At 39.1% G+C, this 140,974-nt stretch overlaps 9 protein-coding genes and 1 long non-coding RNA gene across 26 annotated transcripts; 8 read left to right on the top strand and 2 right to left on the bottom strand.

Moving 5' to 3' along the window:
• Positions 1-1,702: 1,702 nt before the first annotated feature.
• On the top strand, positions 1,703-9,873 carry si:dkey-217d24.6 (protein Wiz). Of its 2 annotated transcripts, none has more exons than XM_040004519.1 (9): positions 1,703-1,785; positions 2,310-2,403; positions 2,562-3,050; positions 3,656-4,465; positions 4,637-4,993; positions 6,583-6,797; positions 6,876-7,017; positions 7,116-7,275; positions 9,048-9,873. In XM_040004519.1, the coding sequence occupies exons 2-9, from the start codon at positions 2,391-2,393 to the stop codon at positions 9,202-9,204; spliced, it is 2,343 nt and encodes a 780-aa protein (XP_039860453.1). In that variant the 5' UTR covers positions 1,703-1,785; positions 2,310-2,390; the 3' UTR covers positions 9,205-9,873. The 2 variants fall into 2 exon arrangements, with proteins under 2 accessions (XP_039860453.1, XP_039860454.1); XM_040004520.1 differs by lacking the exon at positions 1,703-1,785 and adding an exon at positions 1,821-2,146.
• Positions 9,874-50,561: 40,688 nt separating this feature from the next.
• On the top strand, positions 50,562-56,560 carry ptger1a (prostaglandin E receptor 1a (subtype EP1)). The gene is made up of 3 exons (XM_040004878.1): positions 50,562-51,012; positions 52,722-53,632; positions 55,482-56,560. The coding sequence occupies exons 2-3, from the start codon at positions 52,763-52,765 to the stop codon at positions 55,749-55,751; spliced, it is 1,140 nt and encodes a 379-aa protein (XP_039860812.1). The 5' UTR covers positions 50,562-51,012; positions 52,722-52,762; the 3' UTR covers positions 55,752-56,560.
• A 2,880-nt stretch (positions 56,561-59,440) lies between these two features.
• On the top strand, positions 59,441-72,843 carry LOC120716911 (interleukin enhancer-binding factor 3-like). 2 transcript variants are annotated; one of them, XM_040004613.1, is made up of 20 exons: positions 59,441-59,577; positions 59,966-60,109; positions 63,067-63,178; positions 63,847-64,040; positions 64,182-64,350; positions 64,462-64,630; positions 66,463-66,554; positions 66,975-67,070; positions 67,186-67,297; positions 67,387-67,484; positions 67,574-67,682; positions 67,785-67,925; positions 68,354-68,544; positions 68,792-68,911; positions 69,031-69,162; positions 69,777-69,935; positions 70,037-70,166; positions 70,269-70,307; positions 71,703-72,014; positions 72,126-72,843. In XM_040004613.1, exons 2-20 carry the CDS (start codon positions 59,997-59,999, stop codon positions 72,230-72,232), a joined length of 2,595 nt encoding a protein of 864 aa, XP_039860547.1. In that variant the 5' UTR covers positions 59,441-59,577; positions 59,966-59,996; the 3' UTR covers positions 72,233-72,843. The 2 variants fall into 2 exon arrangements, with proteins under 2 accessions (XP_039860547.1, XP_039860548.1); XM_040004614.1 differs by having other exon boundaries at positions 59,942-60,109.
• LOC120716917 lies at positions 70,968-71,514 on the bottom strand. Its single transcript, XR_005692055.1, has 2 exons — positions 71,249-71,514; positions 70,968-71,077 (listed from the first exon to the last, which is right to left on the bottom strand). It is a non-coding gene; the product is annotated as an uncharacterized LOC120716917 (long non-coding RNA).
• Positions 72,844-74,084: 1,241 nt separating the features above from the next.
• Positions 74,085-76,564, top strand: acp5a (acid phosphatase 5a, tartrate resistant). Of its 2 annotated transcripts, none has more exons than XM_040004618.1 (6): positions 74,085-74,213; positions 74,719-74,809; positions 74,885-75,084; positions 75,176-75,300; positions 75,396-75,741; positions 75,834-76,564. In XM_040004618.1, exons 2-6 carry the CDS (start codon positions 74,719-74,721, stop codon positions 76,071-76,073), a joined length of 1,002 nt encoding a protein of 333 aa, XP_039860552.1. In that variant the 5' UTR covers positions 74,085-74,213; the 3' UTR covers positions 76,074-76,564. The 2 variants fall into 2 exon arrangements, with proteins under 2 accessions (XP_039860552.1, XP_039860551.1); XM_040004617.1 differs by lacking the exon at positions 74,085-74,213 and adding an exon at positions 74,551-74,569.
• Positions 76,565-82,349: 5,785 nt separating this feature from the next.
• On the top strand, positions 82,350-85,510 carry syce2 (synaptonemal complex central element protein 2). 3 transcript variants are annotated; one of them, XM_040004621.1, is made up of 5 exons: positions 82,350-82,455; positions 83,226-83,334; positions 84,150-84,229; positions 84,690-84,804; positions 84,916-85,510. In XM_040004621.1, exons 2-5 carry the CDS (start codon positions 83,260-83,262, stop codon positions 85,096-85,098), a joined length of 453 nt encoding a protein of 150 aa, XP_039860555.1. In that variant the 5' UTR covers positions 82,350-82,455; positions 83,226-83,259; the 3' UTR covers positions 85,099-85,510. The 3 variants fall into 3 exon arrangements, with proteins under 3 accessions (XP_039860555.1, XP_039860553.1, XP_039860556.1); XM_040004619.1 differs by lacking the exon at positions 82,350-82,455 and adding an exon at positions 82,761-82,896; XM_040004622.1 differs by lacking the exon at positions 82,350-82,455 and adding an exon at positions 83,005-83,028.
• gcdha (glutaryl-CoA dehydrogenase a) lies at positions 85,486-89,424 on the bottom strand. Of its 2 annotated transcripts, none has more exons than XM_040004616.1 (12): positions 89,150-89,424; positions 88,727-88,836; positions 88,510-88,542; positions 88,251-88,391; positions 88,022-88,084; positions 87,732-87,902; positions 87,506-87,635; positions 86,780-86,996; positions 86,575-86,678; positions 86,328-86,453; positions 86,036-86,196; positions 85,486-85,834 (listed from the first exon to the last, which is right to left on the bottom strand). In XM_040004616.1, exons 2-12 carry the CDS (start codon positions 88,827-88,829, stop codon positions 85,761-85,763), a joined length of 1,323 nt encoding a protein of 440 aa, XP_039860550.1. In that variant the 5' UTR covers positions 88,830-88,836; positions 89,150-89,424; the 3' UTR covers positions 85,486-85,760. The 2 variants fall into 2 exon arrangements, with proteins under 2 accessions (XP_039860550.1, XP_039860549.1); XM_040004615.1 differs by having other exon boundaries at positions 88,727-88,833; positions 89,149-89,421.
• Positions 89,425-90,966: 1,542 nt separating this feature from the next.
• slc44a2 (solute carrier family 44 member 2) lies at positions 90,967-110,474 on the top strand. 4 transcript variants are annotated; one of them, XM_040004524.1, is made up of 22 exons: positions 90,967-91,146; positions 99,140-99,188; positions 99,297-99,370; positions 100,610-100,694; positions 101,539-101,623; positions 101,727-101,846; positions 101,934-101,994; positions 102,082-102,208; positions 103,885-103,968; positions 104,113-104,225; positions 104,306-104,437; positions 104,524-104,623; positions 105,287-105,379; positions 105,513-105,597; positions 105,773-106,035; positions 106,227-106,321; positions 106,499-106,602; positions 106,694-106,767; positions 106,854-106,924; positions 107,026-107,114; positions 107,202-107,286; positions 107,530-108,254. In XM_040004524.1, exons 1-22 carry the CDS (start codon positions 91,110-91,112, stop codon positions 108,030-108,032), a joined length of 2,529 nt encoding a protein of 842 aa, XP_039860458.1. In that variant the 5' UTR covers positions 90,967-91,109; the 3' UTR covers positions 108,033-108,254. The 4 variants fall into 4 exon arrangements, with proteins under 4 accessions (XP_039860458.1, XP_039860461.1, XP_039860460.1 ...); XM_040004527.1 differs by lacking the exon at positions 107,530-108,254 and adding an exon at positions 109,674-110,474 and having other exon boundaries at positions 90,969-91,146; XM_040004525.1 differs by lacking the exon at positions 90,967-91,146 and adding an exon at positions 95,063-96,037.
• Positions 110,475-110,615: 141 nt separating this feature from the next.
• On the top strand, positions 110,616-122,664 carry odad3 (outer dynein arm docking complex subunit 3). Of its 4 annotated transcripts, none has more exons than XM_040004534.1 (13): positions 110,616-111,104; positions 111,327-111,448; positions 112,343-112,420; positions 113,138-113,329; positions 113,467-113,568; positions 114,671-114,796; positions 115,161-115,277; positions 115,527-115,670; positions 115,751-115,911; positions 116,399-116,555; positions 116,697-116,846; positions 120,389-120,476; positions 120,559-122,662. In XM_040004534.1, the coding sequence occupies exons 1-13, from the start codon at positions 111,041-111,043 to the stop codon at positions 120,690-120,692; spliced, it is 1,635 nt and encodes a 544-aa protein (XP_039860468.1). In that variant the 5' UTR covers positions 110,616-111,040; the 3' UTR covers positions 120,693-122,662. The 4 variants fall into 4 exon arrangements, with proteins under 4 accessions (XP_039860468.1, XP_039860467.1, XP_039860470.1 ...); XM_040004533.1 differs by having other exon boundaries at positions 115,161-115,283; positions 120,559-122,661; XM_040004537.1 differs by lacking the exon at positions 110,616-111,104 and adding an exon at positions 111,754-111,826 and having other exon boundaries at positions 111,358-111,448; positions 115,161-115,283.
• On the top strand, positions 116,981-140,705 carry LOC120716862 (ral guanine nucleotide dissociation stimulator-like 1). 5 transcript variants are annotated; one of them, XM_040004528.1, is made up of 20 exons: positions 116,981-116,994; positions 118,386-118,390; positions 124,371-124,418; positions 125,134-125,396; positions 131,214-131,494; positions 132,892-132,936; positions 133,097-133,266; positions 133,651-133,796; positions 133,912-134,223; positions 134,324-134,427; positions 134,536-134,620; positions 135,601-135,675; positions 136,252-136,338; positions 136,432-136,464; positions 136,581-136,702; positions 136,796-136,891; positions 137,417-137,552; positions 137,652-137,915; positions 138,168-138,282; positions 138,774-140,705. In XM_040004528.1, the coding sequence occupies exons 4-20, from the start codon at positions 125,208-125,210 to the stop codon at positions 138,926-138,928; spliced, it is 2,415 nt and encodes an 804-aa protein (XP_039860462.1). In that variant the 5' UTR covers positions 116,981-116,994; positions 118,386-118,390; positions 124,371-124,418; positions 125,134-125,207; the 3' UTR covers positions 138,929-140,705. The 5 variants fall into 5 exon arrangements, with proteins under 5 accessions (XP_039860462.1, XP_039860463.1, XP_039860465.1 ...); XM_040004529.1 differs by lacking the exon at positions 118,386-118,390; XM_040004531.1 differs by lacking the exons at positions 116,981-116,994; positions 118,386-118,390; positions 124,371-124,418 and adding an exon at positions 124,435-124,530.
• The last annotated feature ends 269 nt before the right edge of the window (positions 140,706-140,974 follow it).

The following is a 140,974-nucleotide window of genomic DNA, read 5'->3' as shown; positions in this document are numbered from 1 at the left end:
CATTTCTGATAGAATAGCCCGGAAATCACAAAGTTCTGTGTTTGTTGAGATGATTATCTGCCACAGAACCTAATCCTTGTTTCATAACCATCTAGACTTGAGCTTTGTTCAGTACTATATTTTAGTTTTCCAAGTTTACTGTTCAAAAATGTTATTTTTTTGGCGTAACCTGATAGGCTAGTTGATGCCATGTTTGAAGACAAATGTTGAAACATGGATGAAAAAGATGACAGAAAAGTGTCTGCGTGGGTTTTCAGTTGCTGTGAGGACTGATGGCTTTTCTCAGTACTGTCTGTGATTCCATCACGTCACCCTGTTCTACATCTTTCAGGTCACATAATGTCCCCACTGGTCAGAATGGAGTTCTCCACCTTTTACACCAATTAAAAAAAAGTACAAATACTGAATGTTTATTCAATTGCGAGACATACGCCTCAGATTTAGCATTTTATTTTTTTTAAAAAAAGAAGAAATATATATTTTACATAACAATTAGTAACCTTGTAACATTTAGGCAAAAATGACATGAAACATAAGTACAAAAGCCAAACTCTAGGCATGTTCATTTTAATTTACCTGAATGATTGACTGCATTCATATTATCAACCTAAAATTATCATCATTTAATTATGTGAACACAAAAACACATATTCTTTACAGATGTCAAGAGTATTACACCGTACTTCCTATCTTAACACTCAGTTTGAACACAGGCTATCTTGACTATATCTATATGCCACAATGGAGTTGTGGTTGTGCAGTTAGAAATGTTTTGGTTGTCTAGACTGTATTCTGAACAGCCACGTTACAAAACACCTAGCCTACCAAAAAAATGTCTGATGTGTGCTGATGCTGATGAGAAATTCAAATTTTAAAAATAGACCTTAAATGTGATGCTAGCAACTTAACAGTCTGCAATTTACCGTCACAGACACACAAGTTTCTTCTCTTCTTGTGATATATTTGGGTCGAAACTAGTTTGATATATTTCTTTAAATTTACTTTACTGGAGCGTTTAAATAAATACATAAATACATTCAATCAAACTATAAAAAAAGTTGTGATATTAAAGTTAACCCTTTAACTTGCAAAATCTGCATAAGAGGTGAAAGTTAAAGGGTTGAACACTTTGCAGTAAATCGGATCCACCACTAGATGGTGACAAACATTGTGACATTCTAACTGAACTTAAAGGTACAGGCAACACCCTGCTAGCAACAAAGTGTCTGAAGACACTACTTAAAGTTGGTTCTTTGGTAAGCTGTCGTGTGTAGACACAACGCTGGTTCATTGGTTGATTTAGGTCTCTTTTTGTGCTTTGATAATTTATAGGTCAATATCTGAAAATGGTCAGGTACAAAAACTAGTCTGACAATGAATGAAAAAGCAGCCAATGAACAAAGTAAATGAAACTTTGAAAGACCTCCAGAAAGGCTGGGGAACTATTTCTTAAGACCACTTTACCTGAAAGTTTAGCTGCTTATAAACAAAATGTAAAAAAATAAAGGGTAGCTCAAAATTTTTTCCAAGTACACTATGCATGTGGCATATTCAGCTTAAAATGTTCAATCAAATCATAAGGGGAGGATTAAAATCACATTTTTATTCAAATATGTTCACATGTCTGTCAGTTTTGTATTGTATTTGTTTGACATGACAAATACCACCCATATAATTCAAAAGACATTATTCCACCACTTTTATTTTGGAAAAACATACAGCCAGGAATGTGTGGAACACTACTTCCGCTGAGCTTGTTACTATAAGGAAAACAGATGCACACAGGTAGTTTATTGGGGTTTTTGGCAAAATTTGCTATATTTTAAAGAGAGGATTTATGATTTGTTTCCATTTAAGGCCTTGGCATTTGTAGCTTGTCTTCTCTAAGCTTGAATAAGATTATTTTAAGGCTAGCACAGCAGCTAAAGTTAGCATTATAGAGCAAAACAAAGGCTGTAACAGGGTTAGCCCGAGTTAGCTTAAAGTTACAATGTCTTTCAACTGCTTACAGATGGTTTTGTTAAAGTGTGTACAGTAACATTTATAGTAGATGAGTTTATTTAACTGTAAGCTGTGTTAAGAGATGCAGTCCGGTTTTCATCCACGGCTGTGAAGACGTTTGTGAACAGGGCTTTCTTCATGCTAGGTGTCAGTCGAATCGTGTTGTTTAAGCAGCTAGTTTGGATGTTTTTGTTATAAACTGTAGGATTTCAGGGAAATTGCATTGCACGTTTATTTAATGAGCTATAAAAATGACCTGCAAATTGTTGTCAACACTAATACAGCTCCTCTGCCTTTAAAAATTTCAGCTTTCATTCAGTATTAACAGGATCCAGAGGAAGACGACACTTTCATCTCTCAGAATAAACCAGCAGCATTTTTCAGCATCAATGGATTCACAAGGTAAAAAGACAAAGGATGCTTTTAGGTGAATTACCAAAATTTGCATTATTCCAGGTAATTGGGTTTAGAGTGTCATTTAGAGTCTGCTTGTGCGGTTTCTGCCCATTTTTGTTAATTTCATTTCACTGGTCATCATTAACTTCTAACTCCCCCCACAGCAACCCCACAGCCAGTAATGTGTGAAGTCTGTGGAACGTACTTTGAGACACGGCGAGGACTTTCCAGTCATGCCCGACTCCATCTGCGCCAGCTTGGTGTGACGTTGTCAGAAAGCAGCGGGGCTCCCATAGAGCTCCTCTACCAGATCATCCAGGAGAGAGATGGCTGCCTTCCAGATTTCAAATCAAACTCATCTGCACCTCGGCCAGTGCCTCAAAAAAATACAATGCAGCAGGAATCAAAGACCCCTTCAGAAGAAGAAGATGCTAATACCTCTTACAAGGCCGGGGTTAGACTCACGACAACCCCACAAAAGGTAGATCATCAGGGATCCCCAGCAAAACTGAATGAATCTTCAACAACTGTCCCCCCATCATCTCCTTCTCCTGTTAAGCCAGCTGAAGGCGGCAGCTCATCTTCCTCAGAGCACACAGCCCCAGCAAAGCCACTATGGGCACCACGGGAAACTGACGCTCCTATCACGTTAGGTATGGCTGAACAGAGCTGTTTTCATTAACATAATATAGAGATTTTTTTTACAAAATATCTAAACTCATACATAGAAGATGTGTGTGTCAGTGTATTTATCTGCAAAGACCGTGCCCTGTACTTTGAATCTCTTTCTTTCTTCTTATTTCAATGTGTTTCGGAGAATCCACAGATATGCAAACATAAGACAGGAACTTTACGCTTACAAACCTGTGTTTCCTGTAATCTATCTCCCAGTCCTTCTGCCCATGTGAGACTCACGTTAATTATTCAAATTAATAGTCGTGATAGCAGGCTTCCAGGTTATCACCAACTCACTTCTCAAAAATGACAAACTGAAAATGATTCTCATTCTGTACTGAAATGAAACCAGGACACACAAACTGGGTTAACAAAAATTAAATATGATTGACTTGGTTGACCCTCAAGACGGTTGTAAGGGAAGCCATGCAAATGTTTTATAAGAAACATAAAATTTTGAAGGAGAGTAGCTGCAGGTGCAAGGCACAACTTAATAAAGGGTATTTAAATTTGTAATGTTGATCTTACATTAGTCTCCTGCTAACTTTGTGTATTTCTCTCACCAATTTCCTCATTCTTTTAGCTTCAGACCCCCATGATGAGGTCTACGTTTGTGAACTTTGTGGCTGCTGGTATGAGACACGCAAGGGCTTGGCTAGTCATGCTCGGGCACATTTGCGGCAGATTGGAATCTCTGACAGTGACATCAAGGGTAGTCCTATTGATCTTCTTTATCAGGTCATGGAAGAGGAGGACCTCAAGCCTATTGATTTAGAGAAAAATGAAGAGTTTACTTCAAATAGTCCATCTAGAACTTCATCCAAACGCCTTTCTACTCCACCCGAGTCATCCTCGAGCAAACGGCCTAAAGTATCTGAGGAGTGCATCTGCATTCTCTGCGGGGAGGAATTTGAGAATAGAAAAGGCCTGGCAAGCCATGCACGCTCTCACCTGCGTCACATAGGGATGAGTGAATTAGTGGGGAAAAACTCCGCAATCAATGCCGTTGAGGATCTGGTATCCAGTGGCATGCTAGAAGCTGTACACCCCCCCAAAACAAACAATACAGCCAGCTCATCTGCAGCACCATCTCCAGCCCCACCCTCTCCTGCAGCTCAGTCTTCAGGTCCAAGCCAGTCTTGGACCTCTCTTTCCTCTACACCCCTGTCTACAACCCCTGAAAAGGTCTCTCAGGCTTCTCACCCTCCCGTTAACAGGGCACCAAAAGCTAAGAAAGGTTTTCGGCTAGCAGTGGACCCCCTTCATAGAAAACCCAAGCCTGAGCCTATAGAGACGGAGGTTTCTGTTCAGCTGAAGACATCCACCAATGAGAGCAGCTCCCCTGTGCAGAATTTGTCTGCTGGTGCCATTTCTGCAAAACCTTCTGAGTCAGGTAAAGGAAAAAACGTTTAATCAAGTGCTTTATGTTTGGTACCATGTTATACTATAACAGGCTTAATTTGTTATTTTCTTAATCACACTGTTTGCTTTAGCATTTTTCCATCTGTTTGTGTGTGTACAGTGAGATCAGGTGTATAATGTTGTAATATATAATTTTCCCCAGCTTGTACAGATGTGCAGTCCCCACCAACAGTCCTTTGTGATTTCTGTGGCCAGCTATTTGACACCCGCAAAGCCCTGTCTTGCCACGCCCGTGCCCATCTACGGCAGCTCGGTCTCTCTTGGTCTATTAAAACATCACCAATTGATCTTCTAAAACAAGTCATGATGCATGGTGAAGAAGGCAGGAAAGAGTTGGGGCCCAGTGGGTCTGCAGCATTGGGCAAAGTCTCATGGGGTTCTCAAAGCTCCAGAAGGTCCCTAGACAGCCTCACATCTGGGGAGACAGCTTCGAACTCGCCTCTTGATTATTCCATGAAAGAGAAATCTCCATCTAGCAAGGGTGGAGTCATACACCTTGGTAAGTAAAGTTTGTTACTTTACTTACCAATATTTTGTCATTTGTTATCATAGCATTTTTCCCAGACGCTTTAGTGAATTATTGAAATGATCTAATTATTGAAACTTTTTGGTGAAACTATTTCCTTGTGTCACTTTTATGTACTCAACATTTGAATAGTGTATAGTGTTGGCCTATTACTGCTTTCAAATATGAAGTGTGGTTAGAATAATGTCCTGACTGGACCCTTACTTGGGGACTATAGACTCTTAAATTGACAGAAAGAACAGTGCTCTTAACTTCCAGAAAAAAGTAGAAAAGCGTATTTTAACTAAGTACAGAACTTAACCACCTACATAAAAGGAAACATTTTGGGTGTTTACTGATCTGGAGCATTGAGATCAGACTGTACAGACCTCAGTTAACGATAAAAGATAAAGTTGATAACAATAAAGTTAGAAAGCAAAAACAAGTATGGCTTGTTTGGAAGGTTCATCAGGAGAAAGGCTCTTCTTTCTTAAAAGAACATAATAGGACAAATATATCGACTATTGATAGTTTTTACAAGGGCGATTTATTTCTTTATTTCCCCATGAGTAAGTTTGTTAATAATGATGGAGCTAATTGAAGCAGTCAACAGAAAATAAATAAATAAATAATAGCGCTGTTTTAACAGCACCCTCTTTCATCTGCGAACAAATGCACCCTTCTCAGAGTGCGCCCAAATGCTTGTTGATGGAGCTGCAGAAGCTGGTGATAGCCCAGCATACTCAGCCGGATGGTAGACACGTACATGCTCTTGCAAGTTAGTAGTGTACTTTGCTCGCATTATATGTCTGCACAGGTGGCACACCCCTTTGGTTACATCCATAGGTTTACCTCTTTCGTCTGGTTTAAAGCCAAAGAAATCCCAAATTTTGCGCCGTCATCACGACTAACGCGATTACAAATTAACCCATCTGGAGCGCAGACTGAGTCAAAATCCCTGAAATGTCTCTGTCAACGCATTTTGGGCAGTTTGTCAAAAGTTTGTTCATTCTGCGCTTCAGATGGGTTGAGCGCATTAAAAATTGTAACCGCATTAATCGTAATGACTGCGTTAGCGCTGCATTAATGCTGACAGCCCTAATTTTTTTTGTAAATTAGTTTGTCCATGTTTGGACTTCTTCTGTGTTGTAAACACGCAAATCAGTCCATGTGTGATTACATTGCTCCGCCCATCAAAAAGTCTGTGCATGCGCGAATATATCGCCCATCGTCGATTATTGGACTGACGATTGTCAGTTGGAAACTTAGCTTTGCATCGTTGTATCCGAACAAATCACAAGACTTCTGGAACAATGCCCTCCTCTTTCCTCTGAAATGTGAACTCCTCTGCATACCAGAGTATTCTAGAGTCAAATGTGAAGCCTCCCCATGAGCTAAAGCTTGGCCAAAATTGGTTCATGCAACAGGACAATGATCCCAAGCACAACAGTTAGTCTCCAAGAGAGTGCCTGAAAGATAAAATAAGTAGGGTATCGCGGTGGCTCAGATATATTTCACACCTCAACTTGATTGAAATAGTGTGGCAGCAGAAGTTTACATGTGTGCCATCTCGTTTGTGTCAGACACATCCTGTGAGCTTTGTGGGTTCGACTTTGAGAACCGTAAGGCCTTGGCCAGTCACGCGAGGGCCCACCTCCGACAGCTGGGCATCATCGAATGGAAGGCAGATGGAGCGACTTCACCAATTGAACTCCTTAGTGAGCTGATCAGGAGAGATCCGGCCAAGGTGTCGGAAATTACCAAGCGTTATCGCATGGGAGACCTTTACATCAAGAAGGTTGGCTGTGCTCTGAGATATTCAGATAAACATGAGTGTATTACATTCATTCTAATTTACTGTAATTTTCTTTTTCAGTCCCACAAAACTCCTACATCCCCATCGCCATCCACAGAATCTGAGTGTGTGGCTGGTGGTAGTCTGAAGTCTTCCATGCAGCGCTATGAATACAAAGTAAACAGGAAGGACTACAGCAACCACAGCGTGCGCTCCTCAAGAGGTGAAGTAACGGGACTAAAGGGCTGTGGAAGATAGCTGGATACAGATGCAGTGTAATAGATTAAAAAGCGATACTAAAACCTCTCTGTGGGATTTCAGGGGTACATTCACAAAAGCACGGGGCCTCTGCAGGTAGAGAAAATCAGAACGGCAACTCCCAGCAACCACCGCGGTCTGGCAATATCCCTGCTCTGGTGCCAAAGCCCCCACTAACTCCACTGGTCAAACTGGTGGGTAAAATGTATTCCCTCAAGTGCAGGTGAGTCTCTATTTGACAGCTGTAGAAATGCTTTATAAAAATTTAGGTTGTCTAAATCTTAAATTTGATGGAGAGGTAAGCTACATTTGAACAATATTTAAACATATTGTCAAAATGTCTGAATGTCGGATGCATTATTATACATTTACTAGCCCCTTAATGAGATACACCTTTGTTCTACTGGAATGGATTGGATTCCTTTTGCCTTTCCAGTGGCACAAATTCATCTCCGATGGAATCATTCTTTAGACATTTTTGTCCAATGTGACATGATGTCAATCTCCTGTGTCAACACATCCCTGTTGGATTGAGATCTGGTGACTGTGGAGGCCATTTGATTACAATGAAATCATTGTCATGCTCAAGAATTCAGTTTGAGAGGACTTTAGCTTTAAAACATGGAGTATTATCCAGCTGGAAGCAGGCATCACAACAAGGATAGGGAGCAGCAATACCCAAATAGGCTGTGGCATTTAAATGATGCTAATTTGGAACCAAGAAAATACACTACACTATATTCACTTACCCATCCAAATAATTGAATTTAAGTGCTCAGTCAGTTCCATGGACACGTGTATAAAATCAAGCATCTGGGCATGCAGACTGCTTCTACAGACATTTGGCAAAGAATTGGTCGCTCTCAAGAGCCCAGTGAATTCCAGCATGGTATCGTAATAGGATACCACCAAATCCAGTTGTAAAACTTCCTCCCTTCTAAATATTTCCACAGTCTACAGTGGTGTTATAACAACGCATTAAGCGTTCCAGTGAAAGGAACTCATAATGCTTCAGCATACCAAGACATTTTGGACAATTTCATGCTCCCAACTTTGTGGGAACAGTTTGGGGATAGCCCCTTCCTGTTCCAACATAACTGCACACCAGTGCATGAAGCAAAGTGCATAAAGACGTGGATGAGCGATTTTGGTCTGGAAGAACTTGACTGGCCTGCACAGAGTCCTGAACTCAGCTTGACAGAACACTTTTGAGGTGAATTGGATAGGAGACTGTGAGCCAGGTCTTCTCGTCCAACATCAGTGTCTAATCTTATAAATGTGCTTCTGGAATATTGTTCAGAAATTCCCATAAACACTCAAACTTTGTGGAAAGCCTTCCTAGAAGAGTTGAAGCAAAAAATTATCCCAAAAAAAAATGACGTTAAAGCCTCTGGATTAAGAATGGGATGTCACTTGGACTCATATGCATGTGGAGGCAGACAAGCAAATTCTTTAAGCACTGTAGTGTGTCTCACACCACCATCACCTCGAACCATCGATACTGAATGGATCATTTTTCTAATAATTAGTTATCCAATTTTGGCGAGCCTGTGTGAACTGTAGCTTCAGTTTCCTGTTCGTTGCTGGAAAAGCGTTGCACCCGCTGTGGTCTTCTGCTGCAACTCATCTGCTTCAAGGTTAAACATGTTGTGCATTTGGAGAGGTTCAAATGCAGTGAGTTACTGTTGCCTTCTCGTCAGCTCAAAGCAGTCTGGCCATTTTTCTCTGATCTCTGGCAGCCCATTGGATATTTTCTGCATAAATGCTGTTTGTGCTGGTAGAACAGCACACATGCCACACTTCAACTTCAGCAAGTTGTGTTGGCCATGTCGACATGGTTAAATGCACTGGCCTAATGAGGAGCTGTACAAGTGTCTCTAATGAAGTGGCCAGTGAGTGTAGACTGAGTTAATATCAATGTTTGTTTTTGTGGGGGGTTTTCTTTTTCAGCTTCATATGATGCAGTTAATAAAACTTCTCTATCCTGCTGTTCAGGTTCTGTGAGGAAGTATTTCATGGACCTCTGTCTGTTCAGGAGCAGTGGATCACACACCTGCAGAAACACATTCTGTCGCTGGGCTATAAAGACAAAGCGTCTCCTCCCGCTACACCTGTGACAACTCCAGCGCTGGTCCATCCAGTAGCTGTCTAGACATGTATTTATTCAGTTTTTCTTCTCAGTCTTTTAAATGTCAAAGTCCAAGAAGTTGTGTTATCCTAATGTCTACTTGATGTCAGCAAATTGTCAAAAAATTAGTTCCTTCCTTGTCCTAAAGAGGGCAACCATGAGCCATATGAGAAACACAGCACAACCTAATACACTCAGGTTAAATCCATTAGATATCATAGATCAAAGTAATGATCTGTGGATGTGGGTTTTTTTTGACAGACAGAGCTTTTCTACGTGGGCTCTAAAATTTCTTCCATTTGAACAGATGTTAAATGTATTTTAATGGTATTCAGCCTTTGATGTTAAGAAACTAGAGAGACTGACATGAATTTCACTTTTTTTTTTCTTTTTTTTTTTTACAGTGTGTGTAAACTGCCGTGGTGGTCATTTCATTTCAAAATAGCTTTTTTCTTTTAATTACCTTTGAACTTTGTTTTATACATAAATGTTTACGGCATTTTACCTTAAATATGTAGGGCCAATGTTTTTCATTGTGTGTTCTGTACACAACAACACTGTTACCACAAAGCGTAATGCCATTGTTGTAGAAGGTAGATAAGTGTTTCCATTCTTTTTCTTTACAAAATGCAAAACAAGCTGACAGTGGATGGAGATTTTACATTTTTTTTTAACACTTGTATAAAATAAATTATATCTTGTGTATAATTAATATCGTGTGTGATATGCTTTTTTCTAATCTCTATAGGAATGAACTTCAGGAACATCGACTTAACTAGATATTCTGAATTGTATTTCCTCCGTTTCCAATACTACAGCAAGAAAAGTGAATATATTTTAAAATTAGGATTTAGCATTTAATCCATACTCTAAACCAGGGATCACCAACCTTTCAATCGAAACAGCCATTTGTGCGCAAACCAAAAACATTTGAACCGTATGAGTGTCACACGGCACATAGTCATTATTTTCTACTTTAACTTTGCACTTTTCATTATAATAATATTTTCTGGGTTGTTTTTTGTTGTTGTTGTATTTATGAACTTTTAAAAGTAACATAAATGGCTTACTCATTTCTATTACCAACACAAAAACTGTAAAGCTGTAGAGGTTACTTTTTCATACTTTTTTTTTGTATGATATAAAACATAAACCGCCTGAGAGTTTTAAAAACAAGTTTCAGTTTAACTCTAAAAGTTCAGCAGGTTTTGCTGTAAAGCACCACACAAATATATCCCCACACAATTTAATTTTCTGTTTCCTACTGCAACTTTTATTTATTTATTTATTTATTTATTTCAATTTTTGATTTGGAGAGAAATCCAAAAGCCCAGTACTGAGGCTTATCAAAATTAAGAGTATAAGAAACTATATTTGATAAAATATTCTTTTGTTTTAATTGGTTGTGTAAGCAAAAAATTTTAACAGCTGGAGAATGTTGCGATATCAAATTTTTAACTTTTGGACTGGAATAATTTAATCCCTTTCTATCATGTTGTCAAAAAAACTCTTTGAAAAGTCTTCTGTAGATCCAAAGTGAAGCAGATTTTATACAGTGGCCTTTAAAATCCAGAATTGATTGATTTAGAAATTACTGCCATGTGCAAAAGTGACAGTCAGAGCCTCATGCTGTCAGATCCCTTTTCTCTTGAACTGGCTTCTTGTTTGGGTTCAGCCACCTTCTCTACTTTTGAGATTGAGCTTCAAACTTTCCTTTTTGATCATACCTAGAGTTCTCTCACAAACTCGGGCTGCTGGGTGATTCCCCGTGATGCTTCTTCTCCATTCCCCTCATTCCCTGTGCTTTCATAAGCCACTACTGCACGTGATTAACGTTTTCTTCTTTCTCTCACATAGTTTGCACTTGGTTCTGTGTTGTCTCTTTTTTTTGTCTCTTTCAGTTAGCATAGAAAGATGCTGCCAGTTTCTGGACCAAGAAAGGCCTTTTTTAGAGCCATGTGATTGCTCATAGAGGATGGTTGACTCACTGGATTTCTATCTATGACTTTGTGGTTTCTTTACATTATAATATAAAGTGCCTTGAGATCACTTGTGATGTGGTGATATATCACTGCTTCTCCTCCGTTTTGCACCCCACTTTCCTTTTGTTGTGTTAGCTTGCCGGTATTGATAGTTATTTAAAAGAGCTGTTTGGGAACTCACTTCAGCTAATTTCGCTTTATCTACTAATTAATCACATCTTTGTTTAATGATAATTTTCAAGGCATTTTTAGTGCTTATTACAGACTATGGGAATGACGTGAGTCCCCAGCTGGATATAAACCTGGGACACCACAGGTAATGAACACGTAACAAGGGTTTCCTGTCATACTGTGGTTTTGAGGTCTTGTTTGCCCTTGCAGTTGCACGTGTTTCAGCATTAATCATCACCCCAGCATAATCAAACTAATTTATAAGAAGATGTTAATTTAACTTCTGAGGACATGAAAAAAGCGCATCTTCATCCAAGCTCCTCTAAACTCCTCTTCCCTGTGACCAACCTGTTCCAAACATGGCTTTATATTTAATTTCCTCCACTTTCCAGGCTGTAGCCACCATCGTCTTGATGATGGGGTTTATTAATCTTACTACCTTTACAACCTCTGCAGCAGTAATTCATCCTTTAGTGATGAACTGTGGATGAAACTCTACACTGTCCCAAAGTAATAACAGTAATCATCTGCCCCTCTTTATCTGCTCAAATTCGCTTAAACTGTGGTGGATTTTTTTTCCCCATCAACATAAGCTGAGAATGAATTTTAAATAAATATAATTATTTAATTGTGCTTGTGTTCAGAGAGGAAAATTTGTTTTTTAATTGAAAAAAAGTATTGAATTGTTGATGATGGGACCCTCTTCTGTGCAGTGATTGAACTGAGAGGAAGATCCATTAGAAGTTTCCAGGCAGCATAATATTACTCCTGTTTTCTGCCGGTGCAATAGACGGGATATGATCATCACTCTCCGCTGTCTCTCTGTTTCTGTCTCTGTTATATTTTTTGCAGCAATGGTCCCTGGAGTGTCATTTTCTGTGATTTACTACAACCAAAATTCTGCCTCCAACCACAGATGGATTAATCTGATCTGCACTCCTCTGCTGCTGTGCCAACCTTTAAGGCATTTACAAAGCGAGCAAGTTATCCTACCTGACAGGAACTAACCAGGCTGTTGCTCACAGCTGTCAACACCTGACGGTTCAAAGGCAGGCATAAGCATCTCACTTTCAAGGGACAGAAGTTTCAAAGTGCTTACTGAATTGGGAGCCCAAATTAGGAGCACATCTGTCTTCCATGGGCTGTGGGATTTGGAAGACGTGGCCAACAATTTTAGGTTTCCTGACTGTGGTTCATGGGTTTTAAAACCAACATGGCTTCAGTATGACTGCTTTTCACAATGAAGCTGGTCAGTACAGTTCGATCATTTACGTCTTTTTGTCAGGCATCATCCTTATGAGGCTTTCCTAACAAATGTACACCCGAATATGGACTAGTAATACAGGAGTGATCATCAAAACAAAATCCTTGTTTTTTTTTTATATCCTTATAAGAGCAATAATTAATTAATAAGGATTTTATTAAGTTAAAGATAAAAGGCTTTCAATGGACTTTTAAATTAACGTTGCATTCAAGGCAGCTGTTGCGGTCTTTGTAGTTTAAATTAGATTATCAGCTACATATGATCAGCTGCAGGCAATACAAGTCATGATGCCTCTAGCGTCATCTGGGCTAACTTAAACATGACATGCATTTTGAAAAATTTAATTATATATATTTTAGCCTCACTGTGCATTATGGCATTTGTCAACCTAAAGATACAATATTTTTCGCAGTGATTTATTGAAGTAAACCTGCTGTGAGACTAAATGGGTGCCAAAATATGGCTCCATATTAATGCAAAAAATGTTGGTCTTCAATATGACAATAGCCAGAGCATCTATGTCCCCTCTTTGCATTCAGTGCAGACATGCTCGTTCCTCTCTGTTTCTTCTCTCCCCTCCCTCGTTCTCTGTCAGTTTGTCTGCATCCTTGTACAATAGGTTTGGTTACTCATCAGTTCCTGTTAAATACTGGCCGGGACAGCTGACTGTAGAATCAATTAATCACCCACCTGCTTATGTAAAGACCAACTGAAAATCTTCTGGGCTGAAAAATGAAGCTAACACTGAAGTGCCAAATACTTCTTTTATTCCAATGGCCACTTGAGGACCCAAAAGATAAAAATGAAATAAAATCCACAAATAGAAAGGGAACCAATCAATATAGCAAACAATGTAAAAGACAGGAATAAAAAAAGAAAAATGCCTGAAACCATACACCAGAAAATCTAACCAGAACCAGAAAAACGAACAAAAGTAACTTAAAAAGAGAACAAATGTGAAGGGGGAGTGGTTGGAAAGCTTCACTAGACGTTTCAAGAGAAAGATGCAAGCCTGCTAACCAAACTAGCTTGCTTTTGCTAATAAGTTAGCATTTCAAGTTCTCTAGTTGTGTTGATTTGTAGCTCCAAAACAACAACAAAAAACCCTTTTCCATGGCTACATCTTTATTTTGAATACAGTCAGTGTTAAAGAATGTCGTGTTTACCCATTTCTGTCTTTGCTCCGTGATCTCAAAATTTGCCTCACCTGCTCACTCTCCCCAACTTCTTGTACAGAATTCCAAGTTTTTGTTCAACTTTAGTATTTTAAGGTTATGTAAAGATGTGAGGGTTTCAGAGTCAGTCAAAGCACTATAACTGCAACATTATTTCTGTATGGTTGTACTGTCAATTCTGAATACTAATGAAGAAGACTTCATTCCATTAGGGAGTGCATGCTATACACAGAAACTAGAGTCATAAACTTCACCACCACCGTAACCACCACTGACAACATGCAGTCCTGCACTTTGACCACAGCTTGGCATCTTCTTTGACCAGAATTTGCCTACTTAAATTTGAGATAGCTGCAGAGTGTCTGTACATTCACCAGATAGCTTGTGTTCCTCACACCAGCAGTAAGTCTGGTGAAACACAGTGGTAAGAAAAAAGTTTTAAGTGGTTCTTAAGTTTCTATTTTCATAATTTAACCATCTTTTGCGAATTTTTTTAAGCTTTTTATCACTTGCTGTGTAAAAGGTGTTTTGCACACTTTACAAATATCCAGAGATAAAGCGTACTAGCAGCTACACGGTAAATCATTTTATGTTTTTGTTCTAAAACTAGGAAGCAAAGGAGTGTATCGGGAGGGAATAAGGCTTTCTTTCCTTTCTCGAGTCTGTCTGTGAGTCATGTTTCTGGAAGTAAATTCTTCCAGCATCTCTAGTATGATTTATAGTTTGCTTTGGGGGCTTGGCAGAAGATGGAGTTTTATCACACAACTTGTGGCTTTGCAGACATCTTTCCAAGAGGACAGATTCCCCCAAGACTGTGCAACTCTGGCACCGTATCTGTACTTTTCCGTTTAGTTGTTTCCAGTTTTTGTAGCACATACATTGCAACACTGGTCTGTGTTCAAGGACAACTCACACACACATACACATACACAGATGGACGGTTTTCAGCACGTATACATATTTGCATATAAACATGTCTGATTAGAATTAATGATTTGTGATGAAACAAAGAAGGTAAATGATTTTTTTCCCTCCAAAGGAAATCACATGACCTCATTTGTCAGTTTACTGCAAGGTTATTTTCGTGCAGGAAGATTTTAAGATGGTCGTGAGTGTACTTGGCTGTAGTGACACTGGAAACCAGAGATGAGTGCACAGCTTTTTTGGGTGGGCTGTGTTGCTGCTGGTGTCATAACAGTGCTCCTCTAGCTTGTCAGGTGATCTTGGATGACTCCTGCATTAAGGTCACTTCAGATCACGGATTGGCAAAGAGAATCTGAAACCTATTTGCCACCAACAACTAATTACTACAGTGATTTTCAGTGGAACAACTGGATGGCTTTCTGCCAAAATGCTTTCTGGAAATGCAGCCCAGACTCATATTTGTGTATCACAACTTGGCTACACAAGAAATTAACAAGCGAAAGCTGTGCAGCACCAGAGAGCAAAAACAAAGTACCAGGTCATCAAGTGAACAGATGCAACAGATACAGGGCAGGCCTAATGCAACTTTACCCCAATCCTCCCTTTGTAAAGGGACAAAACAAACTTTTGTATATTTTCACCCTCTGTGAAAGTTTTTCATCATTATTATGTTCATTATAGAAACATTTTGTTTTTGCCAAAATGTCAAAGAATTCGTATCCCCAAGTTACAAATTGAGCACAGAGCTTCTTTATCTTCATCCCTGTTATTTATTTTCTGAAGAGTGATGTGTGATAATGATTACTTGAGTGTTTTAGATTTATTATTCCACCCCAAGACAGACCTGACCATAAATCTCTAACCACTGTAAATATTCAGAACAGACAACGGTCACACTGCATTGTTTCTACAACCAAAGATTTGAGCCCCATCTTAGCCTGGGTGCATACACAGTCAAACACACATCTGGTTTGTGTATGCACAGATGTGTCGGTCTCCTGTGTGCAGTAGTAGCCTTTGGATGTAGAGTGGTGTGCACACATTAAGTGAGGTAAGTAGGTAAGAAGTCCTATTTATCAGTTGCAATCATTCAAAGTAGCGTTAATAGGATAAAAATAAACACAAGTAATATGCCATGTAACTACTACTTGTCTTTAAATCAGCACAAATGTGCACTTTTTTCAAGCTAATTGGGAGCTAGGTTGTTCCAAGCACCTTGGAAAACTTGGAAGGATGATTGTGTAACTTTTAACACCAAAATCGCCTCTGGTATGGAATACCGTACATACAAAGAAGTGTCTGTGTTTGAAGCTCATTTGGAGCTTTTTCTCGTATTTTGGTAACTCAACAAAAAAAGTTTCCACAAGTAACTACAGATTAATAGGTGTTTTGCCTGGTTTTTATTCTCTTGAGACCCATGCATGTTGTATACGACCCCTGAGTAAAGCACATACACAATGTCTCTGGTTACGCTCTAGGTTTCTATCAGTGTCAGAAAAAATGACTCAAATGCAGAGTGAAGAAAGAGGTAGTCAAAAGTCAAGTTTATTCGAGATAAGTCTGCTTATAAAACAGGCAGATTAGTGATTCTTACTCAGGTTCCAGGTTTAGCCGAGGCACGGCTAGATCAGGCTATACGAAGACTGGAAAGCTCTATGAAGCATTAAAGGACAATCTGGCAAAAGCATGACTGATTGGCTGCTAATATGTGCACTGATGGCATTTATGGTTGAAGCCCATTTCAGTTGTCATTTGGTAAGAGTCAGTCAGTCACACAACACAATTCATTCACAATGACTTGCACACCAAAATTAAGAATCACTAATTAACCAAATAAGCACGTCTTTAGGTTGTGGGAGGAGATTGGAATATCTGCAGAGAGCCCACACAGGCACAGGGAGAACGAAAGACTCCAGCCAGCCAGCAGGACCTTCATGCAGTTAAGGAAGTTAGTGATTGATGTGTAGCTACTATGTGTAGCCATGTGCAGTGGTTGTGCCATAAGTTTTTTTTGGCTATGCTGCTATGCTGCAGTAGGTGTAGGCTGCTGGGGGGGATACCCATAATGCACTGACGTGTTTTGTGTCCTTCCCGAGTAGAGTAACAACACCCATCCCTGACAAAAAGCAGGAACAACTTACCAGGCTTGTCAACCATGTCACATTCAATGTGCTCACCACACTCCATGTCCAAATCTAAAGCAATAGTATTCACCTTTTTAGCCCCAGTAAAGCACCCTTTAGCCCAGAGTACTGGGCAATTCATCTTCCATTGAATTGACACCTGACATTTACACACACTCTCTGCTCTTGCTTGGAACTGCCCTGGACCCCTTACCTGGAAACCTCACAATAATCACGTAACTTACCATCACCTCTACATCCCTCAGGCTTCCCGAAATACTCACACTGGGTCTTGTGAATAAGAAAATATTTATCAGCCAAACAAGCAGCTCCTGAAGCAGTTTTAACCCTGCGTTCAGCCAGTGTTGTCCAAAAAAACTTGTTTAAATAAATAAAACAAAAAAAGAAGCCTTACACAAACCATGGCGTGTGTAGTCAGTATAATCAGTGGTGCAGATGAGTGTACGGGTGGAAGAATGCGGGGTGCAGCAACCAAAATCCAAAGAGATGTCTCAGGGGAAAGCACCAGCAAGCAACTGAGATCTGAAAGCTTTTGTAGAGCGCTGGCACACCGGGCGCAGGTGTTGTCATTATTTGTTATCACACAATATTGTTGTTTACAACACTGTATTTTTATAAAGCTATGTGACAGTGCAACTATTTTCAACACTGGATCCTTTGAATTGGTTCATATTTCCTCCAGAGAGTTATTATGGTTGCACATTCATTATTGGTCAGCCTTATTATTTTTCCTCCATGGCTGCATTAATTTGTATTGATTGTAGTCCAATAATTGTTACCTGCGGTCAAGAATTAAATGAGCAATATCACTCATAGTGCCAGTTCCACAGACGATCAACCGGGCAAGCAGTTGCAGTTGTTTTATTTATCGGGGACAGGTTTACACAGTTAAAGCACTGGTTGTGTTATTTACCCCACATAAGATAATACTGAATTACTAGAGGAGTTAACAAAATAATATTTTTTAAATAAACTTTGTACCAACATGTGGCGGTTTGTCACGGTACTGGGCCATGAGGCCCAGGGTTTAAGTTCTAATGCATATTTTTGTATCCACATGTGTAGTTTAATGCATCTAGTTTTCTAGTTTGCAGTTTAGTCCTTGGTTTCTTAGTCCCTTTTGTCATCTCTCCCTGGTCCGTGTGTCTACCTGTCATGTTTCATGTCTCTGGTTAGGTTAAGTTCATGACTATGTCTCTGTGTTTCCTGTTTTATTCTGAAAGAGAATGGTGTTCTTTGTTCATTGTAGTTAGTGTTACTCTCCCCTGTATTGTCATTATGTTTCCTTCTAGTCAGCTGTGTTTTCATGTGTCTCCACTTCCCCTGATCACCTCATGTGTGTATTTAAGTCCTCAGTCTTCCTTTGTTCGTCGCCGCGTCGTCTGTTCAACTTCCCCCATGTTACGCCAGGTTTCAGGACTCTGTGCTGGTCATGTCCATATTGCTTACGTGTATACGTTTCACAGTTCTTTGTTGTTCCAGCACAGAGTCCTGTTCATAGTTGTCTCCGTCATATGCATCGTTGTCACCCTGTCTTCGCTTTCCCTGCTGTCTGAGTTAAGTGTCAGTTCTTAGTTTTCCCAGTTCAGCTTCTAGTTAGTTTTGCCTCTGTGCTTTCTGTTTTTTGCCACGTTAATCAGCCCAAATAAAGGCTCGCTTTTCGTTTCAAGTTCAGTAATGTCTCCTCGTCTATGTCTGCACCTGGAACCTCACACTCCCACACACGGTCCGCCCGCCGCAGACCGTGACACGGTTAAAATGATCTGGCCTGCAGAATATTTCTTCTAAGTCAGGTCTGGCCAAAGTTGAGACTGACATTTTAACTAATGGGACAGTGCCAAGGCAGTGTGGCTAACAAAGACTAAAACATAGAATATCACTCAGAATTATATTCATACACACAGGGGATCCGAAGCATTAAAGGGGTCTTATGTGGTGGAGCGTAAAATGCCTTATTTCTCTATAGGAGGTTGTCAAAAGCAATAAAATTGCACAGGAATTTGAGACAGGCAATCCTGTGGCACATTATGCTGTAGATTTTCTGGATTCTACCAGTATGCCACTTTAACTGTTTCATACTCTATTTGTAACACTTCAAATAAATATGAAATGCAGCCTACTGCAAAAATGCACATACATAAATATGTTTATGTATAAACATATTTATATATAAATATAAATATATTCCCCCTGCAGCTTTAACTAATGAACTCCTGATTTAAATATCATTTTCCTCCCCAACAGTCCCCCTTCATATCAACCACATAGTGTAAATCCACCCAGGGATAAATCTCATTTCAGATGAATGAGCTGAGAAATCTTTGAGTGAAAGAAAATCATCAAAGTGGCTGAATTTCCAACCACCAGCAATAGTTCACTGAAAATCCATGTCTCCTCTGCAAACACTGTATAACCTTACATGAACCATTTTTAACTTGCTAGGATAGTGTGACAGGACACAGGCAGACACTCTAGCTGTGCTCATTACAGAGGAGCTTCTAGCCAAACGCGCTCTGTTCCAAACCACTGTGGTTCCTGTAATGTAGGAGGCAATGAATTATCAGGTGTAAACCGTGGAAAATGGATATTAGACCTCCAGTCACAAGAGCTGCGAACTTACCGTGTCTGCTTAAGAAGAGGATTTGTATTATCGTCCTAAGTATTAACACTTGCGTTTTGTTGATCTTGGGTTTTCTTCCGTATACTTTGGTACCCGACGGACGCCATACTTGCATGTGCAAAAACAAGGGAAAGCGATAAATCAGTCGCTATTGTTTTTTAAATATACATTTTTTTTTAACCCTCAAAACGTTTGAAACTATTGAAGTGACCTTCACCCGTTTTGTTACAAACTTGGTTTGCATGTTGGATAAAGGTACAGCTTTTTTGGAGTTTTTTCGCTTCCTGTATTGTAATCCCAGTGTTAACTGCTAAATGCAGATATATTTCATCAGACTGTTATATCGATTTGTTTAATAAAAATGTATTAACGCCACAGAGTATTTAAAAAATCAATGCAATTTCCAATTCTGAACAGTGAAGTGAATGCAGAGTGAACCAGGATAAGCCGGTTCCTTAAACCTGCATTTATTTCTCAAAACCAGCATCGGGGGAAATCCTGTGCTTGCAAAAAAGTAGTCTGATTGTATAAAAGTCATTGGGAAAATGGAGACCAGCTTTTTAATTTATGACCTCAATAAAGACTTCATTTAGTAAATTATTGTTCCCATTAGATTCAGAAATAACAAAGCTGAGTATGCTTTACAACAGGCCTACATTGTAATTTGCAAGTCACAACCTAATAAGAGTGCAGTCCACAATCAAGTTGTCATTCAGATCAACCCCATATTCTTAAAAACACTCAACTCGGGGCTTCTTAATGCGACCTCACTGTTGATGTTGGTACCTAAGGACAAAACTAATCTCAAAAGCCAGGATCTCTTGCCCTGTATGAGCGGTAGGAAGGATAATGCTGCTATTATCTTGTTTCTCCTTCTCCTCTTCACCTCACAATCATGATAAAATGCTGAAATGACCGCACATTAACACATCAAATAGCTCAATATTCAATTATTTCATAGATTACATTTTGCTATGCAATGACGGAGCCAAAACATATCTCCATATGTTAATTTTAACCCCCAAAAAACCCGACTCCTAAATGTGCCCTGCGATATCAAATGCAAAGACATGAGTGGCAGATCCTTGTAAGTCCTGCAAGGTCAAAGAGGATCAAACATGTTCCAGCAACAGGGACAACAAGATTTGTCCCTCCTTGTTACTCACTCTATAAACCACACATTTTGAAGATGAACTAATTTGTTTGGACATTATAACATTTAGTCATTTTCCCTGCATCCAACAGAAACTGGATGTTCTCTTACCTTCAAATGTATTCCAGACGTTGACATGCACTGTTGTCACACAGTGAAAAACATAACATCGTCAAGCGGCTTTATCTCACTGGTTTATATCTTGGTTGTGATGTTTTTTTAAAATTTTTCTTCTTTTGCTGCGGGGAACTCTACAGACTGACTCATCAAAGTCAAGTAAATATATTCCAGGAAGTGTATACAGTGAGAGTTTGTCTTCTTTTTATACTAGTTATTGGTTACTATGGTTCATTTGAAAGTCTGCAGATGACAGACACATTCAGACAGTCAACAAGGTCCAGACTCAGCCGATCCAGGCACTAAACATGGAACATACTCATTAGAGGGTAACCTGAGGTAAGGTCCCTGCCCACACGTAACAGGTGTCTGACTATTTAAGTTGGAAAGTAAACATCTTAATATATTACCTGTGATTATTTAAAGTCCAAAACCTGCTTTGGTCAAATATATAACTGGCTTCACTCACAATCCCAGAGTAATCTCACTTACTGTGCACCTAACAGACACTAAAAATATGTTCAGCACTATTTGTAATAAATAGTCATTAGTAAAAGGAAGAATAAAATCCTTGTTTCAGATTTTTGTAGGTCTCACATCATTTGATGGGCAGACTGGAAAAAGTATACATTGGATGTTATGTCTGTGAAGGTTCTCAGTCATCCAGGTCATCGTAGTCAAAGGAGCTTGCAACGAAAAGCGTCTGGACTTATTTAGGTTGCTTGAAGACGTTTCACCTCTCATCCGAGAAGCTTCTTCAGTTCTCAGGTCAAATTGTGGGGAGTCCCAGATTTAAACCTAGTGGGAATTTCCCCCCAAAGAGGGACAAAAGGACCCCTGATGATCCTCTAATCGCCTGAGCCAAGGTGTGAAACTGGGTGTTCATCCCAATCAGCCAGGGTTTTGGGTGAGCTCATTGTGAAACCTGGCCGCACCTTATCATGCGAATTCCTGAGATCAGATGGCCCAGGATGTGAGTGGGTGTTAAGGCGTCTGGGGAGGGAACTCAAAACTGGATTATAGATGGCAGACAGTTGGTGTCGTAAACCACCGCCTCTGTTCAAAGATGGTCGCTCACAGTGGACGTAAATGGCTTCTTTCACTCCTCTTTCAAACCATCTGTCCTCTCTGTCCAAAATATGAACCCTGGCATCCTCGAAAGAGTGACCTTTGTCCTTAAGATGCAGATGGACTGCTGAGTCTTGTCCTGTGGAGGTGGCTCTTCTACGTTGCGCCATGCGCTTGTGAAGTGGCTGTTTGGTCTCTCCAATGTAGAGGTCTGGGCATTCCTCGCTGCACTGTACAGCATACACCACATTGTTAAGTTTGTGTTTTGGAGTTTTGTCTTTCGGGTGAACCAGTTTTTGTCTGAGCGTGTTGCTGGGTCTGAAAGGCACCGGGATGTCATGCTTGGAGAAAACTCTCCTGAGTTTTTCTGATACACCGGCTACATAGGGGATGACAATATTGTTGCGTCTGGACAAAGAGGACAGATGGTTTGAAAGAGGAGTGAAAGAAGAATCTATGTCCACTGTGAGCGACCATCTTTGAACAGAGGCGGTGGTTTACAACACCAACTGTCTGCCATCTATAATCCAGTTTTGAGTTCCCTCCCCAGACGCCTTAACGCCCACTCACATCCTGGGCTATCTGACCTCAGGAATTCACATGATAAGGTGGGGCCAGGTTTCACAATGAACTCACCCAAAACCCTGGCTGATTGGGACCCACACCCATTTTCACACCTTGGCTCAGGCGATTAGAGGATCGTCAGGTTATTAAGGTTTGGTTATTAAGGTGGAGAGTCCCAGGTTTAAATCTGGGACTCTCCACCATTTGACCTTAGAACTGAAGAAGCTTCTCGGGTGAGAGGTGAAACGTCTTCAAGCAACCTAAATAAGTCCAGACGCCATTCTTTGCAAGCTCCTTTGATTGGATGTTATGTACAAGCTCCAAGTGACTCTTCATTGTGTCACATAAACAGAAGCCTCCTCCATAGTGCAGTGATGCTCTGCAGGGCTGCACAAACTCCAAATATGGAACCAAAATTATTGGGAAGTGACCAAATTCTTTCAAAGCTTACTGTTTTATTTTATTACAGGGGGCTGTTTATAATGATGCCTCATTCAGCAGCAAGTACAGGCTAATATAGCCGCCCGCCCCATCTTAATCCCGCTGAGGGGAAAAAACGCAGAGTTTGGCTGATGAACAAACGTTGACTCATGTAGTTTCATAACCGATTGTTCACTCTCTCCCCTTGGACTCATCATGTTCCTCTTTCACTCTTTGTGAAGGTTCAAGTCAGCAGCAGTTCTTTTCAAACATGAAAACACCATCTAAATTAACCTTCGAAACACACACTTTAGTGATAGTAAAAAAAAAAAAGAACTAAATAAAACAAAACTTATGTTAGTTTTTTTTTCCAATTTCAAAGCTCACTTTCTTATAAGAGGCAAACAAACTCATTGTGTACCATTGTTAAATCCACACTTAGAGAGACAGAGTACAAAGATTGTATATAAAAAATGGAAATAGTTGCTGTGATGTCACCCACAGTTTCAAAAGACTGTGGGTGACATCAGTCTTTTGAAACAGACTGGAAAAAAGTGCTATCAACCTCTAGTAAAGGAACTGCATTTTTTTGGCACCCGGAGGCCTTGGAGGTTCCTGCTTGCTAGGGACCAACACACAGAGGCACAATAATTCATTAAGGTGATAAGGCACTGTCTACAAGCAACTGCAAGTTAAATCATTTTTAGTCCCACTGGGGTTGCAAACAAACACTAATGACCTTTTCATGATGAATCTTGCTGATATAATATTGGCAGACCTGTTGATGGAGTTTAATGGTGTGTTTCTGTGGCAATAAGTAAGACATACATCTGCCTGTTTGGATTCAAAGCAGGACTTTGTACCAAGTGTGTAAACGAAATGGTGACTATAGTCAAACCAAACAAGGTGACTAATAATAGGTTTATCAGTCTCTGCCTCTTAGTGTTTCTGCTTCCACACAAACACCTCTGTCTCTCTGCATATTTAGCTGTTGCCCTTTTTATTCTCTCGAGAGCTGTTTTTAGATGTTTGTGGAAGTTGGCCAGCAGGCTCCACCTGGTCCCTTTGTGGATAGAGGATAGCAGTCCAGTAACCCAGTGTCCTCTCCACCCACAGTACACAGAAGCCAGTCAACAGTTTTTCACCAACGGATTTTTACATCATACTCTGGAGCGATAAATTTTAAATTTCCCATAAATTCACACAAAGACCACTTCAGGTCATGATGCATGTTAAACTGCAAAGTTTTAAAATATTATTGTGCAATGACTTACAAAAAGCAATCCACCCAGACTCCACAGAGAAATAGGCAAACATGAGATCTGCATAGTACAAATCTCATGCGAACAAAAACAGAATAAAAAGTTCAGCCAGTCGGCTGCACAAACTGCCAAAAAGAATGTACTGTACAAAAATCTGTGAAATTACAGGATTTCCAGCTTCACGCCCATTGGATTAAGCCTCTATGTAGTTTCATTTTTCATCACTTCTTATAATTGTGCTTCTTTTCCCATTCTCCTCTTTTCTGTTGGGATTAGTGTTTCGTGAGTTGAAACATTCCAGAATGCCGTGGAGATCTGAGGTCATACATGGATAGCAGTGCTGCTACCTTTGGTGAAAATTAGGGACTGTTCACTGTAAGAAGGAGCAAAGAGGAAAAATTGTACATTCCACTCTTGCTGCACCTGTTCCATATTTCATAACTGTTTGGTGCCAAGTTGCCAAAGTGGATTCAAAAATTTATTTCACAGCTTAATAAGGCTATTTGAAAACACAGACCAAAATGCAGAGACCCAGGGAGTCAGCATTCAGAATACAAACAGAACCATTTATTAAGGCTGGTTACAGGACACAGGATAAAGCAGGAAACAAACAGACGGCAATACAACAAAAAACAGAAATAAACTGAGGGCTTAAAGACATGAGAGGTAATGAAAGAAGCAGAAACAAGTGGAGAACTAAACATAGCTGAAACTAACCAAGGATGACAAGACAAGGAAGGTAAAACTAGGAACGAGACATGGAAGATAACAGCTTCCAAAACAGAACAAGAAGTGACACAGACTTAACAGGATGCAATGGAACACAGGTTAAACTGAAGCTCAAGGACCCCCCAAAAGGTTAATTCTGTTCATCTGGAGGTTTTCAGTGGGAGAAACATTTCGTCACTCATCCAAGTGACTTCTTCAGTCTCAGGTGACTGCAGCTTTCCCCAACCTTAAACATAAACATTGCATTTGCATTTACATTACTGAGGAACAATGGGCTGTGACGTCAGTTTCTTGATTATTAATGTGCAAATTGTCATGACCATTGATCAACAACCACTGATCAAAGCCCATTAATCCATAATCAATGACCATTGATCAATGGCTATGAGTACCATTTACAGAGAGTTAGGGAATGGCTGCAATCACTGTCATGGTCCTGGGTCGGTGACCCAGCGCTTTTAGTTTGTTATCATTTTCTAGATGATGATTGTTTAAGTTCTGTGTTATTTTCGATCTGCCTCTGAGTCTGCGTCTGTATCTGTCTGTCTATGGTGTCTCCCCATCTGTTTGTGAATCTCTCTGTTTAGTTCAATGTCTTGTCTGGTTCCATGTGTCTGAGTTTCCTGTTTTATTGTGAAGGTCCGTGTCGTATGTGAGTGTGCTCAGTTTACGTTTCCCCTGTCCCGTCAGCCCAGATTCCTCCCAGCTGTGTTGCCCTCCTGTCTCTCATCCCCTGATTACTGGTGTGTGTGTATTTAAGCCCTGTGTGTTCTCCTGCCTGTTGCCGGTTCGTCTGTGTAACTCCGTGTCAGTCTGTGTAACTCCGTGTCAGTCTGTGTAACTCCGTGTCAGTCTGATACCCTGTGTTCCACGGTGTCCTGTTCCTCGTCTGCGTCTCTCTGCTATTCATCATCCGTTGTCATATGCTCCCAGGTCTGTTATTTTTAGTTCTCCCAGTTTAGGTGTCTTTAGTTGTTTGTTATGCCCCACTGTTTGTTTGCCACTTCACCTCTGTAAATAAAACCACCGGTATCTCATCCACTGCCTGCATCTTGGGTCCTCCTTCTAAATCCACACGGCTCGCCTCGGCAGCCGTGACAATCACAGCATTGTAAGATGGTGATGTACCCTTAGGCTCCCTCCTTGATTCAGAGATGGTCTTTCCCTTTTCACGTAAATGGCCTCCTTGACTCATCTGGACAGTTGATTCTGTCCAGATGCACAACAACAACTTTTTATGATTTCCTTACCATGATGATTGAGCATGCATCATGAAACTCAAGCCTTTAAATATAAACTCTAACAATAAAATAGAAACGTCACTGTAAAACACAACAAAAATGAAAATAAGAAAATCTAAACCGAGAAAATAACCAACCAGACAATCTGTAACATAATAATAACACAAAATTCAAAAAGAACTCAAAACTACAAAGGACAGATGTTTAAAAATCGGATGAGTCAAGTGGAGGATACCAAAAACAAAAAGGTAAAAAGTTCAAGAAGGTGACAAAAGAGCTCAGGAAGAGCTCATCACCAAAGGAAACAGGCAGGTTCAAAATCCAGAGTCAAGCAGCAAGCTGGAACATTCAGTTCCAGTTCAGTTCAGTTGCTTAACATCTGACATAAAGACGCTCTAAGAAGGAATGAAAAAGGTCTTATCACAATGCAGCCTGTAACCACGTTTGCTTCATTAGTGTATTGGTGTTAAACAGTTCCCTACACTGGATGCTGTTCTACATTAAAAAGTGTTAAGTGGATGTGTTGGTGCAGTACCTGTTCTGTGTCCAATATAAAGGAAAGTCCACACAGTAAAAGATACAAGTCCCATGTGTTTCTTTCAGAATCCTTCGTCTGTTTGAGAAAGACAAAGGTATCCTAAAGCTTGCTGTTCTTTTTTCCTCCCCTACATGTTAATTAAGTAGTAAAATAATCCAACACCGCATCAGCTGCAGTGTTGACTCTACACTGAGTTACACTTGTCACAGAGTGGGAGGGTGTATGGTATGGACTGGAATTGGGCCGCAGACTATAAACACACAGAGGGATACCAATTAGGCACATGTGCAACACATTAGAACAGGAGAAAGCAATCTTCCTGGTGGTAAGCACAAGAGGACAAAAACTGAAACCAGAGGAGTGGGGCGGTGTTGGGAAATAAAAGAAAAGAACCGTAATTTACGATGGAAATAGTGTCTGACTCAGAGACAGACAGACAGAAACAGATATAGCTGATTATTTTAACTTCACAGGTGCAGCGGACATGTGTCAAGTAGACTTTTTAAAAAAAGATTTAAATACAGCATTGTGCTAAAAGTCTGTGACTAAAACAAAATATCCCACAATGATAATTTGGTAGCCTTGCCAGCTGAAGATCAAACAGCATTGTTCTTGTAAGTAATATATATGTAGCAATCTCATATCATCACATCATGATGCTGCCTCACATAACTGTTCAGTTAGTTCATAACTGGCTCCTGTGAAACTACTTATGATAGGTTGAAACTAGTTAATGATATTAACTATGGATATACTACTGAAGTTAATGGTTGCTTACATGAGAGAAGATGAACATGTATCATATAAAAATATGCACTTTTCCTTCCAAAGGCAAAACTATTTGCATGTAGAGTTTGCTGCCTTGACAACCTCAGCCATACAGTGTCAACATAAGGAGCAACTGAAAGCATCTGCACTTTTAGGCTAAAGTGTCTAAGACAGGATTGGACCACTTAGTGCAACAGATATGGATTGATACATCTGTTGTGAATTGCTAGCGCAGCCTTTTAGGTTGTCAGCACTTCCATTTAAGTTTTAAAGCAAGTGGCAATACTGTTTCTCAAGAGGGATCTGTGGGACATCTAATGGGTTTCCAAGTAATAACTTGGATATCCAGCAAGTGTAGGCCAGGAAACAAACTATATTTCCTTACTGGTTTTACCGGCAAAGTCTAAACGTTTATTCAACTGTTTCAATAAAAAAAAACTCATTTAGATTCCAGATGTTTCAATAAAATCAACCAAGGCAAGTAAAAACACAGGTAGCTCACAATTGGCTGCACAGCTCATTTCCTCTTCTAGCTGATCATTTTAAGGGTGAGGCATAGCCTGTATTTCAAGTTAATGGATATGTACAACATGAATATGAACACTGAAAACCAGTGCTCTGAGATGGGCCTAAGTTCAAAGGAAAAGAGATTTACCCCAGCCAGACTTGCTAATGATACGCAGATGCAGATTAGTCAATTGTTCAACAGTCTGCTGAATGTCATAGCCAAGGTTTTCCAGCACTAGTTCTTTGGAACTATACTTTGGAACTATTTGGCATTTATTTCAACCTTTCCCTGATGACAACTGTAAGAGGGCTGCTGATGTGGTGGAGGAAACGCACTTGGAGACAGGAATTCTCTTTATTTAAAAATGCTGATAACAAGGCAGCTCAGGTATACAAAAACACAAAAGCATAACAAAGAAATTCTACTTACCACAAGTCTCTTCTTACAAATACACAAGTGTGTTTGTGATGTTTAAAAGACTATTTCAAAAAATGAACAATAAAATTATAAACTTCGCTCTGTGTTAGCCAGTTAGTAATCTCCAAATCCCCTTTATTTTAAAAATGTTTGGACAACGCCACTTCCTGATTGATAGTCTGGACTTTGAGGATGGCAACAACCTTCAAGCATTTGCAATAATAAATTAGATTGGATGCGTGAGCCCACTGTTTAGTTATATTTATAGTATGACATGAATTATGTTAATGCTTATGAAAATTACAGCAAGTATATATCAAATTTATTCTAGCTAAGTCTCAAGAAAACCAATGAAGGACGGCCCACAGCATTAGCCTCACATTCACAACTAAAACAACTTTGTTTTGCCTGCTAGATGTAATAGAGCAATAGAAAACATTAAGACACATTTTATTTTAAACTTAACAGACAGAGTTGAAAGAAATAAGTCACCGCTGTATGCTGACCGTCTCTGCAGCACGAGCCTCCGGTCACGAGGAGTTTATAATTGCCAGTGCCAGCGACGTGTTCACTTAACATGAATTCTCCTGGTTTAGTTCATTTTTGTTTCAAAAGCAGTATAAATCAGCACTTGAACTACTTTGAACTGACATGAACATATCTGAAAATTGCCAACAGATGTCTGACAGGAACTATTACTGTTGTCACGCATACATAAATATCTTATTACTAAATATTTGTTATTACATGTAATAACACTGTTGGACAAACTAGAGTTTTAAATTAAGCTTGAAATAGAACTGTCATCATCATACCAATCTTATGTTCACCATCCATCTGTCTGTTTAATCACTTATCCAGGGTAGGCTAGTGTGCACCATGGACAGACCATTAGTCTGTCAAGTCCATCACAGCCATAGACTGAATAAAATAAACTTTCTTTCTTTCATAACTATGAAATCTAAACCAGAACTCTGCATTTAAAAATGAATGATTTAGGCTGCTTCTTCAGTGGTATTTGTGGTGTTTGAAATTATTTCCTTTCTTACAACATGGACGCATTTAACATGGTAACATTGACTGCATGAGGATTCAGTATGAGAAATTCTAACAGAGAAATCGTTAAATGACAGAAAGTTGGCACCAGTCAAGTCACTCTTCATAAAACTTTGGCTTTCCTTTGTTCTCAGTATTAAGGCTTAGTTCTTTTCTTTTTGCACTTTTCTTTTAAAATTTCCTTTCTTCTTCTTCCATTTATTACCGAATGACAATTTTATTTACACACACTCGGCTCATTTGTTTTGCTTCTGTTTTTAGAGACAAAAAATCCAAGATTCAGTTTATTTCTTCACTAAATTTGATCTGCAATATGTAAATATGTTGGGAGGAAAAAACAGCCATTACATATCCAATAGTTTAATCTTTAATATTAGGAAGCAATAGCCACACTTTTACACAATAACTATATACTTCAGCAAAGCATTGCAGACTACTGTAAGCTGAGAATACTAGAATGTATTTTTTATTTAAATTATAATCTAATTTACATTTAAATTAGATTATAAGTGACACTATTAGGAATTATCAAAGGTTTTATATATTTTAATAACCAAAAAGCACATCATGGGCTGAGGGACTTGTGTGGTTGTACTGTAGCTAAACAAATACTCTTACCTGTCAAAACAGCCAGAAAAAGGGAAGGTCGTCTCATGCTGGGTTAACAATGTGCAACTAAAGCGTCCTTTGAAATGCTGCCAAATGATACAAAGTCCTCATTAAAAACATCCATTAACTTCCTTAATGTCTAAGTAGCTAAAATGAGGTTAAATCAGACACTGCTAGTACTCCTGATTTGTACCCCTGTAGACCCTACATTTACAGTAAAAAAAAAAAAGGCTGTGATTTTAGACAACTTTAAAAGCTCTGTTGTTTTTTAAGGTGGAATATTTTATAGACCTGCAGGTAGTCATGCATGCTTTTCACTTCATGTAGACTTGACTCGTGAAAGTTTGGTATGTTATTTTTAATATTTCCCGTCTTGCACATCTGCAGATGGTACAAAATGCAGCAGCCTGTCTTTTAATAATTTTAGCCTCTAACCAGATGCTTCTTGTGGTTACCTAACAGGAGGATCATGCTTTTCAGGTTGCCGCCATAAAGCTTGAAGCGTGAAGCAATTTACTGCTTTTTATCAGATAAGCCAAAATATTATCTACTTTTAAATCAATCCTTTACACCTGCTGTTTCCAGCAGATGTTTGGTCCAGCTTGAGTTGAGACTTATTAATATTTTTTTATCCTGCTATGAGTAAGCAATAACTTACTTATTATGTATTATTTGTGCCCATTGTTTGAGATAGTCAGTGTGTTTTTCTACGTGTGTGTTTGTGTTTTAGATAGCCTTTTTTTCCTGAGAGTTATGCGGCACTGCTGTAGTTTTGAAATAAGGTCTTGAAGTACACTTTGACTTGACTTGATCACATACAGGGTGAAAGGTCAAACAGAGGCCAGCCTCAGGTGCTGTTGACTCTCAAAGACTTCAGATGCGTTATATATTCTCATTAGTGAATCAGGATGATCAAGAAATGTCAAATTTCATATTTAACAGTGTCTAAACTATCATCCATTATAATATTTATGACTGACATCTGCTCTCAGTATGTGCAAAATGTGAAAAATCCACTCTCTTGCCCAGATCTTGTAAAAAATACTTAGCTTACATGTTATTGATTCCAGATGATTCAAAGTCTGGATTCTCATTCATTCTTTAATCAAAAGGCTATAATATATTAAGAAAAACTCACATTTCTGTTTGAGTACTATATTTATATTGAGCTATGTCTGAAATTGAATTTTAGTTAACTTTTTTCATTTATTGCTTTTACAGTAATTCCTTCTGATGTCTAACAGATGCAAATTAAGCTCAAACTGCTTTTTAACCCCGTAAAATGTGGGCTGTAGTGCCCTAACATGGATAACACTGCGACAGTGTGTGGTTATGAAAAGCGGCTGTTTGTCCCAAACATGTGGTTTTGGTTCAGTGTATGAGGACACGGGGTCATTCAAACATGCTCTCGTGCTGTTAACACACCATACATACAAGCAGGAGTTGTGGAGACCTTGCTATTTTACTGCCTTTCACTGAGTTTATTGTGTAAATAAGAAACACTTACAGAATTCAAGCTGGAGTGTTTCCAATGCGATAAGAGGAAATTACAGTATAGGTCACAAAGTCAAGTCGCTCTGCATTTCTTGGCCAGCAGCTCTGTCTCTACCCAACTCTCCCATGTTTGTGAAATTGCACAGTAAGGAGTGATGTAATGTGCTTCTTTTAATGCCCGTCTATCTAAAAGTAGTGCTATCATTACCATCCATATTTTTCCATCAAGTTTCATCCTCAGATATTTACTGCAGAGATTGTAGCAGACGTCCACCTACACAGAATAAGCTCCACGTTACTAAGTGGAAACTTGCACATCAACACGTCCATCAGAAAAATGTTGTTCAAGCACAGCCAAAAATCAGAGTGCTGGGATTTATGTGCATTTTTGGCTGCATATGTCAATGAATATGTTTGTGTATTTATTTGTGCAGTGTGCACATGTATCTACAAAGCCAGCTCACCCAAAGCATATTTATAATCATGTTTAGTTGCTTGTGACTAAAAGCCTTGTGTGATATTTGGTCTCTCAGTGTTTCATTAACAACACAGGACTATGAACCGTGAATATATACAAACAGTGAGCCATGCACCAATCACACCAAAACATTAAAACCATTAACAGCTGTGAACTTCCATTTTTAAGCTGGCAATGAAAGTATTAGTGATCCATGTCATTTCTCCTAATGATCCGCATACCATAATCAGCTACAGTATCTTACAGGAGCTTTTAAAACCCTTTTTGGTCCAGTTATTCTTCTAATACTTATTCTTTAGAAATGCAGGAGCTTCTGAAAGATGTGTCCCGGTTCTGTGTTTCTCAAATGCCACTCCACAGTTTTATTTTTGTCTAAGAGGAACCAACTGGAAGAAAATGTGTGATACCATCAAATCAGTTTGAGCCCATGCTGTAAAGATGCTGTGGAAACGAGGCTCGGTGATGAGCCTTTGATCCTCCGTAAAGCCTCGTGAAAGGGTGGAACAATGACTGACCTCCCCTGGCTCTCACCCCAGCTGTTAGAGAAGAGAAAATAAACAGCCTCCTCAGGACAGCCTCTGTAATCAGAAACGCTGTTTGTCTTTCTGTGCAAACCGTAAAGTGTTGATTTAGTTGCCTGCATTTGCAATCCGTTTGTTGGACACAGTGAAAAGCTTGGAAATTCTAATTTTATCGTGTTATTGATGAATTTCCAAAATATATCTTTTTTACTTTTTTGATTTTTATTTTATTTTAATTGTTTTATTATGGTGCAAATTAAATTATCTACATACAAGCAAGACAGAAGACAAACTGCACTACCCAGCAGCATGACTGTTAAGCCTTGCAAATCTAAATGTATTTTTTTCTATTAAAGTGACTTCATATCCACATCTTTTAAATTACTTTATAAATATCAGGACTGGGTAAGTTTGTATGAACCTTTAAATCTATAAGAGATTTATTTATCTTTATTTTTTTTTATTAAGAACATATGATCATTAACAAAAGTTGACATCTAGTGTGCTTCAGAGCAGTACATTCTATTTAAATAAATATTTCTATATAAATAAATAAGGGACAAACAAAACTACCATAGCCCCTCCCCCCTATATCACAATGTATATATTAAAATTAATTTTAACAGTTCCATCTAACACAAACATTTAGGAGTGAAAATAAAGTAATAAAGTATAGAATAAAGATAAATAAGTAAAATAAGTAAACAGAAAGAGTAGTCCATCAAGCCTAGTCATGTTAGAAAATTCAAAAGCGAGTCCATGTTTGCTCAAACTGTTCATTTCCCCCTATACTGAATGGAGGATTTTTTTCAGGAGTGTAGTTTGATGACAGCTCGTTAATCCAGTGTTTCTGGCTCGGAAGTGCTGTTGATTTCCAGTTTTTTAAGTATACGCATTTTGCTACAGTAGTTGGAAGCAACACAAAGTATCTCCAAGTATCCAGATCTTAGGAGCAGAGTCCAAATGAAATTCACACACCTCTGAGGTTATTGTGATCACAGCGTTCCAGTAGGACTGTAACTGCACACAACTCCAAAGCATATGAACAAGATCCCCAACAGAGATTTTACACCTTTTGAACTGGTCAGAGATACAGTCTCTCAGTTTACTCAGTCTATATGAAGTGTAATATTCAGTGGATAATATTAACTGTGTTGAGTAGATAACAATCATGTCTGAGATGAATTTAGCAACCAGACAAATTACTGTCTTCATATGTTCAATTTAAGTCTAATTCAAGTTTGCAGATGACACCACCGTTATTGGGCTCATCTCGGACGGGGATGAGTCTGCCTACAGGAGGGAGGTTGAACGCCTGGTGTCCTGGTGCAGCCACAACAACCTGGTGCTGAATGCCCAGAAGACAGTGGAGATTATTGTGGACTTCAGGAAGCACACAGCCCCACTCCCCCCCATCATCCTGACTGACACCCCCATCACCTCTGTGGACTCATTCCGCTTCCTGGGTACCACCATCACCCAGGACCTGAAGTGGGAGCCCACCATCACCTCCGTCATCAAGAAAGCCCAGCAGAGGATGTACTTCCTGAGGCAGCTGAAGAAATTCAACCTGCCAACACGGACGATGATGCAGTTCTACACCGCAATCATCGAGTCCATCCTCACCTCCTCCATCACCGTGTGGTACGCTGGAGCCACTATCAGGGACAAACAGAGACTGCAGCGTGTTGTGCGCTCTGCTGAGAAGGTGATTGGCTGCAGACTCCCATCCCTGCAGGACCTGTACACCTCCAGGACATTGCGGCGTGCAGCTCGGATCTCAGCTGACCCTTCTCACCCTGGACACAGTCTGTTTGACCTGCTCCCCTCAGGCAGGAGGCTCCGGTCCATTCGCACCAGAACCTCTCGCCAAAAGAACAGTTTCTTCCCCTCTGCTGTTGGACACATGAACAATAACCATATGACTGTCCCCGCCACTATCACATGACCCTACGCTGTGTCACTGCATCATTCCATGTTTGGCACCGATCACCACCTGCACTCATGTATATATCTTTCTACGTAGCACTCTTAATTCTTATTCCCATGTATATATCTCATGTATATCTCATGCACATATCTTTCTATGTAGCACTTTTAATTTGATTTATTTTTTTAACACTAAGTGCATGGAACATTTCAATGTGTAAACCTGTCAACATTGGCATAAACCCTTTCTGACGATTTGATCTGATTCCTTATTGATTTTTTTGAACAGGTGTAAATTGGTGACCTTCTAAACAAAGAAATGGCCTTTGTGAGTTGCGTTTGGTATGGTATGCTAATGTTTGGCTCCTGACCCAATGTTTAATCTGTAGGCATTTAAAAAGATTATGTCTGTGTAGACCATAGAATTCGGATAGCTGTCTGAAGCTAGTAAACACATTATTAGTATATAGGTCTCCAACTGAACTAATGTCAAACCCAGGTTTGTAATATAGCATCTGCTAAAGCTGCAAGGATATTGGGGTTGTCTTTAAGTGGTGTGTTGACAAACAGCTGTACATCTAGGCCCAAGGCGGAGTGTGACTGCTGCCATGCATCTTAAGTAGCTAAAATAAAAGGGTTTAAAGGTTAATGTGGCAAGCTGCTAGCAATTATCCCCAAGATAGGGGATAATTTCTAATGGTATTGACTTTAATTCCTGATTTATTTATCTTTTTAAAAGAACTATCTTTTGTTTTAACCTCTTTATGAGGGTTTTATTGCTGAGATCTTGTGTTTATAAAGAGGAAAAGTGTTTGTTTTTGGGATTCTACCCTGACAGGATTAATAAATAGTCAGATGGAGTCATGGAGCAACAGATGGCCTGGAAAAGCTAGGATTGATTTTAAAGTAAATGACTTACACTGCTTTAAATAGTTATTTTAAAATTATCAGTATTTCAGTTTAGTGCTGGATTTTCCTAAATTTGCAAATTTCATATGACATTGTAACCTTCGCTATGATAAAAATTAACAAACATTAGGGAACCTCTATTAAGAGGCAATAACCTAATGTTAAACCTTTTGCTAGAAAGAAAGGCTCACATGTTGAAAGACTACCTATACATCCGTACATACATACTTAGTCGGACTAAGGAACAGGATCGTGCTTTCAAGCCCCTCGTTATCGATCGACCTATCCAAAAATTGGTGATTCTTGTTGAAAGGGAATAATAATCAACATGTTAATTTCTGAGATGAACTGACATAAATGATGTAAAATTCCAAGTGACAACTGCTCGATGATGGTCTGTACACCTTGGTTAAACTGGTTCACCCATTTGAGTTCAGATATATACACATAAAGGGCAGGTGCACCAAGCCAAAAAACAAAACAAAACAAAAAAAACCCTTTTTCCTCCATTGAAAAAACAGACAAATCTACAGAGACAAAACAGGCCAGGTCCTGCTCCAGAGAGTGAAGACTAACAAAAATGGGCAGGAGATGCATTAACAGGAAGCCAAGAAAAACAAAGGGTCATTTAGCAAGGCTTATGAGTCCTGGAAGGAGTTAGCAAGAGGGATTTGACCGAAACTAAAAGGTTTTTGCTCAAGAGAAGACCTTATTAGAACACAAATTGACATTAAGGCTAAAGAAGCATTAGTGCATCAACTGTATGAGCCTATCTGCCATAATCATACGTCTACTCCAGATGTTGTCGAGAGAATGGATGAGTGTGTTGCCCTAACAACAGAAATTTGTGATCTTATTGGTAAACGACTAGAAGATATAGATAAGACCTTTAATGACAGGCTCAAGAAGGAGCTTGTAAGGATGATAATAAGTAAAGAGGAGTATGGATCTGTTTTGGGGGAAAACTGAAACAGAAACAGTTATTTCAGAGCATTCAGATTCTCAGGCTCAGATTCATACTCCAGAGCCGCCTCTATGTCTTCTAGCAAACGTGTGGACGCAGAAGCTGACCTTGCAGCTAAACTAGAACAGGCGAAAGCAATGCAACAAATACATGAACAGCAAGCAAAGTTGAGTAGCTTAGCATGAATGGAAAATCAAAGAAGCACAAACAATTGCAGAATTTACAGTAAAACTACAGTAAAAGAGAGAAATAAACTACAACAGCTACAAGCAGAAAATAAGGTAAAAGTAGCAGCAGCAAGAGTGAGGGCTTACAACAATTGCAATAGATTGGAAGGCTTTAAGGGTGAGGCAGATGACAAATCACAGCCTTACAGCCAAATTATTGAATCTCTAAATTCATTGATCCCACAGGCCAAACCATTTCAACCTCAATGTGCACCACCTGAGATTTTGTGAAAGCAGGAGGAGGTCAGCCTAACACAGGAGCTTGCAAGCTTGTCTCCAACCGTCTGCCTGCACCTGAACCCACAGTGTTCACTGGTGACCCTTTAAAGTTTAAAGACTGGAAGATATCTTTTATGGCATTGATTGGCCACAAAATCCTTCCCTGCAGGAGAAAAATGTTGTACTTGAAAAGTTACCTTCCAGGTGACGGGTCACACTAGTAAAGAATGCAAGAGAAGGCACACATGCGCTATATGTAGTCGAAGCCATCCAACCTGATTGGACATAGAGAGAAATGAGGGTGCCAGTGAAATGTCAAAGTGATTCACCATCTGAAGGAAATGAGACAAAGGAAGTTCACAATGTCATGTCACCCACATTGACGAGATACTCCTCTGCTACATCTAGTATTTAGTTTTTGTGTCATTGGCATCAGACCCCCACAGATAGATTTTCACATATGCTCTTCTTAGCACACAGAGTGACTCAACTTTCATCTGGTCTCTGGACTAAATGTGAAGCCTCAGTCAGTGCAGTTCAGTACACTGACATAGACAGTCATAGTGAAGTTGCTTGTGGATTGCAAGTTCATGGGTTCAACAGTGAGTTGCATGTTCAACTACGCCAGGTGTACACAAGGGATTTCATCCCAGCTAATAAGTCTCACATTCCTGCAAAGGATACTGCACTTTAGTGGCCACACCTAGGGCAACTGGCAAAAAAGCTACAGCCACTTTAAGACTGTTAAGTGGGATTTTTGATTGGCTACGATTGCCCATCAGCACTGCTTCATCTAGAAATAATTGCAGGCTGAGAAAATCAGCCTTTTGCTCAAAGAAATGTGCTTGGATGGAGCATCATAGGATGGGATAAAATACACTGTTAAGTCTGTTTCTGACATAAGGTTTGCTACTGTGTTTGCATGGTGATATATCTGTAAACTCTCTCGTTCTATACTTACGTTGAATTGCTATTTTTAGCAAATGGATGCATGTGTGTCACTTAAGCTAGCAGTGCAGTGCTCCACGAGGAAGGGATCAAATGTTTAAATGTTCACGGGAGTTTGCCCCCTTGGCAAGCGGAACAAGGTATGTGATGTAATGTTATATTTTATTTGATTAACCCGTGAAGCACCCTTGTTTGTTTTATTTAATCAGTGACTGAAAGTAAATCTCAGAAGTACTTATTTTTGAATTTACCTGACTTAATTTAAACTAATTTTTTGTTATTGTTTATCGGTAAAGCATAATTCAAAGGGACTGTGTGAGTAGAAATTTTCTCTTATTTTTGTAGTTTGCTCAACGATGCCCAGTGAATGAGACTCTTCTGTCATTGCTGATGCCAGGGGCTGCCACACTTACCTACATATATGCATACATCTATCCATCAGGTAGGATACATCATGAGCAGATCACCAGTCTCTCAAACAAATACTGTTTTGTTTTTTATATAAATCCCCACATCAACTTGCTTTTAGATGAGTTACAGATGCTTTAAAAGCTTATAAAAACAAGTGCTTGAAATTGTATTATGCTATGTCGTATTCATCATCTCTTGGTTTTCTGTAAATGTTATATGGGGTGTTATAGAATTTATTCCTGCTATTAAGGATAAATGTCCTTTAATCCTAGAGATGAGGTTTGACCTTTATTAGAGTCATAAGACAAATTACCTGACAGTAGAAAAAGGTCAGACAGCACAATAACTGTCAGCAGTGTTACGATTATGTGTGAGCTGGCAGGTTACTTTTGCTGTGTCACCAGGTACAGCCTGTACCAAACTATGCTGAGCAAGATCAGTGTCGTGAAAGCAGTTATCTGTCCTTCAGCCAACACGATGTCCTGCAGCGTCACACAGCTGTGGGCGGCCTGCACTAAATCTGCCACACACTTCAGTACTCTCATCCCTGCGTAACCACTCAAGCTGAAGACAAATGAAGGAAAAGTGAAGGAGGAGCTTCTTATGCAAACAGCTTCCCAATCCACCACAACAGTGTGCAACAATATTGGCCCATTTAAAGGTATTACTGCTGGTCCGTGAGTTCAATACTTTGATCTGAGAAAGCATGTTTTTATCAACAGCTCTGCAATGACACTTGAGTTAATATGTATTCTATTGATATAAAGCTTTAATCTTCAGAGCACTGCCACCCACAGACATTTCATCACGGCTGTGACACTGATGGCAAAATGGAAATTAAATAGGTGGAGGGGACTGGAGCGAAGAAAGATGGATGGCTTTAACATTTCAACCCACCCACAGTGGTAAGGTTTCATATTAGTGCTAGCAATGTAAATCTTCAGCATGAAGAACATTTAAAAAATTAATAATGTATAATTAAGGTCTCTGTGTATATGCATAGAGAGATATCTGATGTCCATCACAGTAGCCAACAAAGTTCAAAGCAATGAAGCGACTTCATTGATATCTGAAAACAAGAGCAATCCTGTGACTCTGAATTGGGTAAATTGTTAAGACAATAAATTGATGGATGAAAAAATAAAAAATTAGTTTATGTAAATGATCAAGTTTTTTTCCACATTAAATCGGGGTGGTCAAAAATTTTCTTCATCAGTCTAGTCACATATCTTACACAGTTCATTTGTGGCAGATGAAAGTTGAAAGAAAGATGAAAGAATGCACGAGAACATGAACTGCCAATTGGCCAGACAGGGCAGAGTCCAAAAATGGAGACCATCCAGCATTTATTATAAGGTAAATAGGAGCTTAATGTGTCTTTGTGAGTCTGTTTTAGAAGTCAGAATATAAAAAAAAATGACAAAACAGAGACTACTTCTGCTCGTTTTGTTTCTGTCATTTAACTTTGTAAATGTTAAAGCCTTGGGGCTGACTCCATTTGTCTGCGTTAAATGGCATTTCTGTCCTCTCAGCTTCAATTGTTGAATATTTTGTGCTGATAAAATGCTTCTGAGAACCGAGCAAACAGTAAATAGTGACAAACATTACTAAACAAGCTATCACAAGAGTGATAGCCTGGTATTTTTCAAATTAAGACATCTTTAGCGGAGACTGTTGGGGTTCTTAGCAAAAATTCTCGGGGGCAGGGGGGCTCTAATCAGTATTTATCACTTATGTTACAAATAATCTGACGCCACCAACAACAGTGCTATAAAATAACAAGGAAACGGCAGCCAAAGAGCACACTGACTGGTTATTAGGCGTTAATACTCCAGCTAGCTCCTACGTTTTTTTGGTCTGCTAGCTATGCTAAAAAGATGACTGTCTGTGTCCTGATGAACTCCACTCTGTTACATTACCACACAAGGCTGCAACATCAAAATAAGCAAAAGAAGTACGTAATGCTAGTGGAAGTTATTCAAATCTTCCTCATATTTAGGGCTAGACTAGCAGCAGTTGATTATTTTGCATTATATTTATTATTTGATACACTCACATCTGTCTCCCTTGTTTTCTCTCTTTGTTTTCATTGTGATGTTTTCCAAGCTGGCATTACTTTTGTTACGCATAATCATATGCAGTGTTGGTCAAGTTACTTTAAAAAAGTATTTAGTTACTTTATTACTTAGTTACTTTTAAAAAACATGATACACAACCTGATTACTTTAGCCCTTTCAGCCCAATTCTATTTTTTCTGCATATTCCAGCAAAAAATAACTAAAAGTAAAGATTCAGCAGCAGGATCTTCAGTGGACGCTAATGTTTGTGTCACTTTTTAATGGAACCAAAATTAAAGTAATGGTGTTACTTACAAGCTTTAAATGCTGCATGGTCGTACTCTCTCCCACACTCCATATTATGCTTTGCTGATCTACACATGTGTGATGCTACCACGGACGCCAAATGCTCGTACGTCATTGTCAGGAGACACTCTCACAAACAACATTACTTTTTTTGCAACAGTAATCCCTTACGTTCCTCGTTACTTGAAAAAAGTAATCACAGTGCCCATCCCTGATCATATATGATACTTGCAATGGAAGAGAGTCAGCTACTGTCATTGCAAACTTTCTACATTGCCACTGCTGTAGTTGAAAGTTTGTCCAACCTCAGAGCCCCCCTCCCCCACTGGCCTGTAACCCTAAACAGTTGCCTGGCTTACCTGGTATCAAGCAGGGCCTCTTTTTAATTTAAAATACAGAGCTACATCCAGAAAATAATTGGAATCAAGAGGTTATGTATAGATTTAACAAGATATAACACTTTAAATAGGAAGCTATTAGGTGGATTTTGTCAGTACTGAGAACAGCAAAAGTTGTTTCTGCCCTGCTTTAACTTCTTATGTTAGGGTTGGCTAACGATCTCTGGACTCTGTCTTCAAAATACACAGATGTTGGCCATTACAGCATCAGGAATCCTGCTACCTACCTAATCAGCAGTGACTAAGCAGGAGATTACGCATACACTCATAAAATTGAACTTACACCCAGCTGCTACCATTAGATCTTTTCAAAAGAATCACTTCTCTGTCCAACAAAGGCCAGTATGAATTCCCAACCACTCATATTAATAATAATACTTGTCTCCTGAGCTTCACTGGAAATAATAGATTGAGCCAACAAGATTCAGTTCAGGGTTATTTAGAAAGTTTTATCATGACCTCAACATGTACTATTGCAAGGCAGTGAATAAGTTAAAAAAAAAAGTATTCTATAAGCAAATATCTTGATTTAATCTAAATAAAATTAAAGAAATCTCACCAGTATTTCAAAACTATTGTGAATAATGCCATCATCTGTTAAGAATTAACAGTGACGTTGTTTCAGAATTAAGACGATAGCTGGCTTTCCAGGTAAAAGGTTAATGTCTGTTTTTGTGTGTGGGACGGTGATGAGCACTTGCATCACAGTTTCCTTTTAATAGCATCTCTGCTAATTAGCAGGCTGCAGCTCTTACATCTTGCACCAATGCAGATGCACTTTAATTACCTCATCCTCGCTTTTCTTCACACTGACAAGAGCTCTCATTAATCACTACACAAAAGCAAGTGCTTCATTTTTATTACCCCAGACATCAGCAAGACCGCTTAGCTCTCAGCCCACATAGTGCGATGGTGGGTGCTGCTGTCTGGGATTAGATCATTCAGATATGTCGAGTCTCCTTGCAAAGTTTCTACATCTTCACCCAGCTTGGTGCTACATTGTTTTTTAAATTCAGTAATGGAAGTGGTCCTGAAATAGAAACTTGGAACGTATTGCGCTTCACGTTAGAATTTATGTTTTTCAATGTCAGTCATGCATTTAAAATTTCTGTCTAGGAACATAACCATCCAACCAACCACGTCGACACAGCTGGAGGTAGAAAGAGTCCTCTTTAAGATTCATTCAGAGTATGGGTTTATTTGGCAGGGACAGAGATCTGATGTAGGCCATTAGATGTTGACTGGGAAAACTGTCATTTTTTTTTCCTCTATGAAAAAGATTTAAGAGAGAAAAGCCCACAAAAATGTTACAGTCTTTGCAAGGATAACAGGAAGGAAGCTATTAGAATTTCTCTTCTTGGATTAAGATTCAGTCTTTTTTCTTTATAAAAAGGTCACTGTGTTCTTCTTGTGTTCACTGAGAATTTACTGCATGAACATTCACAGAACAATTTAGGGAGCTCAGAGTGCTCTGTACATCACCAAATATGATTTTTATTTATTTATTTATTTATTTTATCACAAAAGCTCTGAAAACAGCAGATGATCACATTTATAACTAAAGCACTTTTTTTTTGGACAAAATGGGAATGAGCTCTATTCAGAAAACTTAGCAACGACAAAGTGAATAAGGGAAAAAATCAGATATTTAAAGAACAGGTGTCTCAAGCAAGCCAACCAGTAAAGACAGTGCTTGTACTTGGCAAATCCTGGTTGTAAAAAGCTGTATTGCTAAAACAGCATGTGTGTGTGGTTGGATAGCTTTGAAGTTATAATGTTCCAGTATTGGGTAGCATGCTGGAACAGTGGTTAGCACTCGTGTCTTTCTGTGTTAGCCCTGCGTCAGGTTGGCGGCCTGTGCAGGACGTATCCCGCCTCTTACCCTATAGTAGCTAAGGTTCCGTTAACTCTGTTCTTTCTTTTAATTTATACAAATCTGTGCCATATCTTTCTTTCCTGAATGAATCAAAATTTTTATAGGCTCATATTTTGGCTTTGTCAGTATACAGTAAATGTAATATATACTCACCTGCCACTGTTAGGTGTTTGGACCCTCATTCTTGGCATGAAGACCTATAAATCGCCCTCACAACCACCAAGTTCATCTGATTTCCCAGTTCGCCGAACTTGTTGGCCAGACAGACTGTATATGTAAACTGACAGGAGTTTAATGGGCTTAGAAATATAACTTTCCCTTTTTGTTTTTACCTTGATACAAGGCTAGATGGATCCATAGATATTTGAATTGCTGTTGCCTCCCTATCAATTTGAACCTCTTTTTTTTTTGTAAAACCTGGAGATGGTTATGTGAGAAAATCCCAGTAGGTCAGGAAAATTTCAGAGGATCCCCTACTACCTTTTCATCTTTCTTCCCCAGTCCTGTTTGAAGTTCAGGAGGCTGTTTTTGTGCCTAAATGCACTGAGCTGCTGACATGTAATTTTCTGATTAGATATTTGTGTTAATGAGCAGTTCAACAAAGTCATCAGTGCTTGTTGGGTAGAGAAAGGTTTGAATCTGCAGAAGTATTTTTGACGTTTCAACTCTCCAGTGGCTGAGCCAACAAAGCTCTAATGAAAGCATATACATGGTGGATTTTGAGGCAAGAGATCTGATGTAAATTTGATTTGAAGAACTCCAAACAAGTCAAACTTTTAAATGAAAATCCCATACTTCAGCAAAATTTGTTTTTGAATATGCAGATTGTTATGGTTTTAATTAAAATAATCCTGGATTGCTTTACAAAAATATTATGTATTGTTGTTGGTTACAGCACAAAAACAATGCGTTGACTAGTTAACATTTACTTTCCCTTAATCAAATAAATGCTTCTTTTATTTTATGCATTGAGAATGTCTTACTAAATCCAGCTTGGAAAAAACATAACAGCAAGGCCAAATGTGGACAATGGCATCTGTTTTAAATCTACAAATATTTGGTCTGAGTCACAGTCTGCAGTGTCTAAACAAAACACCTAGCATAATGAATGCAGAGTACTCCAGATTCTTGAGCTTCATGCATTCATTTGAGACTGTCATGCCACTCTCCTTTCACATAGTGTCACAATGGAGTTATTTTGTATTGCTGAGGAAATCGAGGCTCAAATTGACCAAACTACGGAAGTTCTTGTGCCATATGCTCTTTTCAATGAATCACTGCAACTGCATTTGTACAGATCTAACAACTATATCTGTCTACAAATTTGTTTTTCCCTTAAAACATAAAGTATTAGGAAACCTATCCATTAGGAAAGCTTGCTATTGCCTTTACACTGTATGCGGTTCAACAATAAAACCACACGATTAGTGTCTTTTCCCCCAAATTCTGACCTTGACCTTGAAATCTGCATCACATGACTGATTGTATTTTGTCTCAGAACAAAATGTTTATCCATGCTGGAAACCAAAAAATCAACCATAATGATCATGATACACTGCCCAGAGCAGATGTCATCTGTTATTATCTGTGGATCCTACAAGACTGGGATTTTCTATTTCTCCTGGCATAATCAGCACCCGTCTTTACAGAGTTCAAGACATGCAGCAGGCAAAACAGTAACCAAATATTAGAAATTGCTTCTGTGTTCCAGCCTGACAATCTGACAGTGTGTTGTTTTTTTGTTTTACAATTTGCACTGCAGGGAGTGTGTGCTACATCAGAGAAAAGTAGTTGAAATTGTTTCTCTCTTTGACAGCGTGTTTGTCTTTTCTTCTCCCAGCTGAATATTTTCATGCAAACATTCCACTGTTCAGTTTTTGGCCAGACAGATAATGTGTGGCTTTCCACTCATAATAGCAAAGAATTCCCATAAATATAACAAAACTGAGGAATGCACCCATATCATGGACACCTTTGCCCCACTGAATATGTTTGCATGATATCACAATGCTTGATTAAAGCTAGCACAGTATAATTGTGCAAAGTGGTGTGATAGAGGGGAATGTTCTTGATGTTAAAACCAAAACTGCAAATCACTTTTCTAAACCCGTAAAACTCCTGTCAGTTCACATATTCAGGCTCTCTAAACAACATGGTGGTTGTGGTGGGCGATTTGTGAGTCTTCATGTCAAGAAGATTTTTTCTGCATATGCAACACTAGAATTTCTTTTTCTTTTTCTTCCATGTTGCATGTTAAAGGATAAAGGCCTTTGTAACCTCTGAAGAGCATTTCCATCTCCCAGTGCGACAAAAAAAAATCAGGTATGCAGTGAGTGAGTTTTTTCTCTTTGCGGTGAATGTAAGGGTGTAGAAGGAGCCTCAAACCCATAAACCTCAGACTTAGTATTGGACAAGCCAGTGGACTGCAGATGCCAAATGGCATATTTTGTAGTAATTCGTGAAGAAAATGGAGGCAACAGGGTCTCCTTTAAGAGGTAGGATAACAAACATGTATGGCAGCCAAGCGCTCGATTGTTGCACTCTCTAAGTGGGCACTGGTAAAGGAGAAGGATCGGACCTAAATGATTTAGTCCAAGACCAACATAAATAGAGACATGTCTAATTGAATGTCCTAACAAGATAAATGAAGCCAATAAAATATAAAACTATCTAGTTTAGAATTAACATCTTTATGTGCCATCGTTATGTCTCTGTTCTATCAAATAGTGAATTTCTTTCTGTTGGATTTAACAACAAAACTAAAACTAGCTGAAGTGATCTATCTGGTTCTCTTTCACACCTGCTGTGTTTTAGCTCACTGACCCGTGGTATTTAAGCACTGGCTGGCACTGCTACTCTCTGCCTTCCATCTTCACTCTCCTTTCCATCTGGTTCACAGAGCAACAGCAACACAACCAAGAGTGGACCATGGATGGCTGGAGCGCGTGCTTTGTACCCTGCCGTCATCTGACAACAGAGCTCAATGCAGGCAGACGGGCAGTCCCTGGAGTGGAACGGACGGCGAACGTGCTCCCTGTGTTTGACTATAAATCCCACTTAGGTAAAAGGATGAAGAGACAAAGTAACTGGTTAAAAGGAAGACAAGTGGAGAAGAGGAGAAACCTTTAGGTGGCAGTAAGAGAAGCTACTCTTTGCCACGTTGTTGTTCCTATTGTAGTGGGTGTTAAGCCTCTAATACCTCTAAAAAGTTTTTGTGTTTTTTCAGTCTGTATACCTGCTTTCTTGACTGTTCTTCAGTTGCCCAGCCAAAATCAGAGTGATTGCACTGTTTTCTGGGACTCCTGTTGCTTCAAGGAGTGTCACAGACACTTCCAGTTCCACTTGCCTGGACCATCCAGCCAGTCACTGCTCCTGCAAAGAAAAACACTGCAATACTACAACAACAGGGAACTCATCAGAGGCTAGATCCACTGAATCGCACTATTCAATCAGTGAATTTGAAATTGCCACAACCCTCTGTCTCTGAAACACCAGTTCAGCCCAATGTAATGGAATCTGATTTTGTTCCCCTGTGTGTGCAACCCCTGTGTATACACGTGAGCTGGGTTACTGCAGGGGTTTTCTGTTGAAGTGGCCTTTATTGCTCAGTAATACACCCCGTGGCTTCTCTAACGACTACCCAAAGATTTCTCATGTTGTGGGTTTGCTTAATGATCGAGCTCTTCGGAGAGCTGAGTCTTATTTAATTAGCAGGTCAAATGAGTCATCCACATAAGTTTGTAAGGCGTTTAAGAGAGTGTTTGATCAGCTAGATGGTTCTTTAATTTATACCAGACAAATACTGTCACTGAGTTCTCAACTGCATTGTGTCAGGGACAAAGGCACTAAAAATCGGTTACCATCATTTCTTAAATAATCAGCTTAAACATGAACTAGCTTTAAAGGACGAGCCAGCATCTCTGAAAGACTTAAGATCTCTAACCACAAGAAACGATAGTCAGCTTTCCAAGTCTTTGTTGATTCCACTGGAGAACAAATCCTGCTTGATGACCAATTGTGGCTCCATCCATCCATCCATCTTCTCCAGTGGGTGCTGGGTTTTTGGAAGACCACATTTAATACACCTTTATAGTATCGCGTGGTGTCTTTTTGGATTAACTAACTCAGCTTCAGCCCTCCAAGCTTTACTTTCTTAAGGATTTTCTGAACAACTTTGTGTTTCTTGATGACATTCTAGAAAAAAATAAAATGCCATTTCATTAAGGCTTTGCAAAAGTAACTGGAAAAGAGACTGTATGTGAAGGAAAAGAGATGTGAATTTCACACTTCTTTAGTATCATTTTTGAGTTATATTCTCAAGAGTGGGCCAGTGAAAATGGACCCGGAGAAAGTCAAAGCCATGACCAAAGGGCCCACTCCAACCACTTGGAAACAATTACAGCACTTTATGGGCTTTGCCAGCTTCTATTGCCAATTCATCACAAACTATAACCAGGTAGCAGCACCTCTAACTCATCTCACTTCTACCTCCAGAGCTTTTGCTTCATTTCCAGAAGCTGAATGCGCTGACCAGTTACTCCTATTTCATGGCCAGGCTCAGTTGTCATTGACAGGTTCTTAAAAGTAATGCATTTCTTAGCCTTGCCTAAACTTCCCACAGTTACCATAACAAACCAACAATTAGTTTAACATGTTTTCAGGTTGGATGGAATTCACTCAGACATTATTTCTGTCAAATGACAAAGATTCATCTCTCAGGTTTGGAGCGCTTTCTGTGATGCGCTATGATTCAAAGTTAGTTTAGTTTCTGGTTTTCATCTACAATCCAGTGGCAAGACACAGATCAAATCATCCAGGCAGCAAATCAGGAGGATTTGCTGATTGGCTTGGAGCTGCCTTGCATTGTGTTGTTTCTTCCAACCCACCTACGTGAAGCTCACAACTGCACCGGACTGAGTATGCCCATAATCTACTGATCTCAACAGCTAATGGATTATCTCCTTTTGAGGTATCTTTAGGTTACCAGCCACCACTGTTCCTGGCTCCAGGAGGAGACTTGGCTGTTTCCTCCATCCAGCACCACCTACGCTGCTGCCACCATGTATGGAAACAAAATAAAGCCACACTCCTCAGAACAGCTGACCAGAACCGCCATTTGGCGGACACATGGAGGACCCCGGAGCCGCAGTGCATTCCAGGTCAGAATGTTAGGCTCTCCTCCAAAGTCCTTAATCAAACCATCTCTCGTTCGTCTCAATTTGCCTGCTTCTATGAGAATTTGTCCCACTTTCTCCATTTCTCAAATCATACCAGTCACTTCTGTTTTGGCAGCCCTCTTTTTTGGCAAATCCCTAAGGACCTGTGGCGAGGCGTTCATTATCCTGAGAAAATATTTCCTGCTGACCTTTATCACATTACTTCTCCTCAAGCTTTAAAAAACATTTTTTTCATTGCAGACAAAAAATTATAACAGAAGACAGGGGTAAGATGCAACCAAGGATGCCTTAATTTTTATGTGTTTATTTTGGTGGGCACTTTCGACCCTGAAACATCTGTCTGGGTACATGTGATTCTGAATACGAAACTTCAAACCACAGGGATCCAAAAGAGCGCTTACAGTTTCGCTTTGCATTTAAACATTAATAATAATTGCTGGATGACCTTCATATTTTGTACACAAGGATGAACCCAAATGACGTTAGTTCAGTTTAATTCAATTCAGTTTTATTTACATAGCACCAACTTACAACAACAGTTGCTTCAACACACTTTATATTGTAAGACCAAACAAATGGAGTACACAAACATACAATTTTACTCTTCGTATGTGTGTTTGTCATTGAGAAAGAGAGAGAAAGCAAGAGAGAGAATGTGAGTGTCTTTGTATAAGCGTTTGTCATGAAACATACTTAAGAATGAGGGTGAGAGACTCCAACAACAACAACTATGCCCCCTCAAAAGCCAGAGGTTAACAGTGAATACATGGGAAGCCCTAAGAAAACCCAAAACCCAAGGCCACACATGCAGATGACGATTGAGCGCTCAAATCAGACGGGGGAAGAGAAAGGTCCCGGACAGAGCCGAGGGCAAGAATGCCAAGGGACTGCAGGCAGCGAGAAGCTGACCCCAGTACAAGCCGAGGACGGGGCCCCGCATGCTTCAGTATTAAGAAGTAATGATGCTTAATAGTGAAACCTCTGAAAGGCAGAGTAGAGATCTTTACTGATGTAAATAATGTTACCTGACTGTAATGGAGTGGTGGAGGTGTTCTGATATTTACAGTTCACAGGTAGAGGTCTTGATTTACCCCAGTTAAATCTATGAGCGCGATTCGCTCCAGAAGAGAGTTTTGTGAGTTCCCAAGGAAAAGTAATAGCATCATCAGCATATAGGCATATCGGATTGCTGCTGCTAGTGGTTCAATGAAAAGGACAAAAAGCTAGGCCTGTCATTAGATTAAAGCCTTGCAAATTAAGTTTATTTGTCCTAACACATGCATTTGGATAGCTGTGTTTTGATCCATTTTTTGAAGAATGTACCAAATCCAAATTTGTGTAAAACTGCAAATAAAAATTTCCACTTTACCTGGTCTATGTCTAACGAGACAACTGTGGTTTCTAGTTTATTGATTGTGGAGCAATGATCTATTGCATTAAATGGTCTGTGTGTATTGTTTGCTAAGTGTCTACGCTTGATTAAACCTGTTCAATCAGGATGTATTATGAATGGAGTAATTTCACCTGCTCAGGTGAAATTAACTCCAGGAGGATGATTTTTGGACTTCTGCTGTTTGCATCAATGTGTGTCAGTGTGAAATAAACCAAGTCAAGGGTAAACTATAGGTGCCTTCAGTGACTATCTTTCTGTTGGAATGAGGCAGCAAGCAGCCTGGTCCACCTTACGCCAAGAATCCACTTGCACCAGTCTTTCATAGAGGAAAATGTTTTTCATCTGCATAAACAAGAAAAAAAAAAGTATGACATTTGTGTCTTGGATCATAAATCAACTAAATTTTTCGCCTGTTTTACAAACCTCTTTGAGACTGGGCTTCTTTTTCAAGATGTAATCCCATCTAATCGATGTTTTGATATTTTCTGCGCACTCCTCCCTTTAAGACTCTCGCAGGGCCTAAATTCTTCCTCCAGGTGTCTTGATTTAATTTTTTTAAAGGAAAAAAAACAAAATGAAAACAATTTACATGTCAGTGCCCATCTCTGCTCTTTCCTGTGAACCAGCAGCCAATCTCTAATGTTGCTTTTGCTCAGTTTCCAACCCAAAATGTGTGCTAGTGTGCTCCAGCTTGCATTCCACGACCTTGTAAAATTCAAACAAACAAAGCCACCTGGTTTCAGTATGTACTACAGGAAAAGTGTCAATCAAGCAGGATACATTTTTCCTTTACACAGCTGCAGAAACCCTCAAGACTAACACCAGGGTCCTTGAGGAACATCTGTTTTTTTCTAGAGCGTGAATATGGCTTTTCCATACCAAATTATCTAAACTACAACTGCAAAACAAACACCTTCACATGTATCCTCGTCTTTTTTAAACATTTTTTTTATTTAATTGTTTTTTAAATTATATCTAGATAAACGTCAGCCCTTTGCTCCTGAACACTGAGGTCGTTTATTGGAATTACTGAAATAGAAGACCCTTCATAGGAAGGACTAATATCCACCATGTACTGGACAACTGATACCTCAGCAGAGGTTATTTTGAGCTCAGAGTTACGCATTCAACTGCAAAAATAAATAGATTAATAGCGCAGCCTATGGAACCGAATCTGTTCAGATCGATTCATTTACAGAAGAGCCAGGAGCTGAAAAGTGTCTTCGCTTCAAGCTGATTACTGCAAATAAAGCTTTATTAACTATTTCGAGACCAACATTTTGAAGTTTACAGGGAAATTAAAACTATAACAGCGTGCTGCTTAGGTAAAAAAGAATGACCTTTTCTTTTTCTTTTTTTTTTAAAACATTTTTTCCCTTCTTTCTTTTTTTGAGAAATGTCGGTGACACGTTAAGTGACGCTAGGTTGTGCTTACTGGTCGTGCAGGTAATGTAAACAGGCTGCAGGGAAAGTGCAGCACAGGGGTGAGACGGACTTGACTCAGGGGGCGAACAGCAGCAGAGACGCCCACACAGACTGGAGGACACCGCGCTATAAAAATGTGAGTCGGTATTTCAGCGTCAGTGGGGATCCTTTAAAAGCCACAGTGAAATAGACAGGAGTCTTAAGCAATGGAAAAAACTCCGCGACGGACATCGCTGCAGTGGAGCTTGTCGAAAGGAAACATGACTTCTAATGAAAACAGATTTTTTCTTCTGGATTTCTTTGGATTATCCTTATGAATCACAAAGATAAACCAGCTGGACTTATAAGATAACTAATCAACTGTCGAGTGGTAAGTCATTTCTTCCATTTAAATAATAATAATGATGAAGAGGAGTAATAAAAAAGAATAAGTCTTTGTTCGTTTTATATGTATTATTTTTTGTTAACATCTGTATTTCTATGTTTCTTATTTAGTGGAAATGTGAACTTTTCTGAAAATATACAGATCAGTGTGGGAGTTCTCATAGATTTAACAAAGTGGTGAGAAGAAATTGTGATAGGGTGTGTTGTGGTGCAGAAAAGCAGCTTACTGGCTGTCGCTGGGCTCTGTGGAAGTCTGAAACAGTAGGCAGGAGACAGCCCTAAAAAAATAATATTTCTTTCTGGTAGAAACTGGATCCAGTAATTGTTTTAATTAGTTTAAATTAAGGCAATTACTGTTACTGTTTAGACACCACAAACGAGGTATAAGGATTCTCTGTGTTAAAAAATGTATGTGATTATGGAATGAAGCATCGTGAACAGTGAGCTGAATAATGCTCAGCTCTGATTTCCCCCAATATTTAGTCTTTTTTTTTTGTGTTGCTGGGAGTTCTGTTCTGTTTAACTATGTTTGACCTCCAAACTAAACCTAACAGTGACGCTCCACTTTGATTAACAAAGCACTGCAGTCCTGACAGCTGCCTCAGTAGCCTCTACTTGCTGTCTGTCATCCTGTGTCCTTTCATCGCTCATGTGTCTTTGGGCACCCACAAGGTGACCAGCTGTCAGGTTGGGTTCAAAAGGAATATTTACAAATCAAAAAGAAGAAGAAGAAGAAGAAGAACTTAAACATTTGTCATCTATTAAATATATATATATATTAAATATATGTATAAAAGATTGAAAAAATGTTCCTGCCTATGATGAATAATTATAAGTACATTTATAAGACATTTGTGTGTCATACGACTATTAAAGTTCTCTCCTTTGCACTTCTTTCACATACTTCCACCTGAATCAAACTCAGTTATAAAAGAACAAGAGCCATATTCGTGGGGAACGCAATAGATGTGAAAACAATAATTTCCTTCTTTTCTTTCTTGTAGTGTTTTTGAATCTTTTAAATGTCAGCAGCCCTGAAATCTTAAAAGATGACCATTAAAGGATGTCACGTAAAGGTGGTGCATTTGGTTTCAGAAGCGGCTTTACTGCCTCTTGTCAGTGATTCTTTGGCCAGAGAAAGAGATGAACGCATTTCTTCTGAAAGCTATTGTCTCTTTTGGCGTTTTAACAATCTGCCAATATCTAATAGCCTACCCTCTAAGGGCTGTGGCTAAAGGACCACCTGACCTGGCACTGTCCCCCACTCAGGAAGATAAAACATATTTACGGTTGTAACCGTACTGCATTTTGTGCCCCAGAGTTCAATCGTGTGCTTCAGTGCAGCCACCATGCCTCATTGCAAGGTAGCCACGTCTCCCTGTTTATGCTTCGAGGCAGGAATTCTGTTCACAAATAAAACCGTTAGTCTCATGTTCCCCCCCACCTGGTTGGTTTTTGTGTCCTCCTGTGTCATCACATTTAAATAAACAAATCTGGAAACACTATTGTAGATGTTTGGTTGGGTTGGGATTTTCTGCATTAATTTTTTCCAGGATATTTCCTGAACTTTTATTTGTATTTGTGTGAATAGTTATTACAGTTTTTGTTAAATCAACTCATCAATATCATTTTACACGGATCAACAGCAGCTTAAGAGTGCTTTATAACTAAATATGCCTTTTCTCTCTCCTGCAGCCTCACCTAACTATGGATCTCACGACCTTCAGAGTTCAGAGATGTTAGCTTTGAGCCACTACAACTCCTCAGCCCCCCTGCTTCTCCCTCATGTGGCTAATGACAGTGGAGGGAAGGTGGAGGTCAGGGCTGCTGTTGAAGGGCTGTCACACCATGAAAACCTCACCTTTGAGGAGCCTACCGCTGGTGGAGCGTTCATTGTCATATTGTCCATGACACTGGGCATCATCTCCAACATTGTGGCCCTCTTCATCCTGGTTAATGCTTACTCCCTTCAGCGCCGGCGCTCCAAAGCTACATTCCTTCTGTTTGCCACGTCACTGGTGATTACAGACTCGATTGGCCATGTGATTCCTGGTGCCCTGGTTCTCCGACTCTACCTCTCTGGAGCTGCAAGGCCTCAGTATGTCAACTCCTCTGATGGGATGTGCCAGTTCCTCGGTGGCAGCATGGTGTTCTTCGGACTATGCCCTCTCTTCATGGGCTGTGCCATGGCTGCCGAGCGATGCCTGGGTGTTACTAAACCACTGCTGCACTCATCTTTGGTCACAAAAAGACGTGCAAAAATTTGTCTTTCCATCATCTGGCTGGCAGCCTTAAGTGTGGCCTTGCTACCCTGCTTTCAGCTGGGTTCCTACACCTATCAAGAGCCAGGGACCTGGTGTTTCATCAAAGTGCTCAGTGACACTAAGGAGGTGGATGTGGCATTTGTAGTATTGTTCTCTGGACTTGGGCTGGCCTCGCTAGCTGTGGCGCTGGTTTGTAACACCATCAGTGGACTGACACTGGTCTTCGCCCGGCTCAGGAGGCAGCCCGGCTCCCATCACTCAGCCAAGTCCCACGACATAGAGATGGTGGTGCAGCTCGTTGGAATAATGGTCACCTCGTGTATCTGTTGGAGCCCTCTGCTGGTGAGTGTCAGGAAGTACAAGGTTAAGAAAGAAAAGTCAGTAAGATGGTAGACTTCACCTGTTGTCTAAAAATAAAAAAAAGAAAGAGCTCTTACACATCAAATGTTCTCTCACACAGATGTTTCTACTTAGGTTGGCTGATTAGCAACACTCTGAGCATGCTTGCCTTCATGCCCATACTGTGCTTTATTAACTCTCGTCAGTTTTATTGCAGCTGTTAGATCACAACAGCTTTACAGCTCTCTTACTCATTCTGGCAGCTCACTACAAGTGGATTTTTAGCCAGCATGTTTGAAAGCACCTATGTGGTGGTTAAGCAGTATTTTTACTCCTCAAATTTTTGGAGGTTTTCAAGTTATGTCACATAGTGCAACTGTGAGATTAGGGGCAAACTGAGAATTTTGGTTAAAAACTGTGAAGTTAGAAGTAATATTTAAAGTCACACTGCATTAGCAACAGGATCAGTGCTGACAAAGACAAAAAAAGAAAGAATCTTCTGTCCAAATGGCCTTTGCTTCTGTAAAAACAAAACATGAAATTCTTATTTAACATATTTCTGAAGAGAACTGGATCCCATTACACAGCTGGATCATTATGGGATCAAATGTCAGACAGGGAACAACAACTGCTAAATTAAAGAGTAAGTGCTCTTACTTTGTGTAAGTCAATCACTTTGTTTAAATGTCAAGCTCAGTTAAGAAAACAAAAAAAAAAAACAATGTGCAAACAGAGACTGAAGCAGAAATGTGGTCAGAAAGAAAGATCGCATATTTAAAAAGTGCGTCACATGCATAATAACGGAGGGATTTTGCACGCTATCAAGGGTTTATATAGGATTAGCAGAAAGTGAGAATGGGAAAGTATCTCTCAAGTTAGACCTGCCAACAAACTCTAGCTTACATCTCAAGGAACAACAGCAGTCCAAAAATTCTTGCTCAAGCTTTCATGCAGCCACTCAAGTGAACTGTGCAGCAGTCCTCAAGGACAAAACAACATACACAGCTGGTATCTGGTTTGTATCATATTAAGAAGCTGACAATGTGTTTTTTAATTTGGTGATTTCAGTTTACTCAGATTGTCATTTGCTTGACTGACTCACGTAAAGATTCAGCCAAATTCTGTTTTACTAAAGTGAAATTATTTCCATCGGTTGCTTCCATCCTTCCATTTTCTTAACCGTTTATCCAAATTGAGGGTTTGTGTGGGGATCGAGCCAATGCCACCTGACACCGGGCAAAAGTCAGGGCGCACCTCGGACAGGTGACCAGTCCATTACAGTTTCAAACTGGGCATGACAGGCATGGTGACTTTGTTATTTTTTGGTCAAAAATCAGCACATTGCTGATAGTTACATATCAGTAGCATGCAAATTTAATGTAATGTAATGTAAGAAGGCTCAGGTGTTACTTCTGTGCACAAACATATATGAAGCAGAAGGTTTTTTGTCTTATGATACCTGCATGTGATCAGAGAATTTGCACTATCATTATTAAATAAATGGTAAATACAAGTGATCTCATTGCATTGCTCTCCCTAAGATGATTGCATATTATAGATTTCACTAATTAAAAGTATTGGTATCAAAGCTGAAGATTTTAATACCAGGTATTAGGCGCAATGCAGTCCAGCTACTCGGAAATAAAACTTTTACTCCTGCAGTCTCTACTTTAAAATATCAATAAGAGGTTAGTACAACTATAGCCAGACCTTATAAAGCAATGTCACTGTATCTATGACACTAAGGAGGGCAGAGTGGCATTCTATTATAAACATTTATTTTGCTATTCTTTTAATATATTGTTTTTACTTTTCATTTTACTAACTGCAGTTTTATGTTTCATGTCTGCAGATCTTTGGCCTGATGTCCGTGATTCACTCCTACACGGGAACCATTGGACACAGCTTGTCATACTATGAAACCCTGATGGTGATGGGAGTGAGGCTGGCCACGTGGAACCAGATCCTCGACCCCTGGGTTTACATCCTGTTGCGCCGCACCGTGCTCCGCAAAATCTACCTCATCGCTAAGTGCCAGGCAGGCCTGAGGGGTACTATTTTGGGCCGTTGGGAGCCGTCCTCTTTTCCTAGCTCAGAGAAGAATGATGTAGATCAAGTCTGATCTGAGAGAAAGGCTGACATAGTAATTTGCGGATATATTTTGTTACCAGGTCAGTGAGCATATGAAGAACTCAGCAAAGATCTTTATAAAGAAAGGCCAACAGAAGAGCAGGATGTTTGAAAACACCTCCGTGGCTTTTAAACCTTCTCTAAAGAAGTGCTTCTTGGATTTAATCATCATTTCTCTTTCTCACATCATCAAAGTTTACCCTGAGTTCATGGTCTGGACCTTATAAATGAAAGCTAGCTAATGCTATGATTTTGCACAAAATATACACTTTTCTACTGTTTACCTGCATTGAGTGAACATTCCTTGTTATTATACCCTCATAAGGAAACTCTTAAGAGGAAAAGGGAACGATTTAGGCCGCATACGGCTGCAGTACTAACCACGCTTTGTCTGGAGAAGCTCAAAGTTTTGCAGAAGTGCCACTTATACAGGGACTACATACAGTATTGCATTGATTTATTTGTACTCAGTTCTATCTGCTTTTAAAGACATGAATTGCACAGTTGGCATGCCTTCATTGTATGGTTGCAAAAGAAATCAGTTGTACTGGTTTTAACATTTGGAGGGAGCACCGTACTAAACCCAGAAGTATTTAGAGCGTATTCTGCTGAATGTGTTTCATTAAGGAATGTTAATATTCAAATACTGTGGAGTTTATGTATGTTTATATGCTCTATGTGTGCTTATATATTTCTTTTTGTGAAATAAAGTAAGAGGTTATAACGTAATACTTGAATTATACACTCATTTTTCTGAGTGTGTGTAAAGACTGAATGTAAATAAAAAACGATTCAATGTGATTTTATTCCAGAACTTTGTATTTTTTCCCTAAGCTAGAAACAGAATCTTTTAGCTTTTAAAAAATGTTGTACTCTACTATCATACAGATGTCTGTGACATCAATGTGTATTATTATTATTATTATTATTATTATTATTATTATTATTATTAGTTCACCTACAGCCACAAAAAAGTCTGATGCCTTTTTATTTTGTCCTAGAAATGTCTCTAAATTCCTAAAAGATCTAGACTTGCTATTTCCAATTGCTCCTTCATTATTCTGGATAATGTTAAATATTACTGCAAAATGTTAAATAAATGAAATCTGATATTTATTTAACCTCCCATAAAGCTTTCAGTCCAATCATAATAGGTTTTGCCATCCAATCTTGGTGAGTGGACATATGCCCTATTGACCCTTTCTTATTTCAGCTGATCACAGGATCTGGACTGGTTATATTGTGGGGTACAGAGCAGGTAAAATAATGCAATCATGATCATGTTTCTTGCAAGTTTGTTTTTTCATTTACCCATACAGTGATTAACAAAATTATTAGACCACATAAAAACAAGAAAACACAAATATTTTAGAAATCTGTCAGTAACTAAAAGTCATGTTGATGTTTATTAGGGGAAAAAATAAACTGAATTCATGTTGTAATACCTACATTTGAAATGGCAAACTGGACTTCTCTGAGAAGTCCGAAACCAATCCAGCATAACATTCAACAACGACAACAACAACAACAAAATAATATTATTTTTTTTGTTCAGGACTCCAAGTAAATAACTGTAATTTCAATTTCAAAAAAATATTTTTATTTATTAATTTTTTGCTTTTTTATGGAACAGTAAGTTTTAAAATTTGTGGATAACAAAAATATTTCTATTTTTGCATTAAAAAAATATCATTTTGATAAAATAGCTTGTGAAGATGGATTAACATTACAGAAACATAAATAATGATTTTCGCAATTACCAAATTTTAAATTATTAATTTAGGGCAGTTGAGCCTTACATTGGGTGGTGATCTTATAATTTTGTTAAGCACTGTATGCAATGGAGGACACTGATGCAAATTCTACATTTTTGTTTTTTGTGTATGCGTTTCTAAATTAAATACAGTGAACTTTATGTGTGTCTGAAATAAAATAAAATACTGACCTGTATTAAAATGGATCTCAAACAACAGAATCCTTTACAAGAACCATTTAGGTTAAGTTCAAACAGAAATATTGGACAAAATAACTGTTTTTAAGTGGACTGGATCATCTTTCCATCCATTTTCTAAATCACTTTCCAAGCTTAGGGTTGCAGGGAGGGGCTGGAGCCTATGCAGCTGTCATAGAGCAAGAGGCACAGAACAACCTGGACTGATCGCAATTGTATCAGATCATTTAAAACTAAAAAATAACCTGCATCATGAATAGAAAAAATAGATTAAATTAACATATTTATTCCTATTTGTTCTCCAAAATATCAGCAGCTAACAACATTGCATTATATCTTTGTTAGTATGAAGCCAGGACCAAAGTCTAGCCAGATTGCATAATGCAAACTGGTGAAAGCTGACATATTACAAAAAGGGAAATAACGATAGCAGAAGAATATGATGTGAAAAGGTTAGAGTAGTAACTGTGTGATGTAATGTTCCTCCGTGGATATTTTCAGTGTTAGATGTGGACTTACATCACACAGAACAGAAGAGAAAATGGTTTCAAAAAAGAAAGATGGTCTGAGTTTATGTAAAGAGGAATTACTTTAATACTATACAAATATTTACTTGGGATGATCAGGGGAGTGGATATCTGAACATATACAACTGAGTCTGATGGCTATATTGAAAAATAAAAAAAATTGATGTAGAGCAGTTAGTTCCAATAATTTTTGGTTTGTAACAGATAGAAGAGACAAGGCCCAAGAGGCTGAGATCCCAGAGCCATAAGTAGACACTGAGATCATCATATTCCACTTAGAATGTTTTTCCTCGAATAGTTAGGTCTCAAAAAATGGGTGGGTCAAGCTCCAAATATAAACAGAAATGCATAATGAACTTCAAGAGAAGAAATATTGATGAACTAATGGATGACAGTCGAGCGATACCATAATGGAAAACTGGGAGACAGTGAAGGATTTGTGACAGAAGAAGTGGTATGCAGCTTTTCCATTGAGGATTATCTCCTTCCCGTCTGCGTTCTCCTCCTGTTGCACTAGTCTGTTCTCCTCCTTTCCTCCTGCTTCAGAGCTCCATCTTCAACAACCTTTGCCCAGTCTATCCTCTGTCCCTCCTCTGAATATTCAAGATTAAAGATTCAAGGTTTTTATTGTCAGTATAACAATATACACAGTATACAGCATATCAAAATGCCATTTCACCCCTTGCTAAATTTAAGTCAAATTAAAAAGATAAAAAAGTACTACTACTAACTAAATATATGTACAATAAACAAAGACAGAATAAGAGACAATACAAAGTGGTCATGTGCAATTACAGTAAAGTGAGACTATTGTGCAGTGGGTATTGAATACCAGGTTCATGTTATGCTCACAATATTGTAGACAAGACAGGACGAAGACATGTGCAAGATGCAAAATGTGCAAATATATTGTAGACGTGTTCAATAACTATGTGACTGAGGTGTGCAAATAAGCATATTGTTCCAAGGTCTAGTTTGTAGTGCATTTGTGGAATGTCCAACATGGAACATGTTCAAACATCTCAGCCTTCTTGGAAGTCATCCTTTTTACTCTTGCTTTTACTTTGCATTTATTTTTTTTTATTTTTTTTTATTTATTTTTTTATTTAGTTAGTTAGTTAGTTAGTTAGTTATGACATAACGCACACTCCGGTACACCAGGTGGCGGTATACACCTAAACACGGTAATGTGCGACCCGCAATTAAACTAGGGGAAGAAGAAGCGAAACTTCACCGGAGTGACCGATCCTGCGCAGGCCTGGCTCATCTCAAACTAACCTAACATCCTAAAGCTAACAACGTTAAGGGACCTACACCTGTTTACTGGCCCGTTGACAGAGGTGAGCTCTAAAGACATAATCGAAATGTAATGCAACGTTAATAGCACTGACATTCTGGGTAACTTCACCTAGCTTGCTAGCATCCAGTCGCTGTAAACATAGGCTAATTGGCTGCCTTGACTTATGTGGATGGAATAATTATGGGAGTAAGGGACCAGTTTTTTTTATTATCATTATTATTATTATAAATATATTTAGTTTGCTGTGAGCGTAGTTACTGCATCCTAACCACATGTCTCAGCCTGCAGCGTAACAAGTGTACCGCTTAGTTAACGTTAGCATATACATGGATAATGTCAAATCATCTGCTGCTTTATTGTGGTTGTTATTACACAGCCAATTGCCTGCTAACTGTTTTTAACAGTGGTGTATACTTGGGGGCGCACAGGTGGTAGCTTGGGTCCTGCGATCGCGACAGCATGGCGGCCGCTGCAGCGCCAGTGTGGGACGAGCACCAGGCATACGAGGAGCTGCTGTACTGGGACAGCCTGATACAACAGGGACACCGCCTCCATCCGCATGATTTCGACAGGTACACGCACATGATGCATGGTCCTGAATAAAAGATGCCCGAAAGCTAGCATTTGCATAGTACACTCTGTACTTTTCATTAAAATACAGCAACAGGTTCTGTATAAAGGAAAAAAAAACTAATGAAATTAGGGCTGTGCGATATGACCAAAATCTCATATCCCGATATAAGAATTCTATCTTCCCGATAACGATATAAATCACAAAAATGTAACATTTTCTGTAAATTCTGTGAATCTCGGGAAGCTCGTCTTGCGGGAAGTGTTTCCAGCTGCGCGTCATGTAGCTGGAGTCGAGTGTTTTAACCGATGCATGAAACTACACACTTTTTAGACATAAGTTGTAACAGCATAACTGTAACAGTTTTCTTTGTGAGTATTTATTACACGGCGTGCTGCGGGGAAAAGCCTGTTCTAACGTTTGAGTCTAAGGTTTATTTTTTAGCACCTGGCGGCTCTTTTTTTAATTCTCATCCGTAAATAATCTGCTCTTTCACGTGATTCAGTTTATTTTGAAAAGTCTCAACAGGATCTTGAGCTTTATTGTGAAAGGTTTGCGTGGAAAATAAACAAGCGGACACGCGATGCTGTTACCGTCTTTGTTGCTAACCACAATGCATAAAAACAGGCGCTTGTCCATTGTAGTGTGGTTATATAAAATATAAGAGAAAGAGAGAACTTTAAGAAATTAATATAGCCACTACAGTGACCATCAAAACGATGAAAAAAATATTGCTGTAAACAGTTTATTTTATGACACCACAAAACCAACGATAGTGTAAAATGAGCCATCCGATATATATCGTTATATCGAACAGCCCTAAATGAAATAAACAAAACACAAACTATGAAGAATAATCTCTTGAAGACTGAAAAGTCTCTTTCAGTCAGGCAGCTCATGTTCAAGGAATTGGTTCATTGCAAGCACAGAGTAAAGGTTCACTCACATGTTGCCACATTGGCCTGTGTTCACACCATGCTTAAACATCTGGCTGGAGTATGCTTCAGGTTTGTTTGTGCATCTCATTGCCTCTCTCGCTTTCTTGAACACACACACTTTTTAAAGGCACACTTGCAAAATATAGGGAGTTTCATGACTTTATGTATTTTGTTGTTTTTTTGTTTTTTTAGGTAAGTCTTCTCTTAAATGGCTTTTAGATCTGTCAAATAACAAAGCAATCAAGGCTGCTGTTGTTGACAAAATATCTGAGTTTCATGTTTGGGCACAGTTTACATTCATCACATACTGGCACTAGTCAAATAATGTGGACTTTGGGGGGTCAAACATACCCGCGCACTGTACGGAGTGTGCCTAGTGTGATTATACTCGCACAGCCAGTTTACAGACCTGCATTATACTTAGTTCTAAAGTGTGAAAAATTAAAAAAAGAATACCTTTTTTTTTTTTAATTCATTTTTAATCTAAGGTTAGTTTGTGTCTGGGACACAGAGTTTTAGACTTTAAATTCTAGGCTCAGTCCCTCCAAATATGCTTCCTATAAAATTGTGAGAGGCGAGTAAACATCCCTCCCGTGCACGTAGGTATTGATTGAGTGTTTGGGATGTCACGCAAGTAGAATAAGGCACATTATGTGTCTATGATGCGGCACAGTCCGACTTGTCTGCTGGAATAAGTCTGCAGCCTTTGAACAGCTCTGTCAGATAATGAGGAATAGATTTGTTTTCCAGTAAGCTAAATGCTAGTTATTGTTGTGCTGAAAACAACCTTTATTACTCTATGGAAGAAATTGTTGTTATTATCATTGAAGCATACTGAGTAGATCAGCCGTTTCAGTGCAAATTTAAGAGCCGATACATTAACAAGAGTATGTTTCCCTGTCCTGTGAAATTAAGCAGAGATGGGTAGTAACGCGGTAATCTGATTACTTTTTTCAGGTAACGAGTAAAGTAAGGGATTACTAATGCAAAAACGGTAATTAGATTACCGTTACTTTCCCGTAGGAACGCTGCGTTACTGCGTTACTAAAACCGTGATTTTTTTGCAAGAATGTCTCATGACAGTGACGTAAGCGAGTGCAACGTTCGTGACAACAACTGTGTGCAGATCAACAGTGCATCATATATCGAGTGGGGGAGAGAGTATGAGCGTGCAGCGTTTAAAGCGTGGAAGTACTGACCTTATTTTGAGTTTGATTCCATAAAAAGTGACAAAAACATTAGTGTCCGTTGTGCGTGGGAAGAAAACTTCTTTTTAAAGCGAAAAAAAACCCCTAAACTTCAGAGCAAGCACGGAGTGCGCTATGACGTAATGGGAAATTCACAGAGAAACTCGCGGATTCTTCCACTGACCGCTGCGGCACACCTGCACCAGGGTAAACCTCCGCCTATGCCACTCCTGCTGTACAGGTGAAAATAGAGCAACAGGACCGCTGAGTCTTTGATGTTATTTATTTTCTGCTGTGTTTTACTTGCATCTATTTGAAAGAGTGAGTGTAAACACACAAAAAATATATATTTTATGTGCTGGAATGTGCAGAAAATAGGTTTAAATAGGTTTAAAACAAATTTCTTCCAGTCAGAGAATGTTGCATATAATTTAATTTTTGCTTGATGCATAAAGTTAAAAGGTTAAAACTAATAAAACAAGTTTTAAAAAGAGACTTTTCCATTTGATTACATTTTGTATGATGGATTATGCAGAAAAAGTAGAATTGGGCTGAAAGATCTATCGCTTTATCACCTATTCAGGTTGTAAATCGTGTTTTTTAAAAAGTAACTAAGTAACTAAGTAATTAATTACTTTTGAAAATAAGTAATCAGTAAAGTAACGGGATTACTTTTTTGGGGGAGTAATCGGTTATTAGTTACTGATTACTTTTTTCAAGTAACTTGACCAACACTGAAATTAAGTGACATAAATTATGTCACTTGACACATCTCTTCTAACTTGAGCTCTGAAACTTTTCTTCATATGTTCTCAAATTCTTTTGTCTTCCAGATATGAGGAGTTGCGTTACTGGTATGACTGTCTGTGCTATGAAGAGGAGCTTAGACAGTACCATGACTACATTGCTGCTATCGAGCATATGGAGGATAAACGTTATCGTGAGGTTGGTTCTGTTTTGCCTGATAAATAGATACACTAGATAATCACAGGGTTTCTACTCCATTGTATTACAAACCCTGCAGCTTTCCATGTCTAAGTTTAGCAGAGGTTAACGATTAAATATTATTAAGTGTTGTCCTTCTGGTATTTCTATGATTTTAAACACACAACCTTTTTTTAATGCTTAAGTCTTTTTTAGTCGTGACAATATAACAGGAGAATATTGTTTCATGAATATCTCGTGACGTTAAGTTACTGTAATAAACCCCCATTTTGGTCACAGTAGCCGCCAGGTCCAACAACTTCCCTGGTGGAAACCCTGAATTCACAGAACATGTCGTATTTTTCCATCCCCATTTTGTTTCCCTTTGTTCTGCAAAAACATTGTTCCTCTTGAAAGCTGTCGCCTGTTTATTTTTCCTTTTTTTTTTTTTTTTTAAATCACAGACTTCCTATTACCGCTATTACTCTATTATTATACTTCTTCATATGTCTTCACTGGAATATATCAGCAGCAGTAAAACGTAGTTTAAAAAATGGCTTTAATGAATCCTAACACTTACCTGTCATGAAATAATATTGCAATATGAAGTAATTATACATTTACTGTTATCTGCAGTGAGTTTCCTCCAGTATGAACTTTGTCTTTATTTTATTTTTTTTCTATTTAAGGAATCTGCAACAACTCACGTACAGGCGGGCCCATATGATCGCTACGTGTTGGCCAAACATTCTGAAGTGTACCCCCCAACAGAGGAGTTGGAGGCAGTACAGACAATCGTCTCCCATGTGGAGTGCGCTCTCAAGACTGTATCTGACCAGATGGATGCTCCAAAAGATGACGAAGCAAATACAGAAGCACAGAGGTAAGAGAGAATAACCTGCGATGCTTTTAAAAGGATATCTGCAAGCTTTTAAAATAAATAAATAAAACTGCTTTTCTTTTAATATAAATGATTTAATTGGCAATTTTTATTTTTTATTTTTTTGCACCCCTCAACTGAAAGTGATGGCTCACAAGAGCGTGTGCTGCGTGGGGTTATGCGAGTTGGTTTGGTGGCTAAGGGACTCCTTCTGAAGGGGGACAAGAACGTGGAGCTGGTGCTGCTTTGTTCCAACAAGCCTACAGTTACTCTGCTGAAACAAGTGGCCGAAAAACTCTCTGCACAGTTAGAGGTAGAAATGAGTGCCTGCAGCATACTTTAAAAACACATGTCATATATTTTGACTTGGATTATTTTAATCCAGGTTTAACCGTCTTAATCATTTGTTCTCTTTTTTTAATAGACTAATTCACCTGAGACATATGCAGTCAGCCAGTGTCCAGGAGATGCAGCCATTGTTGTTACGAGCACCAAGGAGTCAGTTCTGACTCTTATTATCCACCTGACATCACCTCTTGTCAGGACAGTGCAAGAGAGTGAAACTGCTGAAGAAGAAGCAGACGAAGAAGAAGGTGCGTATGTCGGCCCAGCCCTGATCCGTGTTGTCGGTATGCAGGCGCTGTACTGCTCCACTGATTTATTAATCTGCACTGACTGTTTGAAATCAAACCAGTTGTCCCATCTCATTAAACCTCAGTGGAGCTTGTACAGTGACCGTGTCAGACTGATGCCAGTGAACATTGACTCTTTGCTCGCACGAGAGTCCTTTCGTCGTTTTTGTTGCAAACTGACGTATGCAGGATATTTCCTCTGTAGTCACTGATGCATCCTGCTCATGTTGTTAGTGACAGTGCCTCAGTCATTTAAAACAACAACAAAAAAAAAACTTGTATATTCTTGTTGTTTTCATGTTTCAAGTGAAGGCTTTTTTTAAGAATAACAAGTTCAAGCGCGCATGCATGATCCTTGATGCTGAACATGTGTTTGGAACTAGCTGCAGCAAAACTGATCAGCTGTTGCCTACCTTAGGAGGATTTACAGTATAAGGCAAAAAAATCATTGTTCAGGTGAATATTTTGGTTGGTGTAGTGTTTGAAAGCTCCTGTGTTGATTAGCGTTAGCTGCATTTATCTGGTAGTCTAAAGTTTATTTGAATTTCAGGGGGAGCCTCAGACTGAGAACCATATCAGTCTCAGTGCAGTTTTAGTCCATTTTAATACACTATACACTGGGACTGCACATTAAAAAATCCTGCAATATTAGTAATAAAATTATTAGACTGGATAATTATTGGAGCTGTTACGTCCTGGGGTAGGATTATTAATGCTTAATCATTGTTGGATCAAACCATATTTACTCTGTTTCAATAAAACAATCATTTTAGGCAAAGGTCTAATTTAAGGTCAAGGTTTGGACAAGTTAAATGTGCAAGTTGATATTTTAAAACTTTAAGTTGTGTTTGTTAAATGCCACAGTGATTAAAATCCTTGCTAATATCATGCACCCCTGATGAAAATGCATATTATCAATTTAAATTCAGTCAACTCCACTCAACTCAACAGAGTCCAAGCAGAGTTGTACATAGTATACTGTCCAAACATGGATCAGCCTTGTTAAGTGAGCAGATTTTTTTTTTTCCCAAAACATATTTACAGTGGCAGAGATTGATCTTGTTGATCTTTCACATCAATTCTAGGGGTAATAAATACTAACAAAAAATCCTGGCATAGGCTACTGCACAAATTATTTGTCATCAGCATTGGCATAGATTATCAGCCGGTGTATCCCTAGCTGTATAATGTAGAACAAATGAGCTAAAACTTGCCCAAAGCTAGTATTTTTTCTTTGTTTGTTTTGTTGTTGTTTTTTGTTTTTGTTTTTTAATATAGCCAGTCTGTCATAAAGCCTTTTTTAGGCCACTTTTTTTCTGAGGGATTCATCAGTTTTGCTGCAGCGTAGGGCAGACGTAAAGCTTCTTAAATGCTTGTGATTTACAACTGATTACCTTTTAGTTTGTCAAGTTTTTTAGGAACGCTGGACCTTTGACCAACTGGACACACTGTCTCAGGAGGGGGGAGAAGCAACAAACCTAATCCCAGTGGCTCAGGGGAGGGGGTATTTGATGTAGTGCAGTGCATATATTTTAATGCTGTGCAATGTTATAAATAAATACTACAGCTGTTTCTGACAGTCGTCTTACTTCCGCATACACTGTGGAAAATATAATTGGGATCTCTTTTAGCAGACCTTTATGGTTGCTGGGACAAAACGTGTCTTTATGTAAACCCCCTTTCCCTGCTGCTGGTTGTTTGCTGGTTTTTGTTTGCTACTCCCTGAGCTGCAAGACAGAGACAACCCCCTTGGTCAAACTGTACCTTTTCTTCTTACCCCACCTCGTCAATAGAAACGCGAACAGTCAACGATCCGCCGGACGTTCTGGACAGGCAGAAATGCCTAACTGCCTTGGCGTCTCTCCGCCACGCCAAGTGGTTCCAGGTTTGCATTCACGTCCTTACTTGTACATCAGGTTGAACTGTTTTCCTTGAGTGATCTTTTATTTTCTGTCCGTTTAGAGGACCGTAACAGTTTTTGCTCTCAGTTTTTGTTCATATTGTTAATGATCTTTATAAAATGTCTAAATTAATGCTCATCTATACCAATGACAGAAGTGGATAAATCATTGGTATCGACATGAGTACATGTCGAGAGACTGAGCTCTCTCGATTTCAACCTCAAAGGTCATAAATGGCTAACATAGCTTGAATAAGTTTTACTTACTGTTGATTTGGAGAAGGCTCAGTACTTATTACTCTTCTGTGCTTGGGTTGTTTTGTTTTTGTTTGTTTGAAATCTCAGAAAGGATTCCATCACAGACAGAAGCTCTGCTAACTGAATGGGCTTTGTTTCTGCCTCCAGGCAAAAGTTAACACCCTGAATTCTGCCGTCGTTGTGATCCGACTCATGAGGGACTTGTGTAACCGCGTTCCTACCTGGACGCCACTCTCAGGATGGGTGAGGAAACTCTTTGCGCATCTACTCCGACAGCAGCAAAGCGGAGATTTGTGTTTAAGTCATTTCAGCTGCTTTCATCCTGAAGTGTCGGTTTTGTCTTCTTGTCTCCACATAGCCACTTGAACTGCTAGTGGAGAAAGCTGTTGGTACATCTGAGAGATCACTGGGAGCGGGCGAGGCCCTCCGCAGGGTTTTAGAGTGCGTAGCCTCAGGAATACTTATGGAAGGTGAGATTTTATTTGAGTTGTGCAACTTGCATGTAAATTTATACACTGAGCTGACATTCATGCACCAGTTGAATGGTATTTGTGCACAGATGGCCCTGGAATTAAAGATCCTTGTGAAAAGGAAGCTGTTGATGCCATTGGCTATTTGACTAGGCAGCAGTGTGAAGACATCACACAGAGTGCTCAGGTAAGGTGAGCCTGTAGAAGCACCCACACACATGTGCACCTTTATAATTAAATCAACAAATTAGTGCATAACTTTGATGTTTTTCTTAGTTTGCTTTGAGGCTGTGTGCATTTGGACAGATGCACAAAGTGTTGGGGATGGACTCTAAACCTCTGAGGTCACGAAAATCGCTGGGAGCAAATTACAGAGATGGCATGGGTAGGCTATTATTTTTTTCTTTTTCTTTATTTCCTGTGTTCGAAAAATCAACACTTCCATCAAATCTCCTTTTTTTTCCTTTTTTTTTTTTAATAACTGTAGCCCAGATACCACCTGTTGGACAACTGAACCTGCCAGCTAAGAGACCTTTCACAGACGTGGACACAGGAGAAGAAGACACACACCTCAACAGCAAACAGAGAAAGTTTCTCAAGTTCCAGAAACGCTTTCAGAAGAAATCCTGTGAGTAATGAATGTCAAATTATTCACTGTAACACAAAAAATACTGCTGTAAAATCCCTTTGATCTTTAACTGTATGACAAAACACAGACTTGGTATTGTGGAATAAATATTCTGTATGTTTACATACATGAACATGCTTTTCTGGCAAGGTGTACATAATTTCCTTTTGCCATAATATTTCATTCTGTTTATCAAAATAATTATAAATGCTATTAAAAGTTAGATTTACTTTTTTAAATCTTTTGGTGTCCTTGGATAGAATATTTAAGTCACATAAGCTGAGTAGTGCTGTGAAAATGACAACTTTGTGACTCCTATGTTAATGTGACATTTGTCTTTTACTCTTTATGCTGACTTCTGTAGCCTTATTTTTCTGTGTGTGCTTCTCAAAATGAATCTGTTTGCTCATTTTGTTGTTTCCTTGTAGTCACCGATGATCTTACCATGAATGCCGTGATGCGTCTGAACCAGTACAGACCTGGTCTGGATTACAGACTTACATCACAGACTGGCCCAGTTCACGAGCCGGTCTTTACAATGGCTGTCGATCTAAATGGAAAGACGTACGAGGCAACGGGGCCTTCCAAACGTGCCGCTAAGCTTAATGTAGCCACAAAGGTAATGGTGTTTGTTATTTACACAAGCTGACTTTTAGTATAAATACTCAGTACTGTGTTCTTCTTGGTTACTTTTTGGCTGATGGACTAGTTACTGTTTATTGATTGGTTCCATACATTTTGCTAATTGATTGTTTTTTTTAAGTGCAGCCTAACTTGTAAGTTTGAACATTTGTAAAGTCAGACTGGGCAAAGAAATCAATGTTGTTTTATGTGTCTTATAGTATTTTGACTTTCATTTTTCACAGGTACTGCAAGATCTCGGTCTTCCCACAACTTCTGAATCTAAATCAGAGCCCAGTAGTGAAAATGAAGGAAGCCAGGACTCAGTTAAAGCTGTTGCACCGACTTCTTCTACATCTGAAGATGTATGTCGTTGAGCTCTCTTTGGACTCCGCATTTACAAATGCATCCTAAAAGTTCCCACAGAGAGAAACACTTGTGCATTTCACCACAGTTTTTTCTTATGTGTGCTTGCTGTGAACAGACTGGTCAGGGTCCAATCTTAACAAAAAATGGCAAGAACCCTGTGATGGAGCTGAACGAGAAGCGCCGCAGCCTGAAATACGAGCTGTCGGCAGAGACGGGTGGCTCCCATGAAAAGTGCTTTGTGATGGAGGTGAGTCAGCGGTATTGTATACAGCAAACAGAAATCAGGTGTAAAGTGAGCACTGCACTGTATAGCAGCTTTGATATCTTGGGCTTTGTAAAGGCAACTGTAGAGCCAAGTAAAGATTTCTGTATTTGTGTTTAATCCGTTAAGTCCCGTGTGGGTGGGATTATTTCAGAAAGAAGGACAGAGGTGGGAGATAAACGATTTCCTTTGGTCCTGTGAGCCATTATTCTGGACAGGATTCTTCCCAAAATTAACAGCATATGGTCTGTAATAGATGTTTAAACTCGGCAGGATAAACCCAAACTAATAAACATCCATAGATCAGAGGATACATTAGAGTTACTATAATGAACTGTTAGGCTGTGCGGGTGTAACAGGCGATTTGTTGGTGGTGGCTCTCCACTCACTAAAATTCTAATGTTATGCTATGCTGCGCATGTGGAGGTTCAGCAGAACACTGTAGCTATGTTTTTGCACTGCTGCTCAAAAGAATAGACACGGCGTGCACAACACACATTCTCCATCTCCTCTACCAGCAGGAGTCACTCTCTGTGTATAAATGCTGTGACATGCTTCATAAAATCCTAAAATCTTTTCTCCTCATTTCTGTCTCACAGGTGGAAGTTGATGGGCAGAAGTTCAAAGGACGAGGCTCCAACAAGAAGGAAGCAAAGGCCTACGCTGCCCTCGCTGCTTTAGAGAAGCTGTTCCCAGATGACAGTGGACTTTCAAATAACAGAAATCCCTCAAAGAAGAAAGTCACCTACACTGACATGGTAATGTATCCAACTTGGTGAGCTTTAAAATGCACAACTCAAGCAATTTAACTATCAGGCTGTTTCAAAATGACATTTTTCTCACGTTTCCTTTTTGACAGCACATCCCAGGATTCGGCACCATCCGCGGCATCCCTTCAGACTCAGGGTCCCGTGGCTGGGGTCCCCACAGAGGGGGTCGGGGCAGGGGTCGAGGCAAGCAGTTTCCAGCAGGACCCAGCTATAACAAGAGTAAGAAACTTTATGCTATTTACGAGTCAATTTAATCATCGTAGGAAACCTTTAAACCTGTAAATGGAGTTTGCACTAAATGGTGATTTCTTGTTTTAAAAGCCAACTACAGTTATGAGAGCAGCACTGGCACAGGCTATCGTAAGTATCTGATTGTCTGTTAGCTTTATGCACTCTGGTTTTATGTTAGGGTGTGTGTGTGTGTGTGTATTTGGTTTTACATGTTTTTGGTGATGTACACTTTTTTTTAAATAAGGCTTAAACATCATGCAGAAGCTTTGCTGATTTCTTTGAAAGGCATAAGATGCCTATATTTTTTTTAAATTACAGTTATATGTGATGGATATATGTGATGATGCATGCAATAACAAGGCTAAAAGACCTATTTTTTTGTAATTATGTTTACCAAAATTTAAAACTTCTAGGTAAACATTCCAAGATGTGTGTTCACTTATTTATCTTTGTCCCAAAAAGTTGATTCTGTTCTTCTGGGCGTAGCTTTTTCAGTTGGAGAAATGTTTCAGCACTCATTCAAATGACTTCTTCAGTCTCAGCTCACTGCAGGTTTCCAACCCAGTACATTTGCATAAAGACTGAAACTAGCACCACTGGTGAAAAATGGCCTGGAGGTCAGTTTCTTGATCATTAATATGCAAATTGACATGACCATTGATCAAGAAACATTGAGAAGTGATAATTGGTCAATGGCCATTCACAGAGAGTTAGGGATTGGCTGCAGTCACAGTGTTGTAAGATGGTGCCCTTAGGCCCCCTGCTTGATTCAGAGGTCTTTCCCTTTTCATGTAAATGGTCTCCTTGACTCTGTGCTCAAACCAGTGTTCCTCCCTGCCCAGGATGTGTACATCCTCATCATTGAAAGAGTGTCCACTGGCCTGTAGGTGTGAATAAACCTGTGGGTTGTTTGGTTTCCCCAGTGTATAAATCATGGCAATGGCTTAACAGCGTACGCTAAATTACTCTGGTTGTGCCGGGGGACCCGATACTTAGGGTGGACCAGTTTCTGCCAGAGCACGTTTTGGGGGTTGAAAGCCACAGAGATGAGGTCTCAGCCGTTCCGATACTCCTGACACATAAGGGATCACTAAAGGTTTTCACTTAGGTAACAGTTGTCCTTCTTCTCTTCTGGATTGCCTGGAGCTTTCTTTAGGTGCCCTCCCACCTTTGACAAATGTCCAGCTGGGATAGCGACTTTCACTCAGGGCTTTCTTCAAATGATGTTTTTCTGCTTCCCTGCTACGCTATGTCCAGATAAACAGGATCAACTTTTTGGGATTCCCTTACCTGGATGATTGAGCATGCATCAAGATCTTTATCTTTATGTGTGTGGTGGGGTTTTGTTTGTTTGTTTGTTTGTTTGTTTGTTTAAACTTGAACAAGCGTGAACTGTCTCGGTTCTATGATTTGCAAATAGATCAACAGTCACTTGTAGTTGTCGTCAGTTGCAGCTCTAGGATCGTGTCTTTTAAGAAAATGGCACTTACCTCTCATTTACCTCTTGTTTCTCTTATCTTAAAGATAAATTATATGGCAATAATGGAGCCACTGCCACAGCCAAAGGTACCGCCCCCACCACCTCAGCCTACGGCACCTTTTACCCCGAAAGCACCACCATCACGTACTCATCCCCACCCGTCTCCAGCTCCAACACCAGCACCACGAAGGAAGAAAGCTACCAGTCAATGCCGCCTCCTGCTGATCAGGAGAGTCCGTACAGCTACGGCTACGGAGATGAGAAGAGAAAGATGCTGACCCAAGGTGGAGACTACTCTATGTACAGCACTGCTTACCCCAGCTCTGTCACCGGGGGACAGAGTTATAATAATTATGGCAAGTTCCTTTTCTATTTCTTACAGTAACTTCCCTCTTTTCCTATTTCTTTATATTTAATCTTGATTTATACATATTTATAACCCCAGATCATTAAATGTTTCTTCACAGGCTGGGAAAACCAGTCGTCCTGGGGGAATCAGGGGTACAGCATGTACCAGGGATTTGGAGGACACACCCAGGGCTCATACTCTGGATACGGCGACATGAATTACTGATCATAACATCACTGGTGCTTTTTATTATGCTTACATGACTCCCTTTTTTTCCTCATGTCTTGGCTGCTCCAAGCAATGCTATAAGGAAGGATAGGCCTGTTTCCCAGCTCTGAGCTCCTGCAGATGCCTCCTCATTTCCTCAAGGTGGGATTTAAGCAGTTCAGAGTTCCTCTGTGATGGCAGAGGGGGAGGGGAAAGAGTGCAAGGAAGCATGTCAGCATAATGAAATATGCAGTCTTTCCCACCTTGATGATTAGGGATCATCCTGAGGCACCTCTCTTAAAAAGAAATAAAAAAAGAAATGCTGGTGTTTTCTCTGAAACTGGAATTCTGCTGATCTTGTTTGATACTCTTAACCTCAGTTGTCAGTTCTTTTGACAAACCAGTAGGCCAGTTTTAAGTTACGTTTCTTTTATCTGTAGCCTTCATCACGTCAATGTTGACATGAGTGTTACGTTGGGTTGTTTTGTCTTTTTTTTAATGTAGTGTACTGGTTCTGTATCAGTATATTTTTTTTATGTAAAGCTGCTTGTTGTTTTAAACTGAAGTCCTTTCTGTCTCATAAAAACGCTCTAATCCTTGTACAAATAAATGACTTATTTTGGAGCTGAGCTTCTGACCATCAGTTTCTTAATTACAGACATTGCAGAGATCTTGTTAGTATGATTGTTGGCATTTTAAGAGCTTCATCTTATTCAAGCTCTGACATGTGACAGCTGCAAATGATTTGTGCATGCACAGCCAGACTGCTGTGAATGCAGCACAAGCATACGGCACCCACGCTCTCCCTACCTGCGCTGCTATCAAAGCTGACAGGAACCCTCACTGACCCGTAATTAGAGGAGTGTAGTTGAAGTTATTTGAAAATTTAAAGCCCATTTTGCAAGCTTGATCCAATATTAGCACTCCCAGTGAAATTTGATAAAGATTAAAGGAGGGGAGAAGTGGAAGCTCCAGAGATGAGGGTTTGCTGACTGTCGGCAAAAACAAAAAACTTAAGGACAGCAAATTATTAACAGTAAAACTCATCTTGTGTTTTTGTTTTAGCAAATGAATATCGCTCGAAAACAACTTTAGGGAATTGAGCTCTGTAACCACACTAAAAGGAGAACTGCATACTTTGTTTTTGCATTAGTATATTGTGTCAATACTAATGTGTTGTGACACCTCTAGGTGTGAGAGACAATTCCAGTAATGTCTTACAGCAGTTTTTCTTGATAGAGGCTTCACCTACTTCAACCTTTTACCAAAACTTAGTTATTTACAGCACTGTGAAAAAGTCTTCAACCTCTTTTTTTGTTGGATATTTGTAAGACTTAGGTGTTTCAGATCAAGCAAGTTCTAATATGAGATAAAGATAAGCCCGGTTTTCAGGTGATGATCGTCATTTATTAAGGGAAAAAAGGCCCAAACCAAAATGAATTAAATGGGATTAACCACGTTTTTTGGAAAGCATTGTGAGTCAGTGTTTTCAGTCGTTATGCAAATGTAGTGTTTGTAAGGTGGGGAAAGCTGCAGTCAGCTGAAACTGAAGTCATTTGAATGGGTGATCAAACATTTCAACCAGTGAAAATGCAACGTCCAGACGAAAAGAATCAACTTTCTTTGGTTCATGTTTAATGCTGCAAGACTATATTCAGCAATTTGACCCATTATTTTACTGAACTTAGTGTTTTACGTGTTATTTTGAAGTTATTCAAAAAGCAGGAAGCAAAAGATGGAAAGAAAACAAGCTAAACAGGAAAATCAGTGAATAATATTTAAGTGGAAAACATGTCTGGACACCAGCTATATTAACCACAATAGATCACATGTGTGCCCTTATGACCTTCTAGTCAGTGTCTGAGCAATGATCATGCCTCTCCAGCATGTCCCGGGGCTGGTCCTCCTACATCCTCTCCTCCAGGACTGCTGATAAAAGGCGAGGGGGGAACGACGATCACTCTGAGGGTGGAGAGTGTCCCAACAGATCCCATCAGCCGTGAGTGTTTTGTTTTTGACGACATTATCTCTGCATATTGACACCTATTCTTTACACACGAAAAGCTGTTTCCCCCCCTCATCAATCAGGCAGCACTTCACACTGTTGTTGTGGCGTCTCTGTTGAGGGTCTTTTTATCTGTTTAATTATGTAGCCGTTTGACCTTTGCCTCTCACACACACGGTTTCTTTGATTGGTTTCTATTTACTCCAGCTGAGGTATGTCAGCTTTAGGCTGCAGCCAATCACAAGTCACCTTTAGGAGTAAAAAAAAAGCATAACTGAGGGACTTGTTCTTTAGCGTAGTGGGAGGCAGAGAGAGAGAGAGAGAGAGAGCGCGAAGCTTAGAGTCACATGGTAGGTTGTGGTTTTGGTGGTTTCATTTTGCTTCTGCTTTGTTGCTTTTGCAGGTGCTGACTTTCATTTCTGTGGTGTCACATCTTGTGACTGAGCCGAGTTTAAATTTGCCGTTAACTTAAATTCCAATGCTTTGTTTGTCTTTGAAGATGGCAGTCACTATTTTATCCATCTTGATTGCTGCCATCCCCGTGGCCTACTGCTATCCAACTGCCTTCCAAAACCTGGAGGAAAGTCGCAGTGAGTATTACGCCACACTGACTTTCATAAGCTTACTTTCCAATCAGAAGTACTAATATTCTTTTCCTCTTACAGGCAACAGAACCTCCATTAAGTTTCTGGCAGTGGGCGACTGGGGTGGTGTGCCTTATCCCCCCTACATCACTGCTGTGCAGAAGGCCACAGCTCAAGAAATGAGCAAAATAGCAGACCAGATGGGAGCTGATTTTGTTCTTGCTCTGGGCGATAACTTCTACTACAAAGGTGTGAACACTGTGGATTCTCCTCGGTTTAAGGTGAGTAGAATAAATGTGGCGTGAAAAAACAACACTGTATTTTAAAACTGTGTGTTGAAAGCAGTAACTATGTTTTCCTTCTTCTTATCAGGAAACTTTTGAATCTGTGTACACTGCAAAGTCCCTCCAAGTCCCTTGGTATGTGATCGCTGGCAATCACGACCACGCAGGGAATGTCAAAGCCCAGATCGACTACAGCAGCAGATCTAACAGATGGTAAGGGGCAGAATATAAAGTTCGGACATCTTAAAGTTTTAAGCTTTTAGGAACTACTCAGTTAAATTTTGATGCCTCTTCGTTACCTTTGATAGGAAATTCCCCTCGTACTACTATGAGCTGAACTTCCGCATTCCCAACACGGGGAAGACTCTGACCATCATCATGCTTGACACTGTGATGCTTTGCGGTAACTCTGACGACAATTCGGACAAGAAGCCAAGTGGACCCCTGAATGAATTGGATGCCAATCGCCAGCTGGCTTGGCTGCAAGAGAGACTGGCTCTGTCCAAGGCAGACTTCCTGTTGGTGGCAGGCCACTACCCTGTTTGGTCTGTGTCCGAGCACGGCCCCACAAAGTGTCTGGTGCAAAGCCTCCGTCCACTGCTCATCAAATACAAGGCCACTGCTTACCTCTGCGGCCATGACCACAACCTGCAGGTTGGTTCGGGAAAAGTATGTTTAACATTTGATATAAATCTGCATAGCTACTCTTAGAGCTACAATGGATTTTCCTCTTCTTTCTCCCACAGTACCTCGAAGAGTCTAACATAGGCTATGTGGTGAGCGGTGCTGGAAACTTCCTGGATCCTGACACCCGTCACTGGCACCATGTTCCCAAAGATTCTCTTAAGTTTTTCACCGGCAAGGCTTCAACACTGGGAGGATTCATCCATGCAGAAGTGACAAAGAACAAGATGACCGTGACTTTCTACCAGGCGAAAGGCACTTCTCTCTATCGCACAGTTCTCTCGCAAAGAGATCTTGAATAGACTGATGAGCAGGAACAGTTATATACGGTGTAATCTGCAGTGTAAGTGTGAAATCAAGTAATGAGTCTTGATCTCTTGTTTTAAAAAAATCTTTGGCATTAATTTCAAAGCATTTTTAAAAGAATCATCTGTTTTTAAATGTGACTTTATGCTACTGTAAAATAAATAGTGCCTTTGTCATCTGTCCTGAACTGTCCATCTGTCCTGAACTTTTGAAAATGTGGCTGTGGTGCTTGAATTTCTTACTCTGCAAGTGCATCTGAATTTATGTCTTTCAAAACAAATGAGAAATTAGAGAAAGCATTGAATGATTTGGGGGCTTACACTGATTTCTGAAACCTGTCAAGTCTTATTCAATCCAAAGACTTAAGAAATGTACACGTTTTATTACCAGTTCTGATATAACTGACTGTTAATATCAATGCATTGGTGAGGTATGCATCAAAAGAAAGGCACTTTTTTTTTGCAAATAAAAGACATATTTTGACGAATTTAGAGTTGATTTATTCATCTGTTACATGTGTGCCAGAAACAGCACTTCATCACATCAGGAGATTTAATACTGATGAGGCTGGCTATTGCTGAAGGACAGGAGAGGTCAAGACTTTCACAGGGAGAGCTCTTTTGTCTGTGACAGAGAACCACCTGGCCTGCCAGCAGAGGATCAGGCTCGACGACAGCAGATTGGCAGTGACTGTGATCTGGATAAATTCAGCCAGTCAGTCAAAGTTAACCTGGGGAGGACGCAGAGACTGACAAAAGGCTGGTTTTTATTTTTTCTCCCTTCGTCTGCTGATATATATTAAAAAAAATTCATAAACTAAAATCTGTTTCATATAAAAAAAATTATGAGAATCGTTGATTTTTTTTTTTCTCCATTGTCAAAATATGTTCACCCATCGCTTTCAGAAACAACAACAGGCAAGAACTATAATTTATTCTACATGATGTAATGCCACAAACATTTTTACCTTAAGCTTGGCCTTGCCTTAACTACACCGAGGCTATTACAGGGCCGGTGAGTGTTATCCTGATCCAATTGGGATGAGTTAAAGTCCACTAGTGTCATGCATCGTCAGAGTGAGAGCAAGAATCACCAAGTGAGTCAATGCTGATGAGAAGTCAGTTGGGGGTAAGCCATCACCTGAGGATAGAGGACTGCCAAGGACCACTTAACCCTGACTTATTTAAATCCACTGTAGACCAAAAGAAAACCTGACTGAGGTACATGTCAGGTCAGACACTAAAGATTAGGCAGTTTCTAAAGTTCCTGTAAGTGAGTCAGTCTACTGATCTTTCACATCTAGTGGATGCCTGTATGTTCTAGCAGTACATCAGCAGCAGTTAAAATTCAGGTTTTAAGTGGCTATCATACATATTTTCAGAACTGGCATGAATGGAAAAAAGCACTAAAAAGGCAAAATTTTAGCAGATTAAGTCACAAATATCTTCTTTAGGAGACCAAAGTACATCTTAGACTTCTTAAATCTAATTTCAAGAAAACTGTTAAAAGAACATACAGATGAAGCCCTTGATCCGTACTCTGCTGCTACAAAGTTAGCTCAGTTAGTTAGTTCGGTTTGTTGCCACTGACACCACTGAAATAGAAGAGAGCAAAAAATGTGGGATTAATAACAAGAAAAAGAAAAGCATTGATTTGATTTAAAACAAAAGGAAAAAAAGGTTTTAAAAAGTTTTTTTTGAATCTATGTATTTAGTGAAATAAAAAAGTTATGTCATCAATTAGCTGTTTGAGTTGTCTTGAGAAGCGTTTGTGCACCTGCACATCCGCAATGCTCAGCTCCACATTTGTGCATTTGTTTTCCTTTCAAGCAAAAGCAAACATCAGAGGCAGTGTTTAAAAATGCAGTCGTAGAAATTTTAACCCTCTGTGCCTCTGTCACACAAAACCCTTTCAGAGAGCTCAATCCTGGGTCACTTAAATCCGATCATTTCCTCTCCCCATTAATCTCTCTGGCTCTTTACTTCCTGCTTCTGCTCTTGACCCCTCTCTTCCCCGGAAGCCATTGAAGATCTTCAGTCATTCGTCTCACACAAGATTTGGAAGTTCATACACTGAGAATGGCCCGATGCTGTCCGATTATCTAATTCCACAGCTCAAAAGTAATAAAGGGACACTGTATTAAAGGCTAAGCCGCTCATCTAATCTTCTCTCCGTAATCTCCACCCCTCACTGAATGCTGACCTCCGGGTTTCACAGATGGAATGAGCAATGTGAACTCAATGAGCGTTCCCCCTGAAATATGTTACTCTGGTCATTTTTCCCCTTTTAAGCTCCAGGCCTGTACCTAAAAAGGAGATTACTCCACCTTTGCTGGCAAACATCGTATTAACATGGTCTGTTTTTATGAGTGAAAGTGCTGACAGCGTGCAAATATGTGTGTGTGTTGTCACAGCCTCCATGTGCTTTTAATCTCCACGGATTTTGCCGGCCAATATGCTGCTTAAAATGGCCCCTGAAATCTGTCATTTGGTGTTGTATAACCATGTTTTTTTTAATGCCAACAAGCAAAAAAAAAAAAAGTATCCCTTCTACAGATGTTCATTACATATACACATTTTTTTTTAGAATTTAAATAACAATCAATTCTAAATTCTTAGAAATAAAACTTGTTTTATTTGTTGATGTTGCTTTTCTTAACCTCAATATCAAAGTGGAGATTCTTGTTCTGTTTTTGTATTTTCCATTTTTTGAAGTAACCTTCACATCTTTAGAAAGCATCACACAGTCACCTTAAAGAGGTCACACTAATCGAATCAACTTTACCCTATTAATTAGCGAGTTCAGCCTATCCTCCTAAGGCTCAGAATATATTTAGTATAGGAATAAGTCTGTGTTAGCAAATAGACTAAGCACCAATATTCACCACATGAATTCAGCACAAACACTTTCAAGGTGCACTGCTTTCTTTATTATTTCTCTTTAGGTATTTAAATTTTGTGAATAAACTTTGTGATATTATTAACAGTTGTTAATAAAAGCTTTAATACGTGATATTAACTGAAGTTTGAACCTTTGCCTTTGTTCACAATTATAAATGTGGTTAAATGATCAAAATTAAGTTCTTTATATCTTAGCTACAGACTTTAGTGACAGTTTAGGATGACATGACAACTGGCAGGAGAAAAAGGTATAATCGTGACGCTAACTTGGCACAAATCCACAACAAGTGAAGGCTGTTAAACAAAGTATCACAGGCTCTGCGTGAGCTCAGGACTGCAGGAAATGTGCAGTAGTCTGTTCCCGTCTTGGTCGAATACACATCAGCTGCTCCAAGAGAAGGAAATCCATGCATGCAAACTGGCCTTGTGAGTCATACAACTTGTGTATTTCCAGACAGATAGGGTGACTCTAGGGCAGGTTTGGAAAGGTGTTTCAGACATGACAAAAGGGAGCTAAAAAAGCTCAGCAGAAGAAGGTTGAGATCCTGTCTCAGATCCTTTGTGTTCTTCAGGCATCGCTCTCCTTTGGGATTGGTCGACTGTGAGAAGGGCTGCCCAGACTGATGGAGCCTGGGAAAAAGGACGGTATGTAGTGGGAGACAGTCATCAAAGGGCTGGGCAGCGGGCTCTCATGCTCAGGCGTCATAGGGATGATGATGTCGTCTTGATCCCACACGTGGAAGGCATTTGGGTGGGAGTGAGTGAGGGCAGGTGGCATGTGGTGAGGGCTGACTCCCTCCACCTCTCCATCTTTCGTTAGCTCCTCCTCAATTGGTCCCAGCAAACAGTCTGTAGATGGATAAAAAAAAAGCAGGGATAAGATCAAAATTATTGACCTTTACTGTCCTATAATTTACTTCTGAAACACCCAAAATTCAGTCTGCACAGCAGTAAAAGGCAAATCGAGTAACCTCGGGTTCTTTAAGAAATAAACTAATAAATAAAACGGCGAACTAGTAAAGAGCATGTTCATGGTTGCATTGCACATTGACAATGATGTCAGAAAACCTCAGCTGCAACTCCACCAAACCTGAAACTTTGGTAATGACCATAATCATAATGTTTCTGTTCTAGTGATAGTAGTTTGCAGTCTCTTCACTTGTGTTTAGCAGTCCTTTAAAAATAGCGGGTGTGTTTTAAAAAGGATACAGCCTGGTCCCAGTACAGGGATCTCCAAGGTGAAAGGATTTAAGGTTTGGACTATTAATACAAACTACTCCAACTACTACATCACATTAGCAAACACCACAGCACCTCACTTTATTCCAATTTAAAAAAATAAAATAAAATATGGTCTTGTATATAAAAAAAATTTCAGATCATTGGAGTGAGCAGCTACCTCTGATAGAATAGATTACCTGTTATATCCAGCATGAGGTCTTTGATGAGATGACCCACAATAGCGTAAGCTACAGCAACCACGATCAGGGTGGCCATCAGAAGGTAGAGGACAGATTTGGGCAGCTGGATGAGATCTCTGGGAGGAGGCTTGTACTCCTTGTAGAGAGGCTCCTCATTGTAAACCAAATACTGAAATGATGGCAATCCTTCTTCTGTGTAGTTAAAACTGTCCATATTCCCAGATTAGCAGCCTCCACGTCCAGCACAGAGAAGCAGTTATTCCATTGCATGTATAATTTACCTTCTTGCTGAGACGTCACTCCCAACAGTTTACAGGAAAAGTGTCAAAATCTACATCTGTTATCATTTCAAATCCAGTCAAGGAGTAAATTTACCCACCTGCCAAGACCATGTGTTTGCTGCTTGCAGATTTAACACATGTGGATCCCTCCAGCTCCAGCTCATATTTCTACCCAGCTTATTCTTTAATTTGCATTATGATGCATGTTGTTATCATCAGTTCATCCTCCAGTAAAGCAAAAAAATCAGGATATCAGCCTCTGTGCTGCCTCCTGCGTGCTGCAATCTCTGTTCTGAAATAATCCAGACTATGATCAGCAGCAGAGCAAGAGAGAGAGACAGAGAGAGATGAAGGGAGGGATTAAGCTCCAAATCACAGCAGCGATCAAGCAACTCCTCATCCCATCCCAATCCCAGCCCACAGAATGACAGAGCACCTAATCCACAACTATCTTGTAAGTGCTTACTCAGCTATAATACTCACTTACTATTAAACCCATTCCCACAAATCCACACATATGAAGAGCATCCCAGTGAAAAGCTCAGACAAACCAGCTTCCTAAAGGTGTTTCACTATTACTACTAGCTTGCATCCTTTCTTTTGAAGAAAAAAAAAAGATACAACATATAAAAAAAATGAACCTATGTCTTGTGAAAAAGTACATAAAAAAAAGATTTTTCTTTCTACAGCCTTTTAACAGGAAGTTGTCTGCATGATAGCTTCAGACACTATTGGCAATATCTAAACCAGCTTAATGGGGTCATCACCTGGAAAGGTCTAAATTTAAAAAGCTGGGTCTTCTTAAACATTACCTAATGTTTGCCTTCTTTTGAGCTCATGAGCTGCGTTGCTCGTCTTGGTCATGTTGGTGCCATATTATTGGAACATCAACCAGTCAATCTAATGTAATATGCAAAGAACTGTTGTTTTCAAGTGCAGCTGCAAAAACTTTGCAGTTAAAGCGCAAAACACATCCAAATATCAGTTGTAGGAAAAAAGCTTAACTCACTCACTCACTTACTGCAAGAAGACCACCATTTCTGGAAGCTGATAGAAATAACGTGAATTTTAGTTCAAACTTTTTCTTCTAAGCCAAATAAAAGTCAATTTACATACATGAGAAATATATATAATATCAGTTCAGACTATTGAATTCTCAGTGCACTTAGGTATGTGGACCTGATCAAGGTGACCTGCTAAAGTTCAGTGGGATGGCTGTACCTCAGGAGGTGGAGCAGGTCATCCCGTCCGAAGTTGGGTGCTCTGATTTTTTTAAGATGATGCAAAAAGGATCTAACATAACCATACTTGATGATACACGCTCATTTACATGATACATGGTTAAAAAACTGTTTGCCTCTGTCCTAACTCATCACACCTGAGCAGAATTGAACCTGGATTAAATGGGAGTGGAGACAGTGGCAAGTAGCGTTACTACTCCCTCTTGTGCTGAGAAATTGCAATAGCACCAAAAACATAAAATGGCTCCAACACCAGGCAGAAGTTTGAAAATGTTAGAAACTGCTGATCTATTTGAATTTCCTCACATTTCCCCATCTACAGAGTTCATAGATGGTCCAAAAGGAAGTATCCAGTGAGTGGCAGTTCTCTGGCTCTCTTCTTCTCTACCTTGTTGATATCAGAAGAAAAGTGAAAACACATCATCTCTGAATGCACATAAACATAAAACCTTGAAATCTGGGCAAAAGAAGACTAGAAAAATATTGCCTGACCTGATGAATCGCGTTTTCTGCTTAGACATTTACTGGTATTAAGGTATGTAAGAAATATGACAAATACGTCCATTTTTAAAGTCGGTTAACTCTCAGTTATCCAGACGTCTCAGTTTCAATAAATATGTGTATCTAAGCTGCTTTTTCTTGTATTAGGATATTCTAAAAAATAAAGTATATACATAAATTAAGCCGCTTGGACTATTTTTTTGTTTTTAGGATAATTCAGATGGTTGTTGTTTTATTAATTTATTACAGTTAACTACAACTTAACCAGTAGTTTCATTTAGTTTAACTATAATAACCTTGCTTTTATATCTACAAAATTATGATCATACGTCGGTGGGTTTGGAGTCGAGTGTGGTTTACTGTTGCTTTACTATTCCCAACTTTTCGAGGTATCTGGGAACATCTCCCCGTTTAACCATTAATTGCAGACACACATGATATACACATTCTGTGGTTTTAACACAATAATGTTCAAGTAAGTATGGCTGAATAGGTTTTAGTAGAAAAACCGCCAGATTATGACTCTAGCTTTAATCCTAAATAGGTAGTAGTTAGCCGTTAGCTAGTGTAAAGCATTATTTGTGTAGCAGTTTTGGGCCAAAGCTAGGTTATAGCCCTTGTTTATTACTGTATATGACCAACTGAATAATGTAATATGTATGTTATATAGAGGGGTTCTTTTTGTACGCAAATATGCCTGTAACTAAGCTAGCTTTACAGACTAGCCTAACTAGCTATATACTTTTGCTAATGACTGTATTTTAAACTTTTTTGTAATGGTGTGATTGTTTTTCCCCCGTTCAGCTCAGATTTAGCTTTGCAGAGTCAAAAGACCCAAATGGATTTTGGCTTTGAGGACCTACCATCAAATTTTCAGTACACTCCCAAGAAAGGGTGTGAAGTCTCACGGATGGTAATGTGTATTCTCTTAATACAAGAATAAAAACAATACTGGCATATTTAGATAAGGTGACAAAGATTATGTGCAGTTATGATTAAAAACACTATATGAAAATAAATAATGGTCCACAGGTGTGTCATATCAAGCACCTAGCCGTGAAATCTTTCTTCATTTGTGAAAGGATGGGTCTTTGCTACTGTTGCAACAAGTCAGTTTGTAAAATTTCCTCCCTACTAGACATTCAGTGATCAGCTGTTAAGTGTTATTATTGCAAAGTGGATGCATCTAGGATCAGCCATTTACAAGGTAAAGTTGCAGAATAGGGTTTAGGGCATAATTTGTAATGGTTTTGACCCAGTAAGAGGTTCAAACCTCCTCTGGTTTTAATATCAGCACAAAAACTGTTCACTGGGAGCTTCTTGTGTGGGTTTCCATGGATGAACAGCTCCTGCAGGTGTAATGTGTAGGTGCCCTAGTGTTTCTGTGGATACAGTGTATTCCAGGAGGGGCCAGTATCACCACACCACTGCGTAAACGCCTAAGACTAACACTTTACAGGCGGCTCTTTCCTTTAACATTGGGATATCTTTTGAACGGTAGTGGTCCATCCCTCAAATTGAGCTCTAAGGAGGAAGGTACTGTAGCCTAGTGCCTTAATTAATCTGAGATTTTACTTTGGGTGATTGATGATTATACAGGTTAAACTATAATTTCAGTTCTTCCTGAAATTCAGAGCATCTGCAGCATTAGATCTCCATGATTAATGTTTCTTATACAGCTGATTAAAGTAGAATAATTTCTTTGTTTCATTATGTTTGATGAGGCAGACAGAAGACACAGACTGTGATTCATCAAGGGGGGAATCTTCAAGTGTGAGCATGACTGAGATTCAAGAGCACCATAGCAGGTAGATCAGTCATCTTTACTCACCCAGCTGTGTAATGTTGGGAACGTTACTTTAAGATCACTTGTATCTTTCCTCAAATAATAAGTGCTTCTGTACTTAAAGGTTTAAGTTACTGTATATTTAATCCAATTGTGAATTAAATGGGTGGAAGAACCATGGACTGCTATGTCTGGCAAATAAACAAAGTTTCCAATTTACACTAGTTATGAATTTATTGGTTACATTAAGTTACTAAACTAAAATAATTCCTGCCCAATGTGATGAAAAAGAGTGAGTGAAAGAGAGTGCAGCCCTTAAATTATCAGGAAGACAGGATTTCACTTATGTGCTAAAAGAACCAATCTGTGATGGGGGGTAGAGGACAGATCGTTAGGTAAAGGAAGTGGGGAAAATGTTAATTAAATAGGAATCTTAACTTCAATAAGGAATTGGATTCTAATCTAATCTACATTTGTTGTAGCTCAAGGACAGATGATATCAGCAGAAAGGCACAGGAATTGGTGGAAAAGATTAACCAAAGCCGCATCAGTAACCAGAAAATGATAGACAGCTTTCAGGAGACATTGGTAGAAAAGGTACAAAATTAATTTTATGCATCTAGCTGGAGCTAGTAGCAGATGCTCGGCTGTCATGTCTACAAAGCTTCTGACCATCTCTGATCTGTTCTGATCCTTTCCATCTATCAGGTGACAGATTTGTGCATGCAGATGAAGGAGCACATGTACAGGGTCTTTGAAGAGAACAGTGACAGGATGCAGGTGAATCTGCAGGAGCTGCAGGAGGTGCTGGACAGCTGCACAAAGTTCAGTCATGAGCTGCTGGAAGCCAACAGAGCCCTGGCATATCTCCGTGAAGGAGACATGCCATGAGATTATAATTTCTATCTGAAGTTAATCGTATTGTGAACTCATTAAGTTATTCAGTATTAGTAAATATATTCAGTGTAATGTTCAGTGTTTTGCTTCCTCTTTCTTTTGGTTGCTTATAGGACAATAGTTCTACTTAACATTGATGGCTTCAGTCCAAGAATAGAAAAGTTGAATACTGTTTTCTCTCTCTTTTGTTTTAACATAAGTTGATTTAGTAAATAAAATGACAACAAACAAGCAAAATATTCTAAATTACTTGTGATTTACCATTTATGTATTGTTATAAACTGTTGTCTTTACAGTGATCCCAGTGTGCGATTCTTTAGATTGAAATCAACCAATGTGACATGAAAACATTTGAGAATTCAAGACGCGTTATTTAGGGTCTTCAATTAAAACATCTTCCTGTTTATTTCAAGCCATTTATTTACATGCATTGTCATCATAAATATCATATCTCAGTTGGACCGTAAGCTATGTTAGGCTGACCTTTAATATTCACTTAAACAAGGCAGTAATATATTGCCTCCCCCAGTATGCTATAACTGTGAATATGATGAGGTGTTTGTGATGTATCCCACCATGAATTGCTCTTAATATGAGGTAAATTAGTTTCAAATTTCATCACTTCAAGTCAGTTTGAAGAAGATAGTTGACATCATTTAGTTTTCCACAGTGAAAGACTGAAGTCCAGTAATCGCTCTGCCCAGGATCAAGGCATGAATATCATGGGTTCCTATAAAGAAAGTAGTGAAATGGAAAAAAGGTCATAAGTTGTTTTTAAATACAAAAAATATCTCAAAAACAGTTTAATACAGTTTAATAAGTAAACCAAAAACATTCAGTCACTAATCTGTACATTGCTGACATCTAGTGGTGGACATATGTAACTGCTGCTGAGTTTAAAAGCCTTTTCATTACTTTTAATTTTCCCTACCCTCATATGTATTGACAGCCTCCAAGTTCATAACATGACGGATGATGTGGTACTCATCCGAGATGCCGTTTCCTCCCAGCATGTCTCTGGCCTGTCTGGCAATATCCAGTGCCTTGCCACAGCTATTTCTCTTCAGCATGGAGATCATCTCCGGTGCCGCCCTATTAAGATGAGGAAGAAAAAACAAAAGAAACCCTTCTTTAGTTGTTTTTTTGTTTTGTTTTTTGCGGGGGAGGGGCAGTAGAACAGCAAACAATAAAGCAGGCAGTGACACGTGAAAGACAGCCCTCACTTCTTCTCATCAACAAGCCTTCCCAGGTACAGGCATGACTGCAGCCCAATGGTGATCTCTGTTAGCATGTCAGCCATTTTCTTCTGCATCAGCTGGTTTCTGGCTAGTGGCACACCAAATTGGATTCTGTTTGGAGGATACAAAGGTATGAGCCATGTGCGGGGGAAATGGTAACATGGATCTCTTTTCTCTGGATTTTTATGTTTTGCCACGTTTTTGGGCAATGTCTGCGAACACAGTCGTGTACCTGTCCAGAGTGTACTGTCGAGCAGCGTGAAAGCAGAATTCAGCTGCTCCCAGAGCTCCCCAGGCAATACCATACCGGGCATTGTTCAGACAACCAAAAGGACCCTGTATACAAAGACAAACAACAAAAAATTTAAGCTACTAATATTCATACAAGCTGTAAAAATTAAGTTTGCCAAACTTCATTAGGTAAAACATTAACTTACACCGAGGCCAGAGACATTGGGCAGCAGGTTCTCCTCAGGAACTTCTACTTCATCCATCAGGATCATGCCAGTGGCAGACGCCCTAAGAGAAAATTTGCCCTCAATCTTGGGGGTAGAAAAGCCCTTCATGCCACGCTCCAAGATGAAACCCCGCACTCTCCCATCTTCACACTTCGCCCAGACTACTGCAATGTCTGCCACAGGAGAGTTTGTGATCCTACGAAAAGATGTGGGGAAATCCGTGTATTTGATTATTTAGATATTTAAGTAATTTAGTTTCACAGAGAGCAGCAGGCTTTGTCAGCATGTCTAAATTATTACACATGTTTACTTCTATATGATTAGTCATCAAATGGCAGAACTATTGTGTCCTCACCCATATGGAAAAGATATATATAAAACTTATAAAGTTTGTATCTGTCTTGTGTGAAACTTGTATGAAAAGCATATAAGAGTGAAAACAGATATAAGATCCCTTGAAAAATTATATAATGAAACTTGTATGTTTTGGATACTTACTAAAACAATGTATGAAAGTAATGAGAAAGTGGCCACTTTCATGAGTAATCACATATAAGTTTTTACTATTTCTTTTCCATATGGGCAGTATGGGGATCCACACAGTTCCAAGTTATATAAACTTATACAGGTCTCTGCTCCATTGTCTTATTTTTACTCCATGCAAGTTTCAAACCAATACATCTTGTTCTATATGTGTCTGTCTACCAGGTCTTAGCTCCGCTGATGGTGAAGGTACCACTCGATGGGTTGTACTTGGCCTTAGTCTCCATACTGCTGGGATCACTGCCATGATTTGGTTCTGTCAAACCAAAGCAACCTACGATTTCTCCCCGAGCTGCAGAACAAATAAACACACACCAGAAATCAGATGGATTTTAGCCCTTTGCAAATTTTAAATGTCAAGTACAAGAGGAGAGAATGTCGCACTTACCAAGCCGGGGAAGGTACTTCTCCTTCTGGGCTGCTGTGCCGTACGCATTAATCGGGTGCATGACCAGTGAAGACTGGACGCTCATTACAGACCGATATCCACTGTCCACCCTCTCAACCTCTCTGGCAATCAAACCATATGCCACATAACTCGTACCTGCACAACCATACCCTGCAGTGTAAAGGGAAAAAAAACAACTTAAAAAACCTACTAAGTGTAATCAGTGAAATATAACAAAAAGCAGGAAAAAAGGAGGGAGGGGGGAGCATTAGTTTTTTTGTTTGTTTTACCTTTAATAGTCGGGCCTAGGACTCCCAACTCTCCCATCTCTGAGACAATCTCACGGTGAAAATCTGTAGCATGGCGCATGTTAGAAAATAAGAAAATGACAAATATTTAGATGAGATTCATTTTACACACCTTAATGTAAAGGCGGATTAAAGACAGAAACAGATTTTTTTCTGAATTATTCACAGCGTGCACAGCCTGAACCACACATATTAATCCTGCTTAACTCACGTTCATGTCTGTTGGCCATAAGGACGCGCGGCATGAGTTTTTCCTGGCAGTAGTCCCGAAACGAGTCCCGGATCATGATCTCTTCCTCCGTCAGCTGACCCTCCAGGTCGAGAGCATCCCGCCAGTTGAATGCCACCTTGGCTGAGCGCCAGAACATTAACACACACACATTCACTATGATCACATCACTATAATAGAACATATGAAGAACTCTGAGCAGATTGGATTCAGCTCATTAAGATTCACTTCAAACCTTTACCTGGCTTTGCTGGCTTTTTGGCTTCTTCATCACCTAAAGGATGTAAATTTAAAGTGTTGTTGATCATCTGAGACAAATATAGAAAACATATTCATGTTTTTCCAGCTCTTATGTGTGCTTTCTTTTTTATCACAACTAAAAATTGCATTTCCTACCTCAAGACACCCATAGACTGTGATTCCAAACTTTACACTACCTTCCTGTGTATCAGTCGTACCTTTTTGTGCTGCAACCGCTGTACCCTGAGCTCTGGATGCAGTGACAGCCACGGACATACGGCTGTTGGAGAGCAGACGTGTGAAGGCACTTCTGAGAGCCATTTTACTAAAGGGCACAAAATAAAAGTAAATGCATATTAGAGTGTACACCTCACAGTGTTTGAGACGTTATTACGCAATAATACCTGAGTGCAAGTTGTAGCAAAGTTACTTTTGTGTTTGGGTATTATTATATCATCTTATTATATAAGGGGCAAACTTTGGTGTGTAGTTTTTATTTGGGTAAAACAAATATGTTAAAAAAAAGTTTAATCAGACATTTCCTTATAACCTGTGTAAAATGCTTCACACATTTCTCCTTAAAGCATGCCACATACATCAAGATCAACTTATCCAAACAAAATACTTTATAGTAGCCTACCTTTTTTCCCCTCTCAGGTGGGTGATCAGATTATAAGATGACTTTTCGATGGCGATATGAGCTGTGAAAAGTTGCTTAAGTAATAGAAACGTCACAGGTTTACGTAAAGTGTAAGACGGGAAGACTTTTCCGCCATGATAGATGAGGCAAAACACTGAGCCAGCGCATGATAGTAAAAGTAGTGCAACTCGTGAACGTCACGCAACGGACTTTGAAGAGCCTTTTGCGCTTGTAACAGATTTTTATAAGATAAGTGCGGGAAGTTTGAATATCGGAGGTGTTCGAGGCTGCTCCTACGCTATTTTTACACAAGTGTGCGAAGTTTCAGCAGGTCTGCAGACTGAATTTGGCACATATTTACGCACTCAAAATGGCGTGTGTGGATGGATGGATGAGTTAGGGGTGTGGAAGGTGTTGGCCCAGCCTTCGAGCTCATTGGCCGGTAAAATGAGCCATGTGCAGAATGTTGACCCTGCACTGAAGTTTTACAAGTGACAAGAAGCACATATGTAGGTTACACTGTAACTTTTAAGTTTGGGTAATATAAAGAAGGAAGGCAAAGAAATGAATCTGTAAAATGTAAATGTGCATATATAAATGTTTTTGATGTTTTTCCTGCTCACAGAAAAAAACCAATTAAATGACATCTCAACCTATATATTTACAAATTTTAAAAAGAAAGAAATACCAGTGAGCTTTGTAAAATGTTGCATGTTACAGTTTATTTGTTTGGCATATTGTACTAAAAAGCAATAAAAAAAACATCCTCACGCTTTTCATAAGTAACCTGATAACGTGCCAAACGCTTTAATTATTTATTGTTTTCCTGGCAAACCTTTACATGACACTTTTGTAACCAAAGGCTGGAGTCTATAATGGAATGTGAAGATCCATTACAGTCTTTCCAAACTGTTCGTCTTTCAATCATTAATTAATCTTTCCAAGAATGTGAAAATTGGTTTTGTGTAACACAGCATATCTGTAATGTCAATACCTCCCGCGTGGAGCAAAGAAACAGCAGGCCAGCAGTTTTGCCAGTGATGCCCTTCTCCCTTTACCCTTCTGATGAAAATGTGTCTCCAGGTCATAGTATCTTCTTGGTATGCATGGGTTTCCTACTCCACTTTTCTATAAGCTTGAGTCTCCCATGTTATGAGTCAGTAAATGGTAATAATTATCTTACTTATTTCTTAGTAAAACATCATTTCTCAGACTACACGACTGTGCTGGTGGAAGAAGAATCACTTACTAGCAATGATACAAAATACATAGGTTAAAGAGAATTTTCTCTTCATAGAGCCTCAGAGATTTGCACATTTAAGCCACGTTTACTTGTAAACACAGAGACTGAGGGGACTGTATTGACAAATTTGGATTTTCTGTCGGTGGCAGCCTCCCAGTTGATACTTTTTGTTTTGAAGAGAAGATTGCCAATAAAATTTCATTTTTATGGGGCGGAAAGTTTCGTTAATTTGAGGTAAATTTGACAAAAATGTATTTTTCATCACCGTGCTCTTTGTATGCGTCTTCTTTGGGAAGTAGTTCTCTTCGATTCTCGGCAAACGACGTAATGATGTTTAGACAAAATAAATAACTTAAAATAATTACCGTATTATGCTATAATTGCGAAACAATAATCTTTCTGAATGCGTTATGTTCTTTAAAAGCACATTGGTCTTTAAATTCTACACATTCCATTGCACAGCCTTTGTCCTCGTCAGGGTAATCCTGAGTGGCTGCAGCAGCTGTCGGTCAGCAGGCCCCGGTCTCTCATTGGCTGGCTCTCCTTTCCGTTAGACTGGAATGCGCTTTGCTCCAATTTGGCTTGGGGTGGTCTCCGTCTTCAGTCTGCTGTGTGGCTGTTGCAGTCGGTCACTGTTATTGATGTTTTTTTGCCTCGACATTTCCATGGAAACTGTCCTGGGTTAGGTCTGATCAGCAGCAAGCAGCAGTGCGTGAGAATGGAGATGGAGGAGAAAAACCCGGACCCCAAATACGGTAAGAACAGTTTGTTTTGCGGCTTTCTCTTCGATCTTTCTTTCTTTTTTCTTTAAACGGGGGAAGAAATGGAAACAATGACTGCAATGGATGGATGGGTGTGGACCTCATGAGTGTCATGCAGATCTGGAGCTATCCACATCTTCAGCAACCGGACTGTTTTTTTCCCCGATTTATCTTTAAACTCTGAGAAAACGCCCTTTAAGTTGCATTTAATTATTCAGTTTGCATTACACAGCGGGTGTAGAATGCGTACTCTAAACGAGTCGTTTATTTGTCATTAAATTACAGCCTGTATAACAAACTAAATATAGCTTTAAAAAAATAAATCGAACAAAAACTAAAGGTAGTTAATTATTGCTCTTTCGGTTAATTAGGGGTAATAAACAGAACTAGGTTGCCGAGTTTTTCCCTATTAGGCTTTATATGGAGGCGATTCTGTACTGCAGGAACACACAGAAACAGAGCACAGTGGAGAAGGAGAGCACATATGCTGTCTCCTGGGCTCCATAACCATTTGGTATTTTGTAGATTGACATATGGCTGCTTCATCCACAGATGCACACAGCCTTTTGCAAACACATACATTTCACAGATGTTCACAGCTTTTGTCTATTTATTACATTTTCGTACACTTAGTGTGGAAAAATCATCTTCTATGTCAGTCAAACGTATGACTCATTGCAGATTATTATGTGCCACACATGCATTTTTTCCACCACCACCAAGTTAGAAGCCCACAGCAGCCTGGCGTGGTCTGGGCAGGGTTGTTATTCATATGGACTGTTGAGTCATGAAGTTTTTGTAACCACTGTTATTCTTTCTTTAATACTCCATGTCTACATTATTACATGAAAGGTTGTTCTTAGAAGGCTAAAAACCAAACCACAATCCTCATGCATTGGGAAAACAGCCCTAATACTGCCTTACTATTGAGCTATTCCTTATTTCACAATGCAAATTGAAATGTTAAATCCACATCTTCTCCAGTCAACTCCCATAGTGGGCCATTTCCTTGTGGTTTTCCTGTTGCTATACAGTGATCTGTTTTCCTCAACTGCCCTCTCCCATGACTCAAGGGTCAAAGACCATAAGCCCTTTAAACTCAAGATAAAGGTTTATACGACACCAATGTACAATACACATTTCAGCTCCTTAAACATGAGTTTTTATTTGCAGTTTCAGTTTAAACTGTAAGCAGTCACTGGCTTCTTACTTACTTACTACTATTGCCACATTTCCTCCATGTCTACGAAGGTGTGCGTGCTTGCAGGCAGGCCACAACCCGCTCTGCCTCGCCTGTGTTCAGCCTTGTCTGTACTACCCACTCAACAGATTTAGGAAAGTGATTTTCAGTCAATATCAAGCTGGGAAATAAACACAAACACACACACACACACATACAGCTCTGTACACAGACAGAGAAGCCGCTGACGATATTCGTCATTTTTGATGATCATTGATTTAGTTGGTTTTGGAAAATCTGCTTTTTCTTGATGTGAAAAGTAGCGACTCTGAGGAGTAACAAGAGACAGTGATCAAAGCCAGTGGATGACAGATTTATGTATCTCCTTTAAAAAGACTTTAGTATGTTTCCTTGTTCCACTGACCTCATTAGTGGCTTCAGGAGGAGTATTTGAAGCCGTTACAGCTGCTTGGCACAGTACAGGAACAGTTTTACACAGAGTGGCTTCTGTCCTATATTGTAATGATGTTCAATGAATCTGCGTGCCTGGAATATAAAGATAAAAAATTCAGGGATAAGCGCTCTTGTGACGAGATATATTCAGAATGTCTCCTTGCGTGTGCAGTCTGTGAGTGTACATACAATCATGCACAACCACAGTAGCCACTATCCCATTAAGGTAGGCAGGGAAAGGTTCATCTGATAACCCCTTTGGGCCCATTAGCACATCATCAGTCATGACATCATCTCTCCCTTAAACACGCACACATACACGCACACAAACAAATACACGCAGAGTCACACACAGTACTATACAACTAAAGGCTGGATCATTGGCAGATGCTTTTAACCCGTTACTGACCTGAACCTGAGATCTGAAGGGCCTTATACATTTTCACAGCCTAGGTTCTGTGTAATGAAGTACCTGAGGACATCCGGTTACCAAAGTGAAAAAAAATATATGTATGTATTTTTAACCTTTTAAAAAATGTGTTTAAGGTGGCAGACTGACATCAGTGAACCTATATGGTATTAATTTTGCCAATTACATAAACGAACAAGACGACTTACACGATATTTGGCAGCCTGAACACAACAACAAGAAGAACAAATCTGCTCGCATGCTTTTCAGCACAATCAGAGATTGTTTTATGGACAAAACAGGCAAAGAGCCGCCTGTTCCTCCAGCTCTAATGGAGCTGTGTCTCACATTCACAGATGGCCCTACAAATGAAAGGCTGAAGGGAGAATCTCTTAATGTTTATCTTCAGAAGAGAGACAGAGGAAACTTAGTAGTGATGGCAGACTGTGTGGGGTAAAACTAAAAAGCAACAATAATAAATGCTGGAGAAGAAATATCTAAACACTCTGTTATTTATTTATTTATTGCAACTCTTCTTTTACAGTATTCTTGCCCAGAATAAATATTCTTACACCAATAGCTTTATAACAGTTTGGCAGTTTGAGCTCCGTTCCATTCAGGTGCTATGGCTTAGCGGCTCTGCTATCATTGGTAAATTTATGAATGAGAAACACACTGTAAAGTGTGTTGTAGACCCTAATAAAGGTTCAAAAGGTGCTACAAAATTATGTCTCCAGTGGCCCCTACTCATTTCGTTTGAAGAGAAAAAGCGAATCTACTACTACTGTTCTTAAAAAAAATCGATGTACATCAGTGCTAATACAGGTTAAAATGCTTGATTCATAAGAACAAGGCTGATTTTTGTGGTCATGTCTATTTGCAGAAGAGGCCAAGATACAATATTGTGCCCAAGGCTAAAGTCACCCTTCATTTGTTTATATTTTGCTAGAAAAATGAGAAATGGGTGTAGCAAATTATCAAAACATCTGCAAACATTCATAGGGATACAGTATGTAAGGCAAAAACAGAACTTGCACTATTCTCATGGGTTTGAAAGTTAATATTTGACATGATGGCCTTTATTCTTCAGCGCACTCTGAACTCTCTTATACCTGCATTCTTGTAATTACTTAAAATAGCTCAGGGGCAGATACATCTCTCGGGTTTTGTGTCAGGTCTTTGCTCGATTTTTGGCTAATTCTTAAAGACATGACCTTCAGATAGTGTGCATCTGCTGTAGATGCTTTTTAAGCCTGCCACTTTGTTTGTTTCTTTTCATCCTCTTTTTGTCAAGTTTCCTCTCATTTTTAAAAGACTGAGATATTTCAAGTCTCAAGTTAAGACTAAACTAAAAGTAAGTTAAACACAAAACAAAACAGCAAACATGTTTAAAGTGACCCAACACATGATCACATGGGAAGCTGTGCCAGAGTCTCAGAATGTGTAAATTCAATGCACTAAAACTCCATCCGGCCATCGTCTTTGAACTAAGAACCTCTTTGCTTTGGAACAACCACAAGTGTTCACACGTTGCACCACCGGTGGTTAGCAAAGTGCACTGGTTAGCTTTGAGAATTTCACAAAGGTTGATTCATTAACCTGTAACCCCAGGAACTCAACTAGTGGTGTAAGTTTTACCATTATTTTATTTTATTATTTTATTTTATTAGTGTATTTTACCAGTATATAGCTATTTATGAAGAAAAAAATGTAATCAAATGTACTGAGAATGTTTTAGGGTTTTTTTTTAAATTTCAGATAAACTTCCTGTGAAATTAATAGTTTAGCTAAGACTTTATGTTCTAACTGCACCATTCTGAGAGTGTTTAAAGAATGTTGTCACGTTTCAGTTCATAAAATGTTCCCACACTGTTACAATCTAACACTGAGTGTGTATTTGAGATGAAGCATTCTTTCATTATGTGATTCTGAAACTGTTTTCATAATGTTGCACTGAGAATGTTTTTCCACTGTAATCTGTCACATGCCAGCAGAGGTGGTCATGTGCCACCAGAGTGGGATGGCGTTATCTCTGATGTGCTTATCAGCTCATTGCTGTGTATATGTCAGACATGCGCAATGCATCAACATTTGCCATTGGATGACTGTGGTTATGATGGCTTTGTTCATTGTTCCGTTTGAAACCACTGAGACCCCATTCTGCACTCAGAATGAGGTAACAAGCTGATAAAACAAAACAGGATGCCGAGGAAACAGAAAGAGGGCAAGTCGGCTAAAATTTTAAGAACAAACGACACAGTAGCTCAGGGGTGAGAAATTTTTTTTTACAGGTGGCGGTGCAGCTGCAGCACATGCAGGCACACTCTGTAAAACACAGCTTATCTTGTTGATTCAGTGAACTGAGCTGAAGTCTGAAATAACCATTATGTGTTGGGGTTAAAGACTGTTTTGATGTGAGAACAAGCACCCGCAACTGAAGCAAACACTCTCTGCAGCAAGATGTATAAAACTGGCACATTTTAGTTTTTAGTTCATGTTTTTGGCAGCTTTGGCAGTTATCAGGTGCCACAAGTCTCTGTTTATTTCGATATCCTGTCTCAATTTTTCCATCAATACTTCTTTGCTTCAACTGGGCTGACGCAGCTTTTGCAAGGAGGAAACCCACAGAGTAAAAGAGGGAATTGGAGGTGAAGGCAGAGCTTTGAAATCTAAAATAAGGAAGTGAAGAGTAAGAAGCTAGAGGACACGCAAGCACTGTTATACAGGAAGGACCTTTAAAGAAACAACAACAGAACACAGAACACTGAGACGTATCTGTAAAACCATCCGTGACACAAACTGAGAGCAAAACAGCACCGGAATGACAAAATATGATGGAAAAGGTAATTCGCCAGCCTGCATTTCTTACATAACTGTGACTGAACGTCTTTTTGATAGACTTGTGAGATAGTTGAGTAATGGCTCACAGTCCTCTAATTGTGATGGCTAATGTGCTGCTTCACTGCTAATAAGCATAGTTTGTCTCAGACAACGTGACGCTTTTTGGTCGTTCCTCCATTGCGTGAGGAGAGCATGTGTGTTTAAGTTCTATATGTGTGCGTGTGTGCAAGGGAGAGTGTATTGTTTCCTCGGTAAGTGTAATGCAGTTAGAAGAAACAGCTGGGGTTGGCTCTAGTGCTCGGCCCATTGTTTGTGCTATAGATCCTTTAATAAAAGTATCTGTTTTTAAAAAAATGTTAAAAGCTGCTCAACTATAGATTTTAGGAGAAAGTAGTAGGCCAGGTTGATGCTGACAGTAATAGGTCATGTGTGACACATCACAGAGTCTGACATCAGTTCATATTTTAACAGGATGTAGCTTGTGTTTATTAGTGAGAAGTCTTTTCTCACTGATTCTCAAAAACGTTGGCTTGCACTTTTGGCTTCGTTTCACTGTAACCAACGTGGGTTTGGTTTATGCTTCTCTCCCCTGTTGAGTATGAGGTGTTTCCATGGCGGCTGGCGATGTCCACAGGGGGCTCCCATTGTCACCAGGGAGCCATTTTGTGGGTTGCTAGGCATGACGGTCAGGCAGAAGAATCCTTTTGTTCTGTAGAAGTCACTACATGAAGTCACTCTAATGAAATACTCCCTTGTACACATATATACATTCCAGATAAAAGCTTTTTCTGCAACACTTTGGCCTGCAGCCTACCTGTAAATGTGTAGTAAATGTAGTGATTATTATTTCGTAGCTAGTTTCACTTTGGTTTAAACACAGAGGCAGTGACAGCTATATTTTGAATGCCTAATTTTTTCTTATTATCCAAATTTCATTTATTTATTTCACTTATTTATTTTCGTGTAAAAATGTACCAAAAGCTGCGTATGTAAAGCAGCTTACGTCTTTCTCTTTTTCTCTCTTTTGTTTTTGGTTCTTTCTTTTCTTCTTCTTTTGCATTTCCACAGTAGACACCACAGATACAGACAGGAAATATGGTGAGAGACAAAGAGGGAGGATGTGCAACATGACTCCATTAAAAGGGCGGGCCTGTCATAAAGTGTTTTTACCACAAGCCCAAAAAAGTGTTGAGCAGCTTTACTGAACACTTAGACAGACGTCTTACATAAAAGAGGAAACTTTTTTCATTACAATTATGACATATGCTATGTCAGTCATAGATAGTGCTATATTTAAAATAAAAAAAAAGGCCCTTTCCTGATTTTTTGCATATTTGATGCCAAAGCTGTCAGAGCAATCAGGTTGCTTATTTTCCAGTCAGCAGTCCAAGACCCATATAATCAATCTGGTATTATTTTAAACATTAAATGCAGCAGATACAAATTACTGAGAAACAACACTGTGCAACATTTTTGCTTCACCAGGAGTTTTTAATTCTATGCTTTCAGCAAAAATGAAATATGAAGACAAGACACAGCAATGAAGGTTAAAAGGGGTCAATTGTTAAATGTGAAAAATAATGACCTGTGACTCAAGCTGGCTGTTGAAGGTTAGGATGGAGTGATGCAGAAGAAGGAGGCATTAAACTAGGAGGAGCTGTTAAACTAATAAGCCAAGAAAGGAGGATAAATCTTGACACATTATGCTTGTTCCCAGCTGCCTATGTTATGCACTTTATTAGAGTAGCTTTGCATGATTCATTGCTTCAAATAATGTTTATTTATAATTTTTTTATCTTATTCTTGAGGCATACCCTTTGTTTTTCCTTTCGAAGAAACAAGCTCCCTTACCTATTAATAAAGTAGTAGTAATGCAGTATGTACTATTTTACAGAAAAAAAGGGGAAATTATATTAGGTCCCCTTTAAAAATCACATTGACAGAACTAAACACATCTAAGAGGGCCAAAGATTTTCTGCCGCCAAACATTATGGCATAGAAATCTGAGTGAAACTCCTGGGTAGCTGAAGAGGCCGATGAATGATGGGATGCAGATGTGCAAGTTGTTGAGGTGCCTCACCCACATGGGCGAGGCAAACTCACAAACACAGAGACGTACACAGGGGACAAGAAACACAGGGAATGGGAAGCAAATGGAAAGACGGGAGTCTTGGTGAAGACCATGAAATATTTATGAAAAATCATTATGGACTCTCAAAATAGCTGTAAATTATATATTATTTTTCTGTAATACAAAAATGTATCTTATATACTTTATTCACAATCCAAAAGCAAAGCCCAACAATGTAATTGTATACCTGTGTTGTTAACTTTTAATACATGTTTGGTGTAGTTGTTCTGCCCCTTATCAAAATAAATTCCAAGAAAATTTAAATTAAAAAATAACCATGCCCTTAAAAGTTGTTAAAATTGTATGATTAATATAGATAGTGTATCCCATAAACGTAATGTTGTACAAGTACACTGTTATACTGTGAATTTATATTCAGCTGTATCTCCCAGATCTTTCGACATGTGTCTGTCTCAGATAGCTGACCGGTCAGTGTCAGAGCCGACCTGACTGTTGTCCATTCATCCATCGGGTCACCAGTCCAGTGCAGGGATAACACAGAAAGACAAACAGCCATTCACACTCACATTTACACCTACACCAACTTTAGAATCACCAGTTAACCGAACCACAAACATGTGATTTGGACTGTGGGAGAAAGCCAAGGTACCCCGAGAAAATCAGTTCAAACACAGGGAGAACATGAACTCCACACAGAAAAGCCCCAGGCCACCAGCTTTGAAAGCAAGATCTTTTTTTTTTTTGCTGTGAGGGAACAGGGTTAACCACTGCCCCACTGTGCTCCACTTCTTTCAGCAGATGTGGTTTACATTTTGAAAGACGACCATTAATCGAAGAATATCTCTGAAATGAGAACAAATTAAGGAAACCTCGGGTTTCATTTCCCCAGGTTTAATTTTGGGATCAATTCACCGCAGTCTTTGTCAAGTATCAAGAGACTGAAAGCCATTGTTTAAAGTCTAATTTCTAATAACAGGCACTACTAAACCTGTTGTTCTGTTTTCGTCCACAGGGGAGTCCAGAAAGTTTGATCCAAACTTCAAAGGGCCGATCCACAACAGGTGAGACGTCTGCTTTGATTACTGGTGATCCTTTGCTGTCGGCTGTATATAGCAGACTTTAATGGCAACATGTTGCACCTGCTTTCCCTTCCTCTTTTCTTTCCTCAGGGGCTGCACAGATATCCTCTGCTGTATACTCTTCATCTTAGCCTTGCTGGGGTACTTTGCTGTGGGTATCATTGGTAAGACTGATCTCTCATCACTATAGTGTGTTCTGAGCATTATTTATATTTAGGTTGTTGTGTTTTTTTACCATACAAAATTTGTGCATGGGTGGTGTCTAATATTATTAATCAGAAGTGGGAAGTGAGGCACTACCTTGGGTGGAGTGAGATGAACTTTATTAACATGTAGTCCAAGTCGTGTGAAAATTCCTGTTTTTACAGTAGCCAGTCTACATAAGCCAAGTTATAAATAAAATAGTTTCTGACTGGTTGTAATTCTACTGCCTCAAAGAAGGAAGTAAAACATCCTGTTCAACATCTCTGTGCAGCTCTCCTCCATTGTGAGGTTTGATGAGACAGAAAGCTACTTATGAGCTCGAAGCCAGAATAAACAAGTGAGAGTGATTTTTCCAAAGGTTTTCTCATCATTAGGCACCACAGAGGTAACACTACCAATAACAGCTCCCAGCTACTTGCATTTTGGAAACACTTGTGAAAATTCAACCATTGGCAAAGTTATTTAGGTCAAAACACCTGCCTGTTTATTGTGCATCATGCACACTGATTACTGCACGTACTACAACATCTGTTTACAAAGTAATTATTTGCATTATCTGCGACTTGAAGTCTTGCACATCGGCTACATTCCCTCCACCCAACCACAAGCCCCCACTACAACCAGTACCTTTGAAAAGCAACATAAGTGGCCATCGGTTTTCAAGCAAAACATACAATGTACATTTACTGTTAAATTATAACACATATTCCCAACCTCACAGGACTTATCTAGCAATTTATTAGTGACTTTATAAATAGATTGCAGCTTAGAAAAACCAGGAAATGTCTCAGACACCACCCAGTGGAAGGAAATATAGCTGAAGCCAAAGTTAGATGAAATAGATAAGCGTTACGCAACATGTTTTATTTTTATGTTATGACTTACACTGAGGATCACGCCAGTCTGTCCCACACTCTGTGTATGCTGTCAAGGCTGGAAGGTGTTTACACATTAAAGTCACAATACTGTGTGGGTCTACTTTCTCAGTCTTTCTTTTTAACTCCTTCATGAGGCTGTTGTCTAATTTAAGACCAGGAGCTTTTTTAAACTCAGACTTTAATTCAGAAATGTTCATATATCTGAATTTCTAAATGTATTAGAAGATGTTTATTTTATTTAAGCATTAAATAAAAGGAGCGTGCTCATGAGGAATTTAAGATGGTATTTTATTTCTTTACTTCCTGATGTTCTCTTTGCAGCCTGGTCTCAGGGGGACCCCAGGAAAGTCATTTATCCCACAGACAGCAGAGGTCAGTTCTGTGGACAAGCTGGGACACCTCTGGAGTAAGTTACAGTGTAAAAGAGCATTTGTGTTCTTGGAAACCTTCTATAATTGGATGATCTTAAGTATGATAATACTATAATAACAACAATAAAAATAATTGCTTTAATCTCATACTCTTTATTTAGTGCATTTATTTACATTTATTTATGATGAATGCAGGTGGTCACAACAGTTTAAGAAATGTTCAGAGTTACTTGTGTGGCCACTTTGATCAACACAGGCCACTGTAGCAGTCAGCAAATGCAGTTATTTTACAAGTGATATGGCCTGTTTTACTAACAGCACACCAAAGGATTTGTTTGGAGGAAATACTGGTACTTTAATTGTATGTTACTCAGCCTGAACCATGAAATAATTACAAGAAATCAAATCAAATTTTCTATTCTAATTCTAACTGGAGAGTTTATTGAATCTTCTGAAGTGTTGAGCGGGCGGGCAGCCCGGGTTCGAGTCCAACCCGCATGTCTTCCCCTCTCTCTCTGCCCCTGCTTTCCTGTCCTCTCTTCACTGTGTCTATCAAATAAAAGTTGAAAAAGGCCAGAAAAAAAACATTATTCTTAGCAACATTGTGATGAGGTTTTTCCTCTGGTACAGAGGAAAAAATTAGGCATTCTTTTGTAGATACACTAATCGATAGCGAAATCCAACAGGTGACCAGGAAACAAAACCAAACCACAAAAGATGGTGATCACAGTTGCAGAAGAAACAAAGTTCCCTAAAAGACAATGGATAAAATAGGACTTCAAATCAAGACTTCAGAAACCATAGAGTTAGATTACAATGACTGCATCCTTATCGTCTATGAAGACCTAATAACATTGTCATTTCACTGTGACACAACAGGAAGAAACCACTTCTGTTCTACTTCAACATCCTGAAATGTGCCAGCCCTCTTGTGCTGCTGGAGTTTCAGTGTCCCACCACACAGGTCAGAAGCATTACTCACTTTATTTTAAGTTGTTCTCAGTCTACTCTAAAGTGTTGAAGTTACGCGGTTAAATGTTAATGTATTTGTTGTTACATGTGTGCAGTTATGCGTGGAAAGCTGTCCTAATAGGCATCTTACATTGATAAAAGCCAAGGTAGGAAATAAAGATGACCAGGAATACTACAAAAAATACTGCAAGGAAGGCGTGGACTTCACTGGACTGGTAAGCACTGAAAAATTAGATTATTCATATTGTACACGTTTCAAGGGGTTCTGCTAAATGTGAAGTAAATTGACTGTTTTCTATCAGAGTCCGCCAGAGATCCTTAAAGATGGCTTGTGCCCAGCTATGCTGATGCCCAGTAAAGCCTGTAAGTGAGATTCTCTGTGTTAAACTGTTTTGAAGGACTTTTGTTTCTGCAGGAAAGTGAAACTAATAAAAACCCCTCCCTCCACAGTCACACGCCGGTGCCTTCCTGCTTTGGCAACATTAAAAGGTGGTGTTGTGGTGGTGGGCAACGAGACGACTTTCGATGACGGAAATAGTGGCACTGTCAATGCCAGTGATGTGCTGGAGGCATCAAAGTGAGTGTTTTTCATTGTATAGCAACATGTATGCGCAGCATGTTGCTATTTTATGTTGTCCTAAACCCATAAAACATAAACAACAAAGTGTGTGAAATGAGTTTGACCAAGTGAAACTTTTTCTTCATATTTGTTCTTCTCTGTTCATTAAATTTAATGTTTGATTAGCTATCAGAAAATACTTGGTAGCTAGTTTGATGATTAATTTATTAATTCAATATCAGCCTTAAGCTGTAAGCGTAAGACTCTTTCAGCCCTGTCCAACTGCTGTTTAGTGAATGATTGCTTGTTTTCAATGACCTTGGCACTTATCATGCTAGACATGAGGCATATCAGCTTATCAGTTTCCCTTTACATCTCACTGCAGTGACTCTGGCTGTGTGCTTCAGTTCTGCTCTATTTGTGTTTACCTCAGAAGGTCCTTGTGTTACTGTTTTCCTTCCTGCTCTCACTGCAGAGAGGTTTTCACTGCTCCCTGTATGTTATTCATGAAGATGATGAGTAATACTTCCTGTTGTTTTCTTGCAGCAGACAGCTTCCTAGAGCTGGATAGCTTCATGCTCCAATACTAAATTGTATGTCGCATATTATGTCAGATATGTTTTCATATAAATTTCATATAAATTTATAACTTAATTATTTTGTCTGGTGACAGCTATGCTTGTTTTCTTAATCTTAGTCTATTAGTTCCTCGGTATAGATGTCCAAAGCTAACAAAAGGTTATTGGACAGCTAATGTTAAATGTTAAATATTCAGAGGTTAAAACTGTAGCACTAACATCACTGGAACACTGGAAGTGGTGTAAAATCCAAAATCCAGATCATAAATGACCTAGCATGAGATCATAGGGTAGTGATTCATCAGCATAGCAAACAGTACAGACAATAGTTAGGAGAAAGGTCCAAAACTACTGAGTCCGTGCACAAAAGCAACACAAGGAATTCCCTTGAACAAAATAAAGCAAAGTCCTGTGAAATATAACAAGAAATAACTGTACAAAACCCCAAAACATCATTGTAGCCTTCTGATGAAGGTCAGTCAACCTTTGGAGGAAGCCTTGTGTCTCTTAAACCTTTTTAACTTATGGGTAGTCACTCTGAAGTCATATCATGTCAGGGCAACACTACTAAATGAAGTTAGTGTTTAGCCGTGTGTAGCAGGCGAAACAGTCCTCTTCATTGTTTTAGTAAGATTTTACAGATAGCTGCAGAATGGTGGTAAACTGAAAAGACAAAATGTTTCTGAAAATGTGTTAAAATAGCAGAGAGCTTATGATATATTTCAGTAATTGATCGGTTCATGTGGACATGTGCAGAGGAGACAGTGGATTCATTGGGCAAAGGATGACAAATATAGAGCTGCTAGGCTGAAGGAAAAGAGGAAGAGGCCTCAAACAAGGTTAATGGAGGTAATGAAGGATGATATGAAGAGGGTTAGTGTGACAGAAGAGATAGGGGGCAGATCCACTGTGGTGACCTGTAAAGGGAGCAGCTGAAAGAAAAAGCAGAAGAAGAAGAAGATCGGTTTGTTTACATGACCATTTTTGACTTTTTGAGTAACCTTTTCTTATATTTTGTGACTTTTAGGGCTCTATATAACATGGGGTTATTTTTAAGCATCCGTTCTCTAATAAACATAATATTTCTAATATGACAGTTAAATGTTTTTGTTACAGGAAGTCAAATATAGCTGTGGAAGCTCGTCAGGTCGCCATGAGAATCTTTGAGGACTACACTCATTCTTGGCATTGGATATTACTGTAAGTCTCCCTACTCTCTGCTATCACAGTAATAGACTAAATGTTCAATCACAGAACTACATAACTTATAAATTAGGATATAAAACCAGAATATATAGACAGAACACCTTCATCACCAAGTCATTAACCATAATATGTGTCCAGCGGTCTGGTGATAGCCATGGTCGTCAGCTTGATTTTCATCGTCCTGCTGCGATTCTTGGCTGGCATCATGGTCTGGATCATGATTATTTTGGTTATCCTAGTCATTGGTTATGGTAAGTCCTTAGCTTCTGACAAAGTTAAAGATTGTTCTGACTGAAAAAAAAGGTCAGCCAATTAACTTGTCCATTTTTAGGCATTTTCCACTGTTACATGGAGTTTGCCAGCTTGAAGGGTGAGCCTGGTGCTGATGTCACCATCCGTGACCTGGGCCTGCAGACGGACTTCTCTGTCTACCTGCAGATCAGGCAGACCTGGCTGGCTTTCAGTAAGCACAGACGCACTTTCATTCTTTAGCATGTCTGTGGATGAAGAGTTGACAAATCCCATTAATCTGTTGTGTTCTGTTCGCAGTGATTATCCTGGCTATTGTAGAGTTCATTATCATCCTGCTACTCATCTTCCTCAGGAAGAGAATAATGATTGCCATTGCCCTCATCAAAGAGGCCAGCAGGTCAGTGTGAAATGTGATTTACACCAGGATCTCCCTGGTCTGTTCTCCTGGTTAAAATTAAAAAGTAACCAGATGTGCTCACATATTTAAAAAGTTAGCAGTAGATCAGATGAGAATTATCCCTCGCTGTTTTGATCTTATGGTATGCAGCTTTAATGTTGCACATCTCATCTCTAGCCTGGCATGACTAGAAATCAGATGGAGTTTTATTAATTTAATTGCCAGCTGTTATGTTAGAGTACGCCTGTCTAGTGTTAAACAGCTGAGATAAAACAGACAAAATTAACCACCAGTGGGTAAAAGTAGCAGAGTACGTCACTTCTTAAGAATCAGATATTTCCTGTATGACACCCGAAGACCAAATGTAGCTCAGTGGACTATTGCACATGCATTCATAAGATGTGCATGAAGTATTTCTGTCCCAGCAAGTGTTAGGCAATAATATGTTAATGCTGTAATCATTGCTGGTGCTAAAAGATTAATTGCATTTGTTTCCTTAGCAATAAAACATCATTGTAAATCAGCTTTACCTCTCCTGCTATACAGTATTGCACTCTTAGAACAAATGTATTAAAAAAAATGTGTTGGACACATTTAACAAATTTTGTGTGAATTTTGACATGACGTTTTTATTAAAAAAATGTATACCATTTTCTTTGTCAGAGCTGTTGGCCACGTTATGTCATCGCTGTTCTACCCACTGCTGACCTTTGCCCTTCTGGCTGTGGTGATCGCTTACTGGGCCATTACTGCAGTGTATCCTTTCAGTTGTCTATGATAATCAAAGATAATCCGAACCTAATTGTCTCCTTTCATCACGGTAGCAGGTATAGCATGACTTTTAAGCAAGGATGTACTTTGCATTCTTCTCCTTGACATGTCTGAACAGCTTCTTATCCACCTCTAATGAGCAGGTGTACAAAGTTTTCAACACCTCTGACTGCCCATTCTCACGAGAGACCTGTGACCCCAAGGTATGCTTCTAAATGTCACTGTTCTGTTAAAGTAGCCTGCTAAAGATATTGTAGGTGGCAAGGTGGCAAAGTTTTTGGTTGTAAAGAAGCACCTGTTTACCTGCACAGCAGCATAGATCACAGAATGAAAGATGTCTTACAATATGCCCCTTCTCTCTCTTTCTCTTGTTCAAAGACATTCAACTCCTCCAATGCATCACTTGTGTGTTCAGATGCAGAGTGCCTGTTTGCTTTTTATGGTGGTGAGACTCTCTACCATAAATACCTCATCCTCTTTCAGTTCTACAACGTCTTCCTTTTCTTTTGGTGTGCAAACTTTGTGACGGCCTTGGGACAAGTCACTCTGTCGGGTGCATTTGCATCATATTACTGGGCCTTCAAGAAGCCTGAGGATATCCCTGCCTACCCCATCTTCTCCTCTCTTGGAAGGGCCCTAAGGTTAGAAAATACATTTTTAATAATAACAGTTTTTTTATTTGTAGAATTGTTTTAGCGCAGCTTGAAAGGCTTACATGGTAAGATATCTACAACGCTGACAGGAAGTTTTCTCCAAAATGTTTAAACTTTTGTTACCCTAAGATAGAATGACTGATGCTCACGACTGGCCTCTGTTTCCTTGTGCTGATTAGATACCACACAGGCTCTCTGGCTTTTGGCTCTCTCATCCTGTCTTTAGTCCAAGTTATCAGGGTCCTTCTGGAGTATCTGGATCACAAGTTAAAAGGTGAGCTATAACATGTTGCATTTGCCTTTTGGTCTCTGTTTATTGTCTTATAATTAAACTCTGTGTTTATATGCATTTACGTTGTTGATACAGACTGTTAAATATGCATGCAAACTGCAAGTTTTGCATGTAAAGTACTTGATTCTTATGTTATCATAAACTGTTCCTGCTTCTAAGGTGCTCAAAACAAATTTGCTAAGTTTCTGCTAAGCTGCTTGAAGTGCTGCTTCTGGTGTCTGGAGAAATGTATCAAGTTCCTGAACAGAAATGCGTACATCATGGTGAGTTCCTGTAACTGGACACAGCGGCCTGACAGACCGTCTCAACCGTTAAAGCGCTTCACGATCGTCTTTTTAAATTTTTTTCCTCTAGATTGCAATCTATGGAAAAAACTTCTGCACCGCAGCTCGAGATGCCTTTTTCCTTCTCATGAGAAACATTATTCGGTGAGATTTCATTCATATTCATATTTTATTCACTATTTGCTATTCTTAGCGTGTTTTAATTCAACACTCTCTCATATTCTGCACAGGGTGGCTGTTTTAGATAAAGTGACCGACTTCCTGCTGTTCCTTGGGAAGCTCCTTATTGTTGGCATTGTTGGTAAGAGAGTTTTTTTTTTAATTTTATTTTTAGATCCAACTGCAGAGAGAAAAATCTGCCTTTCTAGTGTAGATCTACTAATTCACCTTTTTCCTGCATAGGGATTTTCTCTTTCTTCTTCTTCTCCGGAAGAATCAAAGCTGTAGAGCAGGCTGCTCCATCTCTCAACTACTATTGGGTCCCAATACTGGTAGGCACAATTATATTAATAAGGTTTGGTGTTAGTCTTCAGTTTGTCTGTGGCCATTTAATGACATGTGTGACTTTCTCCTGTTAGACAGTGGTAGTGGGATCCTACCTCATCGCCCATGGTTTCTTCAGTGTGTATGCTATGTGTGTGGACACACTTTTCCTCTGCTTCTGTGAGTAATTTTTGCCAAATATCCACATTTCCTCTCTTCCTTTTTTACAAACAGCTGTCTAAATGTGAGCTGCTGGTTTCGTCTTCTTCCGGACAGTTTTCTGACCTTTCTTCTCTTTGTCTCATTTTTCCTATTAATTTCACTTTACTTTAAACCTTAAACATTCCTTTCTTTCATCTTTTCATTTTCCCTTAATTTTCCATTAACCCATTCAAAAACACAACATACCCATGCACTTATAAGGTGAGGACTTGGAAAGAAATGACGGCTCTTCTGAAAGGCCTTACTTCATGTCCCCTGAGCTGCATGATATCCTCTCCAAATCAAAGCCGGTGGAGGAAGATCGCAATGGTGTTGAGCAGGCGGATGCTGCGAAACAAGTGGACGAAGTTAAAGTGGAGGAGGAAACACCTCTTCAGCAGCAGGATGGAGAAATACAGCTGAAAGAACAGACAAAGCTGAAGGGGGAAAATGAGGAGGAGCAGGCTTTGCAGTCAAAGATAGATGCTGACGAGTCAAAAGAGGAGAAGACGGAGGAACAAAAGATCAGTCTGGAAGATGAGACTGAAAGGAAAGAAGAACCAGAAGTGAAAGAGATGTCAGAAAAGCAGGAGTTGAAAACGGAGGAAAAGGTGGAGGAGGTGTCCGCTGCACCTGTGGAGGCAGAGAAAGAGGAGACTGGTGAAAAGAATGAGAAAAAAGAGGAGACTAAGGAAGAAAAACCTTCATCTGGACCACAGGAGTAGATGTTGCAAAGCACCTGAGGCTCAGAAAATCTCTTAGAGCATAAAGAATGAAAGATGTGCAACTATACCTTTGTGATATGGACCTGTTAAATGTATGCCATACAACAAGCTAAAGTTTCAGATTGCTTTGCTATGTGAGTATAGGAGGGATGTCCACCTGGAGAGGGTTGAAGGTTTAAAGCAGGTCAAAAGCCCAGTGCATCTCTGTAGCTTGAAAAAAAACAAAACGCTCTCTTGTGTTGGTTTTAGAACAGTGTTGGTTTTTATATCGTGAAGATCTGTTGAACATCGTGAGTGCTGAACCTGTGCCTGATTACTGTCACTAATATTTGTTGTCTTAATGCTGTTAACAAATGCACTACAGATACACTTAAGTACCGTGTTTACAGTCAGAACAAACACATCTCAATCAAATCTCTTTCACTGTTTACAATAATACCAGCTGACGCCAAAATGTTAACAGACATATTTGATATACTGTATGAATATTGGATTTTTTCCCCTATGGAACTTGTACATATACAGTAGTGTACATCTGTTATGTATTTTTTGGCTTCAGTCAAGTGGAGATCCTTGCAGAGAGGGGGTTCCATATATTGTCTTTCCACCTACTTGCCTTGGTATTTTGGACTGACGTAAGTGCTGTGATTGTGTCGCCATGATGAAGCCATCGTGACCTCTCGGACTCTACGAACCCCCCAGTTTGTTTACTGATGCCTCCTGCCTTGCTCTGTCCCTCCTCTTAAATCTCTCTCTCTCTCTCTCTTTAAGCACTGCATGGTACTGACATGACCTTCTGAATGCTAACTAACATCTTAAGTCTCTGGATGCTTTTGTACCTTTTTCTTGTCACTTTGTGAAAAATCTAAGTCGTTTTTCCACTAAATTTTCTGATGACATTCCGTCATCACTGCGTGTCAATCTTGATTAAAGGTGATTGTATTTTAATCGTAGTAGTTCAGAATTTCAAGTTTGGTTGGTGTTTTGAAGCAGGTGAGTTTTCATGTGAAATAAATCCCTGGCAGTGATTTAAAGCACCTTTAAAGCACACAACAACAAATTTTACATGCCAAAATCAGCTTGTATAAATTTCTCTTCTTCTTCCTTCTTAAAATAATTATCACTTGAATAAATCTACAGTTGGGCTTTAGATACTTAAATCAGAATATCTCTCTCTTTGTTATTAAGAGCATTTTCTTCACAATTGTTTCCCATTTATAGCTTGTGAGCCCTTAAAAGAAGTGGCATCGTGTATACATTGTGACCCTTAATCACATGCTATTGAATTTTGTGTGGAAGTTACTTGTGAACAGTTTGAACTAAGAGATACATGATGAGGTACATGAAGAAAGGAATGAGAAAAGTCATTAAAATAAACGATACATTGTAACCTAAATGTGCCTTTTTCCCCTTTTTTTCCTTTTAGTCATGTCATTCAGGGTTTTTTAGGAGTATTTAAAGGATTCCCCCCCCACCTAATTAGATAATACTCAAAGCAATTTACTTAAGTACACCTTAGGGGGCTGTAAGATAAAACTGGCGGCAGATAGACGATGCATAAATAAAAGAAAGATAGATTACAGATCTGTGTTGGTGTGTGTGAGAAAATTGTTCTTCAACTCTCTCTTGTCCATGTTGCAGTGGAGGACCTGGAGCGCAATGATGGATCACAGGAGAGGCCGTATTTCATGTCACAGGACCTGCTCACACTCCTCAAGAAGTCTAATGAAGATTACAAATCAATGGACTAAGCCTCAGTTTGTATTCATGGGTGTATTTTTCTGTGTGTGTGTGTGTGTGTGTGTGTGTCTCAAGTTAAAAGAACAAAAGGAGGAATTACAGTGCCATTTCATTTGTACATAAACAGTGTATTTGTATCTAACTGTCAAATCGGATTCATTTATATTGTTTTTATGATATTACTCTTTGTTTTGTATTTTGTGACAAACTCTTAATTATCTCTCTTTACCTGCATGCACAGGTCGAGATTTATTACAGAAGGAATATGTGAGCTGGAGTTACAGATGATAAGCCCTGTTGCCTTAAGAGCTATTGCTTTCTGTTTCATTGTATATTTGGATTTTATGTCTATATGGAAGTTTTAGTAGGTCCAGTTTAAGGCAGATTGAATAAAGCTGTGCTTTATTAGTTTAACTAAGCATATTGCACTGTTTAAAAATTAACTCACCAAAGCAAAATTCCTTAACTGCAAGTGATTAAATCTTAGTATGATAACCAAAGCCTTAAGAGATTACAAATGACCCAAGTGGTTTAACCTGGATATAGACTCAATATTTTAATAGCTTTGTCTTTATTCTTTTTTGTGTCATACATGCCACTGAAAATGAAACATGTTCATACTGTGTGAATTTTGACTTTGTAAAATGTTTACATTGTCTTTTCTTTTGTATTCAACTAATAAATGTTGGTTTTGACATCCTCCTTTTTTGTTTTTAGTGTTTTGTTGGTTTCTTTAAGCTTTTCTTTATCATTGGATTATCATTATGACTGATTTACTCAGTCCAGCTGTCCATTACTATATGGTGCTGCTTGATAATGTTGGCAAATAACAGTAATATTTACATAAAATGAAATAGCATATACAAAATAATTTTATTTTTGTAAATATCTTTATCTTGGTAAAAACTACTACACTATAACAGGGTTCTACAGGGAACAAGTTGAGAACCGTCCCTACGACGGCCGTCAAGCCGTTAAATCTCAGCATTCATTCTGAGGTACAGCAGCCCATACAACGTACAATATTATAATTAGAATAATTGTGAAAGTGTAATAATTCTACTAGACTTGTGGGCTTTTGAGACAGAAAATACAGCTTTAGAAAAAAAGGAATGCTCGAAAGATCCCTAACTTTCAGTCCCGTTATAAATGTACATGTTGCTAGGCAACGTGTGCACGTAAAACATACCGGAATTTTGCGGTTAGCTCAAGCTAAAACGAAATACAGGATAATTTCTCCTTTGCGCACTCTGTGCTAACTCACAAAAATGGCGGTCAGTGGCAGCATATCTGATCAGAAACTGGAGCTTCAGCGTAAAATCAAATTTCTTGGTATGTTTGTTTGAAATGCAGTGGGTGCCTTGATTTAATTTCATGCTAGTAGGCATGGGTTAGCTGGAATCAGCCAGCTAACTGCCATATTTAGCGTGAATGAATATACATGAATTCTTAATGCTTTATAATTCATATAATTAAGTCGAAAAAAATAAGCGAGTTATTAAGTATCAAGTTATGGATCGCCTATTTCCATGCATTATTATATTTGTCCACTAGAGGGCGAAAAAACATTACGTTATGAGAGGACTGAGGCCACCACCAGGAAGCAAAAAGAGTTCATCCGTCAGCTGAGGCAGGAGAACGAGAACCTGCGTAAACAGCTGGCAGAAACTAAGGCTGTAAGTAAGGCGATCAGATCACAAGAAACTAAACATGGAACATGTTTTTAATTGTGGGGAAGTGGTCTGAAATTTGGATAAATCCAACTTACTGAAATAATAAAGGTTACAGATCAAGGTTGGGCACATTTTATTTCAATTTAGTTTTATTTATATTGCACCACATCACGAAAACAGTTGCCTCAAGGCACTTTATATTGCAAACTAACGACCCTAAAATAATACAGATAAAACTCTAACAAGCAAACGACTCCCTACGAGCAAGTGCTTGGTGACAATAGCAAGGAAAAACCTCCTTTTAACAGGAAGAAACCTCCAGCAGCGCCAGGCTAAAGGAGGGATTGTGGTTCTGCCACTGCCACTTGATTGTGAGGGGAGGTAAGTGAAGAAGAAACACTCTAAGCCTATTGCAGGGTAACTGAGGGAGGGTTCAGGGTCTTAACTATAAACTTTATCAAGAAGGAAAGTTTTAACCCTAGATCCATAGATTGGTACATCTCTTTTGAGCAACACCTGACATTAGGAAAATTAGGAATCTCACACATACCACAACTAATTATAAGTGGTTTCTCAGTGTTTATTTTTGCTTCATTTGCTTTTCTTTATGCTTTATTGCTTTTAATTTATGTCAGTCTGTATAGCTAGTGGTGACTTGCATCTGGGCACAGCTTTGACAGCAAAATACAGGTTAATCTGCACTTTTAAAAAATCATTTCTACTGGGTAAAAGTCAAACATTAGAAAAAAGTGTCCTGAAGTGCAGTGTTTTAATAAACTAAAACTCATCAAAATAAAAGACACAGAGACAAGAGATTTAAAAAAAATGCTTTGCACTCCCCACATGGAGTCATCCAGATCAAATGTGTCTCAGTCATTGTCTTGTCTTTCCTCTTAGCCTGATGAACATATAATCAAAGTGGCCTTTAAAAACAGAGATATGGAGGGGAAGGCCTTCTGCAACAGCACAGTGAAGGTGAGAGGAAGTGGGTATACACATCATGGAAAAACAAAGTGTAATAAGATGGGAATTCCTATTTTATATTAAATAGAAGAAAGTTTTCACAGCACTCTACTGATTTCTATAAACTAAGTACACCTTTACATAATGCCCGTTTGCTGCTATATCTATACTCCATACTGGTACTCAGGTTGTTGTACTCTATTTATTTTATTTGTATTACTTTAATACTTGCATTTATATTACTCAGGTTGTTGCACTCCATTTATTTGTACTACCTATTACTTCTTATTGTTTCTTCTTATTCTGTTTCTTTCGCTCCGGGACCGTGTGCACGTAATTTCGTTCCACCTTATGTAAACATGTGATGCGAATGACAATAAAGAATCCATGAATCCTTTAGCAGAATTAGATTAATGTCTTTTTGCTATTTTCTGACCAATGCACAGCCTGACCTCAGAATTAATTTGCATCTACTCCTAGGATGATTGCTGGACCAGCAAACTGGCAAAACCTGTTTATATACAGGTGATCACACTTGTTGATGATCAATTAATCAAGTGTGTAATTACTCATCCACTTAATTCCACTAGAAAGCGGTGTACATAGTTTTTCACAACCCCGTGAAAACTTTCTTTTTCATTACTGTATACAGTGTCAGTAAATATAGTTTTATTGTATGTTTTATTGACTGTACCGCATTCCTCACAAAAACGCCTGCATGTTTTTCAGGAGGTAAATGAAATGCTAAATGAAGGAGTGCTGTTCAAGAGGAAGTGTATCAATGCTGTAAAACACACAAATGAGGTCTACCAGCGTCGCCTCAATCAGTTGAAGATGGAGTACCAGAGGCTGAAATCAGAGAGCAGCAGCAGTAAAGTATCCTCTGATGCTCACACTCGGAAAAAAAAGGACGATGCCATGGTAATTACCTCTCTGACCCCCCCAAAAAATCTAATTTTTTTGGGATTACTTTTTGTTGTTTGTTGTGCTCATTTGCAGACTTGAGCAAAATGACAGATCATAGATGACGATGACCAATGATTTGTGTTTATGTTTAGAAACTGCTGGCTCTGGAGAATGATCTGGAGAAAACCCAGTTTAAATGCATGGAAGCTAAGAACATCATGGTTAACTATCTGAAATTCAAAAATCACTTACATGTAAGTCCAGCATGTGAGAAAATGTTTTGTTACGCTTAAACTTATCTTCATTTGATGTGATTTTTGTTTTTTTGTTTTTTTTCTTTTTCTCTCTTTTTTTTCTTTTTCTTTCTTTTTTTTCTGTTTTTTCTTTTTTTTTTCTTTTTTCTTTTTTTTTCTTTCTCCCTCTTCTTTCTTTTTCTAAAGAAAAAGAAGGGAAAAAAAAATGATGTGATTTTTGTTAAAGAATTTGTTAATTGTCCTATAATGGTTTGTCTCAGATATTTTTGAAATATCAGTAAATTTGTAGTGATTATTTTGCTATTCACGCTAGCTGTTAACTCTCCATTATGCATTAGCAGATGCCTGCATGCAAGTGGAAGCACTCAAACATGAGCAGTGTTTTGTACAGAGTCTATTATTCATTGCTGTTTGGCAGTTTTGCAGAAAATAGTACATCTTCGCTGTACTCTGCGGTTGGTTGACTGTTATATGGGACTCTGTTTGATACTGTACTTTTTGTCCCTGTTTATTCTTCAATTGACATACTAGTTCTTGATTCCTGTTTTCCAAGGAAACCATTCAAATTTATTTACATTTAAGGGTTTTTTTTCCATTTTTTTTTTATGTGTGGTTTAATTGCTACTGTAAGAGCAAGTACGGTATATATAACTGCTGCCACACCATCAAAAGCCCCTTTGACAGAAATAGAGCAAGTGATCTGTCTGTTTATAGTGCAAACAAACACACTGTTACATACACAGGTGGAGATTTTAAATCCAGGTCAGGAATTTTTAAACCTGCTGAAAAAAAAAAACCCCATCAAAAACTACAAAATAGAAAGGTAATTACAGGATGTCAATCGATAAGTTCCTAATTTAAATACAATGTTAGCAATAAATAACAGCATCAATGGGACCTGACTGTTGAAAATCGTAAGGATTATATGATTAAAATATTATTTAAATAAAATTTTGTGTTAGTGCACATTTTGTCTTGATTTGGTTTTAATTCCTTGCTCACAGTCAGGTAATCTAAATACTTTATTTCTCTCACATGGACAACCTTATTTCTGATTCTGTTTATTTCATGTTCACTCACTTTTCCACCTTCACCACCTCAGGAGGAGAGTCTCACTTACAAGGGCCAGTTGGACTGTCTGGAAGCAGAAATCCTGAAGCAAAGAGAGGAGATGAATAGGCTGCAGATCATGAATAATGACCAACAGCTCTCCAAAGAAGCTACTAAGGTGACCTATAAGATATATCCTGTGTGATGAGTTAAAAGCATAAATGTTTCAAGATACAGTGTAAGAATTAGAATCCACTCCCCATTGCTCTCATAAGTCAGACGATTTGCTGGAATTATAAATTAGGAGGTATAACTTGGAAACACTAATACACTAGCCTTGCCTTACCTTATCTAATCTTGTGAAGGTAAAATGAAATGATTGAGGATAACATGTCTGTCCACACTTATCTCAGACACCTCCTGGTCTATATTATAGGTAATAATACGATTCTGTCATACTAACAATCTGTTTGTTTCACTGTCTCCATTTAGTTTAAGTGAACTGAAACAAGTTTTTCAGCCATTCTTCTTGTTCTTTGCAGGATGAGTTGCAGATGCGGGAGGAGCTGCTTTACAAGGACAGTAAGGAGAGGGCGCGTATAATAGCAAGTTACAGGAAAAAGGTTAAGGAATGCAAGGCCCAGGCTGAAAAAGTCGATGTAAGGGTGAGAGACACAAGGTGACACATTATGTATGTATTGAATTTTACTTACCGAGAAATGTATAGCCGTAATTATATCAGTGGGGTATTAAATGTATGGATGCGAATAACTGGAGATTTTCACAAGGAAAGAAAGCTAAAACAGAGCAGCCTAAACCTAATCCACAGTGAAGGCCTCCCTATTCTTTGGTAAAATAATAATAAGGGAAGAAGAGTCATTTACATTTGGAATGATTAATACCTGCAGGATCAGATAACTCTGCCAGAAAAACTAAGCGGTGAGGCCCAGCACATCATCACCAGGATGGAAGAAGAAGATTTGAAAAAAATTTCTACTTTTGAGGAGGCCTTCAGGCACATCAGCGAGACCACAGGTGTCACAGACATACAGGTATAAATGTTCCCACTGATTCTAGTACACACCGTGTAGTTGCTGTTATTCTTTTTTTCATCCATTCTGTGTTTGTGTAGGAGATACTGGAATGCTTTAACTCTCAGGAGGAGACACACCAGCATCTGCTGAAACTGAAGGAAGAGAATGAGAAAGTCCTGCTGCAGCTGAAGGAAGAGAAGGAGCTTCTGAGCCAACAGTTTGAGGAGATGAAATATTTTAGACAGGCTAAACACCCCAGGTGAAGTATAGACATCTGCTTGACAATGGTTGAAATCTATTATTACTCTTGTGATAAAAACAAGAAAACACAAATATTTTAGAAATCTGTCAAGAACTACAGAACTACAAGAACTAAAAATTATATTTAGTCAGATAAATATAATTTATAACTTATTCTGTGTAACTTATACAAAGGTTTGAGCCGGCACACTGGGCATAAAAATATTTTTTATGTCCAGAAATGCAAGTAAATAACAGTAATTTGACATCTTAATCACAAATAATAATGTGCTTTACTAATTTTTTCGAATTGTTGTCCATGAAATTGAATATTCATGGATAACAACAAAAACTCAAGCATAAATATGATTTTGGTTATTACAAATGCTGTTAATTTAGGGCAACTGAGGCAAATAAAAATACATTTGGTAAGCCATGTATTTAAAACTTTAATGCAACAGCTATCACATTGTCTGATAGCCTCTGCTCTTTCTCTGTTTCATTAGTGACCAGCAGGCCCTGCAGGAGTCTGAGCAGCAACTGCAGACTCAGCAGCAGAAGTGTGATGCAGCCAAAGAGCAACTGGATTGGCTCTTGAAGACTCTTCACACTGCCCAAGCTGGAGTTGAGCACCTGGCCAACAAACTTCAACACATCTCACTGGTACTAACAATTTCAACCAGTCATAATATTGAAATAGCCAGTTTATCACTTATTCCTAATATTAAAATATTTTTCTGCCCTCAAACACAAAGCTTTTTAAGTGTAATTCCTTTTTATTTTTGCTCACTCATCTTCTTCAAGAGTGAGGACACAGTTCCTGAAGTGGATCCAGATTCTGATCACTTTGTTCTGGAGCTGATGGCCCAGTGTGAGCAGAAATTATTGTCACTGCAGAAAGAGCTTGAGGGGATGGATGTGGCAGCTATAATGAAGGAGATGGAAAAAAACAAGGTGAGACAAAGGCCCTCTGTAGCAACACGGCTATTTTAAAGACAGGTCCTGAGCAATGTTCCCTCTAATTTTTCATGTGTCTGAGCGAACACACAAACTCCCTGAGCGGTCCCTTGGACCACTGTGAGCAACAGCAGACGTGTGCACTGTGGTCACGCCAGCACTGAATCCATTCAAGTTACATGATTTATTAAAATAATCAAATTACAGCATTTATATTTATGTTAGACTGCTTTTAATTAACTGCTTTAGCCCACTTACAATGAAAATTTAAAAATAAATCTTGTTCATGACCCGTGTAGTATGTTAACACTATTGGAAGTAAAAATAACTTGAAATCCAATTTTGAAAACACAACTTTTTTATTTATTTTTTATAAAGCTCTGACTTGTATTATGAGTCTGTGGTCTGGGAGAGAGTCCTGTAACTCTCTGTCTGCAAAATACAGTATATAATGACCAATGTTGGGCAATCAATTGTATAGTTACTTCTTCAAAAAAGTTACTGAGTTTTGCAAAAGGTTTTTTGCAGCTGTTTACCTAAAAATGCAGCCAAGGCTGTTTTTTAAAATAAACATTTCAAACTATTTACAGAACAATCAGCTGTTCTGCATCAAATTTGATGCCACACAAATTATTTGTGCCACTCCAAAAATTATTTCTGTCCACTATGAGATAAAGGAGAACATAAAAAGCCTGATACCTGCAGGCCTGACAACAGGAGATGTATCACTCCTGTAACAGCTGTAACATTCAGCAGTCGCCTCATTGTTCTGACACACACAACAAAACTATTGACTACACTACACACTAACTACACAAGATTTGCCCTAAACTTCGCAAATCTCTTACATCTCAAAACACCGCCGTCACTCCTAAAACTTCCTCCCGTTTCTTAACAACTAAATGCCATGTTGCCATATCATTTTTTGATTGGTTGACAGGGTACATTTTTCCACCAATAGGAAAGGGTGGGGGGTTTTTTGGTTTTGTTTTTGCTCACAGGTGGAGAGTGCTTTCGAGCGTTTTCCTTATAAAACGCCGTTTTTACCGTTTCTTCCCGCAGTAAATATAAACAACGATAGTATTCAGGAAGAAAACCAAACATTGCAGATATTTTTATCATAACTCTGGTTTTACGTGGCCTATCAACACAATTTAAAAACTGGTATGAAGTCCACACTTTTCTGTCAATTGTTCCATCTGTCCTGCTCACATCTCCAGTGGTTGTACACGTTGTCATTAACGTGGCTTCACTCCACATCAGCCACGCTGCTTTGCTAGCTAAAACACCGGTGTCGGCACATAAGGACGCTGTCATAGCCTGTCAACCACGTTGTTTAGTTCGGTATATACAAATGTAAATCGCATGATTCAATGCAATTCAGGTTAGATTTTTTTTGTGCACAAGGCAGATTTTTTGTGCGCAGAGACTGTGCCAGCAGTGCGCAGCTTAGAGGGAACATTGGTCCTGAGTCTGGATGGAATATAGAAAACATGGTTGACATTTGCAGAGGTAGTTCTAGCAAAGATATAGTAGTCAGAGTGGGAAAGGCATGGGCACAACATTGATTGCATTGCACATGGTGTCTCTATTAACAGAGAATGTTAGAACATTATACGTATATAGTATAACACTTATGAACAGGTGCCTTTGAGGAGTTGAGAGTCACCCGATCAGAGCTATTAACAGGAAAACGTTTGGGAACATTGTCAGACAACTTGTACGCTATAATTAGACTGTCACAGTTTGAAATTTAAACACTGTCTGAGCTTGAGCTTTTCACAGCTTACATAAAGCTGTGTAAAAGCTGCTGTGCTTTCTTTGCTTTACTTATCAGGATGGAAAGGTAACCATTAGAGGCACCTGAAGTGTTTGCTCTTGACTGAACACTCAACAGCACCTTCTCACTTTGAGAATATGAGGACAGGAAACATGCAACAGTCTGCCTGACATTCAACCATGACATTGATAATATGGGTCACAGGTCCATTTTTAAATGGTACGATCTTTGTAACTGACGCAACTCTGAGCTGATAATTTGGAAATCAGTCCAGCCTTATTTGCCTGGCTGGTGCAGTTGAACTTTATTTGGCTTTCCTTTGTACCTCTACTAAAGGAGAATTTGAAGTGTGGCAAAGATCAGTCTGTTCATCTTAGCTTTTGCAAGTTAACCCTCTCCAGGCAGACGTTGCAGATTTGCAACAGTTAAGACCTAACAACCTGATTACCCCACATACATATTTTATGAGTTTTTTTTACTCAGAAGTACCACTGCAGGACTTGGTTGTGCATTAGCAACAAAAAACTTAATTTGGGCCTGAGAGGGTTAATGTTGTAGACATACATAAGCCTAGTAACCACTGCTAACACATGGGCTATGTTAAGAATCATATTGGATAATATAAAACAAGTAGCTGGTATTATGTGATAAGGTGGTTAAATTTCAATAAGCTTTTAACTAAGTTATTCACTGTATTTAAAAGGGCTGCAATGATTCACTGAGTAAATCAAATCATTTCATTACAAAAACCTTTTGAAAAATTGAAACAGCAACACTTGTTACTGCAATCATCATTAATGCAAGCAGACTACAGTACAAATGTATGTAAGCAGATGATCTGTCTAGATTAGGCATCTTGCTGAAAGCTAATGATAGCCATCCCATTTTCTGTCACAGTGATAAAAGAGGCGGTTTACGACACCTTATTTCAAGGTTATTACTATTTCCATATTATTTTGCAGATTTAAACAAGTATAAAATATCAAATTATATTAGTTAAATTGTATTAATATTTTTAAATATAAAAAAGGTTATTTTTGTTTTGTTTTTTCTGCAGGATGTAAGATCTGGTGCTGTTAGGCTGAGCTGAATTATTATTAACATCAATTAAGATCATCTGCATCAACATAACATCTGTTTTCTGCAGCAGGAAACACTGCATCAAAGCACAGGCCAAACCTGAGAATGCTGATATGCTCACTACACTTAACCCTTTCATGTATGAATTATGACAACCTCAATCAGGATTTTTTTCTTAAGTATTTTTGATCATCTTTAGGCATGAAAAAAAGATTTTTGAACTTCGTTTTTTTAAACATGTACTTTTTTTCAAAGAGTTTTTTTTACATGTCCACCTGTTAGGAATGTGGACTTTGATGTTTTATTTATCAGGGTACAACCTTAACAGTCTTTCACCCTATGATAGCTGCGATCTTACAGGGCAGTGTCCCTTTATTTATCAATTGAATAATTTTGGGAGGTGACTTGCAAGGTTACAGAAATGTTGTACTCATTGTTCCCCCTGGTGACATAAAAAACAGAAAAGGATGCATGCGTTTAGTGTTGCACACCTGTAGAGAATGAAACTATAATCGTTATGTTGCTATCTTTGTATCTCTACACCCTGAAGAAGGCACAAGCCAGTAAGTGAATTGCTTTAATGTGGGCAGGGCTTATGACTCACAGATTTTTAATGGAATTTGAGATTTTTAGTGTTTAAAAAAACATCTTAATTTCTGACTTGATGTTTCTTTATTAGTTGTACATAAGAAGTGAAGAAAAACTGTCAGCATACATCACCAGAGCCAAACCACCTGTGGATCAAGCACATGACCCACTCCATGACAGTAAGTTGGTATCCTTTTACACACCAACAGTAATGACTGCACACTGTCTACATCCCTACTTACTTCACCGCTTCTGTTGCAGAGAATGAGACTGACGAGGGCAAAGCTAAGGTCATCACGCGTGAAGCGCTGAAGCTTCAGTCTCAGCTAATCATTGACTCCCACTCCAAGAGAAAGACCAAGATGAAGATGATGAAGAAGAAGGGCAAGTTATGAAGCGACAACACAATCCTCAATGTCTCCCAAAAACATGAAATATAAAATGGGATGATTGTGTCCAAGACTTTCCACCACAATTGTTTCACCTCTGTAATTGTTATTTTGTGTCTTAGCCGGTGCTATAAAGATATTTAGTGTACTGTAAATGAAAACATGTATTTTAACAGTATAACAGTATTAAATGATTTTCATAAATTGATGCTTCGTGTCTATACTTATTGTGTAACTGGGTTTGTTTTGGCAATAGTCAGGTGTCACTGTTGCACCAACACACTCTACCCTACCTCTGTTTTTTGAGCTCACATTTCACCCTGAGCCTTCCTGGAAGCCAATGAAAAAATACTGTTTTTAGTTTTTATTCTTTTTACCATAACTCCCTGTATAGTGTGTGGAATAGAACCCAGTAACTAGCAACTCCTTAGTTGTTAATGTTGTTATTTTCCTGTTGTTAGAAACAATGAATGTTGTCGGTTTTATCTAACAAACCCAAAGTATAGTAGCCTTCTGAAAGCCAATACTTGTGACGAATCCAGCCTTTATTCATGCTTGAATTACATCAAACTTGCTTTGTCCTGCTATAAGTTACAGATGTGAATATGAACCCTCCCTAAAGTGCGTACACCTGAACTATTTCTGCAACGATTGGCATCTCAGACAGTGTTTGCTGCTTCTCTTCTTAACCACTGGTTGAGTAGACTGAATAATACATCTCCATACCAACATGTCAGATAATAACCACAGTGAATGTCTCAGTGTCTCGCACAGGGCTAGGTCAGCAGCAGTGATTGAATGACGTACCAAAAGCAACCAGAAAGACAACTCTGTGCTGTGAACAAAAGCTCTCTGAGCACAGTTATTAGGTTTTTGTGTATTTTGTATATGTGTGTGTGTGCTCCAAAAAAGGTTAGAATAAGGACAACTGTGATAAAATATTGTGCCGAGCATGGCTCAGGTTGTGTTCATTTTATAAGTTTTGCTGAAGTTTTTTGACTGCTTGTTCATGTCTTTTTTATCCATTGCTCTCTAAAACTAAGTTTATCTACATTTCAGTATATTTTATGCGGGAATAGAAGCTGTTAGAGCTTATATGATGTTTGGAAGATAATATAAAGGGGATTTTGTGATACTGGAAACAAAATAAATCTGACTTAGAGCGTAGCTTAACTATCTGAATGCGTATTTGATCCCAGCACAATTATGCAATTAGTACTAAGCCTCTGTTTGTTGTTATGGATGGACTAATAAAAGCTCCTGAGAACATTTATTTAGAGAGTTTTTTCACAGACTTATGCACTTTGAGTTCATCTGAAACATTACATTAGCCTATACCTAAAGTTATTGTTATGTACTGGAATTTCTATAGCACTTCTCTGGTCTTACTGACCACAAAAAGCACTTTAGCTACTAATCACATTTTAACCATACATTCCCACAGTGCTTTATTCTATATTCACTGCTCTAAAACATTAAAGGAACACGGAGAAGGGCGTTGGTTTAGTTCACCAGGATAAGCAGTAACAGAGAAATACACCAGATCTCAGTGGGGGAAAAATCACAATGGATATCTGTACTGATATGGACTGGGTAATGTTCAAACGAAATGATGCCACGTCATTTGGTGGAAATTAAAAATAGCAACTTACAGAGGGCTAAATTCAAAGAGACCCTGACATTCTAAGAGAAAACACGATGCAGTAGGCTAGTCCTTTTTACCGAAATTTCATTGCAACAACTCAGGCTCTTATGTGCCTGTAAGCCTTTGTGACAATGTCAGGGCATGCTCCTAATGACATGATGGATGGTTTTTTGGACCTCTCCAGGGCATCACTGAGTTTCTGGATAGTCTGAAGTTCAACCTGTTGCCTGTCGAGGTCTGTGTGTCCATCTATGGTTATGCCTCCCCAAACCATCATTGACGCACCACCAAAGTGGTCACGCTGAACGATGGTTCAGACAGCATAACATTCTCCACAGCTTCTCCAGACCCTTTCACATCTACTACATGTGCTCTTGGTGTGGTGACCCTGGTCTCTGTGAAAAGCACAGGTCTGAACCCATCAATTCTGCTATTCTGTTGGCCACAGGCTCTACAGTGATCACAGGGCCCGCTAGAGAATGCTGGGCACTCATGCCACCCTGATTAAGTCTTTAGGAACTGTGCTTTCTCCCACCGTCAAAAAATATTGCACAAAATATTTCTACTATAGTGATATTTTAAGCATCAGACACTTCCTTTGCCACATTCAAGTGAATCTGCACAAATGTATCTATTTTATGCATCAATATGTGGTAGGAATGTTCTTATTAATGCCAATGAAAACCCATATAATCAGGCACCAGGTAACAGTTCAACATAGACTGCAGATGATTTTGCTTAATTATGCTCCAGGTTTCTTTCTGTATATTGGCTTTGATACATCAAGGCAGACGCACAATTTGCTCTTCAGTCCTCATTTATGTTTGCTTGGTTCCATTTGAGGAAGTCAGAGCATAAGGAGACAATACTGCACCAGGCTACTTTTAGACAATTTGAGAAGGTAACCTCTTAAAGGTGGCATCTATTCATGTCAATGTTAATTGCACTTTATGTATTTATTTATTAGGAATCATGCATATCTCTGCTTTGTTGTTTTTAAGGTTTAGCCAGGGAAGTAGCAGCAGTACTTTGACAAAGTGGCTCACTTGTTTTTTTAGACTTTCTAGAGAAAAGATGTCCTAATATTAGACTTCCTTGTTTTTCTTTCTGGCTCTTTCATGGCTATCAGCTCTTCTGGTCGTCTGTGCATGGTTGCAGCGGAAAGGCTATACAGCTGCTGACTGACATCACAACATTGCGTGTGTTTAAGGATGTTTATTACCAAAAAGCGCTGCATTATAAACACAGAATTCATATTTTCTAGTAAAAGAGATGCCCATTCCTGCACTGCCCATTTCTTCTCAATAATTCCTCTGCTTCCTTCATTTGATTAAGAATCTAAATTTCTGACGGGGGCTTGTCTCCTCAGCTTCCTGAAATCTACACATGTATGTCTGCTTTATCGCTGCCTTTTTGCCTTTACCAACCAGTTCGTGAGAGGAGGCAGGCATGCTCCTTCTGCTGCAGAATTTGAATCACTGCCACAAGTGTAGGCTCGATTCTTCAGCATCTTATGCCAAAAATGCTTTCTGTTGAACATGCCTCAGCTGTTAGTGGAGGCTTTAGGTGTGACTGCATGCTTGCCTTGCCTTTCAAATGCGAAATAATACATTCCTAGGTAAGAAGAATTATTTAAGGGCTTGGCATTTTACCACCAAACTCTCATCAGTCAAAATGAATTCATGGCAATTTGCACTGTTTAACAAAAAAAGGGCATGTTTTTTTGTTTTTTTTTTACATTTCTGCAGCAGAGGTGTTTATTTCTATCCATGGCTGAGGGGGGGAAAAGAAGGCAGTGAATTTTTGTGAGAAACGATTAAAATGGGACATAATTACATATCACAGAGAGTACAGCCAAACAAGGAGGAGGCCATTCCAGCACACACACACATACTCACACATACACACACATACACACACGTACACACACGTACGTACATGCGCAGGGCATCATCCACCCACAAACACAAAGAACAATCAGCCCTCGGTGATAAATACCAGAGTCTCTTCCTTCCAAGTTTCACACTGCTCTAAATGAGTATTCTGGTTGGACAAGTGCAGCTCTGAACAAGGATTACTGAGAAGCAGTAAGTGACTGTCGTTTTCTTTGCTTTGTGTAGATGTGATCATATTTAATATCAGACTGATGAAGATTTTTCTTGGAGATTCTGTGGCCGACGCATTTTCTGCATCTTGCAGGTGTTTCAATATGTTAATTTTGTACCTTGTTAGAGAAATATTGAATGGTCAAAATGAAAGTAATATGTCCCTCAGTGTTCATGTTTTTGTTTATTGTCTTATGTGCCCATTAAAAGCCTTTTTAATAGAAGATAGGCAGCTTTTAAAAAATCAGTATGATTCCAAAAATGTAAGCAGTGTCATTTTAACAAAGCAAACACTGGCGCATTTCATGTATACACTCAGTATTGGGTCAGTTTTATTTTATTAAACTTAAATTAATTCAAGATAAATGCCCCATATCTTAATGCTTTCTTATAGTTCTTTCTGTTTTTTTATGCTATAGAAGAACAGATAGATGTATTTCATTAAGAAGTGAATTAATCAAATTAAAATGTTTTATGTCATAGTGCAGTGCTGTTTTCTGTTGAATATGATTTTATTCAGCTACCGTTATTCTAGTTAGTTAGTTTTTAGTTTTTAGCACTGGTCTGTTTAATAGATTTTAAAAATGGCTGGATATCAGAGGTATTAAGCAGTACTACAGTGTTAGCCGCTCTGGAATAAACTTTAAATGACTGTAAATGTGTGGTGGTTGTTTTCACGCTCTCCTCCCTGACACAGATGAGGCATCAGGTGTGGGAGAGGTCTGACGAGGTGTGCGTGGGCCTGTAGCGTGACCGGCACAGAGCGAAAACATGAGGACCATCCTGCCTGTGTGTGGAGGCAGTGATGCCGGGGAACCCCGCAGCCTCCGCAGCAGGGTTGGCAGGATGAAGAGGCTGCTTTGGCTGAGGCAGAGTCAGTGCATGGGCGTTCACATGAACACGGAGCCTGGAGTGTGGCTAAGGAGTTTCCAGTTTTTGGACACCGATGGACAGTGTGAGGTGAGTTTGGAGTTTTGTAGCAATGTTGAGAAAAGGCTGGTGTCACGCTCAGCTTTATGCAATAGTGGGGAGCTATTCTTGGTGCACTGTCAACAACTGTGTTTTACATTTTCATCTAAATAGTTCAGGTGAACCTCCTGAAAGTCAATAGTGAAACTAACCCAAAACATCAGTAACCCCAGTTCAAAAATGCCGTTTATTTTCTGAATAGAAAACACAAGGTGTGATTTCTATATAATATGACTCACTAGAATATTACATGAAATATAATCTATAATATTATTACATTTTGAGATTTATATGCCTTTATTCAACTTTTATTTGACTGAGATTTGGATTGTAAGCAATAGTAAACAAAACCAGTACACAACATAAATAAATGAATTACCTATAACATTTGTTAGATTCTGCAATCACAAAGTTGCACTGAGCTGTAAAAGCACTTACAGTCCATTATTGCTAAAGAGTCCTGTGTAGTGGCAAGGCCCTGCCAGCCCTGCCAGTTTATGTAATAACCCACAGCTGATAAAAACAATGATCTGCAAGACTTTTCATTAATGATTAACTGTTGAGCTAGTTCACACCATTTAGCAAAATATGTTTTAGAAAAGCACCGTTCACTCTCAGGAGACTTAAGTTTCTCCATATTCTTTGTTTTGTGTAACCAGCAAAATATATTCAGTTTCTAGAGAAGAAAGGAAGTTATTTATGCAAAGACTGATCCATCAGTTTCAAAATGGAATTAATTATTTTTCATTAAAGGTTCATTTTTCTTTGAATCATTGTGAAACATTAATAGAAGTTGCCTGTTACAGGTTCCTATATCTCAGGTTAATGTTGCCAACAACCAAACCTAATATTCTTTCTAACTATCATGGATGACTGGGATAAAACTGGAAAACAAGAACTTACTGATATCTAAGAAAGAAGTCAAATATAATAGTTTTAAACTGATTACTTAAAAATCCTGTGTCCTGTGTGTGTGCGTGTGTGTGTGTGTTCGTGGGTGGGGTGAGTTCAGCTATTGTCCCGTTGTTTTTACAGTCATGACGTCATCACTAACAATAGCCTTTTACTAAAACTAAGGAAGAACTACAGTGAAATAGACTCTCCAGAAAATATATCACATTTCAGACCAAAGAAAAAGCCTTTTGATCATGCGTGTTTTTCAAAGCAGTCATCGTTAACTGTTTGTAGGCTGGGTTTTACTTGTTGCCTGCCTGCCATCACATCACCATTTATTGTGTCTAATTAGAAGTAATTGAGGTCTCCCCTTCCTCTGTTTCTCCACATTTTTGTTTAGCCTCTTTCGAAATAGAGGGTGGCTTTGTGAGAGTGAATGAGAGTGAAACTCATTAGGCAAACAAAAAGCTCATTCTTCCTTTTGGGCTTAATGATCAATGACAGAAGCCTGACTGAAGATGCTCCATCCGCTCAGCTTGTGTTTTGCTTATTTGTCAGTTTGTCTCCAAATTTAATACGTAGATGCCTATCGCTGTTTTGTACCTTTTTTTTTTTTAAATCGCACACATATTTTTAGAACTACAACCTGTCTTTGTGGTATGTCACCGCGCCTTTAACACGACATTAAGCTCTTGGGGAAAAACTGTCCTGACTGGATTCTTTTATGGTGTGACTGCATTGTTTCTAGTTTTTTCACACTGGCCTAGAATTAGCTTTGCATTTGCAAGATCAATCTTCCCTTAACATTCTCCAAAAACAAAAAAATAATATTTCCTCAAAGAAGATGAAGCAAGTGGAAAGCACTTGGGCCTGTTTAAAAGGAGCGTTTATGTCTATTTACAGCTCTGTATCTACTGGAGTCTATATGATTCACAGTTCAAAACAATCCCTGTTTATCTCGAATTGGATGCCTTTATTGTCAAGAAAACAAAAAAATAAGAAAATGAAAATAAAAATATATACACATTCTTATATATGAATACATATGCATACACACATACATATACGTAGGTGGCCAACAAGAAGTCATCATTTGTTTTTAAATTGGTGGGAGGCTTCCATTAAATAATTACTGCAGCGATTAACATTCTTCAAGCGGGAACTGGTTAGTTAACCCTGACTGATGCAGTGACTAACTTTTTAAACATTTTTTAAAAATATTTTAAAACCACAATTTCAGAAGCTGCCTCCTGTTGTCGTGGAAGAGATGATCGTCTGTTTCAAAAGTGTCAGATTTTAAGCCTGCATCAATCAGAAAACCAATCAGACCATAAAATAAACTGTAGAGCTCATAGCAAACTAAATGGATTGGGGGTAAACAGCTGTTTAGCTTTAAGAAAACCGCTTATCAGTGAGGCTGTTTGGCAAGGAAAGACTTTCACTTTGCTAGGGACTGGACTCTGGAGCAACGGAAAGGTCAAACGGTCAGATGACTCCACATTTATCCTGTTCTAGTGTGACTGGCCCATTAAGATAAGAACTGAGTTGAATGAGGTTTTCCCCCTTATGAATAGCATCTGCTGTACAAGCCTGTGGGGGCAGTATTATGATGTGTTTGCTTCGGTTAGTCAGGTCTTTAATATTAAATCAACCCTGCCTGAATATAGTGTCTTTGGGACATGCTGGAGAAGACTTTAGACAGTGGTCTGACTCCTGCATCATCAGTACAAGATCTTGGCAAAACACTTAATGCACGTCTAGAAAATAATAAATGTTGTGGCATTTTGTAATGCTTTTCAAAACACTGAAATCTAAAAGGTCCCCAATTAAATAGAGTGTGAGGTTTTGGCCAGACATAAACACAAATCTACATGTACACACAGATATATTCATGTATAAACAACAGAAAGTAAAATCCCCAGAGTAAATTGTAGTAGTAGTAGTAGTATTTCAGTAAAACAGTATAGGATGAGGAGAAGTTCTTTCACATGATTAGGAAGTGTTAAATGCTGTTTCTTAGTCTCGCCCTGATTAGATGGTCCTCTACTGTGTCTCAGTTTTATTTGTTCTACAATTAAGGCCACCCAGACTTTGAGACAGAGGTTCACAAACTTCTTCTGACATGCCCCCAAAACTGTTAACTTCCCACATAGCACAATTTTTTATCCATTAAATGATGATAAAAAAGTTTCCTCCTTTTCATTCGGCTGCTCCCTTTAGGGGCTGTCGCAATAGATCATCTGCGTCCATCTCAAAATATTTCTTGTAACCGTGCATCAGAATCCAATGTATGTCAAGACATACTGAAAAAGATGATAGTTAAGGAAATTAAGGTTTCATCAAGTCCATCTTTTACTATTTATACCATGGCCAGCAGATGTCACAGTAGCTGCCGATTATGATTGTCTCCACAGAGTTTTATGTCATATAAATTTGAACATTTCTAAATACTTACTTATACTTATTAGTTATTTAAAAACATATAGCTATGACTCACTATTACCACACATATTGTAAGCCGTCACATTGCATTATGTGTCTGGTACTAACACTCAAATGGCACTGTAGAGTCAAGCTTCCCATTCTAGGAAGGGTGCTGGACCATAATAACATCATGGTGGCTTCAGTGAGGGAGGTGAGGCTAAATTTATGACCAGCAAACATGCCAAACCCATGACAAAATGTGATATCTCTGACACTAGAAGTCACAGACTTCACCTGTAATGGCTGTGCTGGGTTCGTCTAAACTCTTTTAAAGAGTCAAGCTCACATCAGTGATAGAATATGAAATCACAACAGAGGTTTCATGCAAAAACAAGTTGGTTTTTAAGACCATTCTTACTCCACTTTATTTCTCATGAAAATATAAATAAAATAATATTTTTATCCGATATGTGTACTTTGGAGATTTGGAAACTCAGACAGCAAACTCTATATGGTTGGAGAAATAAATATAGAACAATTTAATACCATTCGGGTAATTATGTCTTTGTGACTCTCCGTGGTTTATTTTACTTGAGTGGCTTTCAGTTTGAGGATCCGGCTTTTAAAAAGTAGCCAGACAGACGGATAGATGGGGTCCTTACTTCCTGATGTCACACGTAAACAGCAGTGATCATATTACTCTGCTGATGCTGCTGTGATAACAGCGCTGGAAACCTTTACAGTATTGCGAGTATCAGTAACAAAATTCCAGTCACAACCTCAGGCTTAACATATGCACGATAGCGTCTGATGCTATTTATCTGCCTAATCTTATTGGTTGTTTGTGTTGAGCCGGCCCACACCTGTTTATTAGCTCCGCCCACCGAAATAACTTCTATTCGTTTTACCCGTCCAGGCGTCATTCTAGTTAAGCGACAGTTTGGAAAGTTGTGCTCGCGTATCTTTGTATTTATTTATTATTTTTTTAAAGAGACATTTTCGCTATATTATTTATGAAGGATGAAAGTGTCAGGTTTACTTCAGACTCAAGCCAAGTGTCGAAGACCGTGATTGAATCCTTAAAAATCCACTGCCACGAGAGTTTACACACAGAAGGACTTATTTACCCCAAGAGCAGGATAAAGATGGGAAAATGGCACTTATCCATGGTAGGTCAAATGAACGATCTTCTTTCTGGCATGCATTGGTTATAAGTTAACACATGAATCTGACTGCAGCTTTTTCTTGGTTGTTTTCATTTGTTGTCAGCTTCATGTGAACTTAATCGTGATTCTATGGTGTGCAGGGAAAATATAAAAGTTTCATTCACTGTTGAGTATGCGCTGGTGTCACAATGCTTTGCACACTGGTTTCTGTCATGTGGTGTCAGGTATTTTAAAGAGTGCTCTGCTCCTATTGTCATGCATGCACAAAATAACGCTTGTTTACCAGCAGGATCAGCGAGCCTCATTTCAGGTCTGTGAGTATTAGAAGATGAGGTGACACCCAGATCTCATGGCAAGTTTGAGATTGTTTGCCTGTGGGGTTTGGATCCCAGTTACTCTCTAATGTCTGTGGCTTTGTAAAACACCATCTATTTGGAGTTATAGTTATTAGTTTGAAGGGCTGCTGGATCAGTTTAAGCTAGATCAAATAAGTATTGTTGTCTTTTCTGCATTTATAATTATTTGTGCTTTAAGAGTTGCTCTGCAGTTTCACTGCCTGATCTCACATGTCTTCGATAGCTTATATAATTAATAATTCAGCTGATCAGTGGTCTGTTTAAATTCCTTTTAAAGTAAGAGTGGTAAGTTTTTATGCTCTTAAAAATCATCATTGTTGTTTGACTGTCAAAGATGTTATAATGTTGTTGTTTGTCATTAATATGACTAATTTACAAAATTCCAATCTAGAGGCATCTGGAGTTTTCTCAGATCTGATGTTAAAATAAGTTTTAAGTTAATCTTTCCATTACAAAATGTCATAATTTTGTGCCACACGTAAAAATAAACCAATGGCCCGTTTTTTTTTCCTACTACATCTGACTATTTCTCTAAAGTTTTGGAGGAGGAAATGTGAGGTTGTATCTAACTAAGAATAAAATAGACTTTCAAATTCCTCATCAAATTGTAGTCAACTGTGTCAGGTGCAATGAATCATCCCCATGTTTGTTGGCATAAACAAATACGTCAGTAAAACAAAATTTTCTGTCATCGGTCACTAGGTGTGTGTGTGTGTGCGTATGTCATCAGTGAGTTTAACGAAGCAGAGTTCGATCTTTTTAAATAAATTCATGGAATTTGTTAAGTTCATTTTGAAACAATCATCTGCGTATTCCAAGGCTTTAAACAAATTTAGATCACATTTTTTATTCTCTCTTATACACTGAATGAATTCTGGGGGCTCTGCAGAATCACAAAGACCAGAGCAGAACACAGGAATGTGCTAGGTCCAGATTTGCCAGATCATTACCTGAATTTTCACCTGCAGGACCCGGTGCAGGAGTGGGGCGAAGAGGAGGAGGACGGGGCAGTGTTTGGGATCACGCTACGCAGGGAGCCTGTGCCGACCTCGACCATGGGAGAGCTTCCAATGAGCTTCGTCCAGTACCACACGGTGAAGGTGCGCAGGCTGAAGGCAGCTACCCTGGAGCGTCTGGTTACCCATCTACTGGACCCTGAGAAAAGGGAGTCCGACTTCATCCAAGTGTTCCTCTCCACCTACAGGGCCTTCGCCTCCACCAGCACCCTCATTGAGCTGCTGTTTCAGAGGTGAGATTTTGTAGACTTGTGTTAACAGAAAGCATGAGGGTGCAGTCAGCTGGTGTGTAAGCCCGTATATGAGATCATTTTGCTTCTTGATTTAACATGTATAAATGTACACAGCTGGAGTCAGGTGAAGGCCTTAATTTTTTGTGAAATGGACCATTTGAAAGACGAAACCAGTTAAGCCCTAATCATCGCTCCTTATCAGAAGCCACACAGATAAGAAGGCTTTAATAATTTCCTTCTAACTTATTGACATTTATTTATTATTCCACTTTGTGCTGCTTTTAAAAAGGTCATCACTGCTTACAAATGAAAGTGGAGCGCATGCGTAATAACCAGGTTTACAACATGCCCAGTGCACAAATCAATTTCCAAAGGACAGAGCAGTTTAACAGCCTGTTTACATCGCCTCAGCAGGTTTCTATGACAGGTATTATCGTCATGAACTAAACAAAGCAGTCTCGAGCTTTATTCCATTGTGAAACGATCATGGCTACACCCTCCACACCCAGCAAGTATTTACAGTTACCTTATTGATTTTGCCTCAGGAAATACCTTCAGGAATCTTTTGCAAAGTACATATTTCGGAGTTGTGTATACACCAATGTGTTAGGATGATAATAGAAATTATTCTGTTCTCCTCCTAATTTCTATTAGGAGGAGAATAGGATGTTCTAAAGTTATAAAACAAACACAGCTCAAAGAAACTTTGATGTCTCTTTTCTTTCTAACTCAACTTTGCTAATTGCATCATGTATGGATCTGTGACCACTATTGTGGAGTTCATATATTATTTGTCAAACAGTCGCCCTCATGACTGCAGTGCTGGTGGCAAAAGATTTCCTGGGGAAATTTCTTAGAAGCGATCACCATCAGAACAAACTCTGAATTATGTTTTCCGTCTTTTGCCTTACAGGATTTTGTACAGGATGTGGCCTTTTGCTGCTGTTGTAAAACTTCTTAAAGAATTATATTTTAACTGCATAAGTTGGGTTGAATTAATTTACCCAGCTTACACAGTCTTTGACTTGCTCCTGTGCCGTGACCACTAAGGTTCTTAAAGTTCTGTTTTGTTCCCTGCTTTCATGCAATAAAGGCACAGGATCCTGTTATAAAACTTCCTGCACATGCGACAACGTGGCACCATTCTCCAGTTTTACTGCACGCATATCATTATTAAACACCATGGGGGGCATTTATCTGTTTACACTCTGTAACAAGGACACGGTGTGTCTGCAGGGAGTTAGAGTGTTGCAGGACATTTCCACAGGATGAACAGTTGTTAAGCTGCAACCCTGGGACTTTCCTTATTTACAAGATTTATTCTGTCATCATTCGCTCACTATGTTGTCCTTTTCTGTGGTGATAATACATAATCGTGTCTCCCTTGCCGATTACAGAAATGACTCGGTCACAAACCTGGATAACTCAGTGAACGCGAACAGGTGAGTACAAAAAACAGTTACAAGTTTGTTTGTTTTTTAGTTAATCTGTTGTAAATTATGCATGTGTTCCTCAGATATCATCAAGTCTCATGTAAACTAACCTTGTGGAGTAAAATTAACAATCAATCAGTAATCGTCATCTCCCATGAATCTCCTTTAGTACCTTGGTCCCAGTGATCCGGCTTTGGTTAGAGGAATACAGCGAAGACTTCAATGAGCCCCCTCAGTACCAGGCTCTCCGGACTTTGTGTGTCCACATGCAACATCGGCTCTGCTTCAGATGTTTGGTTCATCATGCAGAGGGCCTGCTCAAGAGGTTCCAGGAACAAGGTAAAAAAAACAAAAAAACGGATACATAATGTCAGGCTAGGATAGATTTAACACATGTGTGAATCAGTTTTTATCAGAAGAATTTAGTATAACCTGATGTTCAAGACCTTATATCAACAATAAATCATTTAATTTACAGGTCCAGATTAAGCTAATTACTTCTAATAATCTAATCTTGGCTATTTATCTAAAAGAAGGAAGCTACCTGTGAGATACTTGTTTCAATGACCTCATTGGTCTGTTGATTTTTACAAGCTCATTTTTGCAGCATCTGAAACAGTTCTCCTTATTTACAAATACCGCCGCGGGTTCACGAGTGTTTTCCTTCACGTGTGCATTGAGCTGCACGTTTTAATGTCATTTATGATTTGGCGTATTTGACAGATTGCGGCCAGCCTGCGTCAGAGCACAGCAGTGAATCACTGCAGCAGGTAGATGAAGCCGAGATGTCCACTAAGAATGAAGACAAATACAACTTTATGGACTTCCCCGTGAGGGAAGTGGCTGAGCAGCTGACCAGACTGGACGCTGTAGGTTTCGTTTTTATAAAAAATTGAAGTTCTGTGTTTCTCGGTTGATTGTGGGAGGGTGTTTTTTTTTTTTCTCATTAATTTTTTCCTGTCTTATGACAATTTTTTCCCCCAGGACCTGTTTGTCAAAGTGGAGCCCTTCCACTGCCTGGGCTGCGTCTGGTCCCAACGTGACAAAAAAGAAAACCGAAACCTGGCACCAACGGTCCGCGCCACCATCTCCCAGTTTAACGCTGTCACCAACAGTGTCATCACCTCACTCCTCTGCACATCCCCGCACCTCCCTTCCACTTCCTCCCCTGGCTTGTCACCTTCTTTGTCCTCTAACTTCCTGTACCCCTCCTCTGCTCCGAGCTCACCTTGCATCTTGCGCACCAGCCCCTGTCACAGAGCACGCGTCATCGAGAGGTGGATCGCTGTTGCACAGGTTTGCATCACAAAATATTTAGAGATTAACAAAAAGTTTCCATCGAAAAACAAAATGAGGACACAAGAAAGACACGAACAATCTTATTGTATCTGTGCAGGAGAGCAGAGAGCTGAAGAACTTCTCTTCTTTAAGGGCCATCCTTTCAGCCCTGCAATCCAACGCTGTGTATCGCCTCAAAAAGACATGGGCTGCTGTCAGCAGGTCAGCAAATATTTCATTTATATTACAGGGTTGTTTCACTCAAAAGAAGAATATACTACTGCAGGAAAAAGAAACGATCTTTATGTAATAAATATTTTGGGTTTTCAGGGAAAGCATGGCCACCTTTGACCACCTTTGTGAGACTTTTCCTGATGAGAACTGTGTGCTGACCAACAGGGAGATCCTGGTGGAGGTAACTACATGTATTTTCTACACATACACATGTGGGAGAACGTGGACTGAAGATGAGAGAAGAAAGCTGTTATTAGTACCAAGTGTTCTTGAAATAGGCAGAACTGTACTGCCTTCGGGGTATCTGTATCTTTAGCTCAGTCCTCAGAGAATCAAGGAATACAATAATGAATGCACTGCAGGAAGACATTACCAGGATTCTTCCTGGAATGTACAACAAGAGCCTTGTTTGACTTCTCATAAAACCTGCTTTACTTGTATATGTGCCTCTTGGGTCTGTAATTACAGCTGGATGATGATAAATGTAAACTGTGGTAAATTAAAACCTGACAAACAAACATGGACAGAGAAACACCTTTTAAAAACTAGCCTAGAGAGTGTACTGCTACTTAAAATTCCAGCCACGAATACCAATACAGTCACATGAATTCTCACACAGCTCCGTGATCACATTTTCAAACTAAAATGTTTCAAAGGGAGGTCCTTAATCATTTCATAGAGAAGCTTCATAGAGAAGTCCTGTCAAGTGGCCTGTTATTGTTCATTAATTACTTTCTCCTTTTTGATGGTTGAGTCACATATTCTTCTGAATTTAATTCACAAGTCTAAAGGTGTGTCCAGTTCACTTACCACTTTGCTTTTTGTTCTGAGAGCCTTTCCCCGTGGAAAGAAACTGATACGAGTGTGTATTCAATGATACTGCTTTTATCAGTGACAAAGAGAAGCCCATTGTTCTTAGCTGACACTAATAAAACTGCAAATAAAAGTTACTCCCTGGGCATTTGTCCTACTCAGTGGTTATTAATATGTTGAGTGCACATGTCTAACACTCGTTTGCAAGTTTTAAACACATTTGCTCTTCAGAAGTACCCTCCCACAGCACCCTGTTAGGAGGCCCTCAACCCTGACAGGAAGAATTATATAACATGCCTACTTTGTTTTCATCTCACATTACAAACCTGAATTTCCATTTTCCTGCAGGATGGGACTCACCCACACAGCAGCGGCATGCCGGCTGATAAATCACCCCGGCTCTGCTCGGAGTCCAGGCAGATGGTAAGAGGATACTCATCATCATTTCTGGTTCCTCAATTTTAGATTTCACCTAAAAAAAAAAAAGTGAATCTGTCAACTAAGCAGGCTGGTAAAACTAAAAGAAAGAGGTCTGTTTTTCCCCCCATCATCAATTTAGCTTCCTTAAATATCACTTGTTCTCAATTTTAGTTCCCTGCTCAGTTTCTAGATATGTTGCTAAGTTCCACTTCTTGTTTAATAGAAATATATTTAATGGAAATTTTAAATGCACTGACAGCTCACACAAATGTTTGCATGTATGGAAAGATGCATACACCCAAGATGTGTGTGTAGCATTTCCCACGTCCGTTTGTTTACTCAGTCTGGGTGTGGCTGTGTGTAAAATGTTTTATACCCCCATAGTCATGATGTCTATATACTGAGATGCTCTTCTCTCTGCTGTTTTGTGTCTGTGCCTGCTTACGTATTAAATATCATTTTCCCTGGTTTCCTTCTGCTCTGCTCACGACTGTCTTAAAATCTCACTAGTTTTTTTTCTGCTCATTTTGCGGGGATGTTCTCAGTCTTAAATAATGGATTTGGCTTTTTTGTGCTTAGAACTACAGCAGTGGTGTGGTACCATACCTGGGCACTTACCTGACAGTCCTCACCATGCTGGACACAGCGTTGAACGACACAGTGGACGTGAGTTCTTTATTTGTTTGCCTTTATGGCACTTCAGTGGATCTATTATCCAATATAACTCAGGTTGTTTATTTTTCCCTCTTTTGTTCACAGGGTGGCCTCATAAACTTTGAGAAACGCAGACGGGTAGGTGTCGCCTCCTAGTGGTGTCTTGCATAAATTACTGACAGATTTCTATATGCCGCCTTGTTCTTTCTGTTCTATATTTTAACCTCTGCTGTATTTTATTGTTTCCTTTATAGGAATTTGAGATTCTCTCTCAGATTAGGCAGCTTCAAGCTTCTTGTTCCCACTACAGTTTTCCAGTCAACCCTCGTATCGCCGCCTGGCTGCAGACGCACACGCTGCTCACAGACCAGGAGAGGTGAGAATCACATAAAACCCCTTCATATACATTATGAAGTAGGTTTTGGTGAAGTCCATCATGCCTTGTTTTATTTGTTTTTGTCTGTTGTAGCTATGAACTGTCTCGTGGACTGGAGCCTCCAGCTGACCTCTGCCCCAGCTCTCCCAACACATGGAGCAGTTATCTGCTCACAAGGAAGCTCGCCGCGTAAGTTTAAAGTCTGTCAGTTTATTTTTAGGTGCTTTAGAGGTTACAATTTTAGTTAATTGAACATTATTTAGTTAAGGTGGGTGTTCATTTCTGACTCCATAACTTTCGAATGTCATCCTTATTTATCTTACACACGACCAGTCAGTCGCTTTAATGCCTCTCTCTGTAAAACAGCTTTCTTCCGATTGGCTGTTCCTCTTAAATAGAAGGTTTAAAAAAAAAGCAGGTGGAGGAGGCTTCATGGGAGCCAAGAGCAGAACAAGAGATCTGAGCATGTAGATCAGTCTGCAGTCTGAGATTTTGCCTCACAGAGATCACTTGTATATACTTTGGCCTCATGATTTGAAGTGTTGGTCATGTTTAACATGAGTATCCACTTTTGCTACACTATAAATATGACACAAAATTAGGAAAATCATAATAGCCACTCTTTAAATTCTGTTTATAGCTTTTTGAGTCAGTTGAATGAAAGCTGTAAGTGTTAAAGTGCTCAGAAGTGCTCAACTCAAATTGCATTTGCAGGTTGAGAACATCTGTCGACACTCCCGTCAGGAAGACCCACGCTGACCAGATCAGTGTGTCGTCTTCTGGCTCGAGCGGTTCAGACATGGAGGACCTGTCTGTGCCTCAGCTCTCCCCCCTCAGACTCAAACTAAAGGTATGAAACCTCCACACTCCTGTATATAGTCAGACAGTATAACGGTTACCGGGGACAAATGTTGTATTCATATTCTTTCCTCGTCTCTCTCCCCCTCAGTCGTTCTCGGGCTCCCTTCACAACGTCACAGAAGGCACCTCCTCCGGGTCCTCCTCCCCATCCCTGTCTAGATCCTCCTGCAGCTCCTCACATCCAGACCTCACATCCCCCTCCCTGGTGCTAAACCCAGACCTATCGTCCTCATCATCATCCAGCTGCTCTCCTCGGGCGCTGCCTGTTTACAACAAACAGGTTGCTGACTCGTGTATCATCAGAGTCAGTGTGGAGTGTGTCAGCAATGGAAACGTCTATAAGAGCATAGTGGTACGTCTGGTGATCTGGTATATCTGCTCTTTAAAGGTCAGCTAGAATGTTTTTGGCAAACTTTGTTCTAAAATAGGAAACTAGAAGAGTAGTGTCGGGATTACATGATGAACTTTCTTGTCCCCCTTTGTGTTGACGGAAAAAGTTAGGTGTGTTTTTAGCTTCCTTTTAAGGTGACAGTTCAGCGCAACGTTCAAATTTCAAATGCATCAATGCAGATGTGAAGTGTTGACTCTGTTATTTCCTCTCCAGCTGACCAGTCAGGAGCACACACCTCAGGTGATTCAGAGAGCTCTTGAAAAGCACAACATGGAGGACTTCAGTTGCAGTGACTTCGGCCTCTACCAGGTGCTCAAAAATGGAAAAGGTGAATATCTCTGCTTCACACTTCAATTCAAACAGTCTGAACATTTGAGTGCTGGTGTAACCTGCTCAGAACAGAATGAACCTTTATCAGTGAGGACTCCCAAACTGTGTGTCTCCTCTGCTTTTAGCTGTTTGCAAAAACACAAGAGTATGTTCTAAAAAGTAAATAAATCATGAAATGTGACCTTAAACTGTGCACTGCATTAACTAGATAAACGATATACCAATATTTAATCTCTGAAAGCAGGATAAGATTTTCACTTGTGCAATGATATGTTTCACCATCAGTCTGCAGCTTTCCATAAATTAAAATGCAAATCAGCCTCAGCACAAGATGACATATATATATTCTAACTCCTGCTCTTGTAATATTTTAATAGCTTTTAATTTCTTAAATAGACTTGAAGGGCAGACATTATTGGAAATTTGTTTCTGCATTAGTCTTGCAAATGGAGAAAACTAAATGGTACTTTACTTCTCTTCTTGCCACAGAGCTCCAGATACCCGACAAAGCCAACGTGTTTTATGCAATGTGCCCCACTGCCAACTATGACTTTGTCCTGCGCCAGCGCTGGAGGAGCCACGGGAGAAATTTTGGCTCTTCAACCAGCCCTGGAGCTCTGCCCAGGTGCCGCCGTGGAAGGTGAAAAGTATTTGGTCTGAATGAAAGGATCGAAGGACACTTTTTTTAGAGCGAGAGTGGAGCTGTTCATCTGCACCAACCACTTCAAGACACATCTGTGGCTGTTTGCATCTACTCATCAAGATGAGATTGTTACTATGTAGCAGCAGACGAGAGCAGAGATTCCCAGACTTCGACTGAAACATAACCCGGAGAAGTTCTCATCGAAGCTTAATATTCATCAGGAGCAGCACTGGAACAAAAGCGATCCCGTGCTCCTTGAAAAAGTTTGAAGGAAATGTTCAGATATACATAAGACTGAATGCAAAGAATAACCTGAGTAACAAAAAGTGCAATCTCACCAAGGATTGGTGCCACGAAGAAGTCTTCAGCTTTCACCGCAGGAGATAACACATATCAGGATCAGCTGGTCTTACAAAGCAGTCCTGTGTCATGACCCAAAATTAACTTGCTGTGTGGCTTCTGTCTGCGACCAGTTTAGCACACATGACACTTTTCTCTCAGCCTGTTCGGCTGCGTGAGCAACAGGGGCTGCTGTCTTTCACAAACCCGGCAGAACAAATGGAAGAACAGTGAGTCAGGATGATTAAATATGAGATGTTCGCTCTCAGATGATGAGCACAGATTCCCAAATAGATCGAGGTTGAATTTTACTCATGCTGAGTGCATTGGATGGAGTGAAGCTCTGTTTAGACCAACACCTACTGACCCTGATGTGGACGTGTCTGCAACAAGTATTCATTTGTTTTGTAGTAAATGATTTCAATATTTTAATGTAACTTAATGAAATCTTGTCATTTAAAATTATTTATAGTGTTTCAGTATTCAGCTTTTAGAGCTACGGTGATGTAGTAAAAACGTGTCTGTATGTTTTTTCATGTTTTCTAGTCTTTGATGAAGTGCTGTAGAAATCATGTTAACATTTAGTTCTCATAAGCTCAACTCAGTTTTGCATCTGTTTGATCGAAGAAAGCTATTTCTCTTTTCTTTTTCTATGTTTCTTTTTTAATTTGCTACGGTGAAATGAAGGACTCTTTTTAAGTAAGATAATATGCACATTATGTATGTTTATATAGTCTGTGACCTTGCCTGGATTGTGGCATTTGTTTTAAGTTTTAATGCTTACATGGGACATCACACAGATCATTTTCCCCTACCCAAACTGTTATTCAGGTGCCGCTTATTGTCACTAATGTCTGTAATCTGGGGTAATTATAGACCACCAGGCCTACTATAATAAGTCAGTTTGCATGCATCACTGTGCATGAAATTAATCTGAAAAATGGTTCTCGTATGTGAAAATAAGGATGAACTAGCATGTGAATTAAATTAGCAGGTTAGAGCTACTCTGTGAGGCTAATCCTCCTGAAAACTACCAGCCAGATGTTTTTATGCATCTAAGATGAAAATTTAAGTCAAGTTCAAAAGTGTTCAGTCACTGAACGACATAAAATATTTTTTGTTTTGTTTTTTAGCTTTTGCACACTGGTGGGTTGTTTTTTGCAGGATTTTGCATCACCCATTCATTTTAAAGCTTCTATGATCTAGTTTAAAAAAATCAAGTGAAAAGTTGGTAGCAAAAGGAGTGGCAGCTGCATTAAATGAAGGAAATGAATTAGCAGGTTTTCATCTTTGTTTGTTTTTTTGCACATCAGAAGTTCTGTATGAACATTTTTTAAACACTTTATTTCAACAGATTCTTTATTTAAGTTTCATCTAAGCATTTGCTCATAATAACTGGTGTTAAATGTTTAGTAATAAAATGATTTTTGTCATAGTGACACTGTAATCAGTTGTTTTAATTTATTCCATTTTTAATGGTGTGACTTCCTTGAACACAGAAGAAATGATACACTCGTATCAGACTTTATTCACGGCAGAGAGAATTTGGTCCATATTGAAATGACGACATCACGCAGTTACTGTAGATTTCCCATTTCACCGCTTCTCACAGGTGTTATATTGGATTGAGATCTGGTGACTGTGGAGGCCATGAACTAATAGTCATCTTCAAGAAATCAGTTGGAGATGATCAGTTGGAGTTTCATGA

Source organism: Simochromis diagramma, unplaced genomic scaffold (assembly GCF_900408965.1).
Source record: "Simochromis diagramma unplaced genomic scaffold, fSimDia1.1 OVJJ01000487.1, whole genome shotgun sequence".
NCBI lineage: Eukaryota > Metazoa > Chordata > Actinopteri > Cichliformes > Cichlidae > Simochromis > Simochromis diagramma.
The sequence above is the reverse complement of the archived record's forward strand: the minus strand, read 5'-3'. Positions and strand labels throughout refer to the sequence as shown.

Bases quoted from the DNA above. Each gene is read 5' to 3' on its own strand.
- si:dkey-217d24.6 (XM_040004519.1), top strand. The intron at 4,994-6,582 runs GTAAGTAAAGTT...CGTTTGTGTCAG, and splicing joins GGGTGGAGTCATACACCTTG to ACACATCCTGTGAGCTTTGT. The intron at 6,798-6,875 runs GTTGGCTGTGCT...TTTCTTTTTCAG, and splicing joins GAGACCTTTACATCAAGAAG to TCCCACAAAACTCCTACATC.
- ptger1a (XM_040004878.1), top strand. From the start codon at position 52,763: ATGTTAGCTTTGAGCCACTACAACTCCTCAGCCCCCCTGCTTCTCCCT. The intron at 53,633-55,481 runs GTGAGTGTCAGG...TCATGTCTGCAG, and splicing joins TCTGTTGGAGCCCTCTGCTG to ATCTTTGGCCTGATGTCCGT.
- LOC120716911 (XM_040004613.1), top strand. From the start codon at position 59,997: ATGGCGGCCGCTGCAGCGCCAGTGTGGGACGAGCACCAGGCATACGAG. The intron at 67,071-67,185 runs GTGAGGAAACTC...GTCTCCACATAG, and splicing joins GGACGCCACTCTCAGGATGG to CCACTTGAACTGCTAGTGGA. The intron at 67,926-68,353 runs GTGAGTAATGAA...GTTTCCTTGTAG, and splicing joins ACGCTTTCAGAAGAAATCCT to TCACCGATGATCTTACCATG.
- acp5a (XM_040004617.1), top strand. The intron at 74,810-74,884 runs GTGAGTATTACG...TTCCTCTTACAG, and splicing joins AAACCTGGAGGAAAGTCGCA to GCAACAGAACCTCCATTAAG. The intron at 75,742-75,833 runs GTTGGTTCGGGA...TTTCTCCCACAG, and splicing joins GCCATGACCACAACCTGCAG to TACCTCGAAGAGTCTAACAT.
- syce2 (XM_040004619.1), top strand. From the start codon at position 82,856: ATGATATACACATTCTGTGGTTTTAACACAATAATGTTCAA. The intron at 83,335-84,149 runs GTAATGTGTATT...TTGATGAGGCAG, and splicing joins GGTGTGAAGTCTCACGGATG to ACAGAAGACACAGACTGTGA. The intron at 84,805-84,915 runs GTACAAAATTAA...TCCATCTATCAG, and splicing joins AGGAGACATTGGTAGAAAAG to GTGACAGATTTGTGCATGCA.
- gcdha (XM_040004616.1), bottom strand. From the start codon at position 88,829: ATGGCTCTCAGAAGTGCCTTCACACGTCTGCTCTCCAACAGCCGTATG. The intron at 86,997-87,505 runs GTAGACAGACAC...ATCTTTTCGTAG, and splicing joins ATCAGCGGAGCTAAGACCTG to GATCACAAACTCTCCTGTGG. The intron at 86,454-86,574 runs GTACACGACTGT...TCCTCCAAACAG, and splicing joins CGACAGTACACTCTGGACAG to AATCCAATTTGGTGTGCCAC.
- slc44a2 (XM_040004524.1), top strand. From the start codon at position 91,110: ATGGAGATGGAGGAGAAAAACCCGGACCCCAAATACG. The intron at 101,624-101,726 runs GTCAGAAGCATT...ACATGTGTGCAG, and splicing joins TTCAGTGTCCCACCACACAG to TTATGCGTGGAAAGCTGTCC. The intron at 106,036-106,226 runs GTTAGAAAATAC...TGTGCTGATTAG, and splicing joins TCTCTTGGAAGGGCCCTAAG to ATACCACACAGGCTCTCTGG.
- odad3 (XM_040004533.1), top strand. From the start codon at position 111,041: ATGGCGGTCAGTGGCAGCATATCTGATCAGAAACTGGAGCTTCAGCGT. The intron at 114,797-115,160 runs GTGACCTATAAG...TGTTCTTTGCAG, and splicing joins TCTCCAAAGAAGCTACTAAG to GATGAGTTGCAGATGCGGGA. The intron at 116,556-116,696 runs GTACTAACAATT...ATCTTCTTCAAG, and splicing joins AACTTCAACACATCTCACTG to AGTGAGGACACAGTTCCTGA.
- LOC120716862 (XM_040004529.1), top strand. From the start codon at position 125,208: ATGAGGACCATCCTGCCTGTGTGTGGAGGCAGTGATGCCGGGGAACCC. The intron at 133,797-133,911 runs GTAGGTTTCGTT...TTTTTCCCCCAG, and splicing joins AGCTGACCAGACTGGACGCT to GACCTGTTTGTCAAAGTGGA. The intron at 136,703-136,795 runs GTGAGAATCACA...TGTCTGTTGTAG, and splicing joins CTGCTCACAGACCAGGAGAG to CTATGAACTGTCTCGTGGAC.